The sequence below is a fragment of the Rhopalosiphum maidis genome, chromosome 3 (assembly GCF_003676215.2).
Source record: "Rhopalosiphum maidis isolate BTI-1 chromosome 3, ASM367621v3, whole genome shotgun sequence".
Classification (NCBI taxonomy): domain Eukaryota; kingdom Metazoa; phylum Arthropoda; class Insecta; order Hemiptera; family Aphididae; genus Rhopalosiphum; species Rhopalosiphum maidis.
The window spans coordinates 10522572-10648863 of record NC_040879.1 but is presented as its reverse complement, the minus strand read 5'-3'; the positions used below and the strand labels follow the sequence as shown (position 1 = coordinate 10648863).

The 126292-nt window shown below is 29.6% G+C and overlaps 5 protein-coding genes and 1 pseudogene across 6 annotated transcripts; 1 reads left to right on the top strand and 5 right to left on the bottom strand.

Annotated features, from left to right (window-relative positions):
• Window positions 1-16024: 16024 nt before the first annotated feature.
• On the bottom strand, window positions 16025-27373 carry LOC113559636 (annotated as a pseudogene).
• Window positions 27374-28622: 1249 nt separating this feature from the next.
• On the bottom strand, window positions 28623-33365 carry LOC113559637 (very-long-chain 3-oxoacyl-CoA reductase-like). Its single transcript, XM_026965386.2, has 2 exons — window positions 32890-33365; window positions 28623-29025 (listed from the first exon to the last, which is right to left on the bottom strand). Exons 1-2 carry the CDS (start codon window positions 33167-33169, stop codon window positions 28862-28864), a joined length of 444 nt encoding a protein of 147 aa, XP_026821187.1. The 5' UTR covers window positions 33170-33365; the 3' UTR covers window positions 28623-28861.
• A 15052-nt stretch (window positions 33366-48417) lies between these two features.
• Window positions 48418-57455, bottom strand: LOC113559905 (very-long-chain 3-oxoacyl-CoA reductase-like). The gene is made up of 6 exons (XM_026965686.2): window positions 56912-57455; window positions 55312-55358; window positions 55153-55228; window positions 53523-53992; window positions 50731-51120; window positions 48418-49051 (listed from the first exon to the last, which is right to left on the bottom strand). The coding sequence occupies exons 1-6, from the start codon at window positions 57168-57170 to the stop codon at window positions 48872-48874; spliced, it is 1422 nt and encodes a 473-aa protein (XP_026821487.1). The 5' UTR covers window positions 57171-57455; the 3' UTR covers window positions 48418-48871.
• A 13327-nt stretch (window positions 57456-70782) lies between these two features.
• Window positions 70783-85603, bottom strand: LOC113559938 (very-long-chain 3-oxoacyl-CoA reductase-like). The gene is given in 5 exon segments (XM_026965724.1): window positions 70783-72429; window positions 72668-72898; window positions 73405-73637; window positions 73640-73924; window positions 85399-85603. Coding segments are annotated over 5 exon segments (1113 nt in total). The 3' UTR covers window positions 70783-72270.
• On the bottom strand, window positions 75763-108773 carry LOC113559937. Of its 2 annotated transcripts, none has more exons than XM_026965721.1 (2): window positions 108679-108773; window positions 75763-79858 (listed from the first exon to the last, which is right to left on the bottom strand). In XM_026965721.1, exon 2 carries the CDS (start codon window positions 79402-79404, stop codon window positions 76429-76431), a length of 2976 nt encoding a protein of 991 aa, XP_026821522.1. In that variant the 5' UTR covers window positions 79405-79858; window positions 108679-108773; the 3' UTR covers window positions 75763-76428. The 2 variants fall into 2 exon arrangements, with proteins under 2 accessions (XP_026821522.1, XP_026821524.1); XM_026965723.1 differs by lacking the exon at window positions 108679-108773 and adding an exon at window positions 102761-102873.
• Window positions 97216-99057, top strand: LOC113559663 (putative uncharacterized protein DDB_G0289041). The gene is given in 3 exon segments (XM_026965416.1): window positions 97216-97554; window positions 97611-98150; window positions 98152-99057. Coding segments are annotated over 3 exon segments (1785 nt in total).
• Window positions 108774-126292: the final 17519 nt, after the last annotated feature.

The following is a 126292-nucleotide window of genomic DNA, read 5'->3' as shown; positions in this document are numbered from 1 at the left end:
AGCGATGATATTTTGCCGTCGTAGCCGTTCGTTTCCCTTACCCCACCTCGTCCGTCAGTGTGTGTGTCGCACGCGCGGGGAACAGTTCCGGCGGAAGACGTTTGGAAGACGGTCACACGCGTCAAAACGTCGGACGCCCGCGCGCTTCATTCCAGATAACATGGTTGGAACTATATCGATATCGTTCGAAAACGCCAAACGTACTATGATATGCTTGATCGACAAAACCGTGTGTACACAGATGATAATAACTAATAAGTACACGGTGAAGCGTCAGAGTTTTCTTTCTAGCCGTTCTAGGTACCTAGAACTGGCCGTTACTCTGTTAGTGCTCACTGCCAAGTATTCGCGTAATCTATGACCGCGGAGATAATTCATTTTACAAGACAACATTATTGCGCCTTATGCGTTTTGTTTCAGGGGATTGGAAGCGGTGATTTACTGTTTTTGTCTAACACACGTGCAACATATATAGGATGTAGAATTGTAGAGACATGTTCTGTACCCAACGTACCGATTAATATAACGAAGCGATAAGAATTCTGAAAACAGTTTTTGATTTGTCGTCAAGTTAACTTGAGATAGACTCTCCCACAATTCTGATATTATCCTACAAAATCGTAAAAATGTTAAATTAAAAAACAATTAAAAACAGTAGGTAATTAAAAAATTTCCATATTTCAATTTTTGGAAAGGCCAAGATAAAAGTAGAAAAATATAGAAAAGTTAATCTCAAGAAGACTAGAGGACAAATTCAAATCTGTTTATAAATAATGTTAATATTGTTGCAAAATAATATTTCTTTTTAATATAGCGCTTGTGTCAGATATTTAGGTATTAGGTATAATTTTATATTAGCGATTTTGTTCTACTAATTTTGGCACGAACAGTATGTATTTTTATATCTTTGGCGCTTATATAATATAGCCAACAGTTTATACGTGTTCTGTTTTCGATGCAAATTGTATTCTGAAAACCGATTTGAATTATCGTCTCACTATATTATAGACTGTCAAAATCAACTTGAACCGGCGTGTTGTCTGGATTTTGTTTAAGGAATGTTTTAATTTTATATTTAAATATAAAATATGTGAGGAGCTTACACATTCTTCATTGTAGACTGTAGTCATCAATCTTCATTTGTTATAGTATCAAATATCAAGTATAAAATAGAAGCCTATGTCAACATATTTTGTAGAAATCTGAATAATTTATGATGTACAATATATATTTATGAACCATATATATTTGCATAAATATTTCGATGGGAAGAGGGGGTGGCTTAACACCCAAATTATCTCCTAGCTACAGGGCCGTAAATATAGGGGGTTAGGATATTCAAACTCCCTTTTAACAAAATTGAAAATATAAAATTTCTAGTATATTCTAAAGTATAAATTGTTTATTTTTCAAACCTTTTTTTTTAACTGAATAAATACTTAATATAATTTAGTGCTCAAGGTTAAAAAAATATATCTTATAATAATATTATTTAAAAATATAAAAATGTATTTATTCAGTTATAAAAGATATCTTTATTATAGTTTTAAAGGAATATCTGTAGATTTATATTCACCAAAACGTTGACATAAAATGTTCAATCGAACTTCATAATAAATAAAAAATAATTAAAAAATATGTATATCTTATATAATAATATGATTTAAAAAATATAAAAATGTATTTATTCATTTATGAAAAATTTCTTATTCTTATATTTTAATCTATATGTTTTAAAAAAAAATAGGAATATCTGCAGATTTGTCTCTTTGTTTCGTTTTATTTATACATGAAAAACTGAAGACTTTTTTTCCGTTTACGTTAGTGACTATTCGGCTTACTATTTATCTAAACCCGAAATAACATTTTTATTGCATTTCTATTTTCTTAAATAATATACTAGGTAATACCTTATTAGTTTATTTTCTTAGCTTGACAACGCATGTTGTCTAATATCTAAGCTTTTTCAAAGGTTATTGATCATCGAAATAATGATATTGGGTTGTTTATAAATTCTGGTAGTTTGACTGATGATCAAAAAAGCACCTAGTGAGTTATAAAATTCCTATCAATGGAACTGGACCCTCCCTGTAGAAAATTCCTAGCTACGGCCCTGTCTAGCTACGTAAATGGAATTGGGTATATTCATTATCATTACGCTTACGTTCGCTTTGTTGCTTTGTTTGACCTTGATACACCTCATACCTCGACACCTCGTACGTGTAAACAAAAAGTTTAGACGCCGAATTTCCCCGAGACAAATATTCGATGATATGATATGGTATGTTCTCGCCGATTTCGGAATTCTCATCACATCGAACGTACCGTTGAAATAAGTATAATATAAAACAACACGTCTATAAATTTCTATACTGCGTAATGACCTGATAGACTGTTACAAATGTAAAGTGTCAGCAAATAATTACTTTCAAATATGATGAAATGATTCAATTACGATATCTTCAAATATGTTGGGTTGTTTTGTACGACATTTCAATTATTAAACGAACTATGAGCTTTTTTATATCGTAATATATTTTATACTTGGTCATCACTTGATTAAAAATTAAAATATCGCAAAAAAACAATGTACAAACATAAAGATAATGTTCTTAACGGTTAACTTAAAGTTTGATAATAGATCAATTCACTCATAATCTAATCTAATATTAATTAACAAAAATTAGTTCTACTGAACAAAAATTATGATTCATGCGATAATGACGAACCACGCAATAGTGGCATCATTGGCATTCTTTTAACATTTCAATAAACATTAGCGCTCGTCGACCGATAATATAATATACAATAATAATAAATCACTTTATAATTTAGTGTATACAACATTATTTATGAATTAATTATTGTTCAAATATTGTTGTAAACACTTTTGGTCGTTCGGAAGGAAATCACTTAATATCATTAATTAATGGTACATCTGTACTGTATAATAAATAATCGTATCATATATGACATTATAGGGCAAATTATTTTATTATCTATCCAACTCGTATATGTATAATGCTCGTACATCGGCCCACGATGAAGGCAAAAGAAAATGAACACTGGTGGCTTAGTCAAACATAATCAACGGCGCCCATTAAATATTGTATATATGTGTACTTATAAATTACACAAATCTAAGCAGTTGCGTGTATACACATAGGGTGCGAATTTAACGGTTGAATATGAGGGGTGGATCGTGATTTTCAAATTTGACGTATCAGACGCGTTTTCGTGTATTATATTATATATTTATATACTTATACGATGGCAGATGTATAATTTTAAAATCAGGGTAGTATCTTGTTTATAGTAGTTGGGTGTTCCAGAGGGGAAAGATTCTTGAAAACAGTTTTCAAGAGTGCATTTACCGAACACGAAGCACATTATACAAAATGATTTTTTAATTGCGGCAGATAGAATATTATAATACATTATTAATTATTATAACGCTATGTAAGTGCTCTGCGCGCGTCGTTCCCTGAGGTAATGGTGTAAGTACATCATAAAATATTATACACTTTTGTCTAAATATACTGCGTCATTGGCAGTGCTCAAAACTGCTCTAAGACGGTGAAATTTACTTTCCAAAACACCAAAATATATTATATACTTCAATAACAATTACACGAATGAAAACTAAATATTCATTAAAAACTCCAAACAATGGGCATGAAAAATTATACATTACACGACCTCGACGCGTACATTTTGAATTTAACGTTTTTTTTTTATTGCAAAATCTGTTCGAATATTTGGAACATTAAGTGAACGTGGTATTTGAAAAAAATAAAAGACTTGGTTCTCGGAGTGAAGAAATTTCCTATTAGAAGAACTTTGACATGAGAATTTTAAATAATATGAAATTAAAGTTTATTTAATAAATGTATTTATAATATTATAATATTAAACGTATTTTCATATTGAAATTTAAATTGAAATTATAATTTCGACAAAATATCCAATAAATATTTTATTTATTAAAACAAATAACAAAAATACAAACAAAATGCACGAATCAATCACTTTTCTGCTTTAATAATACTCTGTGCTTATAAAATATTCGAAGTTGTTTTCGCTTTATTTGATTGAAAAAACAGTTTACAGCCAAACGTAGTTAGTAAATCGTTTTGATGAAAACCCCAGTGTGCAAAAACATATATAAGATATACACGTACTCAAAACAAACATTTAACCACAAATATAATAATCGAACGCATTCACGTATTTAAAGCGACTGTACGTGCGCATTGTAGATACGATGCGTTATAACTTATTCGTATATACAATAAGACGTATATTTGCGCTTGATATGACACAATAAATAATAATATATTATTGCCGTTTCATGTCTACCGACGTATTATTGTTATTTACGTTATAATATATAATTATAATTATTATTTTTTATTGATAATTTATACATGCAGGGTGATTCTTTTATCACTGAACAGTGAACACTCTTTATTTCAAAATCTAATTAACGTGTTTGTAAATATTTTTCTTACATAATTTCCAATCGAATTATTGAAATAAAGCAATATATTTTATGCCGTTATAATTTTTTTAAGTTACCTATTTACTTTCTTTTATAGTAATATTATACATTTTTAGTTTTATAATATTCCGAAGCAGAATATTTTTTGAAGTATTCCGATACATCATACATGAAAATCAAAATTCTGACGGGTAGCTTATCACTTCATGAGTTATAAATATTTTAAGTTTTGGTGATCAGAGTGGAGTGGTACGAGAATACTCCACACAATGTTGTGGTTTATTACTATAGTAATATATTATATAGTAAATATATTTATTACTCTGCTTTCCTTAACTTTAAATACTTGTTCAGTTGTTCGAATTTCAATTTTTATGTAGGTATACACGACTTTTTTTTTTATAATAGTTTAACTGCGAGATACTCAAAAGCATATAATTATTTTTTGTTGAACTATCTAATGTTTTTTTTTACTTAAATTGATTCTAAAAACAATATTTCGATTTATTTCCAGATCTTCAAAACAATTATTTTTTAGGTCCTCTATAAATATATATTTCGAATAATTTTTAGAACACGGTTTTATCGTAAAATTTAGCTCCTATCCCATTCACTGTTTAGAAATTTATAGGTATATTGTACTAAATCATTCAGTAGATTTTTGTCCTGACGTCCTATAATACGAGTTAGTATTTAATAAAGTACAACTGCAGTGTCATAAATTATAATATACTTGCACTACATTATATTATACATTTAGGTATAATATATATACTATACACTATACACTATACATTATGGAATTAATAGATATTATGAAGATCAAATTTTAACATAATAAGGTATTTCATAAATTGAGAAAACATAATTTTTTATTATGATATTGGTTGTTTTGTTAAAATTAAAAAAAATGTTAATCGTAGAGAATCGCAACTTTTTTACCCATTAAAATGTTCAAATACTATTTAGAAAATTATGTACCTATACTGTATCTATACACAACCTAACTATTTAAAGTTACTTATGTATAAATAGTATAATAATAATTTATCTACACATTTGTACGGTACATTGGTATTGACTGATAAGTTAAATGCAATTTTGTTGACGAAAATTACTTCGACCTACCGTAATATTATAGATATAATTATTGGTATAACGCATAAACTATCATTAGAAATAGTATCACAGTCAGTCTGTCGAAAGTGACTATTCGTAAAAAGTTGTGTAGGTCAAATGTATAGTTAGGTATATATTTAAATTACACTATAATATGTCTATATGTAAACTAGGACATTTAACATTTCAAAATAAAAACTCTTGTTTCTTGAAGCCATAGCTTCTAGAAACGAACCATTTGTATATTTAATTAAATCTTTTAGACTTGAAACTAATATCAATTTTTTATTATTGTATATTATTGTAAAAATCTAGAATTGATAGTATATTTTGGAATGCAATACATATTATTATTATTATTATTATATTATTATTTAATCATAGTTTATTAAAAATATTGCTGGTCGAAATAATTATTTTTGAATCGTTTCTGTACGTTGAGAGTTCATATTTAATATTTTGTAAAACTGTACTCTTATCTTCCAAATAGTTTATAGGTAATGTATGCCATAGTGGCATGTCATGGTCATCGTGATCATGTTATAACCTAACTTCTGTTTAGAATAGTATTATACTTCAGAAAAAAAAAATAGAATAAAAATTTAACTTTTTTTTGTATAAGTGGCATTAATGCAATTATATGATTATAGATAATGATTATACTTTATTCAATTAAAATTTAGTATAATGATACTTATTATGAAAATTATTTATTACGTTTATAATTTTAAAAACAATTTTAATTATTAAAATTTTTAGTCCAATAAATAAAAACCTTATCTGAAATAAAGTACATACCTATAAGTACAAAATATTTTTATTATTGATGAAAAGTACCTACCTACTTTAGTAAAATAAGTGTTATTAATGAATTATTTTTTATAAGCTACCTATAGATAATGATATCTTTTTAACCAACTGGCCTTCACTCAGAACCGTTTTTCGTATACGGAGATTTATAACTGAAATAAAATATTAACACAACTATTTAAGTGATGTATTGAGTAATATGTGAGATTAATCACTCTACACCTGTATATAGTTGTATACAGTTAAACATTAATAAGATTTCTTTAAACATTCATACCTAAGATTTGAAAATGTAATACGAGATTGTTCAAAAATTGTTTGTGTTAAAACCAAAAAACCAAATAAATATTTTTTTTTTTTTTTATTGACATTTGGAATTAAATTTACCTACTGTATAGGAGAGTGGTATACGCTGGACGCTGGTATCAATTTTTCCACATTTTTTTTTAGAAATGTGGCTCGAAGTAAGTGTATATTATTTTAAGTTTAATTATTGTAAATCATAGTATTTATTATTTATTTAACTAATTAATAAACCTTTATATCGTGTTTTATTAAAAATATTATAATAAAAAATATCTATCTAATTTTATTTTATTCCACAAGTTTTATTTTTTTTTTAAATTCTCTTAAAAATCATAATGGTGTAACTAAGTGATTTTTTAATTAACGGTTTGATCCACGAGAATTCTGTTAAAACAAAAACTCACCAAAACTCAAATCCGGTATTATTCGAATTTATTTTAAATTTTTCGACACTTCTACTTTGTGGTTTGTTCCTAACGTTATTAAAAGTATAAAACCTACGTGACTCGATTTCCGATTGACAGATAAGTTATATTTGAAATGTTTTGACCGATCGTCAGTCTTCTACTGCCGAAAAAATATCCATAGATATAAAAATATAATAATAAGAAAATTCGGTCAGAATCTAAATTTATAAGAAGTTAATACAAAGTATATTATGCAAGGCAATATTATAACATATACATACATCGATAACTATTATTATCTCCAACTTCGTGCAGTTAAATTATTGCCAGCATATTATGAACATTTAAAATGGACTTGAGCAAACTCTAAATCGTAGAAAATCGACTGCAATTATGATCGTTTAAAAAATAAATAAAAACGCTTGAACAGAGCCGAGTGGCGCCAGCATAGTGTATAGGTATATCTACTCGATATCCGACGCGACGAATACATCATGTTTAAAAATATAATTAATATAAATGTTATTAGGTTTGGCGTCTACTCTTTGCCCGCCACACCGCAGCCGGACAAATAATCCATACATCATGTAATATTAACATTTAGTATTATAATTAATAGGCATCCGTCTGCTGTAATTATATCTTAATTATGGTATATAAATAGCCATACATAATAATAATAATAACAGTTTTATCGAAAATTCGAAGTTTTTGAAATTTTAATTGTATGATTGATAATATTTATGCTACACAGATGTGGGAAAGCTTTAAATTCATATTTTGCAAATTCAAATATTATAAATTTATAGGTAAATAATTCATGTATTTTTCTTCAAAGTATATAGAAAATAATGTACATTTAAAAGAAAAATTTAGATGTAAATAATATTAAAAAAAAAATGAACGATATTATTTTAATTGTGTATATTTTTTTATATCATCAAATTATAGACGTTTCTCTAATGAAAGTTGTACGCCTTTTTTTAAAAATAATTGCTGATAACCCTTGCGATGAACATCCTTTTTGCGTTACCTGTTTTAATTAATTTGTATTTTTCGGTTGAAGGAAAGAACGCATTTTTAATTAATACTGCAGTATACCTAAATAAAATATTTATCTCTAATAAGCTCGTCATTTTAAAACTGAAATTCTATTATTTCTGATAATGTTTGCGCGCTAAGCCATTGGTCTTTGTTTTGTATCGTGAACATTTTCATATTAAAACGCTGGTAACAGTATGATATCACAATGTAATTAATATTTTAATTTAAGTAACATTTAAAAAAAACAAATTATTTCTAAAAATCTAAATTGTATTGGTTATTTTTACTATTCTATGATAAAAAATATAATTATTGATAATTGAATGCCTGTTTGCTGAGTATTTATTGAGTCTTAGCTACACACAACTGAGGAGATGTATAAACGTTTCAATATTTCAATGTATACTATAGTATGCTATAGCCTATAGACTACAGGATGTAGAGTTTTATTCTTGTTAGATTAAACAAAATACAATATCAATGGGCAATTCGTTATTATATTTTACGTTTTTATATCACGTGCGACATCTACACGCTAAAATATACTTAACAGAATGATGAACGAACTTGATCGACAACAACTAACAAGTTTATATACGACAAATCTGAGATGATGCTAAACGCACAAATCAGTATTTGGTACGTGCACAATACAGTAAGATTGGCAATAACCAGTTCAAACACTAATTTTTTTTAAATATTTAATTTAACTACTTCCCTAGTCAATTTAGGTATTAAATTAACTAGTCAATAGATAATTTGCCTCACATAATTCATTCAGACAGTAATTGTAAATAAATGAATAATTTTTTTTTTAACCAAAACAAGTTTTATTCCGTATTAACTTTAAACTGTTAGTGTTACCTAAATGATATATTATGTGGTGAAATTCTCGGCCGGGATCGAATCCCCTTAACGTTCAAAACGTTGATTTAATTTAATTAACTCAAGAGTCTCAAGTTAGCCACATTTAAACTTTTCAGTGAAGTTAAACAGTCTTAAACTGTAATGGTAACAGAATTGAGTAGGCAGGTCTAACTTAAACTATAGACTAATCGTAGAAATCCTTAAAAAAAACCTAATTATGTACACCAAAAATATTAAATTATTCAGAGTCGAACGTATAACAAATGTTTACTACTCTGAAATATATCGGTTACGGTTCAGCACACGGAGGCTTATTAGAATTTCGAATAACATATTATTCCTTATAGACGATAAACAATAGTATATGTTTGATTGGCTGCAAATAATAATGGTGATGATGTGATTTATTCACCGGAGGATATTATATAGGCCCCTCCTACAACACCCGGATGTGCATTACGAGCTGCCGCTGCAGCTGCCCGACCGACTATTTCATAGACATAATACATTTTACACGTGACATAATATATGCATAACGACAGGCAGATGAGCATTCTGAAAATACGCGTAAAAAATGTTATTGTAATGCGGTAAGTACTTGCATGTCTATAGCGGCACGTCGAGGTATCCCGCACAATGTGTCGGTGCAATATATTATTTGCGTCACTATCGGGGTGTACATACCGTTAAGGAAAGTTTAGGTTCTGGCAGACTTAAAGTTTCTCGTTACATTCGACGGTTGTTAAATAGATATACACAATATGTATACGCGCGTATATAATATATATATATATATATATACTCTATAACTAGTGTTATAACTACATGTTAATATGATATTTATCCGGACACACGCTATATATGTGCAATATGTATACCTTACATATGCTATATATATATATATAATATATAGTGTTTTAGTATTTGATTATCTTCGACGCCGTCACTATATAATATTCAAATTCTTACGCACACAAAACTATAGAACGTCTTAAAGAAACGTCTTAATATATCATGTCTAAAGCCTACACATACATACGTGGTAAATGTATAAACATGAACCATGGTTCGTGACATCGTGTGTAATAATATATACTATTATTATACATGAAGGCATATATACATATATATATAAATCTATATCGCGCAAGGGTTTTAACACATTGGTACTGTATCACTGTCAAAGTATGTGTACGAGCCATGGGTATTGGAGACCAAAATAAATCTCATCATCTGCCCGCAGTGAGTATATAGAGCTGGGTTTTGTGTGCCGACAAAAAATAAAAAGAGAAAGTACGACCGGAACTTTACCGGCTTGATCAGCAAAACCTAGCGCGGCGTTGTATGAATGTATATACACGCGTACGAACTGTATATATAATATAGGTCCTTCGATATAAGGGTAAATTTTCGTCTTATATTACATATATAAATATAAAATAATATTATGTGGGTCGTAGCACTCGTAGTCGTTGGGACGATTGAAGACGATTTTCTTTGACGTAAGGCAATCATTCATTCCTCTGGGAATTGCGTGTGTTTATTATAAAATAATATATAAACCTATAATATTATAACACTACCTATACTTGTTTGAGAATTTATATCATGTATCGAATATCTTCTCTCGCATAAATGTTTGTCCACGATTTGAATATATACCGATAGAATATATAGACTTTATAATATTATATTGACTGAATGTACAATATAGTTTTATATTCTCTATTAGAAACAATATTTCGCTTATTTCAATCAAAAAACGTTTGAAAACGGCAAACTAATTGTTTCGTTTAGTTATTTTGGAAATTTTGAAAAATGTTTTTCAACGTGTAGATTACCGTAATGAACACGTTAAATATGAAAAATATTTTTAAGAGAAGACGGTTTTTAATTTATATTTAAAAAATGATCTAAAGTATTTTAAAAATTACTACCATAATATGTCTAGAATGTGTCAAGTATTAACGGTTATTATTTGTTTTTTAATTTTAGAAAATAACAATATCGATTTTATTAAAAGTTGATGAGGATAAATTTATTATTAAGTTTTTCCAGTTTATTAAAAAAAGTATGGACAATATGTTATCCCCCGATACTAATTAACTGCTTATTTTCTTCTTTAGTAGTAAACGCGTATATGCTTATCTTTGACCAGTATTTTATGAAGTAATAGATTTATCGTATTTTAATTTGTCATGTAAGTCCTTTCTATCTTTTTTACTGTACGGTGCTTAGGATTAATTGCTAGAAATTAAAAATCGATATATTTTTATTGTTCCAAAAGCAATGACAAACATAAAATTAAAAAACATCATTGTGAAATTAATTATACTTTCATCGTTTCACTTAGAATTTAATAAAAGGGTAAGATCTAGTACGCTAAAAATGTAAAGGAATTTTTAATTTATTAAGAATCCCAGTATTTCAATAAACAACTAATGTATTAACTATTTAATTATTTATACATATTAGTATATCAAGCAACATATAGTTTTAAGTATAAGATGTGATCCGTCACGCGTGATGAAGGAGAGCGAATAATAATATTATTATAATGCTTCTTAAATTTTATTGTTTAAGGCTTCGCACTTTTTAGTTTTTACCAAATTATAACTTCCAAGACGAAACTTATGTAGCAAGTTACTTTTTACTATAAAGCGTAACATTTGAACTTTTAAAGTTTTTTTTAACTTTGTAAAAAGTATATATATATAGGTACACGGGAATAACTTACTTGAATTTAAAAAAAAAATAACTTAAACCAGTTATAAGTTTATTTTTTTATTCACTAATTTTATTAGTTAAGTATACTTAAAGTACACACCCTTGTAATTTTTTTTTTATGTCATTGTCTGTGATTTCTTATTGGTTTTCAGAGATGAATCTATTACCTATTCTTTAAGATCAATTCACTATTGTTATTTAACTGAATGTACTATATATTTCGACTTTATAATTATTAATGTACCTATATAGTTTCTCCAACATTAATCTTAGCGACAGTGATTTGTGAGTATAGAGTTTATAAAAAACATTACAATTGAAATGCATTCTACAATAACAATAATAGAGAAAATAAATTATCGACATGCTTTCAATTATAAATTAAAATATTAAAAAAATGTATAGGACAAAAATTATGAGGCTAATTGCATATTCTAATACAATTGGAAGATAAATAGGTACCTATTACTATAAAAGATCTTAGATCTCTACAAAAATGACGATTCATATGACACCGAGGACTTTAAAATCAGTGTTATAAAATATTTGATTAAAAATATTTTAATAACTGTTAATTATTATTTATTATTACTTATTTTCGTTATTGAATACTTTAATTTTTATTTTCGTCTAATTTATCATTATATTTTATTTTTTCGTAATCATTTATTACGTAAATTATAAGTTATTTGACGTTTATCATATCGTATAATTATGTAAATACTATAGATGATGTATAAACCATTAGAAAACTCTAAGTATTAATTTAAATAAGTCATTAAAGTTGTTAATAACTTATTTAAAAAAAAATATATGTAACTAGAGTGCTTTGCCCTTGTTTGCTACACTTGCCAACTTCTTAGATGATTTATTTAAAATTATGATTATATTTCAATACTTAGAAGTCATAATAACAATCATAAACTCATAACTATCGTTAATTTTAATGTAACGAATTATTATAAAACATAATAATATTATTATTTTACTTTTTTTTTACATAACTGAAAAATAATATTACTAATAATTTTATTACATTATGTAAAAATGTAAAATTAAAATATTTTACCTGTAAAAAGAATTAAATGTATTGATTAAAATAATATTCAATAACAGTAATTTTTTCTAGAATTATTGTGTACATGTAATATATATATACACCTATTTCCTATGTATTACAACAATTAAATCATAAGTTATTAATTCATAACTATAACTGTTTATATTTTCTATAGCAGTATACAGCCTCACAAATCAAAAAATGAATTTGAATTTAAAACTTAACCAAAGCAAAATATTGGTAGTATTAGTAGTTATTAACCAATTTTGTTTATAAAATTTTAAATACAACACAAATAAATCTAAATCTCAACAAATCATGAATTTGGTGCTTAGATTTACTTACAATATGACGTACTTAATTATTTTATAATACATTATTATATTATTTATTTATTTGGAACTGACACAAATTATAACATTGTACACATAATAAATAACACGCAGAACAGTAAAAATTGTTATATTTTGTATTTAAGCACTTAATTATTATAATTATTAAATATTATTATATCATATCAAACGGATATTGTTAAGTTATAAATAATAAGATAGTATTAGAGGTCAAGCCATCATTACTAGAGGTCTTAAATGTATTTATATTTTCTTCGATTGTAAATATAAAATATAAATTGTATACTACATTGATAAAATGTAATGTGTATTAAGTTATCCAAGTATATTTCAAATATGGTTATTTACAGTCCATAACAATCATAATAATAATAATAATAATAATGCTCTTATTTTTTTTTTATTTACTTCCTAGTATGGCTATATGCGCAAACATTTCGTATATAATGTAGGACGTATAGGTACTTAATAATAATGCAAAATAACTCAATTTTAATGTTTACCCAAATATATTTTATACGAAGTTCATTTTATTCGTTTTAATTTTTATTAGTATATCACGAAAAAATATCTCAAAATAATACTAATATTATGTTAATATATTTTTGTTTAGAGATTATTATAAACAATAAACACTATAAAATTAAAATTGAGGTATTAGCTTATGAATAATGGATGTAAACGTGAATTTGAATTTATATACCTTAAACATTTTTTTTTTTCGTTGTTTGTATACCTAAAAAAAGTTGAAGGTTGTACGATTTGAATCATAATTCATAAGTAGTTTCCTTACTCTTTAAAAATGTAAAAGAAATTATTTTTATTTTTTCATAATTTCCGAACAATATAATTATTTATACAGAGAATTGTTGTTTTTGATATACAAACAATTATTATTTTTTATTTTATGATAATTAATGCTATGAATTGTGTACAACAGGGGTCATTAATATAACCTAATTAAAAACTAATTTGTTTTTATATATATATATAAAGCTCGAAATTAAAATTTGAAAAACGGAGTTCAATGTTGAATATTTCCCTTTTTTAATTAAAAATCATTAGATTTTGTTGATTATTTGACAAGATCATTATTCACGTTAAGTGTATTTTTAACCAAAAATTACAATTGAACTACAGCCATTATGAAATAATAATTTAAAAAAAAATTTTCTCATTTGTGAATCAAATAAAATTCATCCAAGGTGATCACCGGTATATAATACAGTAAAACTTCTAATTAACGGTCACCGGAGGGACCATAAATAATGACCGCTATTTAGAGGTGACTGTCCTATAGAGGTGACCGTTAACGAAAGTTTTACTGTATAATTAAATCATCTTTTTACGGTAATTCGATACCAATAATTTTTAAGGACTAATATTGGTAATGGTAATTTTTTAAGTGCACGTGTGTCGTTTAAAAGTGTGCGTAATAAGTGATCATCATTGATTACTGTTTAGTTTGCATGACTGAAGTGTAAAATAATAGCGTAACGTTCACACACCTGCACGTTTATGGTCAAAATCGAATACGAAACGTTTGGGTTTATTTTGTCTACAATATTAATTTTTGCTATCTTGGCAATTCAAAAAGCTCTCTAAAACATAATTCAAATTTAATTAAATTCGTCTTTTTTTATAATTAAGAAAAAAACATTGTATCTCCGTATCTAACGATGGGATATCTTTAATTTTTACATTAATTGACATGGATTTTTTTTTCTATTAGAATATACAAAAAAGTGGAGATGTCTGGTTATTGCACCCACGTTTTCAATTTTCTTATTTATTTATTTTTAACACGTTCTCAATGACGTTAAATATTATGAACGTATTACAAATCTAAATATCTATTCTTAATATAATAATATCTATTCAAAATTTTAAATAATGGAAAATTATTTCGAAGTTATAACTTTTTGACGAATTAAAATATGTTTTCTGAAATTTTATCTGATTACTAGAATATTTGGTACAGATGTAAAATATTAATATAAGATATGTCTATTTTGGACTTTGGCAGAAACACAGCTGGAACAGATTTCTTTTTTTTACGCCTTATATATTATAAGTATGCTACTAAATACATTTTACGAACAGTTTTTGTTGCTAAGCTTGTAAGTTGTAGGTACACATAACGCATACCTATTACTATTTCTTTTGAAACGAAAAATATCGTGATATTGTTGTTATTATTATTGTTATTTAAAATACGTTAGTATTGTCTCATCTTACCATACTACACAATTATCGATTATATTATTTTCCGGAAACATTTAACTTATGAACTGTAGTATCTGTAGTATTATGTTTTATACAGTTAGTAATTACTAATTAGTAATTACCAAAATAACTATTACATAATTCTGATTTATAGGTATAATAGTATAGTCTATATTATATTACTATAAATATTAAATACATATTGATGAGTATACGTATACCTACGTGCACTTGTGCTCGTGCGCTACTATATCGATTATCGACAATATGTAATCATCACAAAACAAAAATATGATACGAGTAGAAATGATAACAACATATTATATTTTACGATACGCGCACGTAGGCTCATCCGGCGCTGGTAAATAATAAAATATATCATCACCATTACCACCGTCTCAATCGCTTTATTCGCGAGCTTTTCATATTTTGTTTTATGCTGTTCAAAGTAATGGCCTTTAGGTCATATTTTGCTACTATAAAGCAATACAGCCAATAATACCTGTAAATAGAAAAGATGAGGAATTTAAATTAACAAATGACAACGCAACGTTATTATGTTTCGGATAATAACTGTAATTGAAGATAAATACATAAAATTATTATTACGTTGATAAATATAATATTCGCGTACAATTATTATAATAAGATTAAAACGATATAAACACAATTTAAAACAAACAAAACGGTGCACATATCAAAGTGAATAAATCGATTTTAACATTTAATAAATAGATATATAGGTACATGTATAATATATAATATAATATGCGCGTAAGTATATGGGTGCAATAAAATAACAATAATATTATAACGAAATGGTATACCAAGCGCATAATATTAAATTTATGATCAAAAATAATATAATATATTATGCTATTCTATAATATAACAGTATGATGTGTAAGAATATAATATAGAAAGCTAGACAATTTTAATTCTTGGTGATGGCAGGGTGACTCCACGAGTTTGTTTTTTCCGTGCTAATGTACGCGACTGATAAAATAATATAATGTCTATTAAACACGACACCGTATATTGTAAAGTGATGATTATTTCGAAGGGGTTACAATTGAAATATGAAATTGTAAATTGAAAAATATTATAATATGTCGTCGAGTGCGATGTGATGTCCATTGCTCCATATTATAGTGCGGAATGTGTGCATTATTTAATAATAATAATTATTATTCAGAGATCTATATCCTCCACCGCCCGCGTCTCATCCTGTCGCCGACGTTGCGTTTGACCGCCACGTCAGTGTGCCCGTGACCCGCAGACGCGCTGCGGCTGCCCCGATCCGCCACCCCCGTGACCGCCAGCGTGTCCCCCGCACTGTTGCGCTCACCGCTGCGTCGCGATGTTTTGTACGTCGACGACGACGACGATGATGTATTTTTCGTGTCAATTCGTCGTCCTCGTCTTGTCCTGCCGCCCCGCCACCGCGGTTCGTTTGTACGCTTTCCTCCTCACCTCCGCCGCGATGGCCGCTCGCCCCTTGGCGCGGTACACGAGCATTCCCGGGATCAGTACTCGGTCGACGAACCACCGACGAGGCGTCACGGCGCTGGCCAGCCCCGCGCACCACACCTATAAATGTATAACAAATGTGCCGCCGTATATATAGTACTTTTACTTTTCGTGCTCTGTCATCGAAAATCGTTTCATACGACACGAGAGGGGGTAGGGGTAGTGTATAGCGTGACAAAATACCAAACGACAAGATACAATATATTATGTGATTGGAAAACTAAAAAATAACTACCCAATAATATATTATTGATTTATTAATGAATTTTATAACGAACGTCGTAATTATTGTGACCGCGCAAACTGCAAATAGTGTATAGTCATCGTTAAAACGGTAGAGTAATGATAATACTATACGTATATACAACATATAAATCAATCAATGTTTATCAGGTAATGTTTTCATTGCCCATAATACTCGCTATACTCCGCACGCATCGTGTACGTTATAGTATTTAAATTTTATTGTCTATACTCTATGAAGCGTTAAATTCGATAATAATTTACCAATAATAGGTATTATATTATAATGGTTATGTGATTGATTCAATTACTTTATTGAGACATAAAAATCAATAAACAAACATATGAATATATAATAATACGACATCAATTTATATAAATGCTCAATACACGAGAAATTATTAATAATTACTAACGTATAAAAAATAATGTAAGATCGAGGAAAAATACATATTTTGTAACAACAAGTAGGTAGATCTGAAATTCATAAATTTTAAAAACATAAAACGACGATCTCCGAGATGGTAATTATATTATGACAGCCGACAGGAAAGGTGGTCGACCGCTATGATAATATTTTTTCTGTTTTGATCTACACGCATAAAGGTTAATGACTACAGTATTCAACTGTTACACAAATGCTGCAGTCGCAACAAAGTAAGATAACATTAAATTAACAATATCACATTCGATCACGGTAGGAATAGCTGATCACGTACACATAATATATACGCGTGCTCATTATCATTATATTATAGTTATTGTTATTTTGTATTATAACAATCAGCTGGGATTTAATTAATTGTTTAGGATAAATTTATGTTATGAATATAGTCGTAGAATGGAAAAACAAATGTGCCACGCCCGTGTAATAAGTTGTATTGTGTTTTGTACATCGCCGCGTGTAAAAAATACCTATTCTTCATATTGCTCAAATAGTAAAAAATGTTTTCTTGATTTATTTTTCATCGCCACCGCAGTGACTATACTCAAATTGTCTAGTTATTATTTTAAGTTCATTTTATGTTGATTACACTATGTATTGCGCCAATCGCATAGATTGAGTCAAATAAAACCACATCGGGTTCGCATTACCCAATAATAGATACCAGAAAAATAAATAAAATACCTTATATGACATCCTAAATCTTCCTCTTAAAGTATTTAAAAAAATAATTTCTTTATGGTTATAAATGACATAGTGTAAATGACATTAATAAATGATAAATAATAAATTATTATACTATGTATAAATATGTGAATGTTAGTTAATTTAAATGCGCACTTATATTTTTTGCTTTATTGTACTATTATATTATGTTATATTATTGTCAAAACATGTTAATGTAGGAACTCCTGGGCCCCCACACGAGTCTTCTCAGAAGGGCCCAGTATTTCATTATATGCAATTAAAATTAAATAAATAAATACATTTATATAATATACGTTTCTATAAAGCGTGTACATACGCGCAAATCGTCACGACTGTCTGTAATATTAAACAATTATTGTCAATCCTTCTAAAATATTTTTATTCTTACGTTATAAACCGTGAACGTATATTGCCACATTTTTATTATTACTTTATTGTGCGCTAATCGCTGAAAGTTTGAATTATCCGTGTGTACATAGCCATAGCTGCAAAATAGCTTGAATTTTTTTGATTTTTCATTACATTTTTGCTGTGGTAAAATACACAACTTTATAATGATTTTCATTTAGCATATCAAAAATAAAATAAAGTCTAACCATATCATTCCTATTTTTTTTAATCGTATCGCCTACTTGCTGCACGCATGTGTATTATACTAACATTGTAGGTGAGTAACTACTAAAACTATACATATATATATATATTATTATAGGTCTGGTAATTGATTAAAAACGGCCTGCAAACATTATGGCAAATAAAAAACTGAAACGACGCGCCTGTTTATCACACGACTGCTTATAGTAACCGTATAAATAGGTACGTACCAACAGAGTGTGAGGCCAGTATCCAGTGTAGTTGGCCGGCCCCGAATCCGGGCCACGGGCGTATAATCGTCCTCCTCGTCGGAGCGCGGACCGCACCCATCGGCGGGCCGACGGCACCAAGCCAACGCTGAAACCGAGCCTCCAATCGTTTCCTCCTGGAAGTCCACCAACATCCGTCGCCGTAATTGTCGTCGTCGTCGTACTTCTCCTCGTTGTCCTCGTCCTCGTCACCTTGTCCGTCGTCGCAACCGGATACAACGCGGACGTCCGGATTGGCGGACCGCAACATGGCCGTGGCCACGTACGCGGGCCTGACGCACTGCACCCGGACGCCGTGTCCATCGTTTCCGTCGTCACGTCCTCTGGTCAAATACGCGCACTCGGCGTCCAGGTCGGACGACAGCTTCTCCAGGAATTTCTAAACACATAATATATTATACGTCGCGCGCGCGTGTCAGTCAAAGTCGGCAAGTACTCGTACTAATGTTGATGAAACGATAATAGTATTATATTAAGCATATTATGACTCCGATCGGATAAATTATTATAATATTATATTTTCGGAATGATATTGGCCGTTAAGTCAAAACCGATATCGTAATATCATAAATTAGTTAATATATAATATTATTTAAATAAGTCGTTATTATTATTGATAAAAATCACATCATTTTATTTCTCTTAAATACACAATATCTATAATATTTCTAGAGTGTATACTTTTCTTTTTCATTTTCAGAGTTTATATAATTTTGCTGTTATTTTTATTAATATGAAGTAATGGTTAGTCAAACTGTTTCGGTAGTTCACGACTCGCAGTCTTATATATAGAAGAGGGAACTCCTCCACTAATGGCTCTCTCGCGCTCCCGTTCACGTATAAATGATGATGTTTATAAAATATAGTCAACACCTATGTAGTATTTCTTAGAAATGTTTCCATTTCGTATAACAAGTAATAATGCTTTTTAGTGATACAATATTTGTAACTAGTAAAACGGTAAAATCGCAATAAGTATTTAGGTTGAAATTATAGTATTTTTATCACACGGGGACGTGAGAACACTGACTTTGTTTTTTTTTGTATATTTTGAGGGTCGCGACACCAAAAAGGTCGATGACATGCAACAAATAATAATCATAATAATGTATTATACCTTTGTGGCGGCGTACAAGGTCATCAGTGGCGCGGCCGGCGGTACAGACGCAGACGCACTGCCCACGTTGATCACCAGGCCCCGACCGCGGGCCAACATTCCGGGCAGGACTATACGGCTCACGTGCACCGCCCCGGTCACGTTGCACCGGACGGCCGCATCAGCGTTGCCGCAATAGTCAGCCGTGAACTGCAGTACAGGGCCGTCGCCGTCTCCGGATGCAACGGCACCGTCGGCTGTCATACCCGCGAAGAACTCGGGATGCGGATAACACGCGCCTGCGCAGTTTACGAGCACGCCCACGCCGCCGGCCGGTTGCAACCGGCCCTCGACAACGGCCCTCAGCCGCCGATACCACAGGGGGCACCGGAGACGGGCCGGCCGTTGTCCGTCGCTCTTGCAGAAACACCGGTCGTCCACGTAGTCGTCCTGGCCGCCGTCCCGCTGCAGTTCCGGAAGGATGCTGCAACCGCTATCGTACCGCTGTCCCGCGTCATCGTCCGTCTCGTTCCGCGCCACCTGGATCTTCCGTAAAGTCCGCCACCACCGTAATGACCCGCCGCCGTCCGGCTGATTCTTTTCCTGCGCACGCGCGCCGAACAATTTATTGTAGATTCAGAGACCGAAACTATTTGCGCTATGCAAATAATATAATATGCATGAGCGTTTTAAAACAAACTGATTTCATTGACCGAATTGTATTTTATATTCTATTTTATTTTTATTAATGCATATTTGAATGGTTATAATATTTAATATGCATATTGTACTCGTACACAATTATTAAAATAACTATTTTCTTTTTACTATATTATATCGAGAATAATATGCCGAACAATAATTCACTTGAATTTATCGCGAAAAAATGTTCAATAATTATAATTTCTTTTTATAGTTTAATGTTTGCAAAAAAAAAAAAAAAACAAATTAATAATTAAGAAGATAATACTATGGTTTATGACCTGTAGGTTATTTTCTTGTCGTGACATTAATATTTATTAATTATTTGCCCATAAGTATTATAGGTGCCCATTTTTTAATGCCTATTTAGCATATTTTGAAAAATGTTGTGCATATTACATGTTGCATATTTACGTCTATAGCCTATATAGCCATCTAGTGAAGTAAAAACAGGGACCACCTATTGGGAACCACTGCACCAAAGGACAAAAGTGACCCTCAAGTCACGCCCTGGATAAAAAAAAAGTTTAAATGGTTTCTTTTACGATAGGTAAAAGTGATGTCCCGCTAAGTGATGTCGGTTCCTGACAAAATATAGTTTGTGATTTGTAAGTTGATCGAAAAAGTATAACTCTTGTTCCCGAGTGTGAGTGAAACCAACTGATTGTTGTAGAACGTATTTTTGTTATATATTTTTATTTTTAAATTTTATAGAGCCAAAGTTATAGTTCCACGCCAACAATTTTATAACTATTATAAGATTTAAAAAAAACTTAAAATAATGTAACAATTTCATTACTTACATCACAAGAAAATAGACAATTGAAACTTAAAAATATATAACTTATATATTTTCAATGTTCGAAAGTTTTAAGTTATTTATATTTGCACGTGAGACTGTGAGAGGACTAAGTAATAAACTTGGAACATTAAATGTGGCGAATTCATTATTATATAATAATACTCGTGTGAAATTCGGGAAAAATGTTTTATTGCATTTGATAGGTATTATATGGGTAGTATTACCCAGGTATTACACTTGTTTATTTCGTCCAATTTTAGTTGTAAAACTATTTTAAATCTTTCAGCAAACATAATCATATATATATATATATTTATATAATATATTATACCTATATTTTTGTACTAACATTTTTTTTTTTAATTGTTTTATTAAACCCTAGTAATCATTGTTTACTTATTCATATCCTAAAAATACATAAAACAATAGGTTATATAAAAGGATGCACTAACGGACTAACGTGACACCTGGGCCTTCCCCCCTTTTTTTTAAGAATTACAAATGCGTAATACAAGTGTCAAGTATACAGCCATATAGACTGTAATATGCGCTAATAGTGATTTATAATAAATAGTTCCTTATAAGTTTAAGTTATAATAATACTTTATTATATTTTATAAATATTTTACAATATAATAAAAAAAAAAATCAACTTAAAATAATACAAAAAAAAAAATAATTAAAGAGGAATATATTTAAATTTGAAATTATTATTTACCAATTTGTTTTAGGTTAATCTCTATTACAAACTTCTTTATATTTAAATAAAGTTGCAAGACTATTTATAAGACAGAAATACTTAGTATTTTATTTGTAGAATATTTCACATTAAATAATAAATATCATACAAGCACACAATCGATAAATTTAACTCAACTTAAAGTTTATTTGTTTTTGATGAGAAAATACAAATGCTTTAGTCTAAAATGTTTCCCGAGTTTTGCCTTTTATCTTTGCAAATATTGATTTGTCTGCAATGTTTTATTTTTTAAATTTTTATTTTTCTCTTTTTGAGTTTTTTAGAAAGAAAAATAGGTACTGGTTTTGAAACAACCTATATTTATATTTATTTTCCGAATTTTATTCAGTTAATTCATTTTTGGCACAGCAAAAGAGCTCAAAAAGAGTTTTGCAGCAACTGATTGACAATTTCACTATGATTTCACATCAAAGAACTCGTTTTTCGATTATCTGGTTATTTTTTCTGTAAAAGTATTCTCAATGTAAAAATCAAAGTGTTTTTGACATTTCTACACAATTCCTAAATCATATTTTTTTTAAATTTAGAGATTAATATATTTATTGTTTATGTTATAATTAAATCCAGTCGATGTATTTAAATAATATTTACAATATATTATTATTATTATGTCAGAGGAATATTTATAAATACTTTAATTATTTCTCGAGGGAATAATAATAATAATATTTTCAAATAGGTAGTCGACACCGTTGAAAAACGTTTTTAGTAAAAGAAATTTAGAATAAAAAAGACATTAGGAAATTCCATTCAACATTTTTCACCACATTTTTTTAAAAACAATTAAATATATAAGAAATATTAAAATTTATACTCAGTTATTTAAGTTTATGAAATCAATAATTGAAAAATATTTATTGCAATAATATATAATTATTTGAAATAAAACTGTTTTGTGCTGTATATCGGTTTAATTGACTTTTTAATAATCAGAATAAGACGAATGTATGGCCAAGTTGGCCAAGTTGGCCAAGTTGGTTTATTATTCGTTAGTTGGTTTTAATAATTAGTTACTTTAATAACCGACTTATTTACTTATTGTTTACTACCGACAAATCGTTAGTCGATTGTGCCCATCTCTATGGCCAACCACCCTTCACCATAATGAAGAATATAAAATAATTATTTTATTAATTTATCGCCCGAAGAAAAAGAATTACTAAAATTTATAGGACCTATCTCAAAGTTAACCGAAAAAAATGTCTTTCTAAAAACCAAAAATACTCGGAGGAGGGGCAGCAACACAGTTTTTCAGCTCATCCCACCCCTATAGTATAATAAAAATTATAATTTTCTATTTTTTTTTACAGAATTTTACCTATATGGTTGTTAGCTTGGAAGAGCAGAAGTCAGAATAGATTTATTTTTTAATACATTTCCAAGAATTGATAAATTAATAAGAGATTTCCTATTAATATTATATATATTACGTATACTATGGCATAATAGAAATTTAATAGATCAGGTAAAATTCAAAATATTTTTAATCGGATTTTGGATTGTTGGATTGTTTATATTTTATTATGTATAATAATGGAAATATCGCCACTAATATTTGATATTTATTTCAATTGTATACCTGATTAAATGTGTATTTAAATATCTGTATCAATATCTTACAATATTCTTGTCTTGCCCGTATCAAACGAGTGAAATGTATTTATTATAATATAAACTATATAAGTTGTAAATAGCACGTAAAAAATATTGTTATTGGTATCAAAAAAAAAAAAAAAATGAATAAAATAAGTTATAAAAATATTTTTGATACCTTAATATAAAATTTCAAGTATTGAGTGTCAATTTCTAAACAGCAGAAAATTGTATGAAGTCAAATGAAAGATTATATGTTACATAAAGTACCCACGGAGTTTGATTACGATTTTAGTATTGGAGTTGGCAGTGATCGTCAAATTTTTTAATAATCATTTTTAACTATGATCAAATTACATTGTTACATAATACACGTATAAATATACTTATTATTTGTAATCTTGCATAGGTAGTCGTACTTTGAAGTTTGAATAGAATGATAGGGAAAACTATTGGAATTAAATTTATTTGCTGAAAAGTTATTAAATATTTTTAAAATGTTATAATATATTCTTACTATATTTTTAAAGTAAGATAAATAAAATTATAGTAGTTTTATTATTTTTATATTTTAGAATCAGTTAACATATTAAAACTACATAGAAACGTTATTAAAAAAACATTTTATAGTGTACACTTCCAAGTATCTATCAAATGCAACAGTTAACAACTTTTTAAACAGTTTAATATATTCACATATTTTAGAATTCACTACAATACAACATATTAAGTAAATATTTTTAAAAATATACAAAATATCCAACGTTAATATTCAGCATAAGTTATCAATATTATTTTGAGAGAAAAAAAATTGATTTAAATTATTTAACCCAACCACACGATCATTAAAAACCGAATGTAACGAAAGTTTAGAAGCATGATTTAGAATATAAATAATGTATTGTGTTACACAAAAAATAGTACTGAAATTATAATAGATGCCTTAGAAACTTGTTCTTTAAATTATTCGATTTTCAATTTCGACAAATATTTATTTATTTTGTCAAAATTACTTAAACTGCACCAACTTTTTTCGAAGAAGTTACACAAACATATTTTGCTCTTTCGAACTTGTATAGGTATTGTATTCACTAAAATAATTTATATTGCATTGAAATATAAAAGTATTGATAGATCTTAATGAACTATCGTAAAAACTTAGATGAAGTATTTTTTTTTCAGATTTCGTATAGATTATAGTATTATGAAATAAACATATTTTTGAGTTTCAATATGAGTTTTATTTAAGACCCGTATGTGTGAAAGCGCACAATGGCAGAAATTGTACATTCTTGGATCTTGCAATTTAGATACCATCCACACTCCGCAGTTACAAAAGATATGCCAGAAATAAAATACTGATTTTCAAATTTCGAAATTATATAACTATTATTTGAGATTGTAAGATTGTATTTCTTGAAAGATCGTTTAATTTGATGAACAGAATGCATGAAGTTAATGGCACCGATGACAAAATTATTTTACAATACATTTGTGTATTATTTGATATCTTGTAAAAATATACTTATTTATACATTGTATAACATATATTTATTTAATGAACCTATGGCATTGTTATTTGCTAGTTATTATTGTTATAATGCTAGCTTTAGCTATAATGATTTTTTAGGATTATTATTACTCTATAAGTGTATAATATACGCTTGTGTTCTCTTTAGTTCTGTATAAACACGGGCTTGGAAATATCAAATTCAGCAAAAAAGGCATAAACGATGATTGGTGAATTATCTTAGAACTATGTCGATTTTTCGCATTTTATTTATATCACTACAATAATAATAACAGAGGACTAATGGACGGCCTTTTAAGAAAATCTGTTGAGACGTGAATAACACGATATTTCCCACGACAGCGTTTCGCATTACTGCAAATTTATCGTTGGCCTACGAAAATATAAATCAAGTAGACGCGAAATAAAGACATACAACCCGCTCCGTACGACCATAATAGTGGCAACAACAACAACAACAACAACAATAATAATAATAATAATAATCGTCTGTTTACATAATATTATTATTAACCAGTGAGCATATGCTTACTTATCAGTCGGGCAACGGCTCGCAGCTTGTCCGGGTTTCGTCCTACTAGCAGCACGTCCATTCCGTGATCGATAGCCAACTGCTCGAAATAACAATAATAAAGACATAAAATAAACAATCTAGTCGCTATTATAAACGATATATTATAGTAAATTAAGGAGACATATAGTGTTACAAACACATATATGAATTCAAATATATGCACCAAATAAAAATCTTACTGTTAAATAAAATTAAAATAATGAGTCAATATAAATCATTACAAAGACCGTCGGTGGTGAAGAAGAGAGAAAAGATCAACTATTTTTACACGATATTAGTATAGAAAATATATCAATTATTGTGAAAATTTGTTTTTTTTTTAAATTAACATAAAGCTAGTTAAGGCACAAGTATACTGTGTAGCTGTGCAGGCAATTAACGGTATAATAAACAAAATCCTTAAAATACAAAAAATATATTTATGTTTTTATAGATTTCTTTTACATTATTTGCCAAATAGCATTTTATTTGACATTGCACTATTGTAACTATTTATTATTTAGGTAACTATTAAAAAATTAAAAATATGCAAATGTTAGATTATACAATAATATACATACGTGTTAGGCCTTTATGATACAATCGTGTACGTGAGTAACGATAGATGTTCCGACACCGTGCGCTTTGAACGATGAAATTAATAATTAATAAATGATTTATATATTATAATTATCGTCGTCGTATATATATTATATATTTTGGTCACACTCACTCACGCACGACTAAATCGCGTGATACTGAACACACGAACATTATCATCAAACGACTCTATGCACCCAATCACCAACACACATTTAACGCACACAATATCATTAACATAAGGATTATTTTACACGCACCATTACCATCACCACGATTTCGTGTATATTTTATTTAAATAGTGTGTACTGAAATTGCAATAGCGTATTAACTGTTAACAACAGCCGCCGGTAAGTAGATGGCTGATTTCCCGTTCCCCGTGGTAAGGTATAGATCTCACAAAATGTAAAAAATAAAATGAATTTTTTTTTTCGTGTATATTTTTTTATTGTGCGTTCAAAATAATGTAACATATTATATGTATACAATTTGTTTGTGCTAAATTATCATTAAAAAAGAAAGTGCTAAATAAAGAAAAAGTCGGTGCTTTTAAAAAATTATGTGCGAATATAATATAAATTCAATATGAAGGGTAGTCACATTTTTCAAGAAAAAAAAACTAATGAGGTAATTGAAAAAGAAAAATAATTTTCATCATTGACAATAATCGAATAAAAGCAAATAAGAAGAATACCAAAATAGAGAAAGTAATAAATTAAGATAAATAAGGGATTGGTAAGAACAGCCGCGGTCACAGATAAATGAAAAAACTTTAGTAAGAAAAAAGAAATCGATACTAAGGGTTGATTATACGAGACATTTTAATTTTAATAAGTAACGATTATAATAGAATGAAAGAAAGCGAAAGTTCTAATGAAATAAAATAAATATTTTTACGAAGAGCTATCACTGATTAATAAAAAACAATTTTAGAAAAGATTAAAAAAAATTAATAGGATATTTAATATAAGAATTAATAATTTTGAACAGTGATTATTATAATCGAAAGAAATTTTAAAAGAATAAAAGTATATAGATAGAGTTAAATGTAGATAAATATAAGGTTTATAACGAAGAGCAATCAGAGACTATTAAAAACGATTTTAGTAAAGATCAAACAGATAGATAGGACATTCGATACAATAAATAATAATGATAGATAGAAAAAATTGAAGAAAAACCAAAAGAGAGAAGAATCGAAGAATAAAACAGGGACAGTTTTAAATTCAGAGAAATAAGAACTTTATTGCAGGAAGTGCGTTTATAGCTGATGTAAATGCATTCACAGAGTGAGAAGAAATGAATTATCGTGTAATGTGAAATTCTAATAAGAATATAGTGATAATTGTAATCGAAGGAAAAATAGTTAGTACAAGAACAAAAAAGATAAAAAGTTCTGCATTTTAAGGTATAGGTGCTTTAGAAAATGACACTATTGTAGGACATTTTATCGAGAAATAATAATTATATTATTAGTATAACCGCGGCGGTGTGTATAGTGATTAATTAAATTTAGTGGAAATCAAGGAGGGACAATAATACATCATTAAAGTAATGAATCATAATACATAAAACAAATTTATTCCGGTCGAGAAAAAATGTAGTGCTAAATGCAGTGCTATATATTATATAATAATGGAAAGTATTGAAAGCAGTTTGAATTATTAAGCTAATTTAAATATCGAAAAGACAAAAACACGCAAGCTAGACAAAATTATTTCAACTAAGAGGGTGATACTGTTATGTGCACAAGATAAAATGAAATTTGCCTATTTATTTTTCTTAGCCTTTTTTTTTTTTTTTTTTTTTTTTGTTTTTTTTTTTGTTTTTTTGGTGAAATAAAATCTAAAATAAAACATCAAATGCTTGCAGATAAAGAACACGCCACTACAATATTGCACACACAAGTATGTCGTTATACGACCTAACACACAGTTAATAATATCTACTGTCACTACTTTAACTAAACTATTGCAAAAAATGTCATTATTCGTGAGATTATTATAATGCGTTGGTTAGTCGACGAGCGGATTATGCGCCGGTTCCACCGTTCCCAGGTCGTCGTTGGGAACGAAGCTGACGTTAGTGGCGTTGCTGCTGCTCCTGATGTTGCTACTACTGTTGTCACTCACCTGACGCGCGTACTCTTTGCCGATTCCATCAGTGGCGCCAGTCACCACTGGAATTATATAAATACATTTTATTATATCGTCTCTCATTGGTTTTCTCGAAGGAATAAGGAAAGCGGGAAAAAAATCAAAAAAATATAGGATAATATAACAATACATTAAGCAGAATGAAAAACAGTAATAATTTATACTTTGTATTTGGCCGACGGCAGAGTAGACTTGAATAATAATTGATAATATATTAAGCTTTTGTTGAAAGGTATACGTATTCGTTTCTAAAATTTTGCTATCGATTTAAAATTTACCAATGCATTGGATACGCAAAAATGTTTTACCGACTATCTATCAATATTGAAAGAATACTAACTGTAAAATTTTTTGAATATACCGAAGACATTTTGAACAAAATATGTGCGGATTTAACTAATAAATAGTAAGCTATCAAAATTGTAATGTAATAGACAAAAATATAAAATTATTAATAATAAATAATTTCTAAATATTTATCACGTTATGATTATTTCAAAAATAAATAATTTTTTAGGTTTACGAGAAGTAGGGACTTAACGGTTAAGCCTTAACCTCTGATTCACCTCTGATAAACTAATATGATTTTTCGTCTGCAGATATAATACACACGTGATATAATCCCACCTATATATCATATTTTATTATTTTTCACATGCGCACTATCACATTATGTACCTAATAAATATGTAGACTAGCCGTACGCGTAGCACGAGTTTTAATGTTTTGAAAACACAATTCGTAGATAAGTTATAATAACTCTAATGTCTAATGGGATGCTATAATAGCGAATCGAAGTTTTGAAAGTGTTGAAAATCTCTTAAAAATTCATTAAAATGTGCAAAATAAGAGTTATGTATTTTTATTTTTTTAACAATAATAATACTATAATATTGATGTTATCGAAGATATAAAAACTTAGGTCCGTTAACATAATAAAACCAATAGAATCGTTATAAAAATGCCACTATGAAAAAAGTAAATTAATATTTTTAATTAAAACTATTTTCTCGTAATTTTTTTACTTCTCATATAGCAAAATCGACGAGTAGTAATAGTAATAAGTATTTATTATACATAAAAATTGATCTAAAAATATGAAAATATGATTTTTATACTCTTTGATAGGTATGAAACAACTATTTTCGTCGATATCCAGAAGAAAATGTATATCCTAAACAAAACAAAAAAAACATGACATATATATATACATATTATATTTAAATCCGTGCATTTCACTCGTGTATATGTTATAAGTTTTAACATATTTGCATAATATAATATTAAACAATGACTGATGGTAAAAAAATCATAAAAAATACCATGCCACATATTTTCGAGTTGAGGAATTTCAGTATTTTGCATGTTTTCGAAACCGAACATGTAATAATATATTATGCATAAGCAGTGCGAATACACTATATAGTCAGTTTGTAATGCATGTATTACCTATATTATTTTATATTATTATAACATTTCATATAGCTTATATATAGGTAATGGCTAATGGAATGTTTATCGAGACAGATTCAAATTTCAATAATATTTCATTGAGTAGATGTGCGCAACATTATACGTATTATTAATATTTTTATGTTCTGTATTATTATAAACATAATATTATTAAGAGAACGGCGCCCACATTTGTTGTATATTTGTCTAATAAGTGCGTAAAATGGAAAATGTACGCTCAACAGCTCATGTTTAGCCATATTCGCTTTAATAATAGAGTGAATCGATATAATCATGAAACTTAACGGTCTAGAGCTTTGTACGTGTTATTGTTAAAAACAATAATGTTATTTAGCGAATTTTTCGTGTGTACAAATAGCGTGATTTTAAAACGCCTATAATTTGCTTAAAAGTGGAATTACGGTTAAACAAAGTGACATACTATGCATTTGTACGACGGAGGTAACAAATGCAATTGTAGCATTGTAGCATTATGCAATTCTAGCATCCTCAAACTAACGTAATAAATAATATTATATATTATATTACACACTGTGTTGTACACTTGTTCATTTATTTAAACATTTCTATCACGTCAGTCCGCGTTCGCTGATCGTAAAACATCGCGAGTTATGGTCTCACGCGTTACTTGTTTTAATACACGTGTATATCAAAATATAATGCAGTTTTATTCTATCAATATATACTTAACCTGCTCGACATCGGTGAATCATTCCATATGAAAGATTAACATGTTGCCGAAATGTTGGGCCACGCGAGAACGTCTGAATAACAGTTGTGCGATTATATTAAACTAATAAATTGTTTGGTGTTGATTTGTTTTTACTTATGGGTGTTGCAGTTTCATTATTATTTTATTTTTTATTTCAAGTCCTGTTCCCCTTCCCTTGCTCGCAGTTTTTATTCCAAACAGAACGCTGCACTAACAGTGCCATTATAACCGTTTGCTATCGCTTAATTTGTTATCATAACTAATTTTCACTTCGTTTATTCATCATTTATTTACAGTAGACCTTTATTCGGGTTTATCCGAATATATAATACGTACTATACCATTATTTATACCGTTCACATTTTTTACCGTATTGAGCGAGACTAAACGGTCGGCGGCCGAGATTACGCAGTGTTTGTTCAATTAAAAACAATATGATATTATAATATTTTTAAAGCTCGGCGATTATTTTTCAATTTTTGAAAAACCACGACCCCGATTTATTGTTATCACAATCATACGATGATATTAAATATATTATACAATAATAACATTAATACAGTACACTGCGCTGCGCGATCGGCTCTCTCTACAAATATGTAGGTACTTGCCGCGTTAATCGCTTATTTTATCGTTGTCCGGCGATCGCGGTTGGTGGGGATATTTTTTCATAAAAATTTAATCCGCCGCGAACATTTAACTTAATAATATCGAACGCCGAAACGAAATTTGTACCGTTGCGCAAGCGGGAATGATACGAAGCATAATATTGTTTTTCGCGGCGGCGTAAAGTATAGTAAAAAACATAAATAATGATCTATGCCTTTACAACAGCGTTTCTCACACTGTGTGGGTCGTGAGTCAATTTCTGGGAGGTCGTGAAAATCCTTTATGGTTTTATAGTATTTATATACATTTTTAGGACTACTTTATTAATCCTGTAACACGAGGGCTGCGATAGATTTTCGGGGAGAAAAATTTGAGTCGCGATCCTAAAAAGATTGAGAACCACTGGCTTGTTGTATTCGTGTTATCGAGTCCGGCGTAGTAACAATAAAATATAAATCAACTGTGCGAATCGCTTGAAATTTCCACAGCAACGCGATTATAACATTACTGTCGATTGTGGAAAATCTCGCGCGGACCGCAATTTCATAACATAATTGTATACGATTGATGCGCGTCTGCCGTGTACAACGTCCGCGATTACCGATTAGAGAATTGCGCACCGCGTTTACACACCAACGACAAACATAATGTATATTGCATTTGGTTCGAGTACCGCATAAAAGCTGCCGATGACGAGCAAACATCGGCAATTCGATCGCGGACCCGCGGGTGCTGTACGTTGTTATCCGACGCGGTTGACGCGGTTCGTGAAAATCTGTCACCCGACGCGTGTGATATAATACACGCGCTTGTAAAGTGTGCATATCAATAATTCCGAAATCGATAGCAAAATATACAACGAAAGTCGTCAATAATAATTAGCAATAACCTTTTTTCGGCGAGAGAAGACACAACGTCGAAAATCGCGGTGCGTTCGAAAATGTCGGCCGAACTATGTGATGCATTTTTATTACGGCGTCGTACTGCCGAGGTGAATCATTTATTTTCGGAGAACGCCTTTGGGAATGCGATATATTCTTAAGGTCGAGTCGGCATGACGACGGCAACGCGTATATTACTATATAATACTCACCGGCCCATTGGCCCGTCGACCGGTAATCGAACTCGTCGGTGCAGTGGTCGACGAACAGGCTCTGCTTGACCACGTACTGCTGGTAGGCCGCGTACGCCAGCGTCGAGGCGGCCACCGCGCACACGGTGGCCGCGGCGAACGCGCTGAGCACGAACTGCGGCCAGCCCTCGGTGTTGCCCACGTAAATGGAGCTGATCAGGATCCAGGCGACGGCGCCGACCAGACAAGCGACTCCCGTGGTGGCCGCGCTCGCCTGCTTGGGCTGTATCCGCGACGCCATCGCAAACGATTCACTCGTACGGTATGATAACGTGTGTTACAACGAAGCGCGGCAACGACGCGTATCGCGCGAGACGTGAAAAAAGGCGACGGCTAAAGACGACCGGTTGCGCGCGCTCGTCCGGTTCGCAATGACGCCGTTACGGCGGCGGAGGCGGTTACGACGCGCGCGTATGTAATACGGTCGGCCGCAACAACATTATCGTGGCCATCGATCACGGCGCTCAAACGTGCGGCGATGCCAATGATATTACACGCGCGGGTACAATGTCGTTATTACAGCGTTTTATACGACCGCGGCCGTAAAATAATAAACCCGTGATTTACGGTCGGCGATTAAACGACGGCGCGAAGCGATCGCGCGTGCACAATCGCGATTGGAAAAAATAATAAATGTTTTTAACGGCTTCACAACAACGGTATTATCGTCTCGTTATAAGGGGTTCGCCGGTTGTCGCGTACGACATCGAATCGATTATCGTCGTCGTCGTCGTCGTCGTCGTTATTAAGCGTTACACGTCGCTATCGCGCAAATCGCGAAAATCGGACAGGACAGCGGTTGCCGAGCGATACGACCCCGCGAGGTCGTCACGTTGACTGGTTGCTCGACGACCGCCACCACTTGTAGAACCGCGTCTATAGCTGGTTATAGGCGAACGGTGCAGAGACCGCCGACACGCGTGTGATGCGAGACGGGGTGGAAGGGAGAAGAGAACCGCAAGGGGTCGTAGGGGGAGGGTTAAGGAAGAATCGTGTAGGTTTTATTTTACAAATTTTTTTTTTTGTAATTTTCAAACCATAACGATATTAATGCGACGTTGCTTGTTTACTATGATTATAATTAGCATTATTATCATGGTTGTAATATATAATATTATACTGTTGTTTATGCTGTTGTAATTGAATATGATTAATACGACCTTTGAAGTTGCAGAGTTCCACCTCAATCAAACGATTCAGTTGGATCGGTAGATGGCCGTCGGGCAGATCTGTCCGCTACAGCAACGGCAGTTGACGGTGAAGTTGCACGAGCAGAACCACTGGTTTTTGGGCCGGTAGTAGATATGGATTGGGTACTTGATATCGTTGTTGTCCACGTCACTGTCAGCGTCGTCTGTGTCGTTTGGTTGTAACTGCATTATTGAGTAAATTAACACAGTTTTTATGATCCCCATTAACAGGGTAAAGCAGGCTAAGCCAGCTGCTGTGATAATATTGTTATTGTCCGCCAACGAAGGTTCCGTTGGCGGCAAAGGGAATGCCGGGAAGGGCGGAATGTTGAAAAGTCGATAACACAGCGGTAGATGATAAAGAGGACACCTGATTAGAGGTAGGTCCTAGGCAGAAAGATATAATAATAAAACCGAACGAGGAAAATCGTCGAACAGAAGTCGGTGGAAACGAGGCTGTGACGATGCTATAAATCACGCGCGGTCGAGCCCGTAGCGTTTGACGGAGTGGTCCTCCTTTTCTCGTGGTCGCTGTAGTCGGTCTCGCAAACGTCTTGTGCGCACGCGACAAACGCACAACGCACACGCGTATTGTACGCATTCCAAGCAACACACGCACACGCACACACACACACACACACAATTACGCACTTACATCATGCGTATACCTATCGGTCCACCTCGAATTCTCGATGTGAGTATAGATATAACCACTCACTACAGCCTCCTCGGTAGGTGGGTTCCCGGCGAACGTTCTGCAGAAACGGTTTTCGATCATGATTATTATTTTTTTTTTTTTAGCTTCCTGTTATGTATAATTACACCTATAGGTTATAATCTAGTAATCGTAAACGAAATATAAAAGTGTAACTAATTATAATGCACCCCCATAATAAATATATATGATTATTAGATTATTATTGTTAGTTATTTATCATTTTCGTGTTGGTGCACACAAGGGCCGAGCTCCTGTATTATTTTTTTCATTGGAACGGAGGGACGGTACGTTCTCTTTGACATTTTTAAAACTTTTTTTGTAATTTATAATATTATTAATATACAATCGTAAAATTTTACAAATGGAATAAGATATTCGAATAATTCATAACAACCAGCAATGGGCAAATATTTGAATAATATATATTATCTATTACTCCGGATCGCAGGAAAAATGTATTAATATTTAAATGTACAATAACATTTAACAGGCATGGGCCTTTCAATCGTGGTCTTTTAAATCATGTTTAAGAGACCATTAGCTCACCATTGATTTATTAAATATTTAATGACCGTTTATGCGATCCGGAAAATAGTTACTAGATATTTATTTTTTACCTTAAGATAAAGTAAAATACGGGATAGAAAATACTTAATGCACGTGCCCAATTGACTAAGAACAAGGACCGTTTTTTAAAATATTTACTAAATTACTAAAATGTAAAATACTTCAATATTATTATTATCTTACTCTCATTTGCAAGCATAAATTCATATGGCAATAAAAAATTAAACAAAACTGTGTTATGTCAAAAATAGATAACCATTGTTCTATCGTTAATTAAATTATATAATACTACTATGTAATGGACAAAGAGGAATATTAATACGAATACCAGACAATATGTATATACATCAGCTGGGAAATTTTAATACTGAATATAGACAAATCACTTTTTGTGTAATATTTTGCCTTAAATGTATTATTATAATAATATTATTTATTTATTATATATTTTAAAACATAAAAAAATAATTAATATCTCAATAATCATAATTGTATAATTACATTTTCATTATATTCTGAATATTTTAAAACAATAAAACTATAATAATGATATAAATTACATACCCAATATTGATTGGCACAACGCCATGAGAAATTATTTATGATCACATTATAGAGTGAAACTTAGAATTGCAAAGTTTATCTACTTTGTTATACTTGTGTTAATTTGTTTCACTAAACTTTGTACAAGTGCATCGAACATCCATCAGTATTAGCCATAATGTTTACTGTTTATATAATTACTCAACACCTACAGGTACAATATAGTCAGAAGATTGGTTGCTTACACTTCCCCCTTATTTATGTTGGTTGCATTTAGTTATGATTGAAAAATATTGTTACAAATTTGATGCGATCATCATCATGACACAGTAAGGCCAAATTTACACAAATTAAAAAAGTTTTATCGCGAATAATTGGTTTTCGAAATTAATATAATAGTGATATTAAGATTATTTTAATTTTTATCAATATGACTATCGTAGTTAAGCTTTAATCTTACTGTGAATTCTACAGGTAAATTAAATTAATATGAATTGGGGTGGGTTATAGTATAGGTAGATATTTATATTTACATATATTAATATATATTATATACATATAAAATACCTACGCTGATTAATTTTCTTTATTTTATTCTGTTCCTCCATTCATACACATTTGTACGCGACGGTCGCGTTTACGGACACTGTGTGGTTATTTGAGTGGTTACCTACCTTACCCTTTTTACATTATAACTTATAAGCTATGTCGAATACTTAATTACTTTAAAACTTAATCAGTAGGTATATTTCTTAATTACTTTTTATTTTTTATAGTTTTATATATTTTAAAGCTTCAAAAGTTTAGTTTAACGCTTACGAGAATGCGTGAATCAAATAACTATTTTAATTCAAGTGAATGTAATAATTTGTGAAAGAATTATTGTGAGCAGAGTTTTTTTCGGGCTGTCAAAAAACTAGCATACAAGTATACTACACAGTACACCTGTACACACTCTTAAATTTTTTAAATATGGTCTTTAATAATATCTAAAATTAGATTTTGAATAATTGCATTATCGAAGAAGAAGAAAGGGTGTGTGTATACACTGTACACTGTACGTCTGTACATGATGTTTGATAAATCTGCTTATTGCATATGATATACTCGAACCATACTATTATATTTTGCGTGTACATAATATTATAGTATTGGTGACCAATAATAATATATATCGAAGTATTATTTTTATTTTTATACCGAACGTCCGGATGGATCTCGAAGAGATACCTTACCTCGCTGCTCATTTTCGATTGCGCCGTATATTCGGGACGCGTTAGTGTCTAAAAAGTAAAACAGACAGACAGATTATCCGGCGCTGAAGATAACCTATTATTATTATTATTATCATCATAATCATCATTATCACCATCATCATTATCACGTGTGCGGGTCCTCCGGTGTATCGAAGTTCAAAGCTTTAAAAGTGGAGGATGTGCCGGAATCACGAACACGCCGAGTAATGATAATAACGCGTCCTGTATCCGCGCCGATGATTAAATATTTTAGACAACGTCACCATCATGTTATTGACAGCGTTATTTCGTATAATATTAATGTTATGTATTTTGAAACGTGACATTGCGCGCCTAGTTGAACGGGTTTAATCGAAAGCGACAGCGACAGCCACGCGTATATGGTATATTTAGCTTATATTTTATGGAGGTACCCTATACCTAGATATTTGTTACATCATCGTACGTATATGTAATAATATTATGAACACGGTGATTTCGGCGCCCGTCTGTCGGACGATCGGACGATCGGAGCAAGTCGGAGTTGATTGCTGCTTGTGTCGGACTTGGCCGTCCAATAATGTAGCCGTCGCGTTTAATATGTTTGCGATGAAGTTTACTGGGTTGTAAAAATGACATTGCCGAATTAGTCTTTGTCATAATATATAGTATACGAGACACGAGAGCGCCCTAAAAAATGTTTAATGGAACGTCGTCGTGTACCTATGTATAATAAAAAAGAGGTAGGTTTACCTTTAATACGTTTTTATTCGCTGTGACGTGACGCGTTCAATCGATCGTACATAATCGCGTTTGATAGACGGGGTCATCCATTGGTTGTCGAAATAAAAAAATACAGTTTTTATAATGTGGTCGCGTGGTGATGTCAGGATCACTTTCGTCCTGTCGACAGTTGTTCAATTGCGTGTATTCGCTTAAAATAAGCTGTCGCTGTGCCGCGTATATTAATACGACGTTGTCTGTTCGTTGAACGCGCCGCCTTCGATGCGACCCCTATACGATGCAATGCATTTAGAAAAGATTCAAGCGAGTGGATGAGATAATATTTCTGCGCTTATTCCCCGAATGTTTCAGTGATATAACGATACTATACCAACACAGCGAACCCCTCTTAATATATATATATATGTGGGACTGACATCGTCGACCCTCCCATTATAATGCTATACAAAATAAATAAAACATATATATAAGATGCGTGAGTATACGTACAATGTACATAATGCTCGTCACCCTATATAATATTATATTATATTAAAATATAGAAGATTTATTAACACGTGTACGCGTATTAATCGTATTTATTGTTGCCGAGTACCTACGTTTAACACTTATTATATGTTTAAGATATAACTTTATTATGAGTAGTCGCTAACTCGCAAGTGGCGTTACAGCTTATATGTTGTCTATAGTAAAGTACGATAATAGCACCAAATAGCAGTAGCAATGGCAACGACAGTGGCGGCTCGTGAATCAAACGAGGGACAAGGCAGATATGTATTTTCAAAATATTTGAAAGAAAAAAATGTTTATCAAAATAATAAACAATAATACCGCATAAGTTTTACAATAACTTTAAAAACAATTCTATGTGGCTGCATCCTAGTTGGGTCCCGAATTTAAAATTACTACATACACTAGTATGGTCTCAAATTATTTTTGGTACTACACTAGTTGGGTCCTGAATTATTTTAGATATTACACTAAATTCTGAATATTTTTTGGTAATTACTACACTATACTAACATTTTACTTCCTATTTAACAGACTTGGGACTATGATCTATTTAGAGCACATTTTTTTAAAATTGTATAATTTATTTAATAGTATTGGAAAGTAAGTATAATGTAATAAAAATATTACAGTACGGCTATAAAAATCCAAGAGCCAACTAGTGTAGTAATTTTAAATTCGGGACCAACTCGGATGCAGCCGCTACACGACATTATGAGAATCTTTCTGTTCCTATTTCTATTAGGGGAAGTTTCGTCGTTTATCCAAATGACTAATGAGTAATGGATAATGTTGACTTTACTTCGAGGCAAGAATCGTTCTGCCTCATTTCATCATACAATTTCTGACTTTCTTCACCACACAATATATTATAATCGTATAGGAAATCTGAAGAAAAATATATTTAGTCTATCGGCACTCTTCGGTTTTCATCGAGACCGTTCAACGTTACATTTCGAACATTTCTCTTGTAGTTTTTGATAACTACAGTATCGGAGTATGTATAGGATAATAAAATACGTGACCAAATACATTTAATAATAATATATAATAACAAATATCTTTTATATTTTAAAATGTGTGTATAATTGTCGATTGGAAATAACTATATCGTATATATACCACATTTTCCTTAATAATAGTTAGATGAGGCTCAGCCTCACTTACCTCACCTGACGAGCCGCCACTACGTAGCAGGGTAAAAAGTATGCCATAGCTGAAGTACGCCCACGACACGTATATTAGCGCTTCGGGCGATTTTAGGGGTGTGAAAGGCGGTCGAGGGGCGGACGCGAGGCGGCGGAAAAAAGCTCACCGCCCATGTCGCCGCCCGCCTGCTACGAACAATTTCGTATTGGGGCTGTCAAACAATTATTACTAAATATCATACAAAAGTAAGCAACGCGACCACATGATGAGCGTGTAAGCCCTCCACCGATCGATTAAGAGATAAACATAATAACTTACTTATTATAAATTAAATATCACTCTACTACGTGACTTATCATAATATTATAACATTATATGGAGTTTTTAAGTTGACATTTAAACCAGCGTTTCTTAACCTTTTGTAGACCACGCACTCCCGATCAATGATTTTTAGACGTCGCGAACCTCCTACCGTTTTTTTGTCGAATACCTTTTTTTACAAAATATTTGATATTACCAAAGTTACAATAATTATTTTATATTACAAATTATATAAGTATACATAATAAAACATACACATTTATAATTATTTTTATTAAAATTAATTTCTCATAAAACTGTAATATAAATTATTTTATTTTTAATATTCTTAAAGCTGCCATGGACCCCCAACATGAGTTTAAATTTTAAACTATAACAAATTATTTTTTTAATTTTTTATATACATCACGGGATGTTAATATCCTGATTTCAATACTATTTATAAGACGTTATATTATGCAGTTTATATAGTATGTAAGCCGTGTATACATTGCATATTTCTATCCGGTATACTGAAGCGCACAATAATACGAATATGATACTTTTAAAATATTTAATAATTTGAAAACATTCTTCTATGACGAGAAAGATTTTTGCTTTTCTTGGAAAGTTGGAAATAATTTTGAAAATTCACCAAACATTCCTGCAGCTATTTGTAATATTTGAAATACTTTATCGATTTAAATTTACTAATATTACTATTTTAGCATAGCATAACTTTACACGGGAGTGGCAAAGGGATAAAAAATTAAACCTTGTCGTAAGGTGTTTTATTGAAACTTTTAAAATTAACGTTACAGTGAACGTTCTGAATATCACCGGTTAGTGGAGTAGACGCTTTATCTCGCATCACACGTTTTCCCTGGAAAAGGCTTTTGAAGTATAATTTAAATTTTGACTAAATTAAACTTTATGAATAATAACGTTCTTAGGAATAATGTTATTGTACTGTAAAAAACCACTTATGCAAAGAAAATATGTCACTTGGCATCTTAATCAACTGAATTACTGAAACACTCACAAAATTAAATTGTTTTTTATTTTGGTGGTGATATTTTTAATGTGTTAAAAAATGTTTACATAAGAAAATTCCAATACCTTTTTAAAAAATGGAAAAAACTATAGGGAATATTATTTAATATTTAACATTAGTTTTTGGCATTCATTTTGTATTTTGTTCTAATGAAAAAATCATTAGCCGAGTAAAGACCAGCATTTTTAACACAATATTTTAAGGGAGAACTTTACAAATCAGTTTTCTAGTATAATAGTTTAATAGTATTGGGCTAGACAGACAATACAATATGACCGCTTGAAAAACGATAAAATATTGCTATAAGAATATGTTTGAATTAAAGGAAATAAATTAGCTCCACTAATCAATTTAATTAAATTATAAAGAACTTAAAGTGCTTCTAGTATCTACTATCTAGTTAAATATCCGTATGGACAGTTCCCTACATTGAATCAAACCATTAGTAGTAGTAAGCAGGATAATAAGTGTGAATAGACCTTATATAACATAATATTATAAGGTACACAAAAATGAGTAAATGAATAAGGTTCTTGAATTATTTAAGTTCAACGTGTCAAGTGGGTTATATTTTATTTTTAAATTCATAGTATTAAAAATGTTTATAATAAAATTAACAATATACTAATATATTAAACAAATTATGTATTATTTAATAGAAAATTTCAAATTAAGTTTAAATATTAATATATTATAAATTTATAAACATAAATATATTTTATATATAAATAACTCATTATAAATTAACATAGATAGAATATTATAATATATATAATTCTCAAACATTTTTGACACTTCATTTTTTATAAACGTATAATTTAATATATAACAAAGGCTATACATAGGCTTGAAAATGTTGTACAAAATCCCTCAAATGATTTATTCACGTCAATTCAAAATCATAAAAATTACTAAACTACATAGTAACCTTTTTTTATATGAACATTTGAAAATGAATATTTTTGACGCTATTGAGTAATATTCAAACTAAAACTAACAGTTTTTCATCAAATGATTTTAGTTGATTTGTTGTAATTCAACAAATTGTAATGCCGTAAAAATATATCTACTTTTACTCGAATTATAATTTTCTATGTGAACACAATGAAATTTTCAAAATATTTTTACTAGGTATATGTAAGATATTTTTACCACGATTTTCGTCCTCTTTACATTATTCTTGTGTACTTTGCTATTCCCTTATATGTTACAATATTTATTGGAAAACATTAGTTTAAAATACTAATCTCCTTCTGCTTCGCACAGGTTGTTAATTCGTAAACAAATAATTGCAATACATAATAATATGTAAAATTATAAAGCAATGATCAATGATTAATGTTATTGAATTAAAATTTAACATTCACATAATATTACAGTGACCTAAGGAGGAAATGTATTCCAAATTCCAACCAACTCTATAGCATAAACGAATTCACCGGTTAAAAAAAATGAATACACGTAATTTTATAATGTAATCGATTTTAATCAACAAAATATAATTTAACTTTTGTTTTATTTTTTAATTTTGATACCTATAGTAAATATCAATATAAAAATATTGGGTATCGCTGTTTTTTTAAGTGTGTTCTGGTTAATTTTGTTATATTTATTTTTATTTAGTTACGGATTTTTACGGTGTTTATTTTGGTTTACTTTTCAATAAATATTTTACACATTTACATCAATATGAAACTCGTATCGTTTATCGGTTTAATTTAATTTCATCGTTGGTCAAACGAAATAAAAATATTTATTTTCCTTGTTATTTTTGTCACAACTAATATCAATATATGAAATGACAGCAATATTGATAGCTATATTGATAGCTGTCATATCGTATATTTTGTAAATACAATAAAATAAAATCAGTTATTCATTTAAAATAGGATTGCAGTTTAAACCTAAATAAACTTTTGAGTGTCAAAACCGGCTAGCTTTTTTTTAAAATTAATCATAAACCTCTAAATATTATATGTACTAATGTCAATATCCATTACCCAATAAAATATTTAATATTTGGTTTATTATATCATAACACCATCTATAATAAATTAATAAGCATTTGAAATGTATAGGATTATATAAAAATCTCATTCTCGTCCACTATTGCCGCTGCACTACTAAATTTTATTACTTAAACGCGAATGTATATTATTATAAAATATATTGCTTTTATATATTATGTTAAAATCGTCTGCGTCATATGATTTTATGATGTATAAAACTCGGGTTATAAATTAAAAATTAAAAGTTTAAGGTTTCAGAAATACAAGTAGTAAAAATAGTCCGAAAAATATTAACCGTAGACTATATTATATTATATATAATATCTATACTGTTGGTACTTACTATTATAGATTCTCAACATTTTAATATATTACATATTATATGATTATGGTCTATACACAATGGACATTTTAAAGTATTTTGAATAACTATGATAGCATCGTTTAACAAAACTGCAGAAAAATCAAGCTTTTAGCTGAACCACTTTTGTGCTCTAGCTCTAGCTATTAATTGAGTTTACGCTATAGTGACGAATTTAAAATTTCCTAATATTGGAAGGAAGATATTATAATTTATTTTTAATTATTTTCATTTAATATGAAAAGTATACTATTTAAGATTTTAAATTTTTTTTATAAAAAAAATCGATTTCCCTAATACGAATAAAATTTTGTTTTAATAATTAGTTTATAAAAAAAATGAAAGTGAAACTAAACTAAAAATAATTTCTATATGTATAACATTATTGTGATTCAAACAATTAATGGATTTTACTATAATGCATATTTGATATGATTTGATATGCATACTATGATTATCATAAAGGCTATGCATATCAAATTTCAAGATCAATTAAATCTTGTTTAAATTATTGCTGAAACATACAACTTAATTTAATATACGCAAGCATTATTTATTATAACCTTGTATTAAAATTTCGAATCATCGTGACTCATATTATATTAAATAATTTTATCGAAATTAATTTAAGAATAATATTGTTAATCGTTATTAAATGAATAGCCGTCAGCCGATGGGTTTATTTTCTTTATATCAAACCTTGTTATTTGTTATTCTAAAATGTTGATATGTTTTAAGTCAGTGCAATACACGTTAAGCCTTGTCTAATTATACTAACCTATATATTGTAAAATCGGTATTATAATTTATCAATATATAGCGAGTTTTAAATAACAAGACACGCACAATTATTATAGTGTCACAAGTTCTGACGTAGTAAAGTAGTATACGGTGTAAATGTGTAATATTGTTTTACATAACTTACATGCTATTAACATAATATGCCATTGAAACACAAAATAATATTAAACTATTTATGATTGATTCAATAACAATACTAGCGTTTTTTAAATGTTAAAAACAGTATATTTTTGTACCAAACTTAACTATTATATTATTATCTATGAAAGTGCATATAGTTAGGTGGAAGATTCTCTTTAATTTTTCAGATTCTCATTCAGAGTCTGCTAAAAATCTTAAAAATCTAAACCTAAAAGTAGGTATATAAATATTATACATATATAGTTTATACAATATGAAATATAAATAAAATATTTAAGCAAATTAAAATGTATTCTTTATGTCTGTATTTTTAATATATATTATGCAACCAGTATACAGATATATATATATATTTTTTTTGAATAGTATACATATATATCTTATCTAATATAAATCTTAATATTCAAGAAATCGCGTTCTAACTTTCTAAGTGCGAAACACTTAGGTATGATTATATGATTACATTTTATACAAAATGTCAGTCAAGCAAGTTTATAATATTATTTTTACAATCATATTGTGAACACTTTTTCGAGTAGAAGCCAGAAGGAGTACTCGAAAGTTTTTCGAGAGCAATCCAAAAATTTAAAATATTGGAAGAGTGGGTGTTTTCGATTTTTTAAATCAGTTTTCTAAATGTAAAAAAAAACTTATCGATCACCGTCAAATATTTTTGATGGAATAAAAACCAAGCACGTCTGGTAATCACTAAGTTTTTTTTTATTTTACCAATTATGTATTACATAATTATACTGCGGATATGAAAATTGCATAAGTTTTTATATTGAACAATTTTTAAATCAAATATTTCAATTGATGATTATTTCAAATATTTTATAAAACTACACAACTACGCCCATATAACAGAATACAAAAATGTAATATCAATTATTTAATTTATACAGTATAAAATGATTATCGAATACAATATACTTTCCATTATATTTGAGTTAGTTCGTGGTAGGTTATTATTTTATGGACATAATATTATATTATATAGTTAGATTATTATAGGTGTATAATAATATGTATTCAAGTTATTAATAATTGTGTTTATGATCATGTGAAATAATAAATCTCCGTACAATCGTCTTTGTAGCCAAACAGTTTGAAATTATCTTTAATCCTACGCGCGCTACGAGTACGGTGCTTTCGATTAGGTACATATTGAACAGTCGACGGCGGCGGTTGCGCCTCATTCGAATTATTCCTAAATAATAATAATATATTCCCCTTGTATACGCACGTACGCATGCAAACCGCGTCTTATCCGTACTCCTCTTCGCATAACTCTCCCATCCATAATCTATAATAATAATAATAATAATATGTTTCTCTCTTAATCTATCTCCGTCGTCACCGCACGCGCGCGCCGACAATCGTAATCACCGAATGCGCGCCCGCGACTTTTGTCAAACAGTAAATCCGGCGAACATCAAAATATAATGTTATTTACTCTTCGCATTTATCCAAACGTTGGTACTAACAAACTTCGTGACAAACGTACGCTGGTCTTCAGGACTCATTCTTCGAATATATAATAATATTATAAATGTTTGCGCACAATATATATACATTATTGTATGTTTGGCGAGCGTATGACAACAGACTTGTAAAGTAGTTTTCGAATAATTTTTTTTCCACACGCGTCTTTGATGGAAATTGAAAAGTTTTCCTAAAAACGATTGAAAAATAATTTTTATTTTTTCCAACATGATGAATGATATTCTCCGTAAAAAAAGTATTTTAAATATAATATCCTTAGTAAAAGTGGTATAAATGTTGACTGAGAAAACATTTATTCGTCATTATCATAAATTCCTTGCGTATACGGCGACCGTCTGTTATTTATTTCAAAAATAAGTTATAATGTAAGTTTAATTTTTTTAAAAGTTGATATAACAAAATATTTATTGTATTGCTCAATCAGTTTCAAATTTGTGAATGTAGTGTATGAAAAAATAAAATAAAATACGTGGTTTATAGAGTGAAGTAACATTTCATTGAAAGAACTTTGAGCTTTTTTGAAATATAAATTATTATTACATATATGCGGAACTTTATGACTTCACAATATTACATTTTAAAATTTTACCATTGAATGAATTGTTCCAGATTGATTATTACTTATTACGTTATTACTTATTTTAAATGTTTGAATACTTTTATATTTTTAAGTATTCCCAGACATTAGTAATTGAATTTAGTAATTGAAATTAAATTGGAAAAATATCAGAATTGTTTTGTAAATGAAATATTTTTTATTGCTTTCAAATTAAAATACACCCGTACAAGTGACACATTATTTATTTATTTTTTTCTGTTTTTGTATGTAATATAAACTAATATATAATATTATTATTGGTCATGGAAAAATTGTATTATTTTATATTTATTTGTATAAATACAGATCACAAAACAATAATGATATAGGTAGCTACGGCAGACTGTTAACAAACACGACAAGACATTTACAATTAAGAAGTGCTACATTATATTGAGCAGATTGGAAGCAATGATGACTTTGGTGGGCGGCAGATATAGGTACAGCCGGGGTCTTGATTCCTGAATATTCCTGATTCATTTATTGTTTTTTTATTACTAAAGAATGTATATAGTTTAAGTTTTAAAATAACGGTTTGAACCGCTGATAAAATATCGAAATCCATGTATACATATTTTAATAAATTCTAAGTGCAAGTTAAATTAACACTGGTGTTTATCAAAAACATACCGTTATTAAAATGTCATATATGGATAATAATTCATTATTATATGAATATGATGGATTTAATTTCAGCTAAAATATGTTTAATTAAAAAAAAAATACTATATATAAAAATAATTTACGTACGATAGTGATTGATTAATTTATGATATAGTACGCAGCGTATATGGAAAATATAAAAATTATTTTTCAATCGTTTTTAGGAAAACTTTGAAGAAAACTTTTCAATTTCCATCAAAGACGCGTATGAAAAAAAAATCATTCGAACACTATTTCGACAAAAACAGAATAATACAAAGGTATAGTGCCTACAAAACAACAAAACTTATGGTTTTTATCAATTACTACTATCAATCACACCGTACAACCGCAATAATCACCGACACACTATCATATTATTATCTATAACTCACATAATAATTATTATTCATAACTTTTCTATCTTGAACGTATTCATAATAATTTATGAGTCTCCACTATACATATTATGCAGACTGTTGGCTATTGCAGTATTGCAGTGTTATTTTTCGACGATGCCGACGCGAGACGGGTCTAAAAATAATATGACCTCTATTTAAGGTTACTGTTTACGCGCGGCTTTCGATTAATTATTGTAATAATTATTCACGGTATTTGTATCATGACAAATACAGGTACTTATATAACACAAACATTAGTCGGCGCAAGTATAATGTGGTGACATAATGAGGAGCGCGATCTTTAGTATGCGCAGTGGGGGTGCCTGGTATGTCTGGGGGACTATTTTACATGCTGAGCGAACTACATTCGTATGCGAAAGCTCTAATTCCCATTGTACTGCGACTTTGTATTGGCAAACCGACAATAATCCTAAATAGTCCTGTGTACGGCAAACGTTCATTAGACATACCCCTACGGGACTATTCCTGACGTATTGGAGCCCTAAAGTTAATCCTCTAGATCAGGGACCTGTATTTTATCTGCTGTTAGTAAAAAAAAAAAAAAATACAAATTTCCCTAAAGCATTTTAATAATACAATAAATTAAGATGGGCAGGAACTATTACTGCACTGCCGTTTCCGTGTTCCACGCGTGTACACCGTGTGTGGTTTACCCATCATAATCACAATATATTATATCCAATAGTTGAAAATATTTAACTACTTCGCCGTATGTTGGGTGGTTATTTAAATGTGACACATTATTATGAATTCTGAACACGGATCACGTGGTTATACACAATAATACACACTGCTGATGCGCAATCTAAAATACTTATTGAACACCGCAAACGCCCAACTTCATTAGTTTTCTAACTATACACATTTTCGAATCCGATGTCGACTTATTATTATTTACTTGATTTCAACTATCAAAGTATATTTGAGATTACCTCATGACTTATCAATTATAACAACTATAATCCGTGTAATATAATACTATTATAACGTAGTATACAATTCTGTGTGTTTTGATTTTATTCCGAAACAATAGCATTCACATTAAGTAATCGGTAAATGGGCTGGTTGCTCTATCAGGGAAGCTTAAAAATAATAAAATATGATATTCTTTGTCAAATAAAATATACTATCTATAGTGCGTATATTAAACATCTACAGTGCGTGTACAATGTATACATAGACATGTAGTCACCGTGTGTCATACAAAAACAATATAATAACCATTGACCATTAAACAAAATAAATAATTCAATTTATATATTAAAAGAAATTCGTCAACAATCGAGTGCCCATATATCTATGGGCTGATCAAGGTTTCGGGCACCCCAGAAATATTATGTTTTCACAGATCTCCCTCGTGATGATAACCCTTTTAAAACGTACAGTTGTGTTCGATATCGCGATGTATGAGGACGGTCAACCGCATAGTTATCGATCTTGTAATCGAAAACCTTTAGTCGTGAATTCTAGCCCCGCGACTTTGGATTTTGGACTCGGCGCTGGAAGTAGGTTTTTGCATCTTGGCTGATTCATGTCTCGCTATCCGGTCCCGGACACCGCACATCATCCGACCAGCGGCACTTGTCAAATATTCGTTGCCGAATATCCATCGGACTGCGTTCACCGCTATCAGCTATAATATTATTATTAGTAATAGACCAATATTACCAAAATCACGAAATTATCTGGCCGTGGTTAGATTATGTTAGTTAACGATGGCCAGAAACGGATGTTTCGCATTTTTCGATTTTTTTTAAATACATTTTTCACTTTGATCCGACAATTTTTTTGGGGTATTTGTGTAAGTACATAAAAGTTTAAACGACATATTTGATGATATTTTGAACATGTTTTAATTTAAAATTTAAATAGATTCTATTATTTAAAATCCTTGCTGAACTCGTTGACCTAAAAGCGAACGACGCACTTATCTGTTGTCTCGCGCGTTGTAACGAAAATAGAAGTGGCGTTCTTATGAATATTCGTATTTTGTTTATATACGTATATTATATACTGATAGAATGTTGGCGGGTGAAATGAAATGTCAATAATTGTTTTACTCCACGACCGTCAGTTACATTATATGCGTTCACAGATTTATCAAAATAGTTCACTAATTTATGTATTTTCCATTTTGTACATATTTTTTTAGCTCAAAAGTTATTTTTAAATTATAATATCAGAACGTGATTAAAAACTCTATAAAGTCATATGAAAGTAATATTTTCTATAAAAGGGATATTGAAAGAATGTTTTTTGTCTCCAAAATATATTTATTACTTATTATTAAAACACGGAAATTATAGCATTAAAAAAGTACATTTTAAATGCTTTAATATTCACTTAAAAACAGCAAAGCAAACGTAAAATATAGCCCTAAAAATTGATAAATATGCAAAATAAAATTGTCAACAAAATTTAAAAAAGTTTTTTTTATAAAAGAATTTTTAGGTTTTTTAATAATAAAATGGTATTAATTTTTTTATAGAAATATTTATGAAAATATACAGATATAATTATTGTTTAATTTGAAAATCACCCATCATAATACATATTGTGAAAATATTATAACCTCAAAATTAATTTTTAATAAACAATAATTTATAATCCATAAATCATTAATATTACAACCTAACTGAGATATGTATTGATTAATATCACTATTATTTGACATTTTAAGAAAAATAAAACGGCGTAGGTATAGTTAAAAAAATTAATTAATGTAAGTTTGTTGTTCCTATAGTAAGTATTGATGCATACAACGTATCGAACTCGAGATATAACGATCGTCACGATACTCAAACAACAGACCACATTATGATTATTAATATTCTTTTTCGTAAAATATTACGAATTATAAAAAATAAAATTAATTAAAAATCTCTAATCGCATACGATGATTGTCGATAGCCATAGCGTTTATCAACCGACAAAGGGATTTGGAGATAATTTGTGTTGGGAATTATTATTTTCAAAACGTTATCCGAACAAGGTATATAGACGGACACGTTGCCTACACATAGTTTTATAAAAAAAATTATAAAATTAAAAAAAAAAATGCACACTAATAAGCTAACAGATTTTCAACCGTGCAATTTTCCTAAATCGCAACAGTGAAATATGTTGAATTGTTGAAATGCGCAATTGTAAGACTGTGTGTTTAATTTCACCACTTCGCATGTACCCAGGAGGTAGGTATCGAATCTAAATATTATACCCCCAGAACAATCTACGACCAATGCAAAAAAAAAATCACGAAAACGCTACAGCTGTAATTATTGATCGTTCATTGTTATTACTATTATACGTTACCATGAGCGTGTGCGACGGGTAACCGGTGGTCGTGACGCCGGACCGTCCGGCCGACATCGGCGACGACGGCGAGTCGAACACGGCGCTGACCGTTCGCTCCAACAATCCCGGTCCGGCCTTACCGCCGTTTCGGTCTGTCCACGCGCGCGGCCGCCGCTGCACCGTCCAGCCGCACGCGCAGTGACAGTCCAACGCCCGGAGCGAGTGACTGGCGTACGACTGCGGCGAAGGCGCGTACATCCAGCTCGTGTCGTCGGTGGTCGTCGATCGGATCCTGCTCATCTTGGTGGCCACAAACCCGGGCGTCAGGCACCGGACCCCGATCTGTTGCTTCGAGTCCGCAACGTCGTATTCGGCCGCTAGCTCAACCGAAAACTTTTCCACAAACGCCTGAGCACAAACAGAAAAAAGACACGACCGTCGGACAGTGTTTAACGATTATTCCGATATTCTATAGGCACACATCGTTATTTATAGGTACAACAACATCCGATACCACCCTTTGGTGAAATTCAAAGTTAGATAGGGTGGGAGTTATAACATGATACGGAAATATTTGATATTTCTGTATGAAATTTCTGGAATCCCGTGTACGCTGCAGCCCTCTGCCCTGCGAGACAGACAATATCAAAACGACTCGCCAATAGAATAAATATCTCGAGATAAAAATTAATCATGATTTATGACGGTCGAGCGTAATAACTATGTAATAACACACAGATAAGTCATTTTTACTTATATCGTGTCTCGAGTGTTAAATTCGGGTTTTTCTTGTCTAAAACAATTTGCCCCGCGAAAGCAACGAGTGCGAATAATAAATGCGCGCGATACTATACGAGTTACGACTACTATATTATACAGTAGAATATATTATGTTAACTGAAAAAAGTTTAAAGTTTTACAAAGTCAATAGTCATGTGTACATTTATAGGCATTAGCATTACGTGAATTAATTTTTTTTTTATTATTAAATCATCATAAATTACAATTACATAGAATACAAATAATTTCAGATATTTTACATGATTATCTATCTCTTTTAAGCTATTAGCTTGTGTTAGATTTTGATCGTGTAAAATAGGTAAATCCGTCTTATTATTTAATAATCGCTAATGCATATACGACATACAAGGTAGTATTGGGTTTGGTAGCATACGAATAAAGGTTAGGTTAGTACCTATAAGGTATACATTTTAATCGGATAATTTTTACGGCACAGAGACAGAGTTATTTTATAGTTATTAATCAAAATATTTCATATTGTGGTAGTTACTAATTGTAGTAAATAATATATAGATATATCTAACGAGTGTATATTGTCCATTATATATTTACATACAATATTAAGTAAAAACTATCTAGGTAGGTGTCTAGGTATTTTAATATGAGGCCAGAACAATTTCACTGACAAAACTATAAGATACTCATACTCTGAAACTTAAGGTTTGTTATTGTGGCTCTAAAATCGATTATTTAAGCACAAAATGTCAAAACCCAAATTATGTGCTACTATCTAGTAGCCAATCTTTTTAGAGAGTTGACTTATTTTGGTCTTAAAATAAATGATACAACATTAGACTTATTGCTGTTCTAGCTATAATGGCTACTGTATGGGATTGAAATATTATATTATGATTAGTTATTACTATTTATTATCCATACTGTGCATGTGCTCAAGTGTGTATGACCCTGATGACAATTTGACCTTTCAAATTCTAGTAACTGTACGTTTTTAGGGAAATAAACTTAACTAGAGTAAAATTTGCACTAAACTTTTCGTGTCGTCGCAATAAATATAGGCACAGCGGATATGCGCATTTTATTATACTCGCATTTTAATAAATAATAATTATGTGTATCTACTTGACGTAGTGTGAGTTTCGTATTGAGTGGAATGTGGCCTGGCGTTTTATTCGACGATGCTTATACTGAGACAGTAAAAAACGTTAATAGAATAACTCGTATGAGTTACTAAAATCACCGGATTTTAAAGAAATAGAGAGAGCGTCCTTGGAGTATTAATAAATTGTGTCGATAATAATATAAGACGAACGCACAAAAATTAATTTGGGTAATTAAATAACAGTTATGGTATGTACTATGTTGTAAACTCGTATTTATTAGTTTGTTTGTTGTCGTTGTTGTTGTTGTTGTTGTTGTTGTTGGTATGCTATAAAAACAAATAATATTATATTATGTATTCGACAATTCGTACAGCGGTTATTTCGCCAGTTAATTAGTGTGCAGTGTCGTATAGCGCGATCTAATTCGGTCCCTTAGAAACGACATAGTGGTCCACGACGATCGGTCGATTAAATTTTACCGAACCGTCGGAGGAATAAGTTTTATTTTATGTGACTTGGCATATATATAATATGCCATAATTATACCAGTTACTCTAAAAAAATAAGAAAAGTTACTATAGAGTTACATGTCCTCTGGTTATCGTGATATTCGTAGTCTGTAGATATGCCATTAGCAATACAGTGTGCTCCGATAAAATAAATAGGTACAGAAGAGTGCAGTTTATCGCTGATACACACAAATAATCACCATTGGGTTTTTACCGTTATTGTTGGTGTGGGAAATGAAAGTATTCATACTTCATGGCCAAAGTCACACGAAATTTTTATAATTTATATACTACATATAATGAATAATAACTGTTGATATATTATGTATCTATTACTCATTATTTGGTAATTTGGGGCCCTCCGACAAAGATTTTCGGGGTAAGTGCCCCCCCCCCGAACTAGATCCAGCCATGCTAGGCAAAACCACACTCGTTTTACCTTGGTGGCGCCGTAAACGCTGAGCAGCGGGCACGGGAGCTGAGCCGAGGCCGACGACACGTTGATGACGACGCCGCCGCCGCCCCCGCGTCTATGCGACGTCGTGACGTGTTCGGTCGCGGGGTGCTCCGACTGTTGCGGCCGGTCTCCGTCCGCGTCTTCGCCGCTGCAGCCGCCGTCCACCATCAGCGGCATGACTATGCGGCACATGGCCACGGTGGCCAGCGTGTTGCACTCGACCACGTCGCGGCACGGGTCTGGTAGCGCGCCGGTACAGCTGGGCGCCAGGTCGAGCAGCCGTTCGGGTCGCGCGTAACTCACGCCCGCGTTGTTCACCAGCAGCCGCACGTCCATACGGCCCAGCTTGTGCCGCACCTCGTTGTAACTATTAGCCAGCGGGACGTCGCCGCCTAACGATGTGAAGTCCGCGACGACGGTTTTAGTCTTCACGCGATCCCCGTGCCGTTCGTCTGCATGGCACACGTGAACACAATAATAATTATAAATAACGATAAAATGATTCAAAACGGCAACGGTTAGGAGGTATTTGGAGGTGGGCAATTTTTTTTTTTTTTTTAGTAGTGACAGTATTATTGGACCGTCAATCGCCATTCATCAATCAAGAGTCATATGGACTAAAAATCGATATTGTTTTACATTTACATATTATATGTAATCGACCTTGTTATCAATTTATCATGCTTGGTAAAATAAATATGTGCTTTAGTTTCACGATTCTAATTTATTGCTGATTTATCATAGGTAATATACCTAGTTGATAGCTGTGTTAGCCTAGTTAATTACTGTGTTCATTTTTTGTTTACTTAGTTTGATGCAATTTGATTAATTGCAATAATTGCATATTAAAATAAAAATATATAAAAAAATAATAAATCGTTGCGTTATATTTTCTAAAAAATAAACCATGGAGAAATATACTTCTACTTTTTTTAATTAATTTCATAGATAGAAAATTTGTATGAGTTTAAACGAAAGAATCTGAATATTTTACATACATACACCTGAAATGTTAGGTTTTCAGCTATAAACGCTAAAAATTCAAACTAAATGTTTTAATATTAAATTGTTTACAGCAACACGAATAGAACCTTGTACTTGAAATGCATTATTATAGGTCTAAGGGCCGACGAGAACTTTTGTGGGCCCTGGGGATGATCGATTCCAGGCCTCCTTTACTTACACTTATCTGTACGCTAAGATATACATATACATCTTGTACAAGTGTACAGCTTGTACATAATTTAGTGCAATACAAATATTCAAGTTCTATAATATGTAAACATCAAAAACATATAGTACTCGTAATGTGGTTTAGTTAAAATCGTTTTGGAGAAGAAATAAATGCCAACACTAAAAATAAAAACCTATTATATCCTTAGCTTCTTGAGATAATACCTGATAGCCTATAACAGATTAATTTAAAATTTAATAGATACAATTTTCTAGAAAAAGTATCTTATATGCAACGGCGAATGATTATAAAACAAGTTTGTATGAATGGTGTGACGGGCCATGGGGCTCTAGCCCTCGCTGCCCAACCCTCTCCGCAGCCCTGATAATCATAATAACATTCATAACTCATAACATATAATATATAATATATACATACGGATCTGCTGTGCTATGGCTCGCAACTTGTCCGCGTTCCGACTGACCAGCGCCACGTTCATTCCACGGTCAGCCAACTAGTTAGTTGTGCGTACAGCACGTAGTCAAACAATAATATAATAATTTATTTGTTTACTAATATTGCAACATGGTGAATTACCTGTATCGCGTACTGCTTGCCGATCCCGTCGGTACAACCAGTCACCACTGTATTACCGTTGTTATAGCGGTTTTAGTGTTGAACAACATCGGTCAAACGCAATTTTCACATCAACGAGGAACCAAAAACAAAAATTACGATGTGTAAAAATAAGATTATATATGTAATACCTACGTGGTATTAGTATAGAGCTGTAACACATTCATCATTTCTACCTTTAAAATAAAATTTATGAAATAAAAATACGTAGACCATAGTTGTATTGTCGTTGCGATTACGTTTTAATACTTTTGATCATACATTATAATAATGGCTGCACGTAGTCATTTTCTAGTTACAAAAATTATTCTGCATATTTGTATACAGAGCGATTCTTTTATCATTAAACACTCATTATTTCGTCAAGTATTGAATATTTAATTTTTTTTTCGATATATTTTGTTTAATGCTTTTTTTAAACCGTATACAATTTTTATTTTTTTTACGCTTTAGTGAAACGAAAATCAACTTTTGATTTTCAAATGGTAACCTATATTTCAAAATGTATTAAATTAATAAGGCTATTTTTTTTTTATGAATTTTTACATTCAAATCATTATTTATTGTTAATTTTTTTTAGCGAGATATAGCTTTTCAAAGTTAGGTGGTTTCGGGTTTTATAATACTTCTTTTTTCATTTGTATATGTGATAAACTCGTTATTGACTATCGAAGCAGTGATAAACTTTATACTTGTATAATTACCACCGCCCCACAGCCATAATAGCCTATAGGACAAACATCTAAAAACCTCAAACAACCAACTTTGAGCAGCCATAACTCACTAACGGATAAATGAAAACTAATAATTTTAACGTAAAAATTCATAAAAAAAAAATGGCTCTGCTATTTAATGGCATTTTAAATATAAGTTGCCGTTTGAAAATCAAAAGTTGATAATGATTTCACAATTAAATACAAGGGTCAAAAATATAAAATATTATAAAGTTCTAGTAAAGCATGAAATTAAAAATGTTGAAAAAAAAAATTGAGAAAAAGTCAAGACTTTTTGAAATAATGAGTGTTTTAAGATAAAAGAATCACTCTGGGTAAAGGTAAACATCAAATACAAAATAAACTGAAATAAAAAATAAAGTGTAAGTAGTCAAAAATTATATTAATTTTTTAATGAGTAATTCAGAACTATTTATTATAACTTCTCGTCGGTTTTTTAATTACGTTTATTTATTTAGGAATGTGTTAAAACTATTATGAGTAATATTATAATTTATTAATACTGTGACAATAATATTATTCGTGTCATAGTTGCACATATACGTAAAGCAAATTTAATAAATATAATTTTAATGTCTGGAGGAAAATCGATACGAAAACAAAATATGCGTGAAAAAATTAAAATCGTCTTTTCTCTCTTTATCTGTTTATCATTATTGTTATTATTACTGTGTCTTTCGGTCGAAGAAAAATGGTCCCACCGGCTACAACGATATGTACCCACACGTTATTGATTTTGAACGACGCCGATTAATTTTTTTTTACCGTGAAAAACCGTCGGGAGTTACGCAGGTTTCGGCAACCGTTGAACAACGCTGTACACTTACCCGCCCAACCGCCGGCCATGTCGTCAAAGTACACGCCACCGCAGCACCGGCACACGGGCGGGGCACGCGGCATGTCCGGCCCGGCGTCACCGCGGACGCTCGACAGGGCGTACCGGCACCAGCACAGGGCGCGGCGGCCCAGCCAGCACGACCACGGCACCAGAAACCGGCGGACGACTACCGCCGCGCCCACCCAGTACGCGGCCGCGTTCGCCGACCACCACAGCCAGCACATCAGAGACGGCGACATACACTCCATCGCTCACGGCGCGGTCGTTGTCGTGTTGTCGTCGTGGAAAACGACCGGGTAACGGCCGCCTGCAGTCGCCGTACGGTCGAAAACGGTCTTTGGCCGACGGCGCGACTGCGATTGCGGTGCTCCGCGAGTCGCCGTGCAGTCGGACTGCTCAGCGCGACGGTTACGGGCGCGGACCGATTTGAATTGCAAATCGCGTGATTATACCTATTTACGGCGCGGAATAGGCGCGCGACATTAAAATATGATAATTTTATAAATTATAATACAACACCGCCGCAGTAGTCACGAGCAACGGCGACAGCCGGTAATTATATGACACGATAACAATAATGTTACGTGCGTCGCGCCGTTGTCGATAATATTATTATATTACGCGCGTGTCAACTGTTTAGGAGGTGTTATAAGCCCGTCATTGTTTTCGTCGTTATGGTTTTGGCCGATTGACTGCCGCGGGCCGCAGTGGAGTGTTTATGGGAATTTAGTGGCCCGGGGCAACCCGGATTTAGACCGTTCCCCCTCCCACAATTCAGTAAAATATATTTTTTCCGTCAAAATAAACTAATAGAAATGTGATTACATATATGTAATAGAGATGTTTAAATATTATCATTATACAATACCTTAAATTAATAATATTTTATACTGCTAATAACTGTTTATAACGGTATATTGTTTAATGTCGAAGCGTATTAATAAAAACAAAAAATATCGAGAACCAAGTTCAAAATGTATTTTTCTCGTTTATTTATTGGCCGAGACATCTATTTCTGCTCGGTATAATTCTAATGATACTGTAATTTCAGTATCCGTAAACAATAATGTCAGTACTGAACAACGATCTCGGGATATAGTGGGACTACTGAATTAATAATTCATTGTTTTTGTTGTAAGTGTAGAAAAAGAACGCTCTTTATTATTTAAGAATTTAGTATTGAAGAATTAACAAAAATATGTGTAATATGTAAAGTAACTTTTCAATATAAAGGTAAACTATTTACAGGTTACGTTTTCTAATAATTTAGAGTACCTACATATTTCCATATTACTGCAGTTATTATCATTGATATCTTTAATGTGTCCTTGAAACTGTACGCATATCTAGATCAGCTTCAAGTACATTTTCTGTACCTCATAACTTTTGGCTGAATTTTTTTTTTAACGGGGATACGCAGATTTTGTTTAATTTAAAATGTATAATTATTGAATAATAACAATAAAATTTTCATTTCTTATAAACAATTATTTAAGGGTAAGACGCATGAAAGTCACTCAAAATCACAACAACGTCAAATAATATCACGGTGTTGTCATATTAATGAATAAACATTAAAACGCTTTTGAACCTTATGAATAGGGCATATATTTGTATTTAATCCAAATGCAATGGTTGTGTTACTTGTTAGTTATGTCAACGATGACGATTTGTTGCTCATACTGAGGATGAATAGAATATTTTTGCATATTTTAATCAAAATGTAGGTATAATTATTTGTGTTTTAACAATTTATTGAATAATTTTCTAACTTACGTCATTACTCATTATTTAACCTTTACTACTCATACACTTAAGATAATATCAAACTTAAATAGATATATTATGACATATTTCGCCAAATATTTATGTTAAAATTTCAAGAAATTATACATTTTAAAAATATTTTGGCTCTTTGGATTACATAGGTCTACAAAGATTTGCTGTTTATATTGTTTATAATTTATTTGCAGCTAATAGCTGATTTAATAGTATTTTTGGACGCTGATTTCAAAAATATTATTATTTTTTGTCTATCACGTAAAGTTTTCAAAGTTATTCCGTTATCACCATTTAACGTTATGCACAAATAGTCTACGAATAGTTAATTCGTTACTATATGTTATCGTTATTATTATTATAATAAATAGTTACAATTGAATAATTAACAACCATTCATTTTATGATTCATAATCAATAAATATATAGTGGTTTTTATATTATGTACGACCATGATACGGGATCGTCATTTAGGGAAAAACTGATAAAATAAGCTCGGAGGTAATTTGTTTATTATTACTTTATTTTTATCATTAAGTGCCACAGCAGTTTTAATATACAATAGTAAGTATATATTATATTGTCATTGTTCCATTAGTAATAGGTATATATATATATATATTATAGTCATGAAAAAAAGACGCTGTGTTAACAGTTCAGACATTTTCTGTTTTATTTAAAGCGAGTATATGGTGAATTGGTGAAGAAACAAAGACAAAACATCACTCCATTCGTAAAAAATTGCTTATTATGCACATTTTGGAATACAAATTCCAGGAAAAATATAAAAATAAGAAATGTCTATATTTATAGATAATTGTAACATTTATAAAGTCTGACTTTTTAATTTTTATTTTTTACTTATATTTTCGAAACATTTTGTTTTTAATTAATTTAAGACAGTTAAAAATATAAAAAATACATCAACATACATTCTTTAATAATAGTTTTTAATTCAAAATTTGATGAAATTGATTATTAAAAAGTAAAATTACAAGTATACTTATTTTACTGTAAAATCGTATAAAATTAAAATATCCCAAATTACTTATATCATTATTTTCTATAATACACAATAAAATTTTAAAAATATCTACACTAATTTATTATGTTATTTATACCAAAAAAGAAAGAACTTATTCACAATTTACACCAGTCTTACTGCAATATATATATATATATCAGTATAATTGACTTATTTAAGTGTACTAGTAGTACCTATTAATAATACGTAATATTATACATGTATTATAACGTTTGATCTTGGATACCATTTTAGATATAATTTATAGTGTAACAAAAAATTATGTGTTCATTGGCGCACATACGGGGATGCCAGGGGGTGCTTAGCACCCCCAGCTTAGTTTGAGCTAAAAAATTGTTATAAGTGTAATTTTGCGTTTATAAAAATAAGTTTATAATAAGTTTGTATTAGTAATGCACTAATGCCACGGACGTACATAATGGTACATACTTTGTATATATAATATAATATATGTACAGTATTGGATATTTAGGTTTGCAATGTTAGTATGTTATACATATTTATAACACATTTGGATTTTAAAAACGAGGCCTAAACATCATAATAGCTATCGGCTTATCAATATTTAATTTATAATTTTATTTTACAATTTGGTTTTTACTAATTAAATGTTAAGTAAATAAATCCCACACAATTTGGTCAATAAAAAAGGTCTTTTAAAAATGATGTACTGATGGCTTATGATGTTTTAGGCACTTAATATAAAAGTTTAATAGCATTGATCGTGGTGTTAAAAAATTATTTGCTGGAAGTTCTCATGTGCGCATGTAATCCGGAAGTATGTCCGAACCTTTATACAAATTAATTATACATATCAATCTCATTACTCATCAGCAACATACTCGTATGAAAAATCATTTTCGTCAATGCGCCGCAGATTTGGCTACGCACCAGTATAGTGTAGAGTAGATTTATTAGTCTTTCGTCTTTAAACATAGAAAGAGAACTAACAAATAGGTGAAAAATGAACATATAATTGACAGGTTAGCAAAAAAAAAAAAAATCATGAAAATTAGATAGTTTTCCTATACCGGCTATACCTATAATAATATTAAACCATGTTATACATTTATATATAATATATATATATAATTATATTTTATGTTTATATAATATTATAAATATGTTAATATATATTAATATAACAATTTATAATTTTATTTGATATTAAATTAATGTACTTATGCCTGGTATGATGTATAACCGATGGGGAGGGGTGAGGGGTGGCAGCACCATCCACGGGTCACTTATTAGGGTAAAACATTATAACACTCGTATCTTGCTATCGAAAGGCAGATTTATAGGTCTTTGATCGCACAAGCGTATATTTTATAGAATACTGGTATTCCCCTAATGGTGATGTACCGGTGTAACCACAGTACGCTGACACAATATGTTTGATCTTAATCAAGCCTAATTAAAAGGTACTTACAAACTGGTTTGTTTCTTCCCGTCAGCATTGCTGCGTGCCAAAGTATTTCATATAAAGGTACACGCTCCAGTTGTCTGTTCATTGCGAACTGTTTACACATCACACACACACACACTCAATTCCTTTGATTTTACTTTGAATAATTCATTTGATTGATAAAAATGTCATCAACTGTTATAATGGGTCAACTTACTAATTTCCTTCAGCATCCGCACCCTGTTGTCAAGAACCCTTAGGAGTAAACTCAAGACCATTTGACCTGTTTTGCTATGATAATATATTAATTATATGATTAACGGCTGACACTTTCTACTTTTTATACCCATAGGCCATAATATATATTATAATCATTAAACTTTGACTGAATGATATGATTTCCATTTTCTACACAAATATTATTATGTTGTTTTTATGTCATTATTATTTTTTATAATATATTATATTATTGTATGACAAATATGAATATATAATTTAATAAATACATATAACATTACTTATACAAATATTTATATATTATATTATATATATCACAACTGCCTGCGGATGCCAGCTTAATACACTTTCAACCAGATTTAATATTTCTCTTTTATATTATTTTCATTTATTATGGTGTGATGGTGTTTTATGCCATCTGGCGTTTTTCCACAAACTAAAATAATTATTATTCAACTAATAAAAAACTAAATTATTATATTTCTCAACGAATCAGTTTTATATTATTGTATTATAAAATCGTATGTTATAATATTTCTTCACTATATTTTAATTAATATAATAATAAATTAAAATCCAATGTACACAATTTTCGGTTTTGGACTCTGGAAAACGCGATAATTGCAAGACTAAACAATTATACTATGTTTTTTGGAAAAATTTAGTTCAATCTTAAATTTACTATATTACGTAGGTATATACTGATGTACAATATTATATTATAATTTACAAAATACCATTATAAATAGAGAATCACTTCAGAATCCATACAAAACAATATTATTAGTATGCAAATATACAATGATTTGTCTTTGAATTCAAATTTAACACATACTTAAGAATTACCTACTCTTAAAGAGGTAGGTACACTCAAAACCTATTTGTGGTTTTAATATTTATTAAAATGTATAATAAATTATATTTATTAGCTTTATAGTACCTATATAATATTTATTTTTGAAATTGTTATTTTTAATGTGTAACAATAATCAATTTACATTCATTGATTATGTTTACAATATATTTGATATTGTAAAAACTTTTCCATTTGGTATTTATATTTATACTTAAACCTAAACAATAGCAATAATTTTATTAGTCATATACTCATATATTACTCGCATTGCATATATGGAAAAGAAAAATATTTTACTTTGTGGTTTTTTTTTTTATTATTATTATTTGACGCACCATCACTCATTGATTTACTGAAATGTCGACAACCGTTTACTTTTTCACAACAGAACAACATGCAACACGAGCACTATAAAAGATTACATATCCCTTAATAAATGGCTGCTTTCAAACCCCCTGTAAAAGAAAATAATATATATTATCGGCCATTGGCCAAACTAATTTTCTAAAGATATATTTTTCATAGTTAGCCTTTCTGAACGTTTATATTTCTGTTGAAATATTGTCCTTTCGCTGTATGTTGAGCCGAAATCATTTTCACCAAGATTATTTTTCTCGAAAAATATTTGATAAGTATACTGTTAAGTCTTAATGGTTTTCCAATGACCTGTTTTTATAACAATATACTATCTAATTTCTATAAAATCATGTTTCCAGGGTTCTATAATTTTACTTCTCTCTTAATCCCCTTCAATGCTGACTTAAATAGATAATTATATTTTTTTTCATGTTTTTCTTGTAAACATAGTTTCAGTTATAACATACATTTTACAATGTAATAAACATATATATATATATAAATGTTTAAACATACCATGAAGTTTCAAAATATTTTAGATTCTGAGCAAGAGATGCAAATATTGGTTTTCAATTGAACGATATACCTACACAGTATTTTCAAAATGAATAGATTAGTTTTAAGATATTTATAGTTTATATTGATTATATTAGCTAGTATTAAGTAATATTATATAATATAAATTCGTATTATATTGATTATAACTTATAAGGTAGGCAAGTGAGTCTGCTATGCAGTACATTAGTGTCAAGTAGAGCACTACCAGCTGTTATGGGCGTTATGGCTGATGTGTTAAATTTGAATTCTATGAAATATCAATAATATATCATTGAATATATGAAAAATGATTTTGAGCGGGACCGGTCTATCATTATACATCACAATATAAGTATATTTCATGTTACATTTTTTTAATATGCCTATTTAAGTAATTTAATTTACTTTTAGTATATTACAGTAGGTTGACATATTTTTTTTCGAAAACATTGCATTTATTATATTATAAATATTTAATAATTGTAATACAATAATTAAATATATTCATACTTTATTATATAAACTTATATTACATAAAACATTATTCTGTAAATACCGTAAAAGAGTAAAAATAAATCCATAAGTTCGTAAATGTCTAAATGAACAATATCTCAATATAAATTTCAAATGTCATTGAGTGTAGTAAAATGTATAATAATTAATAACATAAAAGTTTTAAGTTTCAACGGATAATGTTTTAAAATTATAAAAAAATAATTAACATAATTATTTATTGTTTAAATAAATAATTTCGTCCAAATTATAAAAAACGCAATATATCACAAGGTTCATAGAATACCTACAAAATTAATTTAATAGTACACTACATATCATATTATAATTTTTGTTGCTCGTAATAAATTTGATGGGAATAATAAAACTAAGTTATAAACCTAAAATTTGTTTTTTATTATCTAAAAATTGATTTATAAAAAGAGAAGCAAAGTCAATACAATATGTTTCATCTCTCATGCAAAGTTAGCAATACGAAAGTTTAGATATTTTATTTGTTCTAACCTTGTCTGTCCGGTGCTGTTTTCTAAAATAATAATCTTATAACATCAGACAAGTGACTATAATAGGTATGCGTAACAATACAAAATACAATCAGTCATAAAAATCTAAATTATTTTTGTCTTATTTAATTTATTTTGTTACATAATGCATAATTACATAATGTTACATAGTGATATTTTTTCAATTTTTTATATAAAAATATTGTGTATACGTATGTGTGCGAGTAAGCTGGTGTGTAACGATGAAGGACTCCAATTATTACTATTATAAGTAATATAGATAACAAATTTTTAATCTATCAAACTATAAATAGTACGAAAAAAAATTATCGCACCAGTTTGAATAATATTATTAGACACGCTTTTACTATATGTCTATCTTATGTACTTCAGTTAACATATTTTCAGTTGAAATGAAAAATGTACATTCCGATCGAGTCTATATATTATTATTAATTATTATATCAATAACCCCTAAAGAATGGGTTTTTCGTTCGTAGTACTGAAGTATCCTATACTTCCATTATTAAGTCGATTGTTGACAGAAGATAACTTTGAAGAAAATTAATCTTTGTTCAGCACATCAGTGACAATAATCCACCCAAATAATTATTAATTATTTATATTTTATAATTGTTATTTGTACGAGATACAAAACTTGTGTAGTACAACACACATTTCATTGTTTACTTGTTTACTTATTGGTTATTTGGAAAATACTACATTTAGTGTCAAAAGAAAAATTAATATAATAATTTAAGGTGGTCAATTTGATCATAATCAAACTAAATAATTTAATAATGAAAACATTTTACATATAGAAAAAAGCTTTTAGAGTACAAGTTTTAAATTCCCACGAATAATGTTTTTAAATTACAACAAAATAATTAACATCGTTAATAATTATCTTTATATAAATCATTTTTTCCTAATTTCAACTTAAAATGTCTATAAAAAAAGTGCATAATTGTCTTTATATATTTATTTAGATTTTATGGTTTTAGTATGAACTATTTATGAGAAACCTTGTATTTAATTTTCAAAACTTAGGCATAAGACAAAAAGTTCTTATGAATTTTTAAAAATTGGAAATTTTTTTACTTCTTATGACCCGACAAAGTGCCCATTATTTTTTTGGTCCTAAAAAGTAATGTTAGACAAATAAAAAACACATCTTTATAAAATCAAATTATCATGGCTTGAAACCTAAAATATTTTTCTGATTTTGATTTCGATTTCGGATATCGGTATTTATTTTTTCCTATTTCGTTATTGATTTCGGGTTTTAACGGTTTCAAGCCCTGAAAATTATACATTGATTAATGATTGATAATACTCAATGATCTAGTTCCACACTTGACACCTATTATACAGCAGAGCGAGTTTTCAAATTGTTGTCGTTAATGTACCTGGTAGATTTAAATAAATTTATCAGCGCATACTAGTTGGTTCTCGTGTTAAAAACTACCCCTAGGACCTTTATTCGCGCAGACTGATTCGCGACTTTGTCTTTTGTCGTCCGCCGCCGACAATAAACGATGGCCAATAAATATATAATTATTATGGCGCGACGATCTGCACCACAACACGGTCACCGGCGTGAAAATGCTCTTAAAATATCCGATTTTTGGAAATTTTGTTTCGTTGCGTCGTAATAGTCGTCGCATTCGATAACGTTTCAGCTAAGAGTGAATATTATGATATCGGTCACGTATTTCGAGTCCTGTCATGGACCTCCGTCATTTTCTACCAGTCCTCTGACCAAATGCTTCTTTGCATAGAGCACATTTCGACCGTTTCGTCCATTGCTAATGTGAGCTAACCTATTGCGTCGTCAGTCGTTAAGTACGTTCATTTTTTGTTTTATTCCTGTGCAGTGCGCCGCAGTCCACAAAATTATTATAATCATGATATTATTATGTATTTAATATGTCGTTTCCGCGGTGCCGTCATTGTCGCTGTCGATATCGCCAGATCTGTCAGCCGGTTGCAGCGTCGACCGGATTGTCATCAACGCCACCGTCTTCCGTTGCATTGACCCAAATATTTTCGTCTATCGAGAGTCTTCTTACAGCCTTAACGGCAACCCTAAGGTTAGTGTATCAGCCGTCCGGTATTATCGATATTATATTATTATTTATTTTATAACATTTTTTTATGAAACCTATGTCAATTATTTATTATGCGTTATCTAGACTTCTCGTTTCCGCCCGTTGACTTTTTGTTCATATTATCATTATTATTAACCGGGTAATAACTTACTGTAAAATATACATGGCTAATCGTTTATATTCGAATCTATCGATTTATTATTAATAATGACAAACAATTTATTTTATTATTCAATATATTTTGTATTTTCTCCCTTCATACCTATTTCGTAGGAGTTCCAGTTGCGTATAAAAGCACTAATAAATAATAAGTAATAATCATATTATGCACGCGTGTACTTTAAAAGTTGCTTAAACTCCTTAAAAAGATTGGCTGTGCAGTCATAATAGAATATTTTCCTCTTTGGATTGCACTCATATTATTTTTTATTTTTGACAAAAACATCGCATATTTTATGTTATTGGTTATTTTAATATTTTATTATTGTAATTAACAAATGAGTCAATTTACCTAACTGATGTACCGTAGGTGGGCGTAAATAGGTTTATGGTATTCAAGCATAAAATATTATGCTATAAGTAGTTTGAGAATTTTATTGTGTGTAGACGTATAGTACTATTTTAGTAAATCATAACTTACGTATAATACTAGTAATAGTGAAGAAAATCTTTAATATTTATATCTGCTCAAAAACGTTGATAGACTCAAAAAAAATGTACGACGTAATTTATACTCAAATTATTTTAAGTTTTACTGAAATATTGCACCTCACATTATTTAATAAAGTTAGCCGAGCATATCGCGATTTATCTCATGAATAAAATATTATCCAAAAGTTTTCATTTATTAATGAATAATGAAGAATATTATTAGTTGAAACGTTCGAGGTGAACTTTAGCTTAATTTATGATTCAAGTTAAACATTAAATTTATTCTTTAAGGTAAATTCAGAATTTGTGAATTATAATTACATACAATGAGTGTATGTGCTTGTAGCGATTGTGTTGGCTACGGTCGCTACGAAATGGTTGTTTTTTTTTTTAAGTTGACGTGGTGTTACCGTTACATCCGTGTCGCAATAACGTTCACCATCGGTTCATTAGGGCCGTTACACACAAAAGATGTTTCAGCATACAATGATATTATCATACGATATTTGTATGGTCTAGACTCTTAAGGTTTAGTGCACTCGACGATATTTTAGGCGTCATATCTTGTCTTTTATATGTGAATAGCTTTTTTTATTTATTCACAGAGCATTATAGTATTATTATAATCGTGGTTTCATATTATTTTCATACCGTAAAATATTTTTAATTTTTTTTTATGTACAATTGGTTACTTTGCACACATTAACAGCTTTTTAAACTCGAGTCTTATTCACGTCAACCTATAATAATATACACTTTTGTTCCGAATCATTCCTACGCACGAATCTTCCGTCAACACCGGCACGTACACATCATAAACACAAATACACAATCACACATGGAAATTCTACAATCATCCTAAAACAGTGTAAACGATAATATGTCGATAAAATGCTTTGATTTTCAATTTGAGAGTGGTTTTGAATAAAATATTGGATCAAGTTTGAACTATCGTGTGATAAAAACTCAATATTCCTAATATTTTTCAAAATAATCGGAAAAAATCAAACAAAAAACAGGAATTTTTACGCAAATCCAATTTTTGACTTAATCGATTTTGTTTTTTTGGTGAAACTCAGTTTAATAACCGTAGGTACTTTAAATTTTGGCCAAATATACATAATATTAATTACCTATATAAGTATTTAAAATTAGAAATTTTAAAAAAATCATAAAAATCACAAAAATAAGCAAATTATTTTTCAGTTAGAAATTCATTACAATTTTTGATTTTAATACCTGATGAGATTTGAAAATTTAATACAAGGTTCTTTATATGTTTTTCAACTTAAGTATAAAATAATTCTACCTTATTTTTTATAAAAATTATTTACTGGGTAAAAATTGTTGAAAAATTAAAGGTCTCACAAAATGTATATCCATATAATAATATTAAAAATACAATTACAATTTTTTTTTATGCATTTGTAGATGATATTTGTCAAAATTGTAAAAATTGAAAATTATTTTATAGTTAAAAATTCATATTAACTTTTATTTTTATATCTAAGTTTTAAAAATTTAATAGGAAATTCCTAATATGTATAGTTCATAACTATACATAGTTCAAACTATAAAATTTAAAAAATATATAGACAATTACACATTTTATAAAGAGATTTTAATTTAAAATCTGTACAAAATTAGTTATTTAAACGATAAATAACGTTGTTTTGTTATAATTTAAAAACTTTATTCGTAGAAACTCAAAACTTTTACGTATGATAAACTATTATGATTTTTTTCTATTCGTTATAGCGAACAGAAAACAAAAAACATAATCGCTATGACATCAATGATCTATTTTAAGATATTATCTATTTATACTATGAATTTATTTTTATTATTTTAGGATACTTACAAAAATGTATCATAAAATATACTTAGTGATATAGATATGCTGACAGACTACTAGCTCAGGTTCGTTTTTCATATACAATTGATTGATATACCTTTGAATTCAAATTGAACACCTATAATAATGATCCACTCGATACCTATTATGTAAAGTAGAGTGATATCTACTATCCATGTACCTACTTTTTTAATTTTGTTTTCAATAGTTATCCAAAATGTACATGCACGAACGATATAGATTGAGAATTAAGTTAAATTGATAAAAATCATGAAGTAACTTAAACTTGGTCTGAATAATGATATCTTATAATTTATAGTTTATACTATTATTATATTTTTACTAGAATATTGTTTTTTATTAATTATTTTATAGTTTTTTTTAAGGAGCGTAATATAAAAAATATTGGTTTGAGATGAATTTTTAATATTTACAGTGTAGAAGTAATATGTTTAGTTATAATTTTAAAGCTCACCAAGAAAAATAAGATTTAAAATGTATTATTATTTATTCATTTTTAATGATTTTTAAAAGTGACTAAAATTTACATAGATTTATCAGGTATATACATAATATTATAATAAGCACTGATCCAATATATCTATACCTTGACACTTTTACCTGAAAGCAATGAATCTATCATCGTATAAGTGTAATGGACTTCATGCTGTAGTGCATGAGGCTAGTGTCCAATAATCATTATCTTCAAATTAAACACTACATTTTATTGAGTGACACCAAATAAGTCATCTTGCTCATAAATTATTATTACTGAAATCTAAAAATCTAAAGCATCATTTTTTTTTTTTTAGAAATTTTAATTTTAAATTTTAAATTATTGCAAAAAATTATAGATATTTAGGCTGAAATGCCCATCTCCACAATCGCTTTTCATGTTATTTATCAATTTATCATATTTGATTTAAAACTAAAACAACCATTACATTGACTAACAAAATGACGAAGATTCATTGAACACCTATTGTACAGAAGAGCGATAGGTACCTACTTTTTTAAATTTAATTTATTTGAAATGAGGAGTATTAAAGGTATGGAATTATACTATTATAAAGGAATACTAGATAGCATTAGATAAATAAATACACGAGCTAGTGCAGTCGAAGAACGTACAATGTTTATTATATAAGACAACAATCCGTAATAAATAATATTACAATATAATCGAACGAGTCCGGATTCTTCGACAATTTTTTCTATTTTTATTGAAACACTAAGCTACATTAAAATTTATTATGAGTGTAGAATGATTATTGAATATAATATTTAAACTACGTCGCAATACTAGTGATGCACTGACATTATTTTTATTGTATTACAAGCTAAAAGTTGTTCAAAAATTTTTTCTAGATTCAAGACAATTAAATTAATATTACTACAGTCGTGATATATTGTTATAGAATTGAAAACATGTATACTTTAAAATATGACAACAATAATTATAAAGTTAAATTTCTTATTATTATACTGTAACCGCCGTGATATTATATAATAATATTGCAGTATAATAACGATAGTAGATAATAATGATTAAATTATTTAATAAATAATAATGTATATAGGCATATAAGTAATAAGCAATTATAAGCATATCCTTACACGTACAAACATTTAATTTAAAATAACATTATAAATCAAAATGATAAAATATTAAAGCTAAAATAACTGCATCTACTTTAAGGCACTACTAGTTTCTACTACAATACCACAAATGTATTGTAGTAGCAGTAGTAACCTTTCAGAATCCATAAACATTTCAGTTACGTGTACAACGTAACACATCAAAATATACATACTTAATAAATATTTTAAACTACTACCTAAATGCTAAATTTAACCCAAATTCAAAAGAACGCTCGAATATCGCTACGAGTTCCCGTGTACGTACGTGTATTTAATTGATTTTTGTTTGTTTATTCTAGTATTTTGTCTGGGGGCAGCACTTAGTTTCAAAAACAAAAAAAAACCGCAACAAAAAAAACACACCATATAAAACCTTAAGATAAGCATATAAAAATATAATATATCTCTGCTTTGAACGTACATTTATTCTTAACATTATATACCATATTTTTGTATCTAAATGTACTTAACTTAATATTACACCTAACTTAATAATAATTACAAATAATTAGAACGTATGCCATACAGAGGCATGTCTTAAACATGAAACACTCTTATGGCATGACTAAAATTAAGTAGAATTATCAACATCATAGCTAAGACTAGCCAACACCACCGCGTAAGCAGTATAACAATGTTGGCGAGTTTTAAACGGGCAATAAGGAAAAAATTAATAAAAACTGAAATAAAAATCAAAACTATCCATAACCTATAATAGACTTATCAAATACTATGGCTAAAATTAGCCAACAAATACCACATAGTAGTACTTTGTGGCGTTAGCAAAGGAATAAAAAAATTATATTGACCTTCACTGAGTTTTGTTGTTAAAGTTTATACAGTTGGGACTTTCAAAAATTAAACAAAACATACATTTAGGGATCAAAAAATATAAAAAAAAAAAATAATATCAAAGTTATTCTGTATACAGATCACAGATGCAATTTCAGTTTTAACGAACGTTTTGAATTAAAAAAAAAAAATAATATAAAGTTAAAACAACTAGATTTTACAAACAATATTACAGTCATCTAGCTTACTTTTAGGCATTGCTAAATTAACAAATAAATAACAACTAAAACTGGAGAAAAGTTCAGGAACGGGTTAGTCCCGAGAAAGTCGGTCGTTATCACGATATTATTTCCGGGGTCAAGGGAATGTGATTGGTTAACATTTAAATATAGACATCTTGAAAAATATTATACATTTTTTTAGAAAAAAAATTATAACAGATTGATGGTGGTAAAAGAAGGATATAATTCCTAGGATTTAACTTGAATAACATAACAATGATCTGAAACATATATCCTTTAAATAGGGTAGCACGAAAAAAAAATTTGTGGTAGTCGTATGTCTAGCCTGTCTGGCGTCAACCTTAATCATAGTTAATTATCAATAATCGAAAACATAATATAGGTAGTTATGCTTAAGAGCATTTATATTAATATAATATGTGCCCTAATACAATAATCTCTATATTATGATTTCGATATTTTAATTTAATAATCAATACATTAATCCTAATCTATCTACTGTTTGGACATAATATTTCGTTTTTTATGAACGATTTATTAGTCCTTAAACCTAATTAATAACTTTTTTAACATCATTTAATTCATTATAATGAACTGTATTAATCCTAAACCTTAAACAAAATATTTAATTTATTACAAACTATATATTAATCCTAGACCTTAAACATAGCTTAACGCACTACCGATACAACTGTAATGTGGTGGTGCGCGGCAAATGTCCGAGGCAGTGACAAGACGTCCATGACGGATTGTTAGTGGCGGTGGTGCAGCACGGATTGTATGGTACATATTATGGCCGGATATTATTATGGCCGTTCGTTCTATTTGTCGGTAGCCGCGGTGGCCTGTGCTTCTTCTCGCTGTTGTTGTTCTTTGGCCTGTCTGCGCAAGGCTCGGGCCCGAATGCCCAACATGTTGTTCATTACTGTCCGGGCCATCATCGACTCGGATATGCTCTCGGCGAGTTCGATGCCTTTCACCTGAGAGTTAGACAACGACAACGTACATTAAAACAATATAATATTCAACAACTTCGGCGACACTGCAAATGTGCTGAGCAGATTTAGTCGCCAAATGTGTATAATCTTAACGATTAAAAATAATAATGTTATATATACATCGTTTGAAATCACTATTATATGAGGAGTAACGATCTAAGTTTGAACGATATATTACCGATATACATGTAATATAATGAATAAAAAAGCTGTAGCTTACCATCAGTGAGTGCGGCATGTAACCAGTGGTGACCGGTTCCAGCCCGGTGGTCTGAAGCGCCGACCGGACGAAAGTGTCCGGCGACGGAACCAGCCACGAGGTACGCGCGATCTTGCTCATCTTAGTGGCCACGTAACCAGGCATCACGCACTGCACGGTGATGTTTGTGCCGTGTTTGCCTTTGCCGCCGTATTCGGTGTTCAGTTCGCGGCTAAATTTCTCGACGAATTTCTGCGGCACGTCATCATAAAACAAAAAAAAATTCGAGAATTAGTTATGTCAATGATTAACGGATACGCAGCGATGACATAATAATAATAATATATGTCATGTGTCGCTAAAAAACGTAATGCGCATTGAGGTGTATAGGAACCGTCCGTATGGGAAGTATTCGGTACACGCATAATTTTACATAATATTTGATATATTTTATATTATAATGTTCGATTTTGGTTTGCAATGAGAATATTAATGAATCGATAGGAATCATTTTAACGAGTTGCCTTAAATCTTGTAATAATATCGTTCTGTTCGTTTTAATCGCCCCCCTCCCCCCTCCCCACACACACACACACACACACACACACACACACACACACACACACACACACACACACACATACGTCGCATTGAGAGAAAAACATTAAAAAGATTTTTAAAAACTTAAACGGCAATATTATTATCATAATATACGACATAATGACTCGAGAAAACATATATTATAATATATTTATTACCTTGGTGGCCCCGTACATCGTCAACAGGGGGCACGGGATCCGGGACGCGGTGCTTCCGATGTTGATGACGCACCCGCGCTTCCGGTCGGCCATGCCGGGCATCACCAGACGGCACATGTTGACCATGGACGTGATGTTGCACCGGACCATGTCGTCGAACAGTTGAGGTCCCCATCCGGCGGACGCGGCGGCCTTGCCACCGTCCGCGTCCCCGCTCCGGTCTTCGGCGGCTTCAGGAAGTACTCGGGGTGCGGGTACGACAGCCCGACGTTGTTGACCAGCACGCCCACCTCGAGCCCGTGCAACTCTCGGCCGACGTGGCCGTACACCGCGGTCGTGTCCGGGTCAGTGAAGTCGGCCCGGACACACTTGACGCGGCGGCCCGGGTACTCGGCGCGTATCTCCTCGGCGGTCGCCTCCAGTTTGGCCTGCGTCCGGCTGACCAGCACGACGTCCATGCCGCGGCCCGCCAGTTGCCGGGCGTACGCCTTGCCCAGCCCGTCCGTGGCGCCTGTCACAACTTTAACAGAACATCGCGCGCGCGCGCGCACACACATTTTATACACACGTTGATCGTCCTATGCTATTTGACATTTATTTATATAGTGCCATTACGCGAAGCACATCCCGAGGACGTTGTCGACACGCAATACAGAAACCAAAGATTAGTAACGCAAATAATAAGAGCACACGGTACAAAAATATTATGTCATTTGTGTAGAAAAAATATTTATATAATTTTAAAAAATATATATTTGTGCTTAAATGTTAATTTTGAAGATCTTCGCTGTGAACCTTATTTTAGCCGACGCGGCTGTACGGAAAAGGGTTAGGAGGGGGACAATATTTTGGGGGAAAACATGTATATAATTAAAAAAAAAAAAAAACATAACCCGATACAATAATTTGTGGTATATGATATTATAATGTAATACACGCATACAATACGAATCGACACATACGGGGACGATGGAGGGACGATGTTTATGATGTACTAATATGTATTATGTAAATTTCTAACGGCTGTACTATGTGCACCAACCCCTACCGGTACGCGGACGGTCGCCATTGGCGGAATTTTGCGTCGGCGAGGGCGGCGGTTGTTGATTATTTCGTCGGCTTATATCGATATTACAAAAATATATACTATACCTACCTATGTTCACCATTAAATTGGCATTGATAGTAGTAACTCTGTCATTTGTAACTGTGTTATTTATATTATTTAAAAACGCGTAATTAATAGATCAACTACTTCTGACCTATACATGGCACCGTCTCAGAACTGTACGTAATCGTCCATATTCATCACGGGCTACGTAGTCCTAATAAAGTTTAATACCATTCGCGTTTTAATAAATACCGTAAGTATTTATTGTAATACTAATGTATAGATTACATTATTATAATGTCTAACCGAATACTTTGTGACTACTGCAAGTGCTGGAAAATGAAACGCTGCGCTTTGGAAATACGCAAAATAAAACGAATTAAAAACTAAACGAAAACTTAAAATAATACTTAAAAACATTTTGAAACTTTTTTTAGAATTTTTTGTTTTTTATTTTTTGTTTTGAATTTTCATTAATTTTTTATTATTTTTTTTACGAACGTTGGTCGCCAAAACTCTTCAATGTCCGGACCGGAGCACCGATTTGAGGCACGCCGTCCGATCATAATCGAAGCAAAGCGAACGACCGCTCGTCACTATAACTATATTGAATTGTAATAGAAATATTTATAATCGATGCTATAACTTATACTATTATATCGACGAACCTTTGCCAATTGCCAAATGTAATATGGCGATTAATAGAACCCATTAAAATCTTAATATACATTGTTATATACTAAATTCCCTTCTCCGCCACCTTAACCATTCAATTATTTTAACCAATTATTTTTTTTTTTTGTGTGTTTTCTTTTAATTTTTTTTTTTTTTTTTGTGGCTAAATAGTGAACGGCCGGTAATGTTACATTAACCTAATGGTGTGCGGGTAACGGACACGCGCGCATTTTGGATATTAGCCATTCGCTACCGTTAATGATCCCGCACAAATAACTTATATATGCTTCATTTTATTGTGACCGCTGTATCGTAAACACGAGACAGTGGAAACACAATTCTTAAAATTAAAATCATAAACCAATTTAACGGTGAAACTAATGACAATTATATAAAAACTAAAATTAAAGACATAACTTAATATTATGCTGCTTAGTCGGTGCGTTTTTCGTTTTTTTTTTAACCATCATCAAATATCCTATAGTTTTTTTTAAATTAATTATTTATATATATATTACTATAAACGATGAGTTAATTTTTTACATGTAATAATATTTATTATTATTGGAGAGTTTGAGCGCAGATTATTATTTTAGTTATATAATTTTAAAAATGTATAGTTTGTTATAAATTAATTTTCTTGTTAACAACTCATAATAACTTGATATTTTCAGGTATAATTTACTTTTTTTTTTTTAACATTTTGTAATACGATTTTAAATTGAAAATGTATTATTTTTTTGTCACCGACATCCCAGTTGTTTTAACATTTTCTATAGTAACATTTTTATATCGTTTTTCTTTTGTAACATATGCTATCACATCGTTACGAAGTACGATAAAATTTCTATTTTAAAACCATATACGTACGACGTACAGAGTCCGAAAAATTAGATCCTAAGTGCGCCTTACAATTAAATATCTTTAGTCTGTAGCCACCATTTCGACGAATAAATAGCGAAACCGTGGATGAAAACATTATGCTAATTATAACTAATTAATAACTATACAAATAACATTTGTGGTTTTTTTTTTTTGTGTCCTACGTATGGTACGTACACGGGTATAATAATAATACTCCGTTTTGTCTCGAGCAAAACGATGCGTCCTCTCCGTACGTAACAAAAAAAAAAAAAGAAACACAACAATACTACAACTAACGTACATATCATAAATTTCTTATAATTAAAATACACATTGTTTAATATTTACAGTTTTCGTAGACACATTCCCGCCGGCTATTGCGCGTTGGGTTGTTGTTGTTCGCTGCCCGAAGGTGACGACGGTTTTAGTTTTCGCGCGTTCGAAGGCGAATTGCTCCTACTGCGGGACCGCTGTCGTTTTGACGCCGGGTTCCTTGCGAGCCCGCCACCGCCGACAGCGAAGGTTGCCAACACATCGCTGTTTGACATTAGTTCGTCGTCGTCGTCGGCGGCGGCGGCGGATGCGATTACAGTGGTAGTTGTAGCGGTTGTCTGCACAGTTCGATCGTCGACAACAAGAGTGTTGATCGTTTGGTCGGACTTTGGTGACTGTCCAGAAAGTTCTAGTAACGCGAGTGCGGTCTGCGACAGTGAAGTGGTAGCGCCATCGTCGTTTAACGCCGGCTGCAGGGTCGACCTAAGCGCTTCTGGTGGCGGCGGCGGCGGCGACAAATTAGGTCGCCCGGCGATTGTTTCGGTCGCTACAACCGCTACAGTGGTGCTAGCGCTAATATCGGCGGTTTTGGCGGCGCGAGACGAACAAGGCAGCTGCGACAACGATAGATGAAGGGTTGTGGAAACGGGAGGACTGGTGGGCGACCTCCGCCCGACCAGCAGTGATCTCGATTTTCTGCGCTTCTGCTCTTGGGAAATGTTGCGCACGCGACTACCGCCGGGCGGTGACGGTGAACAAAATCGCCGCGGTCGAAGGGGGTCGCGGGTCCGACTGCGGCTACGGCGCTGAACCTTTATTTTCGGAGGCGTCAACAAGTTTTTCGCGTTTGTATGTGACGACAAACTGTTAGTTTCTACTACCCGCTGTCTACCGTCATGTTGGTTGGAAAGTTTCTCGGTAATAGAAGATTCTGGATCGTTAGGCGGGGGTGTAATGATGATGATGGGTGGCGAGGGTTGCTTATGTTGACGCACTCCTGAAGTGCTTGGTTCCAATTGACTTGTCGACTGGTTGTCGTTGTCGTCCAACAGCCGGTCGGGGCTAAGGTGAATTTGATGTGTGTCCCGAGTCGATTGTTGAGACTCGATCGTGAAAATCTGAGTGGCAGAAGTGGATGGTGAGTGTGCAGCTATTCTTTTTCTAGAAACTATGTTATTTGCCGCTTGTTCCGCTCGCCGCACTCTCATCTCTATAGACCTTTGCAATGCCGAAGCTGATGATTCTACGCGGCCGAGGGGGATTGGGCGTGATATTAAATTCCAAATCGCGTCCATCATTTGCTGCAGGTCATTTAGTATGTATTGTTGCCTAACCTTTATGTACGGATTTTCATCCACGATTTCTGTTTCTACAAATACACCTTTTTTTACCGGTTTTGCTTCTTCCGTTAGTTCTGCAATCGGTTCAATCGTTGTTTTATACAAAGCATCGGCCATCCTTATGATACCTTGAAATATTTCAGTATGTGTAGTTGACAAAGCCCTGGTTGCCGCTGCGATTGTTTGTGCAACTTCCCTCAGAGTAATGTTTCCGTGTGAACCATTAACATTTTGATTTATACAATCAACGTTGGTATGCGGTGGTTCAACAACTTCGACCTTATCGTAACGATTATCAGTCATTTTACCCGTTTCGACGTCATGGATATTGGTTTCTTGGACCTGTTCGACCGTAGACGTTAATGATAGATTTTGGTTACTATTATTATCCTTTTGATTGTTTTTTAGCGTCGACAGAGACATTTCCAACGGTGGTCTATTTTCTAAAAATAACGAATGACCATTTTTTAGTTGCGTTTGACAAGCTGTTTCGTGTAAATGTGCCAGATTTTGATCATATTGTTCAAATTCATCACTAGATAAATAATCATCAGGTTCACTGTCACTGCTATCTATCTGAATAACTTCTATACTGGATTTTTTAACGGTAACATTATTTTTTGATAATACGCAAAGTGATGATGAAGATGTATAATTTTGAACACTATCTTTGTTATTGCTTAACTTGTTTTTCTCCTCAAAATGTCTAGTATGCGACGACGTTGGTGATTCATCATTACCACTATAAAACTGATGATGTATTTTTTTGAAGCGATTTCGTAACATCTGACGCCGTTGTAATCGTTGTAATCGTCTTTGATATCGTATTGTCAATCTATAACGTCTATTTTTGTTTTTGACTCGTTGATTAACATATGCAGGCGTAAATTCGTTGTACGAAGTTGATGTTTCAGATTCACTTGAGCATTCAGTATCGCTATTTTCCATATTCTGAATAACAAAATCCAGCTCATTGGATTCTAATTCTCCATCAGAACCTAGAGTAACTGAGACATCATTATCGTGTTTCAAGATAACAGTATTTATACATTGCGCGTATTCAGACACTGAGTTTATTGAGTTATTTAATTCGTCATTACTCCAAATATACGAAAATTCGTGTGCTGATCTAATGGCTTCCAAATACCGGCGCCGCAACGTCTGTATCCTACGTAAAATCTGGTCTTCTGACATAGGTGGTTGAGTGGATTCTGTTCTAAGCGCTCGGTTGACCCTCCTATTTGTTCGTCTTAGACTATTGCGTTTTTCCTCAAGATGTAATATCTCTCCATCGCATAATCCTTCTCTATAATATCTTAAAATAACATTAATGACGCGCCTTATTTTATAATTAAGTCGACGAATACCGCGGTTAAACGTTCGCTGATTCATTTGTTCTTCTTCATTTATTTCATCGTCACTTGAATCTATAGTTATAACATGATCTTCATCATTATCAAGGTCATCCTCGTCAACATGATCTTCTTCGTCACTATCACTATCACCAATGGTGAATAGAGGCACAACCAATGGAGTTGAAGATTTTAAGCGGTTACGGTCAAATGAATTCGGCGTACTTACATTAGCTAAATTCTGCCGTTGTTCTACTGTAATGTTATCATCGGTGTTTTCAACAATAGTCGTTGGTTTCACCGATGATACAGACGGAATCATTTTTTCTGTATTTACCTGTGACGTAAGGCAGTCGCTGTAGTTTTCATTGACAATACGGTCCATATTAAAATCTTAAATTTTAAAATAGCACCAAGCATATAATATTGCAAAAGCGTTAAATAATAATAATAACAAAACCTTTATAGTTTGCAGTCAATAGGTGAAATACTATGCAGATTTTGTGTCGTGACGCTAAAGCAGTTATCTTCCGTACTGCGCGGAATGTACAACGATATAGTATATAGTTAGTGATCGGTTAATTAGTCTGTCTGTATGTACGAACACGCAGGTGACGGTAAAACGAAAACGTTTGATATGGTCAAATAATATTACGTATTTGAAGAATACTTATATAGTGATTGCAAAAGCACAGTTTGTACGGAACGCGTAAATCAACAGGTGAAGTTTGATGCCGATGTCGTGTCGTAGCGCTACAGCGGTTGTCTTCTGCACTTCTATATGTACAATAATGGTATATAGTCAGCGATTGGTGATCGGTAAATCAGTCTGTATATACCTACGAACACGAAGTTGACGGTAAAACGAAAATGTTAGGTTATGTCAATTAATATTATGTACACGAAGAAAAATGTAATAAAGTAACAACAATTTTAAAATCATAAATCGAATATTTATGTTTTGTAACACGCACAACTACTGTTTTCATTATTTAAACACTTTAAAATGGAAACGGACATTATGCAAGCGTCGTATCGATATATTTTATGAAAAATCGAATAAATCTACCGGTACGGCTACCAAAAACGAACACGTAAAACGCCACAAACACACGCTCAATGCGTTCGAAAGAATGAACGACGACGACCGAGGTAACCAGACTATCCAGACAGGACCCAGATGGCTTCACACCCCATTGTAAATCCCCACCCCAATCGACAGGCCGCACGACGCTGGCGCCGTTCTCGGGCAACGGCCGTTCAACAAGAACTCTTGTGTTTGAAAGATTCCATTCACGGTACCCCGATGCCGCCGTCACACCCATCCATGTATGCGAACGACCCTCTTAAAATACTCGATGTCCCCCACTCTTCTGCTCGCCAATAATCATTTTACCCTAATGGTGAACAGCAAGTGAGGCGGACACAGAAGTGTCGGCGCATAGTTATGTCGAAGAAGCGAAACACTTACTAAGGTGAACAAGATGTTTTGAACTCAATTTACCTAGACACGAATAAAATGTCTTAAAGCGCTAATGACTAGAGCAGGTATAAAGTAGCAAACGGTAAATGCCACACACGTACTACACTGAACACAACTACTTTTGCACATAGTAGGTAATGTGTATAATAATTATTATTTCGTCAAATTATCTACTTTGCGATTGTATATGGGCACCAAAGTATTTCCTATCGTTAATGTCTCCGTAATTGTGAATTTGGAAATCTCATATATTAAACAATTATTTTTATGAAATTTGAAATGAATTTTTCGTATTGTTTAAAAGTCTGAAATACAAAAAAAACAAAACTAAAACTTAATTTATGATAGATATTTATACAGGTGTCAATACAGAACTGCTCACGTTTTAAATAAAATATATTATACCTACATTCTATAACTATAATACTAATTTAAAATAGTATAAATAAAATAATACACTATAATAATACACTATACAATAATACAATAATTATATTATTATGTTTAGGATATATTGAGTTGTATGTACAACACACAAGTTACACAACCTAATCAACTGATTACACCAATCTTTTTTTTTTTTTGTAATTTTGGTAAAATATGCATTTATACATTACATTTATTATTAAAAACAAAATGCTTAAAAAAAAAAGTTAAATTACAACAACATCAAAAAAAGGTAAATTCTATTTGTAAAAATACAATTATTAGTGATTTAAACAATCGTTAATCGGTATGAGAATATAATACATATTCGTTACACGTACGTTAATTAATTTATAAGTTTATTCTCGTATCGTGGTAACCATCCTATTGATGAGCAGTGGTGTAATAGTAGCGATAAATTGTCTTATGTGTATTAATTTCTCACATATATTGTCATAGAAAAATATTATATACAGGCCTAGAGTATTATTAAAAACACATACCTACGCTTCAGCCCACGTCACATTGACATAATTATAAAAATCTCATCCATAAAAATATATTCTATACTACTTCGTAAAAAAATGTCTCAGGTGGCAAAAATATGGTAAAAAATAATGTGGATTTATTAGTTGCTTTTGATCATAAATTTAATAATTTAAGATAAATCGGTATAATTCGTTCACATTGAAAATTAATGCAATTATTTAAATTGAATAAAATTAAAACACCTAGGTATAATTATAATTTTGTTTTAAAGTAGGTACAAGGTACATAGTTATTATTCAAATAAAAACGGTTCTGCTAATATTAAAATTTAAAAAAAAAAATCCAAATAAATTGAATTGGAAATAACTATAATTATTGTAATTTTATTCTTAAACAGATTTATTTAATTTTTAATTAGTAGGTGTTTATAAATAACACATTGTTTAACTCGTTAAAAATAATTATTATTTAAAAATTAAAATCCCACACAGAAACTACAAGCAACGAGTTAAAGAACGTTGAAATGTAAAAATTGTGATCAAGATAATGTAAAAAAGTTACTTCAATGAAAACTATATTTTATTGCACTAGAGCTTTAAATTATCTCAGAAAAACCGGTTTGAATCGACAAACGGCAGCAAATAAATAATTACTAGGAAACTGTTATTTTATGTAAAATATAATTCTAATATTAATATTTGTAATATTTGTATAATGTATACAAAATTAAAAAATTCACAATTTTTTTATAATCTACAATTTAATTTCAAACATTTTCAAATTAATTAGATATAATTATTTTTAATATAAAAACCAAATTAATTTTGGAAATGGTCACATCATTTCCGTGATAGGGAATACATACACCATCTAATGAGCGGTAGTATAAGATATGGAAAAATTAACTGTGGAAACAAACGATTTTTTGATAATATATTTTGCTGTATCAAATAATTTAATTTAAATTATGAAATTAATGAATAAAGTTATAAGTGGTAACATTACAAACAATTCAAGCGCATAAAAACAGTGTAATCCGCCACAATAGAAAAGTTATGTTATTCGAAGGTTATTCAAGTAAATATATTACTTATGAAGTAATAAACCGATATTTGTGAATTTTTTTTATTAATATATTAAAGTCCTCGACAACCTAACCGGTCGGAAATTTTATCCGTGATGAATTCATTAAATTTTAGTTCCTGCATGTTAACTTGTAGTAATATACCTATACCTGTTTAGTTGAAAGTCGTTCACATTCAATCCATTTTTAATTAATTTGATTTTATTCTTTTATTGAGATCACCTTAATTTCTAATATTAATCATAAAATTAAGTTCTGCAGTAAATGACGGTTACGAAATCGTCAAAATAGGTAGTAAAAAACATTACAGTTGCCTAGAAAAGATTTCAAACGGTCGACGAGAAAATATGATATTGTATTTTAAAACGATTTTGACGAACAGAATAAACGTACACTATAAAGGTACAATATGTCATGTGTACATGTATAATATATATAACACTAGCATTGAAAATCATTATTCGCAGATATGTAGGGCGGTTACGGGACTACGTCGTTTTTACAATAGTATAATGATTCACATTTACCGTCTGGTCGTTTGTATAATATACTACTTTGTATTATGTTATCGAGTGTCTCTCACTAGTCACGTTTCATTTTGAGTGGGCAAAACGAGTGACTACGATGGAGATATGTTTTATGTGTCGGTTAGAAACGCTGAACAAGTTGAATACATCATAACGTATCAATAAAATGAATTATTTTAATAATTTATGTGCATGCACAAGTTTCGATTAAAAAATGTCGCATATGTATTGTTATTAATTATTAATTAATTAAGCGCTAAGGCGTGTCATCGGAGGTTAAAATATTAACTCATTATACAATGGTAACTGATTGACTAAATATCCATTGGTCTATATTTTTTTTATTACTGAATAGTATAGTATGATATTATTTTATTAGACATGAATAACTCGTGATGTTATTTATACTCGTACAAAGCTGCTCGACCCGTGCATAGGACAGTGATTGATGAATTATACGAATTCGTGTTTTAAATAAAACTCCAAATACATTTGAAACATTTTTAAATAATTATAACTATAACCGTACCTGTTCGAAATATTTTTGGATAAATGTTTATGATTTGCTACTGATAAACAAAATAAATATACTGAAAATAATCGTTCGAATACATTCGTCTTTTAATTCCCAACGTATAAATAATGTATAAAACTTCAACACTGCAGTATAAAATATTTACAATAAACGTATATTTAATGTTTATGTTATAGCATAGCATTTATGGCATAGTGGTTTATCGTGTTACTTGAAAAGATTATATTTCAACAATTCGAAAAATAACAATTTTTAGTCCATAATCAAATGTGAAATGACAGTCGTATATAATTTATTTGGTGTTTTTCATTCCGTCAATAATAATATTACAATTGTTTACAATACACTGCCATTTCACAATAACTTATTGGCAGCGGTTGTCAAATAACATATTAATGTTATTTTCTTTATTAATGAATTAATGTGTGGCACAGTTTACGACACACGTGGCACAACAATTTTCACGAAACACGGACTGCAGATGGCTATCGAATTCCGAGACATTATAATATTTTAAGTTCTTGCCCACACTCGGCATACTCAAAATTACGGCCGTCGAAAACCAACGGTATTTTCGACGTCTACTTATATTCGAACGGTTATTAATTTTTTTTTTTTTCATTCGTTAATCTCTGTTGGCACACGAATATATTATACATAAAATTACACTGATATTATTGTGTTGTACGTGTAAAAATGAAAATACATTATAATGTTACAAATCGAGTTCCGGTAGACCTTTGCCCTCGGCCTATCTCTACGCTATACGAAACGAGCATAATATAATATTATGTGTTTACAATGATAAAATATATAGATTTATCATACCTCGTGAACACTAAATATATCGATTTATTTTAATTATTATTCATACAACTATATACTGTTAAGTAAAAATCGTATTGAATTGATACATACATACATATATACATAGAGGGATACGTGCGCAGACGACTGTCCGACCAACACCGCCGTACAAATGAGTGGAATAGTATTAGCGGCGGCGACGGTTCCCGATAAATTTTCACGTTAAAAAAAATACCACTGATAAAAAAGCCACTTGAGCAAACATAAAAATGATAATAATAATAATGTATACGTGTAATAATTATCTCGTCTACGATAACTGTTGATATCGGTATGTCGTGTGTATGATATATTATGTCGATTCGTGTCGTATGCGTGTCAATCGTATAACACGACGTAACAATATTATAGTTATATTATGCCTATCGTTGCCACTGATATTATTTGCGATTCGTATTGCGTGTCGATTCACGTTCGGCGTAAAATGTCAACTATATAACGCGCTGCGCAGTGGCGTCATTTTACGTCCATCGACTCGTTTCTTTTCGGCATATCTTCCGAACGAATAATTATTTAACATTATAAATTATTAGCGATGGACATCGTTCACACATGTGTTGTCACGGTCGCGCAAACCTATAGGGTATCATATCGAAACCGTATACGTTCGGCAGTTATAAAATAATTATTCCGCGTGTTTAGCGTGGATATTGCAGAGCGAATGCTCACGAGTCACGAGTGTGTAAAATATTAATATTGTGAAAAGAAAAAACGCTCATAACTCGCTTCTGAAAACCCCAAACGAGAAAAAACGAATGTCAAACTATATTATATCTATCGCCCGCTCTGTTATCGTATCGAAGCCAACCGCGGAAAATGTCGTAACTGCTGAACGAAAATCATCTGGCGGGCGTGACAACACACGCGGCTGTGACACGTCGGTGGTCCTACCTGTCTCGAGTCGTCAAAAAATGATATGGACGAAATGAAGCCACCCGCGTATCGCGGCGACCAGAATGGATACGTACCGGCCCACTTGCCACACTTGACGAAGTCGACGGTGCCCCGGCACAGGGCCGACGGGCCGAACACGTGCCGGTACGCGAACCGCATGGCGGCCCGGGTGAGGCGGAGCACGACCAGGGCGACGAGCAACAGGCCGAGCTTCTCCAGCACGCTGTTGGTGGATGTGCCGGCCGACGCGGACGTGGACTGACCCGCTGTTGAGGACATGGTGTACGTGTGTCTCTACGCGTGTCCTGCAGCTGCTGCGGAAAAAACGCGATCGGCTGTTTTACAGGCTCGGAGAAATGAACAGAAAAATAGAAAAAAAAATTTGTCGACGGACGCGTTTCACTCACGACTTCGGTTCGAGCGAAGGCAGTACACTGTATATATATATATATATATATATATATATATTGATGAGTCGATTTGGGATCGGTTCGACGTCGCGTCGGGTCGGTGGTGGTGTGCCGGTCGTGTGGCTCTCTGACTGACGGGTTCTGAGTTGCGCGGGACTTGCGACTGCAACGACTACAATAATGATCGCGATCGAGATGTACTAATAATAAAATGCGATATCGGGTTTCGGCGGCGGCGGCCTAGTCGTTGGAGGTGGACGGGCCGGAGGAGTGGTGGACGAGAACTGGCGGCGTGTCGTGCGGAAAACGCTGACCACTACCACCGGACTTGTCGTGCAGCGGTCGCGCGTATTTGTCGGCAACATTTTTTTTTTTTTTTTGTTGCATTCGTTATTATTATTATTATCATTATTATTACTATACGTACAACACGCTTATACCGGTTTGTCGCCGTCGCCACACACACACACACACACACACACCTGTACACGGGCATACAAGTTAAATGCGGTTGTACGCGCGTGTTTACGGTTTCCGCGTTTTTACCGGCCCCACGACAGAACGATTCCTGTTCCTCGGCAGAGCAGGTACGACTAGCGCGTTACTCGTCCGACTGGTATTTCGATTTCCGCGTGCGGACCGCACATAATAATATTATTATTATAATATAATATGTAGGTACTACAGGGTACTGATATTAATATTCGCGGAGCTTCGGGAGGAACTATGATGCTATTTAAAAACGTTTATTCGACAACATCAATATATTTTATAAATTTTTATAAAAATGGTCCGATCACAATAAAATACTAGATCCAACACATTACAATATATCTATTCTATTTTACATTTTTGTAAGCACATTTTCAAGGACTATTTTATCCTTCGTATAAATATTTTACACATTGGGTGACAATTGCTTATGAATTTAGTGCATCAGCATTTTCAAAAAAAAAAAAAGTTACCGTGCATAAAAGGGTCCTCATTTGAAAAACAGAAGTTTGTATCGCCACGGGACACTGCTTGTGAGTAGTAAAACAAATTTTAAAAATTCGAAAATATGGTCTTTAAATGTACTTAAGACGCCATAATCAAAATATGAATAAATTTCACAGTTAAAATACAAATGTGGGCGAAAATACTCGATAAATTACCTATATAAATGTATAATATAAAAATATTATTTCTGTTGTTATTTATACGACGTGGACGCACCGTTTTCCAAAACACACTCGGCGTCGGCACAGACGGATTTAAACATTTTAAACGGGAATCGCTGCAAATGTTATATAGCCCTAACTTAAATTATTATCATGATGCGCATTGCATGATAACTATAGCCCGGATTGTTATGTAACGCACACTTATTGGCGGTGTACAATTTTGAATATTTATATATAATGCGTTAGATTCCAAGAAAAGTTTTTTTCATGTACGAGTAAGCATTATCTTATATAGTACGAGTATATTATTATAGTAATTATCATATTTTATTAAATTATTGATTGTAACGGACTTATTTTGACCTTAGGTCGGAGAACGGTCGAGCGATAAATTTATAATTTTCTGAATATTGTATACAACACTAAATTTATAGTTTATTATTAATATGCTATTTTGATTTTGCACATAAAAAATGATTACAAATAATTAACAATTTGATACCTTTAAAAACTTTAAGGAATTGTTAATATTATACTATAAGCACTTATATATATATATCTATACTAACTATACTTGATATATTATATTCATTGCATAATTTTGAAATTCTAAAATTTTTATTGCATATAAATACAGCTGGCCCTGGTAACAAATATACGCATTTTAACTATCGGTTATTCACGAATATGATGTGTAGTTTAGCGATGGTAACTGGTAGTATAGACAAGGCAGGCAGCTACTTACAAGGCATACCAAGTAACATTATCGAAAACCTTATGTAGCGAAAAACATGTTTTTTTATTTAGTTGTTCAAAATAATATGATGAAAGTACAATCAAAAATCAAACATTTATAAATAATTAAAATAAATAAAATTGAAAAATTATAATATTTTATTACATTGCATTTGTATATTATAATTGAAATTCAGAAGGTAAATTCAATTATGGTAATTACAACCTTCATTTTTGTATTGAAAGGATTTTCGAAATTGTTTATGAAATAGATATTTTATATCATTTTTAAAGTTGAGCTGAAATCAACTCTCCCTCAAAGCTTCTTTTGTACTTCGCTTGTTGAACCATTGTGCAGTTTGTCCACACAGCGATGGTTACTAAGATTATACAATTACCGGCCTAATATAAGTATTTACTATTTTTACTAACTAATAAATGCTATTATAGCACATTATTTACATTTATTATACACAGCAAGTGGTCTACTCGTCACTATGGACTACTAAAATATATAATGACGAATATCATTAATATTCAATTAATCACGATGAAAATTGGAAATTAATTACTCCACTTTTAAAATATTTACACTTAAGTAAAATGTTATAACAAAAATATTAAAGTAATTCGAATTTAGATGAAAATTTTAATACTAGGAATTAATTTTCTAAAAAACATATACCAATTTCAAAAATATAAATTTGAAAAATCATAATTATTTTCGTGATCAAACACTGAGTACGGACATATGTAGGTATATTGTAATGATATGCCGAATATTACGTCGCTACCCACGTTCTATATTGTACACAGTACAATAAAATATCAAATAACCAAAATAACATTACAATTATTTTAAGTACCTATATGATAACGTGCCGAATACAGTGTATTCGAAAAAAACCAAAATGCATCGAAACACGATTTCGGTTCACCACAACTTGAGTATAGCGTTTCGTTTCTTTAGTAAAGGTAACATTTTTGAAAAACATTTTGGATTTTATTGTAATTTTACTTGATGAAAAACAATTTAGTTTTTAACTCATTTATGTTAAAAATAAAACTCGGAAATGTGCAATAAGTTTTAAAACACGACAAATCACTAATTAGTAATCACACTTATCAGTCACTACCTCACTGGTAAATAATAATTAGAACTCGAAAGCTGATGACATTAAAAACATTAAAAAATGATTTAAAAAAATACAAATATGACATAAAAACGACAAAAAAGTTCCTTAAAAAATGACCTAAAAAAACTACAAATATTTGTTTTAAATTAATAAAAATATATTTTTTTTAAAACTGTATTTTATTTTACTATAAAATGCTATATATATTTATCAAAGCTTACAAATTACTCAAAATATGACAAAAAAATTATAAAAAATGTCCTTAAAATTAAAATAAAACAATTTTCTGTATTTCGAAAATATTACAAAAAATTAATAAAATTTAGATATAGTCATATCTACTACAACACGACAACAACGATTGTAATTAGTGAGATAAAATCGGAAGGTACTATAATCTTAGTCCGTGATAATTTCAAAGTTCTAAGTAAGTTATTGGCATAATGATAAGAAGTGAATTAATGTGAAATCAGTAAAAATGACTAGAAATATGGGAAAATGACCTGAAAATGTCAAAAAATTACTTAAAAAGTAATAGACACCAAAAAATGCAAAATAAATTTTAGTTGTTCAGATTCACATGTTAATGAAACACATTTGTAGCCAGGAGACCATCGTCTAAAAGTTCCAAAAAAAAAAAATGCATCAACTTCCGAGCCCTAACTTATAACTAATAAGATTTTATTTACTCATAGTCGCTATCCAATTGCCATAGGAACAGTTTTTACCTACGCTGTACTGTACATTTTATCCGTAGACTGTACAATGCTCGAGAGACATCAAAAGTAGAGAAATGGTTTCAATATCATGACACAGTGACAGTAGATAAATACCTACATTGTTGCCGTACGATCGATAACCGTGTGATGTGTTATTAATTTACAACAATTATGACTAACGAACAATAAATGAAAAAATGCCGGCATTTAGATTACAGCGTGTGTTGGTTTAAAAAATGTTCCATTCCGAGCACTGAACAATATTATTGCATCGAGCTCGTCCTGTACAGGACTTTTTTTCTACTGCGCTCGCCATATTGTTTGTTATCAATATTATGTCATTATACCGTCGTCGTCGAGTTCAACAAAATGCGCCTAAACTACACACTAAACAGTACTTTGACTTTGCGTTGGACGATTTGATATCATAGTAATATAAATAATAGTTAGTTATAATATATATAGGAACGCTTACGTAATGAATTATGATAATAAAAAATAATTTTAATAATTAAACGTTATACGTACATGTAACTACGATACGAAACGACCGTCCACGTGGTCGTTGTATCGGATCGGTGTTGTTTTGTTACGATTAATGAAGTCCATTATAATATTATATTATAGATTACTGATTACTGTTATTATTATTGCGGTACGTTATTATTACGGTGTTCATTACGCGTACAATATCGTAGGCTGTACATGCGCTTGGGCGCGGAACATGAAATCACGGGAACAGCAACACTGCGAGACTCGAACATAACGATGCCGATAAATAAAATATATTATAATATTGTAGCGAATTGTATTATTTACAAAATTAAATTTTTTTTTTGTGAATAATATTATTATTATTCCGGTAGAGTGATAAGCTGATAGCGGCGCGCGGCATGACGGCGGCGGCCCAGCGAGGAGCCGATCGATATGACGGCGGCGGCGGCGGCGGCGGCGACGGCGTTTTAGCATCCGCCGCGCGCTCACCGGTCTATTTTATTATTATATTTTGTTTATAATCGTAAATATTAATAAATTACTTATGAAAATTAAAAATAAAATGGACAAAAACCTGCAGTGTATTCTATTTAAACAATAATAATAATGTACTTACGATTTTACTAATTGTGTGTGCGTGTGTTTGTATGTGCTGTAGCCTGTAGGTATAAGGGGAAACTGGGGAAAGCATCAAAAAAATTCAAGATATAAATTTACCGAATCCGAGGAAACTGATAACATAGAATTGTAGGAACTGTTTTCAATAATTAAAAAACATCCAAGAAGTAACTTAGCTGTACAGTAGTGATCGAATGTTCCTCACTATTGTGAATGTGGATATTTCATTTTTAAGCTTATATTATAATACCAACCAAGTGACAAAAAAATATTTTTTAAATATTGAAAAAAACATTGGAAAATGGTTTATTCATTATTTTATAAATGTTAATAAAATATTCAAATGGCCAGTTTTCTATTCAAAATAAAATGTTTAAACATTATTTTAAATATATATTTTTAAAAACATTTTTTAAATATTTTAAAAAGATTTAAAAAATATTAAAATTTATTCTTAAAAATCATAAACCTAACCTATGTTTAATACTTTATAATTGTGAAATAAAGCATTTTTTAGTATAAAATAAATTTTTAAAATACTCATTGTGTTTTAATTTTTTATATCTATAAATAATTAGAAAATAATAGTCATAATATGATCAAATTCTTACAGAAATTAAAATAGTATTTTGTAGTTTTGTTAACTCAAAAGTCATAAAAAACGATTTTAGGTAAAAACGTATTAAATACGTTGCTTGTCGGCCTAAGAGAGAAAACAAATATTGCTCTAACATTCCCTTAAAATACATGAAATGTGTAAATGTTTATTTATTTTGTATTAATACTTTAGCGCGCAAATACCTATCGATTTTATACCTACCTATCTAATATTGTCGTATTTTTATATATCACTCCATAAAAATAAACTATGTTAATTAATAAATAGATTTACAAGTGGAAGTTTTAGGAAGAAAAAATGCTGAAATTCGGCTGCAACAACTACATCAGTTCGATACAGGGACCTAGACTTCGAAAATCCCCCCAAAGGACCTGGTCGAGCCATTCGAAAAAAACTAGCATATTATACTTTGAACTATGTGACTGTGTGTAAGCATAAATAACAATTTGCATATGTTCATTGTATTTAAATTAAAAATTAATACTATTACAATCAGCATCTGAAATTTAAATAAAATCTTTACTAAAAAAAATAGTAATTGATCCTAAACCTTATGTTTTTATTAACATTGATTTATTCTACTAAATAAATGTATACTTAATTGATTCAGTTGTCTATTTAAAAAATACAAAAATTAATACAAAAATCTAAAACAATGCGTATTAACTTAGAAGTTATCAGACATAATATGTGATTGTGTGTAACCATAAATAACAATGTGTATTTGAATTAAACATTAATACTATAAACATCTTCTGAATTTTAAAAAAAAATTTTCTAAATTATGTCGTTCTTTACATTCTCTATTTGTTCTAATTTTTACTTTATTAATTGTCAATAACGATCCTAATCAATAATACTTACAATCTGTCACAACTCTCTCTTTTCAACACAAGCTTCACTTTTGAAAAGAGAACCAATGTATTTAGTTGTATTTTCTTATGTACTCATAAATTGTTTTTAACTTTTAATTTGGTGCCAATAAATATGATTATTATTATTAAGTTTAAATATTATTAGGTAAATCTAAGTATTTTATACATTCTCCGAGTTTTCGGACATGTTTTGCGGGCAATACAATTGGGCGAATGTGGCAATAGCCTACATATAAAGAAGCAAAATTTAATTCTGATAAAAAAAATAAGCTATTAACTTTATGCAACCAGCACCAAAACAAAGAAATAATTTTGAATTTTTAAATTCCATATATTATGTCGGTTTTAACATTATTTTTCGTTTTTGACATACATTTTTTTTTCAATATTATTTTTATTTTTATTTATATTGTTTACATTTTTAATTGATTTAAACTGATTATTTTGACTAATAGTAATTTACTATATTTTATAACGTTTTTAATAAATTTACTTCTTTTTTTTATTTAATTTTTGCATTTTAATAATTTACATTATATACACTTAACACTTAGGTTTATAACTATATACATTAATATATACTTTATGTATACATAATAGTACAAATAAACGTTCGCGTTCTGTAATCTAAAATTTTACATGACCGTACAAAGGTCCGCGTTATGTAGTTTTAAGTGTTTTAACAATGGACTGTATAAAGTAACCGCTTACCTTTTAATCATTGGTTAGAAGTACTTAGAACAAACTATAAGTTTTAGAAACAATTTTTTTCACTTTTAAGATTTTGAACGGAACGATAAATGTATTGATTTTACAATACATTGAGTTTTTTTGTGTATGTATACAAGATAATAAGTGATCAATAAGAGGATAAAATGTTAAGAATTAAAAAAATAAGGTTTTTTCTGATAACAAATTTGATCTAGTTTGTACTTTAAAGAGATCAAAAGAACTACTAGTGCTTTTTTTATATTGAGAAAAACCAGTTAAGGATTAACGGAAATTTTTACATAAATTTAATACAAGATTTTTCATAAGTTGTTCATAGTGAAATCATAAAATCTAAAAATTATATAAAGGCAATTATTTTTATAGACTTTTAAAGTTCAAATTTTAATAAATTTACTTATTTAAACGATAAGTAACAATATTAATTATTTTGTTATAATTTAAAAACATTATTCGGGGGAATTTAAAACCTACAATTTATGTTTCTTCTATAAGTAAATGTTTTTCATTATTTAATTAGATTATGATCCAATTGAGCATTAGCTACCTTATTTTATTAACTTTATTATTTTCACTAAATAAATTATTTTTCAAATAATCAATAAGTGAAGAAGTAAAGCATGATATGTATATTTTTTTTATGCAAATACCGACCAATGTGATACCAATTTTATATTTTTCACATTATTTTTTTGTGTCGTACAGGGCATTATTAAAATTAATAGTTCTGAATGATATGTACTAATTTATTTTAAAACATGAATTTTTATTTGATTCCTTGTTAGAGTTCCCGGACGTATAATCCAACGGCGGACATCGAAAATGTATTAAATTATGTTCTTGTACATAATTATTTTGGTTACTAGCGCATTTAGTCACCCAGTCAATGACGTATTTTATTTGTTTCTCCGAAATTGTCGGCCCAATACCAAACATCGTACGAGTCCGTTTTTCAGGATGATGTATTTTGGCATCAACGACTTTTTCCGGTAGCGGTATATCTATTGATTTTTCTGACCGATTTAAATATTCTTCACATTCTTCAATCGTTTCTTTATTTTGATTGAAAGGTTCTTCCGGAGAGTCTGTAAACTCAAACTGTGCAGATTCCGATAAATCATGTAATGATAATAATTGATCTTCATCAAGTTTATTGTTGTTTATTAAAGACGAATCTTTAGATGAATAATTGCTTTTGTAATTAGATTCGGAATGGATTGAACTTTTATCTAACGCCGTCGAACGATGACTATGTTGATCAATATCTGAGTGATGGAATCCTTCTGAACCGCTACTAATTTCACTGCCTGAACTTTCTTTTTATTAATTAAATAAGTATTTTCATCAAAGATCTGTTTAGCTATTTTTATATTATTGTTTTCACCATCTTCAGCATTAGGATTCAAATCGATTTTTTCTAACATTGAAAATTCAGATTTTAATGACTCATGATCTCCTAATGATTCATCTGTGGCATTGTCAATATTTGATAATGGATCGTTTGCATCACTAACTAAAGCCATCATAACAATAAAATCTTTGTTTATTTCTATGTCTGTTAAACTATTAATATTATTTTTGTTTTCTTCATTTATGTCGGATTCTATATCATTCATATTATCTTCATATTTTGTAATACTCATTTCATTCATTTCTTCAGGATTTATCTCAGTATAGTCATTATACATTTCTACATTTTGAATGTTGAAGTCATTTTTCTCATAATTTGATTCTGTCAATACTAAAGATGAAGGGTTACCAATCATTTCTTCATAACTAAATTCACCTAAACTCAGATGTTCAGTTTTTATTTGAGTAGTGTCTGTCATAGAGTCAATTGAAATTTCTGATTGTTGGTCATCGCATATCACACTTTCATCACTAAGTTGTGACAATATTTCTTGATCATACGGGTTATCTTTTAATTTATTTATCAACAATTCATAATCCTGATCATCACAAACTGTAGTAACCTTTGGGATATTGATAATTGGTGTTGCATGCAGAATTTCTGTTAATGATTCTGGTCCATAATCCATATTTACATCTTGCCAAACCATAATGCCCTCTGATGACTTACAGGTATCTAATAAATTAGTGTCTTGTTCCTCAAATTCACTGTGACAAGAAAATTCAGTATCCAAACTACATTCTTGAGAAGACGAAGAATTAAAACATTGACTATCATTATGTGCAATGGTTTCTTCGTAATTTTCTGTTTTAAGTTCAATTAATGAAGTTTCATTTGATGATAGTACTATGTCTGCACAATCAAGCCTTGCCAAATATTGATAAATGTCCACAAATACTTCCAATAGAATACCATTTGAATGATCTGTAGAAAATGTATCACACAACAATATCATTGTACCTTTAAGACTATTGCTTAGGTAAGCAGCTGTAATTCCTATAAATTCGTTTGATTTGATTTGATTTTTAAAATTGCCAATTTTAATTATTTCCGTAAATATTTTTTTCTTAAGCGACAAAATATTCCACATTGCTTCAATTTTTTCATAAGTTTCATATTTATTAGATAGAGTCTTGGCCAGTGCCTTTAACGTATTTGGAGTCAAGCCACCCGGCCCTATTTTTACATCAGGGGGATCTAAGTATTCTTTTACTGGTGGCTGCTTACCATTAGCTTTCATATGAAAGTAAATTGAAGACCATAGAAGAAGATCTGAAGGTTGAGTACGTATTGCAGCTTTTGACCATTCTGTCAAGATTTTCGACAAATAAGGAGGAATTTCAATTTTACCAGTTGAAATAAAATTTTCTTTAACACTACAACTCTTATTTCCAAACATATCAGTATATGACGCGTACAAACATTTGTAGAATATGTTATATAAATTGTTTAACACAATTAAGTCATAAATAATATTCTTGGTATTGTGTTTTATTTACGAAGTTCCTTCCTTAGCAATTACAAAAACTAAACTACAAGCATCGTTTCTATATAGAAGATCAATATTTATATTTAATAGCTAACAGCTGTTCAATTCGTTTAAGGTACAAACGATTTGTGTATTTCAAAAATTACGTAGTTAAACTCTTAAAATATACATAATATACAAACATCTTGGCCATACACACTACACAGTTAACTTTTTTTACCAAAATCAAAAAATGTATTATACCAACTGCTCGTGTCTTATTATAGTAGTCTATTATCTATGTGTATTTATAACGGAATATTTTTACATAATTAATAAGTCATGACGAAACAACGTTTAAAAAAATAAATATTTTTTCTCTTTTTGTCGTTATCAACTTCAATACTTTTTTCTTTATCAATGAAATTTAAAATACATAATAATGAATAATTATTAGTACAAAGAAAATTGTTTACAATACATATCTTTTTATTCTTAAAACTTTCGCTTTACCGAATCATGTTCCATAATGAGTCAAATAAGCGGTGACTTAGACTATCATACTATTTTTTAAGTTTTCTAACAACTGTAAAGAAATCAGATAATACAAATATTTTAGGCAATAACCATCGTGCTTAATAAATTATTATTTTAATTCATCTATGAGTTCACTATAATTAACTTCATGTTCATCGTATGTTCATTGTTGATTTTGAAACATGAATAATATGAATATATCAATGGTAACAATTTAAATATGTTATCTATGGCATTCATTATTAGTGATTTTTTACAATTATATTTAATCATTGACAGAAAATCAAAAAGTTATTGAATCGTAATCTTGTTTTATAACGCAATACTATAGGTACAACACACTTTAAATACGTGACCAGGTAACCGGGAAACCTTCTACTCTCGCATGATTCTACATTTAACTGTTATGTTGGCATGAGAAAATTTCAAAATGAGTACTTATAGGAAATGAAAATTTGAACGAAGGTATGTTAGTGTTATCCAACTAAATTTTCTGCATTATTGACGAAAAATTAAATAGCTAAATTTGTATAAAATAAATTGTTTATATGAAACATTGTGTTAAATGAAAATGAATAATATATTTTATTGTGATGTTAAATTCTATGTCCATATAATAAACGAAAAAATAATTTAATTGTATGCTTAGGTAGTATAAGTAGAGATAAATAAATTATTCTGCAATAATATATTGTCATCGATTTATAATCTCTTTATTTCTCAATCGCTTAGGTACTTACTTAAAAAAATACAGCAAGTTAGTTTAAAATTAAATTAAAAAGCTGTTAAAAAAATAAATATTGATTGGCCTAATAATATTATAGTTTTGATTAACTATAACTACCAGTATCTAAAGTAAATACCAATAAACTAAATATTTATAAAACTATTTATTACATTTCATTTATTTCAAAATTTAATACGTGTAGAATACATTCATTTTTTTAATACATTTAATGAAAAAAAAAACACTTAAATGTGGTTAAATAGCTTATTTTTTAAAACAAAAATTAATGAAGACGAGAACACAATTCAGCAAAGTGTTAATGAAAATACGATAAACGAGGAAAAAAACGAAATTTTATTGAAAAACGATAAGGAGCCAATAATTAAAACTGATTTGGAAAAACGGGATGAAGACGTAAAAATAATACACGAAAATACACAAGCATTAAAAAATAAACAAGATTTGAATTTAAACTGCCATAGCACTACAGACATTAAAAACCATGAAGAAATAAATAATTGTAAAATAGCAGAAGTTCTAAGAATTATACCAATTATAGAAAAAAATCTACAAACACTTACTGACAAAGTAAATATAAATCGATTTATTAATAAAATATTTTAATGCTATTTGGATTATTGTAGGTATCTTGTCTATCTGGCTTACTTGACATAAAACAGCTGAATACCAAAGTAGAACCTGACCACAATACTATTTCAAACAATACTAATATAAACATTACTCCAAACTCTGTAAATAAATTAAACGGTATGGAGAATACATCGACACCAAAAAAGAAAAAAACAACACTGGGAAAAATTTCCAAAAAAAACAAGGAAATGCCTAGTAATAAACAAAAAGTAATAAATAAAAATATTAAAACTAATAAAAAGAATAAACCTGAAACAACTCCTACCGAAATTATTAAACAAAATGAACGAGTAATAATAAATACCGAAAATTTACCTGAAAGTGTTAAGTCCGATAACCAATTAACCAATTTAGATGGGCGATTAGAATGCTTTTTTACAAAAATACAGTCAGCATTGGCACAATTTAAAATCGATCAAGTAAACGAAAAATCGGATATTATGGTTCATCTATCCGGATTAGAAAATAAAATGAACAAAAACGAAATGAACATAGATAAATTAATGTGTAATGTCGAACAGTTAAGTAAAAACTGACGAACACTTAGTTATGAAAAGCAATTCAAATAATACGGAAAAAGAAAATAAACAAGAACTACAAAAAAGTATAAACGATATTAAAATGTGTATTGATTACCTAATACAACCTGATATACCACAAGCTCAACAGTGTATGACCACAGATACTCCAAACACAAACACAAACATAAATATTAATAGCGCGTGTAACTCGAATCGGTGTGTTTGCAAATTAATAGACAATACTAATGCTGATAATTTACAGATTATAAATTCACACGATGGTAACAATCAAATAAAGTACGGCGATATCATTTTATGTGAGTTTTTAAAAGCAAAGCTAACTTTGGAAATGATTAAACGGAGTGAGCATCAACAAATATTACAGGTAAATCAAATTTCGAATCAAATAGTCGACAAAAAAAACAGCAATTTATCAGTATGTTTTAAAAACACAAACCACCTAAAAAATGATTGTGTCCAAAAACAAAATGTAGAACAAAATATTTGCCAGTTACCCTTATGTTCAAAGCCATCTGTCCATCATTTTTTTAAAAATGGCGTTGAAAACGTCACTAAATCAAACCAAATGATATCTTCTTGTGAAAAAAACCAAATTTGTGATTTTCTTTCGTCTCAACCAATCCCAGAATGGATAAGACGGAGCCAGAATCTCGTTGTGTCAGACAATCCATGTGGAAAAGATGCTAAGTTCCCACAAACAAATTGCGATTCAAATGCTAGTAAGTTTTACAACGTTGAACGAATAGTAAAAGAAAGTTGTGGCAATGATAATACAGATGATACAGTTTACGAAATTACACAAAAACAAATTTTTCCAGAAAAAAATAATAAGGACTGTACAGTTCAACACAATTCAGAACCATGTAAAAGCCTTGACAAAAATCCTTGGACCGTGTAAATAATTCTTCGCTATAAAATAAATATGCTGTAAAAATAAATTTATTATTTTTTATTATTATTGTTAAAGAAAAACGGACTTGAGTCTTAGGTATATTTATAGGTAAATTGCTACAAAAATAACTACATACTTTACATCATATGAGACAATAAGTTTAACATAATTTTAATTTTTAATATAAACAAATACATTTAAATATTTAATGCCTATATTGTAAAATAATAAATTACGATAATGTTGATAGGTTCGTCTTTAGAACAATGATACAATCATAATTTATTGGAATAGAAAAGTTATATGAATTGTTAATTAATAAATAGTAATTCCATATATATCAAGGGGAGAAGTTCATTAAGTTTTTAACTACTAAAAGGGAATTACATAGAGTAAAATATATATTAATTTATAAGAATTTTGAAAATATTCAATCACAAAAATATCAAAAATGAATAATGCTTAAAATTATTATACTTGATTCATTTGATCCGATAACGGATAAAGTAATCGTTTCGTTTATCCATAATTTTAGAATTTTCTGAGACAAAAGAAAATCACAGATTTGGGCTCTTTTCACAAACGGATACCTTTTAAATTGGTTAATACTTTGGAATTGTTTTTAGAAAAAAACTATAAAATGTAACTATACTATACTTATACTTACTTTACTTATATCACTATACTTATTTTTTTTATAATAACGATTGTTTAATAATATTTATAAAACTAAAACCTATATATTTATTTTAGAAAAAATAATAACATTTATAAATAATATACAAATATACAATATTGTTATTAATAATAAGTAATAATATCGTTAGGATACTGTTATCTGTTTTATTGATGTTATTGATAAAGTATTATAAATTATTGTTTTTACCTATAAATATAAAATATAATATGGATACATTTAAATAATTTCGCCATTACTGACACAGAAATTTAGAATATATCTCTATGCATATATACATTAAACATAATTAATCTCTAAGTTATAATATTTAATAATTATTATATTATAAACAGTGTCATTCGTTATCAGCCATCGCACTGCATAATATTATGTATCTCAGAGTTTGAACGAAAAGGTGTGTTAATGAAGAAAAACATTTTTAATACACGAGTTGTGTCGGAAGACGGACGACCTGCGTGATAACCTACCCAACCAGACACATCGGACTAATCGACGACCCGGCGTCTATGCAATTATTATATTCAGAAAAATATTTTTCAATTCGTATAATATTATCTTATATGCAACTCTCAATTTTACAATAATGTAACGTTAATCCGTCATCATCGGAATGAAGGATGTTTATAGGTATTATACCCTACATAGGTACGTGTATTGCAGGCGTTATTGTAAGGTGCAGTAGGACACTAATTTTATTGTGCTGTAGAAAATATATAATGTACTGTTGAGTGTTGACTAGACAAATATGTACACTTGAGAAATGTATAAAATATTAAGAAGTAACTTAGTTGTATTAGACTACCATTTAGACCTGTTTGCTATAATGATGTAAAAAAACAAGTTAATCGCTAAAATATAAAATAAACTTTTGGGTATTAAAAATAAGTTAAAGTTGTTAAAAGCGGGTCGTTTTTGTCATTTTTTCGTGCGTTTAGATTAATAAGCGAAAGAAAACTTCACCCAGTACCAAAAGTCCGATTTTAATTTTAAAAACATATTTGAATTCCGTATTCTCTTTTCTAGGTTATGTATGAAATGGACTTTTGATTTTTTGTATTGTCTAATTACTATAGGTAGTAACATATGAATTATATTTATACATTATTTTTTTTTCAAAATTCACCTTATTTTAGTGTTACTAAAAATAATAATTTTAAATCCATTTCCTAAATAACTTAGAAAAGAAAATAAGGAATTTAAATATGTTTTTAAAATTAAAATCGGACTTTTGGTACTGGGTGAATTTTTCTTTCGCTTATTGGTCTAAACGCACGAAAAAATGACGATAAAACGACCAGCTTTCAACAGCCTTAAACTAACTTATTACAGAGATGTTGATTGTTTACAGCTATATTTTTAATTTATACCGAATATCGAACACTATACCGATCGAAATTTTTAGTAGTGTGACGTTGCAAGCGGCCAGTATTAGCCTAACATATAAGAACAGAATCTGAGTAGACTTACTCGTGGTAAAAGTATAAATGTTATTTTATTTAATCAATTTGTAAAATTATTCCAAAAAACTAACTATTCCGGGGAATTTAGGAATTGTATTGCGTTAAATCTGTATACAATCGAGTCCAACTTGTGAACTTGTCGCTTCCGAACGTATCCACTAAACGGACTACGGAGGAAGTACAACAGTGTTAGATCGTGTGATAGTGTAAAGTCAGGTTTTCAAAATACCGTGTGGTACAACATTGTAGTATTATTCGACTTGCAGGTAACGTGTTGTCGACAGTTTGTAACGTACACACGCGTAATGAATGTCGCAGGAACGTACACGATAATAAGGTGTAAACGCGTACTGTGTAGTGTACGTGTACGCGACATAAACATTATTAGATACCTAGTTATTACCGGTAATCGAAGAAAACGATTATTATTCTATAAATATATAATATTATGTTTAGTTGTATACTGTATAGGATGGGCCAATGGCGATTATGATATAGGTAAATTATAACATTATGAACCATGATTAATATGTTACACGCACATTATGCATACGTATAATAGATACACGGATGGCTGTTCACAGAAAACAGCTGTTTATACCTATGTATAATATATGATATTTGTGCGCTCAGATAACACGCGGTGAACGAACCGACGACCTAGCGAATAGCAACCCGTTTGGCCTTTGCTGAGACTTACGGTGTTTGTTTTCCATTAAAATTAACACAGCCGCCGGGTGCGCCGCAAATAAACGCGTTCGACATTAAAAATATCATTGCAATAACGTATTCATAAACTAAGTGTACTTGTACTAATAATATGATAATATTGTAAATGTGCGATGGTCGCAGCGACATAAAATCACGGTTGCGACGAAGACGTGTTAAAAGCCGAATAAAATCGCGACGACGATGATAATTGATAAGTAATAACATTGCAATAAAATTACGATAAATATTAATTTATTTGACATTGCGGATACATATTATATAGGTAAAACGCGTGTGAGGCTCGGTCAAAATCACACGTCACCGGGTCATTGTAATAAAGACTGATTTATAGGGTTTATTCTGATGTAAGGAAAAATACATTTATAGAAATGCTTAATGTGCTGTAATTTCAAAATGAAAATAAATTGATAATGTAAAATTTTCAAGTATGTTATTTATACATAAATTCCAAATAAAGTTCTGTGTAGCTCACTAACTCGATAACATTCAAATCATTTTGATAGTAATAACTAAAATAACTAGTAATATAAAAACCAGTATAAAACCATATATATATGAATATTATCCGTTGAAATTACTAAATTAGAAACATGTTCAATTGTCTCGTTAAGTGATTTAGGAACTAGAGGTAATAATAATTATTTTCCTACATTCGCGGTACATAGATTAAAGATTTCCTATAAATTATTATTATTATTATTATTATTAAAAGTCATAATGCCAAGCAGTACTACACGTGGAAAGCTCTGTATGTATGAGTATACTTGTTTATTCAATCGTAATATCAAATCTTTGTATGTTTTTCCTTCACACCTACCTTGAACATCCAGTAAGTAACTTTCTTCAGCTTCCGACTTATGGTCATTCAATATCTTAAATTTCTGTTAGCTTCATTTATTAAATTATTAGTTGACATGTACACTACAGTTTTTTTTTAACACAACACAACGCTAACTTATATCTGTAGAAACAAAATTTCTAATAACCTGATATTTAAAATAACAAAAAGCTACAGTTTTTTTTTTGCTTGAAATGGTTATATTAAATGCCATTATATTATATAGTAGTAGGTACTCACAAGTCACAACTCATGTACTAACACAAAAAACATAACTGATACATACATTTCGATATGTTATCTTTATCGATTAGGTATTTCCAATTACGATTATTACAACCAACAATAAAATATAATTTTAGATTTTATAGTTACCCGATAAATGGCAACGTTGCACGATTTTCAATTGATATAAATCCGGCGCATCTGGGCTACGATGAACGGGTTCGAGCGCAATAAATTGCGCCAGTAAATAAGTATTTCACAGAAATGTAATACAGGGTAGTGTCAGGTACTATACAATATAGACGTATAGTTGTGCAGGTCACCGTCACTTCGAGGATGGTGTTTTAAATGTTTTAATAATCATTATTATCTCTGTTTTACTAACAAGTATCAAGTGAATACATCCAAAATGCGTAATAGGTGTTCAGTCGAATTTAGTTTGACCTAAACGATTGGCATTCCGATTTATTACTTATTATTTATTAGGTACCAAGACTTAAGACATCAGGTATTAAAAATCTATTAATATGTATGCAATAATGTCCTAACAAAATATAGTTAATACACTCTAAAAATATACATATGTATATAAACATATTAAGTTTTATTTGAATTTAAAATAATTTTCTTTATTAATTGTTTTTAATGTAAATCGACATATTTTTTGATTATGTTCAAATTGTATTTATATTATTATTATTATTTTAAATGGGTACACGTGTATTTGAAATTTTGAAAACAAGCTACATTATGAGTGAAATAAGAGCGAAATGCAACATAAAGCTTATATAAATTATAATATCGTGATATTGTGCTATTATTAGTATAAATTGTAAATACTTAAAAAATAAATAAAAATTTAAATTTAAAAAAATAGTCGTGTAAAGCCGTTCACATTTTTATGAGTGGTTATAAAGTTTTAAGTTTGACGAAATTGGTTATTTAAATAAAAAATAACTGGTTTTAATTATTTTTTTGTAATTCAAAATACTATTTTTCAACGTGACTTTCAACGAAACTTTTTTCGACGACTCGACGGATATATTGTTCCATAATCATCTGTATTGACTTATTAAAAATTTAATAACAACTAGGTAGTAAATAGTAATATAATGATATTTTTTTTCTTTTGAAAAAAATTGTTAACCTATGTTTTTGTAAAAAAAAAATACATTTCTAATAGACAATAGTAATATGAATATATAATAAGAAGGATTTTAAAATTATTGTATAATTCATTTTACTGCGTTATGCCTATCATTATACATTATTTTATATTTTGTTTTTATATTCAAATTTAGAATTTCATCTGGATATGATGTTTTATAAGGTTATTATAATTTATATTAATATAATATGTGATTAAATATCCATTTTTAATTTTAAATAATTATTCATAGATTTTCAAAAATGTCAGAATAAATAATTAATTATTTTTAAATATGCCACCTATAATTTTGGTGTCATATTATATTTTATATAGGTACTCCTTAGTCTTCATCTTCATTTATACACCCTATAATATCTTAATATTGCTTTAAAAAGAATATTAAATATTTCATTTTAACGGTATAAAAGTTAAATCAGAAAATAAATTATTTAAACATTAAATAAATATTTATGGGTAAGGATGCGTAAATAATTCAAACACATATTTGAGATTTTCAACTAAAAATGTATTTATTGTAACACGAGAGTATGCGTAATATTGTGAGATGATATTACCTTGCATATCTCACCAGGAATTACTTTAGAGTATTATAAATTATAATATTTAAAATATATTTATTTATTATAAAATACTTCACATTGCAACACAGTATAGAATAAATATGATTTCAAAAAGACAAAAACTATGTCCCTTCATATCCCCTGCAAATACATATGAATGTATGAATGTATGATATGTAAATACATAGCATATTATTATGTATATACATATAGGTAATATGAATGCATAGCCACGCGTAAAAGTCTTAGAACTCGGGTAAAGTATAACTTTGAAGCACCTATGGTATTTATTTTGTTTGTTACTTTATAGTCAGAAACATATTTTTCATAATTTTCTGTTTACATGCAGGATTACAGGAAACAGGAAATTCATTCCAACAAAATTTGAAGGTATTTTGTCTCTGAATCATTTGACATTAATGAACGTTAATTTTTTACCTCAGACATTATCTTCTAATCTCCATTACCGGAAATATAATACATCGCATTTATACTATTTAATATAGTATACATAATATATTAATATACGAATACATAAAATACACCAACAACTATAAAATGACGCTATTTTTCATTTTATAGTCAAATCGATGCTAAACTGTACTCACGCATGTGTGTATAACTATTTATTTACAAATAAAAAGTCAAGATAAAAAATAATAAACGATGACCGTGCAGCATAGACAGATGAATGATATTATAAATTTACAATATTATCATTCATTAATACGCCCGCATTATTATTGATGTATAACATTCAAGGTCAGATGCATAAAACTATATATTTTTAACAAATTTGATCAAGTCGGTTTGACAAAGTTATCAAAAAATGTAAAATTACATATATTTCACTCATTAAATACATACCTAAGTAACGTTATTTTAGTATTTTATTAAATACTATTTTTGTAATGTTGGAAATTAAATTATTATTTTAACTATAAATTTTCGTTCTTTTCTACGTAACACACACACGAAAAAAAAACAAGTTATTCAATTAAAAATTGAATCGAATACACGTTGCTCTCTATATTTTTGCTTATAAATACATAATTACATCATCAGAATTTAAGTATCGTGGCCATCAAAATTAACTCGTATTGGTAATGTTATAATAAATACTCTATGTATTCAATACAAATAGCAAACACAGTATGTCCACACGCAAACAATCCACCCATGTAAAATACGTAGATAATATTGTAGTAGAAAATAATTTCCTCGTTGCAGTGTGTAATATAATTTTAATAATAACCACAAACAATGACGTCTAAACCAGTTTAGGCGGAAAAAAATTGAAGTGTGTTTGCGGAAGACGCCATTCTCATATATTTAGTTTACGTAATGAATTATTCTGTTTTTATCTCCATACCATTATTATTTAAATAGTAATAATTTAATTTTCAATAACAATCTTATAAAGTGTAATGTGTGCAAACAACAATAATATTATTATCTACCTATATCGGTAACGTCGGAAACTCGAGACCGTATTTTGATTTTCGCAATACGTGAAAGCGCGAATAATTGCGGAGGCGTAAGAAAACTCAATTCATTTTCCGTTTCGATTATACTTATGAAATATTATCAAATTTAATTGTATATGGGTCATTTATGTGTTGATAATTCTATAGGTTCTATATAATAATATAATGTTATACTTCATTCAACCGTTAAATTACAATTATACAGGTATGGGTTAGAGCCTTAGAGTACTGTTTGGAGGCATTATTCTAGCATTTTTATTTTTTTCCCTGTCGCCAAAGGGGATTATGTGCCAGGATTTAGACGAGAAGTGACAATTTTTAAAATCACAACAATTTGTATTATCTTAGTATTTTATGATAATATAGAAAAAAAGTAATAATTATGTTCTATGAGCGCATGTAGAAATTAAAAACAGTATTATATTAATAAGTAAAGGTGTGAACAAGTTAACGAAAATGAACACAAAATTGCTAAGTTAGAAGTTAATAGTTGACAAATAATACATTTTATTCACTAAATTCAAAATTAATATTGATATTATAACAGAAAATAATCAAAATATTAACTTTTAAATTTTTTTAAAGTTAATTTGTGGGTAACAAAGAATATTTTTTTCCAATATTGTTTTATTAAGAAATATGACAAAAATATTATTTTATAATATTATTATTATTAGTAATAAATTATTGCTATTATAATGTAGTATTAGATTTTGTATGGACCATTAAAAACCAAAGTTGTAATTAAAAAATTAACTAACTGATTAAGTTGAAAAATTAAGAAAAAAAACTTTTTAACTAATCAATTTTCTCAGCTTTGTCATATGATAATTTTATTCTAACAACTGACCATGTGTGTTAGGCCATAACTACACTTTTATTTTTTTTATATTTTTCCAACTAATGTACAATTTTGGTTAACAAACCGTTAAAAAGAGGACTGCACTTCACCGGTAGATACATAATATAACACGCCAGCCATTTTCATATAAATCATTATAAACATTATGTATCATTAGCTTACTAATAGGCTATAGCCTACAAATATTATAATACTGTTATAACTTTACAGCGTAAAATGTAAAAACTAAAAAGTAATACACTCGTAATCTGCTCTGCACATTGGACGGTGCAGCACTGTAGCATATATGTATATACATATTTATAATTTTGATTCTCCTACTGCAACAGCCTACTTACTACTTAGATAAAATATTTATAAATGCATGATACCTACTAAGACACAGGCCACAGACAGGCTGCAATATTTAGACATGCTTTCTCCGCACAATCAATCTCTTTTCGTGCCCCTAACTGCAGTGTCCCGATTTCCACCTATCCAATTTATTATTACCGCTATGGCGTACCAACGAGTGTGTATTAAAGACAAGTCATTATCTATAAAATGTTATATGAATGTATCTATAATATTAATAGGCGTGTTGAAGACGAATAGTTTATCCGTGCAGCTAGACTGCAACGGAGATGCTGTTGCAGTACTATGCACCGAATAGTCCGGATTATTAATCTAACATACTTTCGCCATAACATAAAAATATTGCTTTATAATATTATTATTGGTTTATATATTTAATTTTGGTTTCATAATTTCGCAATATTCGTTGACCCTACATTGACAACAATGTGAGGTAGAAAAACAAAGTGATCGAATAAATAACGTTCGTTTAATAAATATTACTCATATTAGTATCAGTATACATCTAATATAAAACACTCGTTATTTAACAAAATGTTTTTGAAAAAAAAATATTTTTTATAATTTTAAGCCGTCACAAAATAACATTCCTAGAAAATTATCTTTTATAATTTTTTATCATAATAATGTTTTACTCTTTTGACTGACAGCATATATTTTTAATTAACAATTCCAAAGAGAATATTATTTAGAGTATTTTGATTGGTAAAAATCAAATTTTGGACAAGTATAATTTATTAGTTATGGGTTTATAAATATTTAAAAAGGTAACACATTACATTCAAAATCACGTTGATAGTTTTTGAATTAATATGAGTGTTATGTGTTAAATGTATCATCGATGTATGTAACTATAATAATATTATTATTATATATCCATATAAGATTAAAATATGTAAAGGTAGATTTACTGCGTAATTATATTTATCAATAATATACCTATTCTGGTGATACTATAATAAGTAATAGATTATAAATATTAATAATAATATACATAATTTGTAAGACAATATCACAGCATAATAAGTCACTTGTTCCGCTTGCAAAATTCATACATTTCAAAATTATTATAATTCAAAAACATTACAAAACAGAACACGAGACGACTGGATACCGTATTTATTTCTAAAGTATAGTTACTGTATTTTGTGTTAGCCAACCTAACCTGTATTATGTTTATTGTTAATTTATTAATTAGATAACTTGAATTTAGTTTTACCAAAACAAACCGTACTTACCGTAAGATTTTGTGAATATACAGGTTCGTAGTTTATAGATCACATTGTGTGTTTAAAAAATGATAATATAAAATGTATATGTAATAAGTATGATACTCGCACGTTTAAGTAGTTATAGTAAATAGGTATGCGTTCGGGAAATCATGATAAAATAGTCAGTTTAATCGTTCAGATAAAAATATAAAAAACTATTCATCAAGTGGTGCAAAAATGACGCTACTCAATGATTGAATAAGTATAGGTAATACAGTTTATAGATAGGTACGTACTTTACGTATTATACGATTCGTGTATGCATCACGGCTCACATGCAATAATTATTATTAGTAAATTGTTGACGCCGTTCTTTGAAGCAGTCGGGGTTAAATAATATGTTAGTATTGTGTATGGAACCTACACGAGAAGATTTTTAAACAACTTTATACGTATCCATATTATAAATCCTATTATTATATAGTCTTACTCAGCGTTTCCCAAACTATATTCGCGAACCCTTAGGGGTCTGCACGTGTATTGGAAGGGGTCCGCGAACGTTAACTGATTAATACAATATAGTTATTAATATTATATTTATTATTGTTTTTTATTTTTATTTTCATTAAGGGGTCCGCAATCATTTCTACTGTCTTTAAGCTGTCCGGCAGATGAAAAGTTTGGGAAACGTTGGTTTTACTATAAGTAGTAGGTAGGTATACATGTTGCGTAATGGTTTTGATCCGAGTACGACGGAGCACTCTGAAAAAAATAAAATAATGTATCCGCTCCCGCACGCACGTCATTGTGAAAATGTATAATTATTATGCTTATTCATCATATAATTAAGTGTAGATACGAGTATAAGTATTCAGCACTGTGTTATACAATTCAATATGCTGCATAACAATTAGCAGTGAGCGCGCGAAACTATACGAAAAGTCGAAAACCGTGTATTACAATTTATAATATAATATTATGTTTGCGATGATAACACCGCGCGATCTATACAAAATTACAACCAGCAATCTAAGGAATCCAGAAACCCGAGATCACGGTCAAGATCAACTATATTATGATAATATTATGTACGACCTGCCTTAGCATCACAATATTATATATATACACTTATACACAAACGAACCTGTTCGCCACTGCAGACCAAACGTCCTTGGCAGTGATCGTATGTAGACGACGATTCTACATTCGCCCGTGATAGAAATGCATATAATAATATATCAATTACTATTATTATTATCTGGGCTGAGATTTAAACGCACTTTGTAAATTATTGTTTGTGTTCCAAAGTTAGATAATGTATTATGGCGTTTTATTTTAGTGCGTTTAACCTTAAAACTGGAATTCTTGATTTTATTTTAACATTTTCATTTCAACAATATTAGTAGAATATTATAAGGTAAATTGAAGTGATTGTACATATATATTAAAGTATCTTTTATTTTTATCGAACAATAGTATTTTTTTCGGGAGTTCGTAATTTGCACCAAAATAAGGGCATTTAATTAGCACCGCGTAGATAGTTTAAAATAGTGTTTGTAATTTGTACCAAAATTAATATATATTTCTATTAGTAATGGATACTATCGAATAATAATTTATCTCGACTGACCCGTGATGAAAGTTCACTCTTCAATCACGATGAGAGAAACTTATACATTTATAAATTGAACCAATATGTAAAATAAAGTTTGAAGAAATACCAGTCGACACGCGATATTGTCACAAACCGACTATAGTATTCTACACTGGCTGTATCGTTTATAACACGCTTGTTATTATACATCTTTAATGTGAGCGCGGAAGTAGATTGGCGTAGACCGGTGTACGTTGTGTCGGGATGGATGCGAGGAGGAGAGCGGCTATAACTGGTTCGCCGAGCGCGGTCAGCCGGTTGGTTTCGCGCATAATTTTATTTACGCATGTATATATATATATATATATACTATGTACTGTTTATTTTTTAATATAAACCAAATATGTATACAATACTCGTAATACTAACAATCATTTACATGTTACCTATATGTATATATGTATGGTATTTGTTCTGTGTGTAAGAGGTACTTACTCGACATACAATATTTATATCGTTTATTATGTACTAACTAGTATTTAATTATGTTTAATATTGTTCAGTGGATGGCCGTGTTCCAGGTTCAGGTTTTGTTGTTTACAGAGTAAAAAAAAATCAGGAAACTATCGAATAATATCTTTAGTTTTTACAATATATATATACCTATTACCTAGGTACCTAGGTAAATAGGTAACAACTACTTGTTACTACAGACTACAGTCAACACAGACTTATAAAACCAGATTAGGATTTTTGAGGTCTCAGAGCCAAATATTTAACGTACCTCAATATACAATTTATAAATTATCTATAATCGTATTTTTATTTAAAATATTAGAAAATATATAACTCATATAAAATACATATTCAATTTAACTATATTTTTTTAAGTTTTTGTACCATATCGTCTACATTTATTGACTGTAAAATAGTATACTTTAATTATTAATAATATTAAATCCCAAGAAGGAAATTATATACTATATATATATATAGGTATTAGGTATTTTCTTTTACGCACAATATATTTAATAAGTAATGATTACAACATTATAAATAATGTATTGTGTAAAATTAGAGGCCTCTAAAAATCTCAAGTCGTATAACTTACTGCAGGCCATGTCTCCCTCCTTAGTCTGAACTTAAACATGTATGATTATGATGTGACTATTCGGTAATTATTGTCTTTAGTGGCCTTTAAATATGTATAATATATAACTATACTTTTAATTATGATAATTGATTATATAATAATATAATTTATCAAATTGATAAAAAATGGATCCTTTCTCATATAACAGAACTTATTAGTATCTCACAACTTCCGAAAATGTAAGATGCATCGTATAATAAATACAAATTAAGAAAATTTTGAACGATGATTTGAGTCTTCGAATAATTCATTTGTTACCAAGAACCCGGTAAAACACAAACTCATAAGTAACAACAAAAGAGCAATTTCAATATTTTATTAATTTCATTGTTTTATCATATTCTAGTGACATCAACTAGAAAAATATTGGTTTCACAATAATGTATTATTAATGTTTCTTAGTTAATAGGATCCATTGTATCTTGTATTGTAAACGTTTAACTAACGCATAACATAAACTTTTACGTTATTTTTAATAATAGAGATTTAGATTGACTTATTGTATTATGAAGACCTACGCAGCGTGTTTTGTTTTTATATCATGGAATAAAAACCTGAATTCTAACAATATAATATATACCTAAATATAATAAAAAAAAAAACAAACAAAAATTAAAAACCATTCGACAACATTTCAAAGTTTCAAACTTACTCATAATATGTTTATTTTAGCGTTCAAAATAGTAAATATCTATTTTTATCTTTTATAAATTGTGATTATAACTTCATAGTTATTTTTTAAACAAACTAAACATTTTTTATCAATATTATTTTTGTAAACACCTTCACCTCTTAACTATGATGATATCCGAGGAAATCTAATAATATTACTAATAATTATTATTTTACTTTAAAATTAAACATATAATTTAAGTAACAAGTGAAGTTGTAGATTTAAAACTTCCATAGTTCTATTCAGGATAATTCAAAATATATGTGTCATAATAATGCAATTCTTAAAAATGTATTTTACTAACACTGTTGTAAAGAATATCTAGTTATTACTAACTATACGTCGTCAAAATATATTTTATAACAAAGAAAATAAATAATAATTTGGTAGACTAATTTTTTTTTCTTATTCTAATCTTTGCAAGGGTGAACTATTTTTGTAGCACTTTATAGTTTATACCCTCAACGATGTAACATTATTTATTAATACATTAATATTAGATTATTACAATGTCTTGCTCGATGAGGACATACAAACATTTTATATACAAATCTTTTTTAATGATTTTACTGAGCTTACGTTAATCTCCTTCACCCATTCCGACCCCGACAGGTGTCCATCACACTTGAAACTTGTACAAGATACGCCGTACTATAATCCTCTTACACTTTTATAAAGTAATGAATAAAATGTCGACGATGACGTAGATAGTAGATGGTATAACGTATATTCAAACTTGTATAATATAATACTATACGGATACGGATACAAGTAGGTACGATGTTTTTATTTATCTATTTTTTTATATAAGTGGGTCCGACGCGCGAAGGTGGTGTTATTTATTGTATACATATATTCTGTATTTCTCAATTGCCATAACAATAATAATATTTTCTCTTTTCGTAGAATTTACGAGACTGAAAGCTTTTTTGCTTATTGTTAGTGGTATAAAAAACCTCAAATTCAACTTTTAGTGACATGCAGCTCAACAGCTCAACTCTATAATAGCATGATGGATTTTGCGAAATTGTGTTTATTGTTTGACAGAATCCAGTCATACAAGATCTATTATTGTAACATAGTGTACAACGACAAATTTGATGAAAAATTACCAGTTTCTTAATAACGTTTTATATGAAAAGACATTATTTTAATTTTTCGGGCTAGGAATATCGAGGTGGCGGTTGCCAGGCAACAGAGGCTACGCCGTTTGTGTGCGGCTGTGACGACGACGTGACGCTTATCGTGGCGAGTGTATAGGTATTACGGCGACGGTGAGCTTTAAATTGCGTTTTAGAATTAAATATAAAACGTGATTATTGATTATGCTAAAACTTAAACGTCAATAATAATATAATATTTCTGTATAATGATATTGTAGCTTTCTCATTGTTTTCTGCGCGGATGCACTGTTTCCTGGCTAGAGTTGAATCAATAACTGATAAAACGCATTGGTAGTGTACTAGAGTGATATTCTAAATTTAAATCTAAATACGAACTCATTTTACAGTGAATCACTTATGAACCTAAAATGATCTGTAAATAGTATATTGCAGGTTTTCATTAGTACCTATAGTTACATCGCTGAACACTAACATAACTTTATGAATTTAAAACATTAGAACGCGACGATTAAAGTACATTTTAATTAAACATATTTTTAGTAATACAAGTAAAGTTTAGTATTAAATCTATAGTTATAAATAGGCGTGGAAGTAAATACAATAAAATATACATTTCCACGAATGATTGGGCTTCGAACTATTGGATTAATTTAAACATAAATAAACACATAGCCTGAAACGTGGTAGACCCTAAGGTAAATAAACACGTTTAATGTATTCAATTTACTGTTTGGACATATAGTCGATATCACATAATATAATTTAATATTTATACCATCATATATAGTATTATATATGTTAAATAAAACAAACAGTTTTTCAATTAGTCCAGTGTTTATACTATATTGAACCACAAAACATTTATTTTTGGAATAAATAACATTTTGTGAACGGTCACTCAAATAAAGTCAACAAAATGCAGACCAAAATATGCAATGTTAACAATAACACTGACCAGAAGCTTAAGTAATTTAAATAAACCATATAATATAGTTCACAATTGATTTGTTTTATTTTATTATTATTATTTATAGTCTTATTAACCTTAGCCCTTAGGTACAATATGGTTTTTTACCGAGTGTGTCTAAAAAAAATACAGTGAAATATGAAAAAGTTAATAGCCGCTGTTTAAAATAATGAACATAATTTTGATCAAAAAAAAAGCCTTATTATTTTATGACATTTTAAATATAGGTTGCCATTTAAAAATCAATAGTTTACAGTGGTTTCACTACCTATTAAATAGAAGGGTAAAAAAAATTAAAAAAATGTTGTAGAAACGCATGAAACTAAAAATGTTTAAAAAAGTCAACACTTTGAAATAATGAGTGTTTAACGATAAAAGAATCACCCTGTAGATAAGTTAGCATTTTCATTAATTCAAATATCCTATTGACATTTTAATCACATGTTTTTTAGATTCTTTTAGTATATTGTAAATTTGAACACACGTTGAATTTGAATAATCAACGTACCTAACATGACAATTTTTTTAATTCAAGTCGACTCTTAATAAACTATTTTTTAAACATACCTATGTGGCTATTTATAATGTAGGTATAATTCGGAAGTACCTATAATTAATATGCACGACGCAGGTGAATTGTATACATAAATTATATTATAAGTAATATAAGTATACTGTATGTCAGTATACTATAAAGTATAATTTATGTGCAAACGATTTTGTGATTGTTATTATTGCTTATTTTTAGTGTTACTTAGATATTATAAAATAAGTAAGTAGCAATATCGGTACCTATATCTATTATAATTAATAAACTGCAAGCGGTTTTAAATGATGCTTAAAACTTTTTAAATTTCACTATAAATTGCACTTGACTTACAATATTTGAAGAAACAAAGTAACTATATTGAAAAAAGTTAAATTTCAGATATCTTGCGGTATCACATCGTACTACGGTAATTCAGTATTGATTCACAAATAATTAATAAATAATAACTATCATACTGTATTTATAAAATATGATGTAAAATAATAAATTTATTCTAATATAATAAATGCAGTATTTTTGTTAACATTTAATTCAACTTAACGTATTATTGCTAATATAGATTTTATTACTAATTGTATTATAAAATATATGGTAATAAAATAATATACTATATAATTTATATATATCTATAAGGTAATAGAATTGTACTCGCGTGCTTTTAACGTTTTTGGTAGCGGTCACATTTGGTGAGTATATTTTATATTATGTGCTTAACGGAAAGTTAATAATATTATAAAAATATTATAACAATTATAATAACATATTATTATTATAAAAATATTATTTTTTATGGGTATTTTAACCTTGTACTGTATAATACAAACATATGCATGTAAGCCCATTTTGTATCATTTTTTATTTCTTAACATTAAATCTAAACTTAGGTTTATAAAGTTCCAATTTTAAACATTTGTATATCAGATAACATTGATTATAAAGTAAGATTACCGTGTTTTAAATTTAACAGAGTTCAATAATAATTATCACATTTTCCGATTGTGTTACTTTAAAATTTAAATTACAATTAAATTACAGGTAAAGTTAAATGAGCTAATTTAAAATGTCGTGGGAACGACTACGTTGGATTCTCCGTCTCTTAGGACGGACATTAAGCCTGAAGTGTTGAAGACCGCTTGCTTTGTGTACATTACTAAAGAAACTTACCGATGACTGAGTCCTACGAAGTATTGACAACAGTAATATTATTATTCGTGCATCATCCATCCGACAACTGATGTATACAATAGGTATATGTATTATTCACATTTCGTAATGGATGGGATACCGTCGTCGGAAAATAGGTTGTACTGTTCTTTAGGATTATTCTGATGTCTGACGAATCTATAATATGATAAATAAATACAAATATAATTTTTGCTTTGTATTTTGTAATATACTAAAACACTGTAACCATACATTTTACTTTAGGAGAGTGCCGAAATGAATGATTAATTGATTTTGCGTGTTCCAACATTAATATTGTTGATTTATATTAAAGCCTTAGAGCTCTAAATTGACTGGATTAGTAGAATTATTTTATTTAACTTATAATTTAAAATAATAAAATAATGCATTGTTTTTATCTTATTTTAAAACATATAGTTTTCTTAGTAATTACATAGTTTGATTTAAGTATTAATGAATTCGATTTTTAAACTTTTACATTGAAATTTTTTTCACATTTTATATATTTTTAATTTATCAGTATTCAATTTTTATTAGTTCACCTTTTCTTTTTTATATCTTCTTTCGATATTTTTAATAATATTCATAAATCAAAACTTTTTACACACACATTTATTAATAAATTATTGTTTAATTTTCGCTTTGTAATTATTTTACAAGTTTTGTACGCATATTGCACTTAATTACTTAATAATATTTTAAATTCAAAATATTTTACACATGATGTATAGGTAGATTTTTATCTTTTTTTAATTATGATTTGCTCATAATGCATTTTGTTATTGATTCGTTTTGAGATTTCTATACATTTAATTTACAGCCTTTCCTTATCTACATCCAACATCAATCATAATATAGATATAATATATAGTGTTCCGTTAAAAGATATAATAGCGAACAATTTATAGTGTAACAGTGACTCATGTCATTTTACCAGAAATCTGCGGAAGGTGGCTATAATAATAAATAATTATTACTAGTATCGAATATTCGTTCAAGTATTAAAGTATAATAATACTGTATGTATTGGCAATACATAGTAATATGAATAGTTAATATTCGTTAAATATAAAAGTCGAGGGAACCTCATGAGTATAGGATGACAGTTGGTCATAGCATCAAACAGAATTTCATATGTTTAATTATAAAAAAAAAAAGGTTGCCAAGTCAGTGATCGGCATGTAAACTTAACTTTCTTGATTTTCAATTTTTAGAAATTTATTAATTGTATGCAATATGTATGTATAGTGTATTTTATTTTCATTTTCATTTAGTGAGATAGATCTCCAAGACCAGAGAGTGGATTTTGTTGTTCGATGTCTTGTTAGATTCACATTGGCTAGGAAAAGTGCAGTGAAGATTTTCAGAACTTTCACTTATCATTACAAAGCTTTAAAAAAAAATTAAAACATATTTTAGTGGACGTTTTTTATGTTTTTCAGCTTTATAGCTTTGTAGTGAGTTAATGATTGAAGATAAAGTTCTGAAAATCTTCGCTGCACTTCTCCTAGCCAATGTGAATTTAACAAGACCCCAAATAACAAAATCCGTTATCCAGTTTCGGTAATCTACCACGCAAAATGAAAATCTAGCAATTTATAAAGCAATACATTTTTTTGAAAATTTTTAATCTGACATTTTGTATCTACTTGATAATTCCTTTTTAATAAGCTATCAACCAAAATTTTAGGTATAATAGTTTTGGAGAAAAGTTAAAAAATAGAAATTTCGAGACTGTTCACGCCGACGTTTTTGTGGATTCAAATCGTTATACCGCTTGGATGTGATATTGGATTTCTCTTATTAATATTTTATGTTAAAGCTAGCTTAATTATCCACCTACTCATTATAACTGAGTTAAATTTTTATCATTTTCCTATTTAACACAAATTCTTGAAGTTTTAAAAATTCAGACTTTTTTCATTTCAATTACCATACTTGATTAAAAATCAAGAAAGTAAAAGATTATATAATATATTTGATGATATTAATGGTTTACTCTATAATATTATAATATATTATACTAACTAAATAATAAAATATAATTAAAATAATATATTTTAATATTATAATAATAAATAATAAGTCACAATGAAGATACAACTAAAAAAAATAATTTAAAAGGTATATTTAAAGATAATAGTGATTTAAGGTTTTTAATATTATATAATTATACATATATTATGTAAAAATAAAATACCATAATTTATTTAAAAATGTATATATTTTTTATAATGCATTATGTCGTGGCGTCGGTGTTTTTCATTAAACTTACGTAACTACCATAAACACCATATTGTCTATTGTTCTCCATTCTTTTTTCATAATGGTACATAACACATTCATAAATAATTAATATATTTGATCCTCCTTTACTTTTAATACAATTTAAAAGCATTTTAAATAATTAGCTGTTGCTTATTATACGATGTATAGTAAGTCAGTAAGGTAAACCAACTGAATATATACATATAGTAACCGAGCACGTATTCACGATAAATTTTCGGGGGGGGGGGAGCTGAGTTAAAATTATTATAATACATGAATAAAAAATATATTATTTTAATGATAAAAAATGATTCTACTTTGAAAATAATGTCTGTGTAAGGGCTTGATTATAACCATACTATATAGTATATAGTATCTATATATTATTATGTAATATTTTAAGTTAGCTAGAATTTTGGAGTCTTTTTTAACTTTTATTTAGTGATTTCCGATTAGCAATTATGTCCTATACTCAAATATTTTATCGAAAAATGCATCCGGATATAATAAACTATAAATTATAAAATTATGTATATATGTGATGCTATATTATTATTGAATGATTGTAATAACGGGTAAAACTCAAACGCAAGCTAACACAAAAATACATACATTTAAAATTATAACGAATTGGACATCAAATTATTATTGAGCTAACGGGTTATAGTAATTTTATTGATTCTTTAATAACTCCATTTAGGGATCCATCCACAGACTACAGTTTTTGTGTCTGTCGTCTGTTATAAATGTATAATAAAATATTTATTATATGCTTATGAGCTTGTTATTTTGTCTGTGGTCATTAACTTTTCCCAAAACAAATCTACTCTTTTTTAATTATCACAATATCGCCAGTATAATAATATTATAAACAATTTTCAAGTTTTAGATTTTGGTAACCCCTTACTGTAAAAATTATATTATATTTTATAGGCGGTAAACGGTGACACTTGTATACAACAATATAACATTATAATATTATACATTGACAATGACATGGTCAAAAACAATTAATGCGGTGGCGGTAATAGGATATTAAATAACGTAGTAGCAGCCTCGAAAATATACTAAGGCCATTGACACCTTTGTATCTGTGCATTAATGCAACAATCATTGTGTTATATTTTATTGATATAATGACCATAATGTACATATAGGTGACGGCTATATAATAATAAGGAAAACGTTCACTTAGTAGTTTTGTACGATCGGGTAAAAATGTTAATTTCAGAACGCGACATTTTGTACTATTACATACATAAAGTATATATTTTAAATATAAATTACATACCTAAGTATATAAAATGTGATAATAATATTTATAAGTTTATAACATTATTAATTATTTTACGATGTCATAAAAGCGTCGTTCAATGTTATAATATTTTATGGGTGATGACAGATGATGGATAATAATAAAAATTATTATTATTAGGTAGATGCCATAATATTATTTTTTAACAATCACCAGTTTAGCAGTCACCTGTGAAAACAAGTCATCATTTTCAAGACGTATGACCGTGCGAAAACGAAAGGCTATAACGTCAATATCACCAGTTTTCTGCAATACGGTCCCAATGATTCGAATAATAAATTGAGTAAAAAAAAATTATTATTTTTATTTGTTTCTATTCGCGGAAAGTAAACTAAGTAACTGAATAACTTACATCTCATTCAACCGACATGTATTATTTCATAGTTAATACTTTTTATTTTAAAATATTAAATGAATATCTTTTAAAGTTTAGTATATTGGTTTAGGTTGGTTTTTATTTTTTTAAATTGTAATTTAAAAATATAAATTAAAAAATAAATTTGAGGTTTAGTTGTATAATAAAAAGTAAACACTGAATAATCCAACATTTATACAAAAAAATGCAATTAATTTTGATTTTATTATATTTTTAAATTGTATTTGTTTTCTATAAATTTGTTTTACATGTTGTAAACTATTAAACCTAACAAATTATATTGTATCATTAAAGTTAATACTATCATAGAAAATGTAAAAAGGATAAGTTTCAACATATTATTATAATGTATAATTAGCGATCATTTTTTTTTTACGGCTGCATAATGTTTAAGTATAAATTAATTAAATATTATTTTAGTTGCAATATTGTTTACTTGCATGATAAACTAAGTATACACACTTTGGTATTTCTAATGTATAATTTCACAGTTTAATGTTGTTCCATTATTTTGTTAAATATGTTGAAATGTAATACAAAACACATTATAATAATATGTATCCTAATAGAGTACCGGTCGGCTTATAGCTTATTATTGTAAAGCTACAACTAACTAATGCCTGTACCAGGAAATAATTGTTTGTGGCGTACCTAAATAATAATACGCTGCTCTCTAAATAATAATAACAATAATCACCATTGTTATTATAACAGAAATGTGATTCGTGATATATATATATATTTATTAGTTATAGAAGATTTATAGAACTGTAGTCTAATATACTATGTACAGATTTTGCAGTATACATATTATACAGTAGCACAAAATATGCACTTTAAAATTAATTAGTATTATGTACTGTATTAGGTATACTTACATTTGTTGTCACTTGTAAGGATATTGGCATGAGATTGAAGAACAATCGGTATCGTCTATATATATAATCATTAACCGGCGTGGTTGTAACAACAAATCGGGCAAAATGACATTAATTTCAAGATCCCAGGAAAATTCCCCATATAATAGATTAATATTAATTGTATGCACAAAAATTACTGGTTATAGCGTTCATAACGGCTACATAATACTCAAAATAAAATCAGAACAATTATTTTATGTATGAACTAGATATTCTAATTTCACGTATTCGCGTGAAATTAACATTCAAACTTATAAAACCGTGTACTTGAAAAATCAGTGACACACAGATAATATTATTCATGTATTTTATTATTTTAATATTTACTTTAAATTTAAAATCGTAATTAAACAATAAAATAAATTATAATTACACAAAATCCACATTATATATTTAATATAAACGACGGTGTTTGGAACGTTCGCTTAAAAAATGAATTCGTTCACGTTCACGTTTGTGTTTCTTTTTTCAAACAAACGCGTTCAAGTTCACGTTCTTTCAAAAAATGAACGCGTTCATTGGGTCGTTCATTTAATTTTTTAATTTTTTTTTTATTAATTGTTACCTGCAGTAAATATAAAAACTCATAAACATATACCACTTAATCCAAAAATAAAAATACAATTTAGACTTTAGAGCATATACAATATAAAAGTATCTGAATTATATTTTTAATAACTGACATGTTATTTGAGTTACAATCAAATAAATATTATAGGAATTATAATAGGATAACATTATTATTATAATATATTTTATACATATATTTATTAAATAATAAATAAATTGAACGTCTTAAAAATCGATCAAATTTATTAAAAATATAAATGTCGTTCACATTCACGTTCTGTTTGAAAAAATCTTATTACGTTCACTATATATGAACGTAAATGCGTTAACCTAACGTTCTTTCCAAACACTGAATTATTATTTAACGAATATGTATTTAGCATGAAAAAAAATCCGTGAATAAGTAAATAAAACTGAAACACGTGAACACTGATAGCAAATTCATATGTTTTGTAGGTAGGTTAACGCAAATTCAAATTTTTCACTCACGTGTGCTGTGTGCACGGACTTCGTGTTTACGTAGGTACGCATTAATTCAAGTTTATTATCGGGAATTCGAGACCTATAATTTAAACCGCATGTAACGATTAATAACCGAATATTATGATTGCTATCGCATGCATTCGACTAAAACTCTAATAGTAACAGTGTAATTACCTACTTAAATGTGTCTTTAGATAAGTTTCAGCATCGTTAAAATATATGGGAAAAAATCACAAATACTTGTAATGATATTTTAGTACTGTTGGTGTTTGGCATGGTTAAAGTGTATATTATACACTATTATACTACTGATTTTTAAAAATAATTTAGTTTCTACTTGGAGTGATGAATGTATCAATTTTCCATTTTACGAGTAGTTTTAGATAGAAGATTGGATCTAGTTTGTACGAGAGAGGTAAAAATAAAAATTCCAGTATTTTTTTATTATAGTCAAGAAAAAACAAAAAAATAAAGGAAAACAGGAATTTTGATTAAATTTATTTTGTTTTTTTCTAAAACGAATAATCATAGAAACTGAAAATTTTAATCAAGTATTTATATTATAATTTCCTATAAATGGTTAAATTTTAATAAATATACTTGAAAATTTAAAACGAAGTTCCTAATTAGTGGTTCATTTTCCAATTAAAAAATATTAATAATTTATACTCGCAATATTTTTTTATAATATTTATATTTAGAATTTTGATTAACTTTATGAAAATCTCGAAAAATACAAGTTATTTTATTGTTAGAAACTGTAAAAAGTTTTCTGTTTGTACCTAAGAATAGAAGTTCCTTTATTGATTTTTTAACCTATAGGTATATACATATAAAAAAAAGTTCTACCGTAAAGGCAAATTCATTTTTTATATGTGTTGAAATTCAAAATTTTTATTACAACATTGGGTACTCACATATTATATAATACCTAACTATTTCTTTCCAAACCATTTTTGTTTTTTGTTCTAATTCAAAAACAAATAACTGCAGATACTCGAAATTTTCACAAAATGTTTATCTTATCATTTTAAGTACATGATGGAATTATTCACAAGAACTTAAACTTTTACGTATATTACATATTTATAAATTTTACTAAACACAATAAAATGTTTGATTTATTATTTATTTACTAAAAATCATGTATTATGGTACAAATCTATAATGATTAAATAATATTAATAATATTTTTTAAATACAATGTTTTTAGCAAAAATTATTAAATCAATCTATTGGAATACTAATATTAAAACAGTAAAATAACACATTTAATAGCAATATTAAAAAAAAAACATCTCGAAGACTCAAAATAATATATTTATTAATATCGACTGATGAACCGTCACACATTCAGAATCGATTCTCGCATATAATTATGATATATCGTTGAATTTAAATTTAATATAAAGCGGTACCCGCTCTTGCCGGTACGTTTCTTTTTTTAACTGTCTTTTGGCCGTCGTTATAGATATATTATAAATTATAATATGCTGTTAATATTTTTTTTTTATAAATTATAAACTTGGCTGATATTGTCCATGATTTTATATAATGTATATAACAATATCATGAAGTATACACACGACAGAACACACACGTTTTATACATATTTTAATAAATTCGGAGTCAATACGGAAAAATGAAATAAACGATATGCGCACAAGCTGAGTACATATTAATTGTAACTATTAATTATAGTATAGGTAAGTATTTTTGTACCTATATTCTATTTTAGTACACTTCTAAATTTTATAATGTAAACATGTACAATCGTTATTTTAATATAATACCTACAATATATATTTATTATAAGTATAAATGTCCTTGAACGCACGTGCATTTAAAATTACAAATTTTAATAATTCTAATGATGATAGAAAATATTAAAATACTAACATTTAACATAAATTTATATGATATAATATAATGTGTTTGTACTAATATAAATTTGTTTGGAGGATGGTAGGTGGTAATCATATTTTAATTATAGTTGAGATAAGCACAACACTGATGAACTCATAAGTACCTGCTATAATAACGATCGAATTGTTTTGTCTGTGTTTTTATTCTAAATCAACGTGTATTTGAAATATTTTAAAGTTTTTATTATATTTGAATATACGTTTAGGTTTAAATTTTATATAAGGATTTTTAAACAAACTGTAAATTATTTGTATTCATATAGATCATGCGTTTATATTAGATTCAAAGAATTAAACGAAATTAGCTCGTGTATTAAAATGCTTTTTTACTTTAAATAATTTAAGGTCCTTTATTTAGGATTGTTGGTACTTTGTTTTAATGTTGTATAGAGCTTCGAACTCGGGTAATGACTCATAAATCCACCGACCAATGTATACATAATTATTCATTGTTTGTTTGTAGGTATATGACTGTGCAAGCAGTAAATTTGAAATGTTTGAATATGTAAGTATCTTTTAAAATATTGAAAAATTATATATTAAGCTATTTAAAAATCATAAATAACTATACATGATTATTGATTGTTAATTATAAGTTATTATTTATTATATATAGATAAATTGTTTGACAACAAGTCATTATAACTCATAAGTCAGCGGTACCACCAACGTTACGTCTGCGTCTGAAACATTTAATAACAAAAGTAATCTGTACGTCAATTTATAGTTATAACTTATAAGGTTATAACTATACATTTAAATGATTATCTTATGATAATTCTTGAAAAACAATATAATAGCGATTTTTATAATTCCACGCATAATATAGAGGTGATTGAAACTTTATAATCGCTCATAAGTGTGTAAATCAATAAATAAAAAAAGCACACGTCATTGTACAACAATACAACATGCATTAATGCATTATACAAATTACCTACTTATAACATGTGTAGATAAATCACTTGAGATTTTAAAACTTTTTCTTAGTAATACGTACAATATACACAATAGTTTGGATATTCACTGTATAGCTTAAATCTTCGAAAATATACGAAGAAAATGCTAAATAATATACATATATGTATTGTTTGTACCAATGAATTATTATAAATTGAAAAATTTTAACGGATAAAATATAACTTGTTTTCGAAAATCCGTTTTGTGGATCCACTCATCCATATAGCTAGGACATTTATTGTCTATAATAATATATTTACACATACACCGCATGGATGTTACAAGTATATATTATATATTTTTCTTTTTTTTAACAGGAATGACCAATAATTCCCCCGTGTATCCTCAATGCTGTTATAAATATTTATTGGATATTGACTGTCCCCATCATCAGGCACAACAAGACGTATAACATATAAACATTATTCATTGCAAACATCAAACATCTTGTGGCGCAAGATAACGTTAATATAATGTTTGTACATCATCGGCGCGAGAGTAATACGGGGGCAGTATACGTATTATGGTTTCGGTTATATTACAATTTATAATATATAGACAGACGATATGGTCATACACGCGTTATGATTAAAAAAAAAAAAATTGGTCGTTCGGTATATTTATGAATAACGCATAAGAAGTGACGTGCGCATGTATATATTTATATGTATTTTTTGATCTCTGTGATTTCGTTATACTGTTTTTTTTTTTGCGTACTATATTACTTGTAATGTTTACTCTCCCGGAAACGATGCAATCAGTTGGGACTTAGGTTCCATTGCCGTAACCAACTTAATGATATACGCTCCATCGGCTGTATGAATTACTATAATTGGATTTGGATTATGATGAATGTGACGTCGTCGAATATTACATATACCTACCTACACGAATTTTGTTTAAAACGTGATAAGTAAAAATGTATTGGATTTCGTGACATACTATACTTGCCGTGTTAGAATGTAATCGCATTCGCTGAGGCCGCAGGTTATTGATACACCGAAATGTTGACACTACACATATTTGAATATTTTATCAAAATACTCGAAAAAAAACGTAATGCATGCATGGCCAATATATATAGGTACGCGATGAATATGTTGATGATATTAAAATGATAATATTATACTAATATAAAATCAAAATGTATCTTTACTCATTCTACTCGTATGTTTCGTGCTATTTGGTACAAACTGTACTAGGTTAGGTCGAGTTAAAAAGCTTACAAAACTTATTTTAATCAACTATAACAATTAGGTAAATATTACTTCTATAATAACCTATTATAGTCGTTAGTCGTTACTAAAGTCTATTGACTTACTTTTTATTAAAATATAGACGATTTTTATTTTTAAAAGAAGTTACTTCAGAAAAATTTTATTTTCATCAATGCAATTTTTGTTTTTAGTTTCAACTTTTCCATACATTAAACGAAATAAAATTTTTGTATATTAATTTGTTTTTGTTATTGACATTTTATATAGATAACGTTTTTTTAATAATCTAGAAATTATTATTATTTATAATAATAAAAAGGCTTAGAAACTTTTAGTTACCTAATCAAGTTAGTTCAAAATT

Coding starts and splice junctions, on each gene's coding strand:
- LOC113559637 (XM_026965386.2), bottom strand. CDS start 33,169: ATGGCGTCGCGGATACAGCCCAAGCAGGCGAGCGCGGCCACCACGGGA. Junction 29,026..32,889: donor GTCGACGGGCCAATGGGCCG/GTGAGTATTATA, acceptor ATATAATTCCAG/TGGTGACTGGCGCCACTGAT.
- LOC113559905 (XM_026965686.2), bottom strand. CDS start 57,170: ATGGAGTGTATGTCGCCGTCTCTGATGTGCTGGCTGTGGTGGTCGGCG. Junction 53,993..55,152: donor AGCCATAGCACAGCAGATCC/GTATGTATATAT, acceptor TGTGCCATGCAG/ACGAACGGCACGGGGATCGC. Junction 49,052..50,730: donor ACCCGTCGCACACGCTCATG/GTAACGTATAAT, acceptor ATAATATTATAG/CTGATAGCGGTGAACGCAGT.
- LOC113559937 (XM_026965721.1), bottom strand. CDS start 79,404: ATGGACCGTATTGTCAATGAAAACTACAGCGACTGCCTTACGTCACAG.